The sequence below is a fragment of the Lissotriton helveticus genome, chromosome 7, assembly GCF_964261635.1.
Source record: "Lissotriton helveticus chromosome 7, aLisHel1.1, whole genome shotgun sequence".
Classification (NCBI taxonomy): Eukaryota; Metazoa; Chordata; class Amphibia; order Caudata; family Salamandridae; genus Lissotriton; species Lissotriton helveticus.
In genome coordinates, this window is record NC_136068.1 from 1,836,160,177 (window position 1) to 1,836,303,305 (window position 143,129).

At 45.5% G+C, this 143,129-nt stretch overlaps 1 protein-coding gene across 1 annotated transcript; it reads left to right on the forward strand.

Moving 5' to 3' along the window:
- Window positions 1-59,950: 59,950 nt before the first annotated feature.
- Window positions 59,951-114,259, forward strand: LOC144767753 (C-type lectin domain family 2 member E-like). Its single transcript, XM_078651139.1, has 4 exons — window positions 59,951-60,176; window positions 73,809-74,041; window positions 80,878-80,984; window positions 114,116-114,259. The coding sequence occupies exons 1-4, from the start codon at window positions 60,131-60,133 to the stop codon at window positions 114,240-114,242; spliced, it is 513 nt and encodes a 170-aa protein (XP_078507265.1). The 5' UTR covers window positions 59,951-60,130; the 3' UTR covers window positions 114,243-114,259.
- Window positions 114,260-143,129: the final 28,870 nt, after the last annotated feature.

A 143,129-nucleotide genomic window follows, 5' to 3' on the forward strand; every position in this document is an offset into this window, starting at 1 on the left:
TAGTTAAGCATTAACTACATGAGATGGGGCTGGATTATTAAATCTACGTATAGTGAAAGTAAAGCAGAGGTCATTTTTATGGGAAGTGAATGCGACTTGCACCCCTCTGAGTCTGTCAGTTTTGTTTTGGTTAAAAAGCCTTTTGTAATGTTTGTCTTGGCAGCAGTGTCCCTTTCCGGGTGCAAAGACCCCGCCCAAGCTTCTCAGAGCATTGAAGAGCGATCTAGCGCTTGCATCACCTCCTGCTGCCAGACAGTGGCTTCCAGCGCGTGACTCTGTTTACAGCTGCCCTCCCTGGCGACTTTATTGGCAGAGTGTTCATAGGGTCAGCTTGTTTTTCAATTATAAACACAGGGTTGTTTAATTGAAACACAACACTCCTTGCCTGCAAACGCTGCTGCGCCTTGCCTCATCTCCGATGGGCCCTTTACCTGTGCATTCTCAGCTGATGTGGCCCCTACCTGTGACTTCTCATCCGATGGGCTCCTTACCTGTAACTTCTCATCCGATGGGCACCTCACCTGTGCACTCCCATCTGATAGTTCCCATACCTGTGCATTGTCATCCGATGGCTGCCTTTCCTATGCATTGTCCTCCACTGGGCCCCTTACCTGTGCATTGTCATCCGATAGGTACCTTACCTGTGCTTTTTCATCCAATGAGCTCCTTACTTGTGCATTCCTATCTGATAGGCCCCTTACCTGTATATTCTCATCCGACGGGGCCTTACCTGTGCATTCTCATCCAATGGGCCCCTTACCTGTGCTTTCGCATCCCACAGGCCCTTACCTGTACATTCTCATCCAATGGGCCCTTAACCTGCACATTCTCACCTGTACATTGTTTTTAACGTCCCATGTGCTCAGCTCTGCAGAGACACAGAATCAGGTTATTTGTCATCGCTGGCCTCTGAATTCAGTCCTTCCTGTACCACGTGCTCTCCCTCCTCAGTGGAAACTGGCCAGACTGGCTGTGAATATTTGATTCACAGATGGTGTGCAGGTCACAACATGCATCTGTCCCTGTCAACAAAGTAATACATGAAACCAGTCCCTGATTTTGGATACAAACCCACCAACAGTCTACTTGGCTGGAGTGGCCCCTCCATCATCCATCTCCCAGCATGTCCTAATATCGGAATTTCTGGACCCACCCCTCCTGTACCAGTCTTAAGCCCCTCCCCTTTCCCTTGCAGACCTGCCAGTTCTTCATCCACCAGGACCTGCTGGACTTCAAGTCTCCTGCACATGGTACGTGGTTACCCATCTCCAACATTCCCTCTAGCCCGACTATCTCTGCAACCCTTTAAGTCCTTGCACCCACTGGAAGCACAGGTGTTCATGGAAATCAAAGGGGCTCTCCTGCACGAGGCAACAGTGGCATACTTCAAGCCAGGACAGCCATAGGAGTTAGTCTTGGATGCCAGCCCAGTAGGTCTGGGAGCAGTGCTCTTGCAGCAAGACCAGAGTGAAGAGTGGGTGCTGATTACATACGCCAGTCGGACCCTCACGGCAGTTAAAACACGGTATGCCCAGATTGAAAGGGAGGCACTTGCGATCCGGTGGGCCTGCCAACATTTTGATATATAACTGTGTGGCCACAGCTTCAAAGTGGTTACTGACCACAAAGCACTGGCACCCCTGTTCGGAGGGAAGAAGTGGACTGCCACGGATTGAGAGATGGGCAGTGCAAATCCAGCACTACAAGTTTGAAGTCGTGTACTGATCATGTGCAAACAATCCGGCAGATTACCTGTTGCGATACCCGTTGGCCAGTTGCTTGGGGGCTCCTCTGGAGGTGGACGAAGGAACGGAGTCATTCATCAAGCAAATATTTGACGCTGCCTGTCCGCGCGTCCTGTTGGTCGAAGAAATCGTGATGGCTACCAGAGAAGATGCCTTCCTCCAGGCTGTCAAGGAGACACCGCACATCCATCAATGGAAGGCATTCCTCCAAGGATCCTGATTGCTGACAGAGGAGTAATGGGAGGCACGGCTAGGACTGTGGACATGTGAAGAGCTGAGTGAAGGGTGTGAAGTTTGATCCTAAGTGGAGCGCGGATAGTGATACCGGCCAAGCTGTGGAAGAGAACAGTGGACCTCGCTCATCAGGGACACGAAGGGATCGAGAAAACAAAAGCTCGAATTCAATAAAAAAGGTCTGATTCCCTGGAGTCGATTGCATGGTGGAGGCAAAATTAAGGGGATGCCAGGTGGAGCCACCCACCATGCCAGTGGTCACCGAAGCACCCAGCACCACGGCTAACATCAGCATGGACTTTGGGAGTTTCCCAGATGGGAGGCACACAGTAGTTATGATGGACAGTTATTCAAAATTTCCTGTTTTAGAAGTGGTGATCTCGACATCATTCGAGGGGCTGAAGCCCATTCTAGATAAGACATTTGCACTGCTGGGGAAGCCAGAGGAAGTCCGCACCAACAACAGGCCTCCTTTTCAGGAGCAAGAGTTTAGAGAATACATGGATCTCCACAAAATTCGTCACATAAAAATAACACCTCAACAGCCCCAAGCCAATGGAGACATGGAGAGGTTCATGAGAACTATGAACAAGGCTCTTCGAATTGGAGTGAACCAGGAGGAAGACCTAGAAGGTTGCCTACACAGTTTCTTATGGGCATACCGGAAGACCGCAATCTGCACGAGAGAATGTGCACCGAGTGACCTATTAATGCAGCGAGCCGTAAGAGATGTAGTGCCCGCCAGCAAACAGTGGATGCTGGGGTTCTGGACAGTGTCTGTACACAGGCCAAGCGCCAAGAGACAAATGATCAAGCCAGGCAAAAGAGAAGAACCCAACATAGCAATATCTGCCCAGGAGACCAAGTGGTTGTTAAAGACCGGAATCCAGGCTGGAAGTTCTGGACACCGTTCAAGAAGGAACCCTGGGAGTTGGTACAGGTACAGGGATTGATGGTCACAGCGAGGAGAGGAGAACGCCAGATTGCAAGAAATGCGTAAAGGTTTAAGAGGGTGGCTGGCCCAGTGCTGGACACAACTGGAGAGAGAGAGAATTAAGGAATGACGGGCGCTCATCTACAAAAGAGAGTGAGGCCAGCACAACAGAGATGGAGGAACCTCAGGCGGCAGGAGAGAGGTCCGGTGACCTGGGGGCAGAAACCAATGGGAGTCCGAGGGCAGAAGAGAGCAGCACCCCAAGAAGAGGACACCCCTACCGGCGGGGAGATAATTCCCAGCACCGTCAGAGACGGAGAGACTTTTTGTGTTGAAAAACAACCAGAGAATGTTAACCCTTTAAGTGCTACGAACGTTCAGCGGACGTCGCGTGCACTACCTCAGCAGCGCTGCACATGTCCGCTGAACGCTCTGGCCCCGCCCGCTCAATAGAACGTTCCGCACCAGCGCGGAACGTTCAGTGCAGCGAAGGCGTTAACAGAGACCTGCTCTTCAATCTGTTGAATGTATTATTTTAGTTTGTTCTGTTATCTTCTTTGTTTTAGTTTGTTCTTTGAATACCCATTGGTTAGATGGGATGTAGAGAGCCATCCGGCTCTGCTGCCTCTAATGTTCCATCAGTTTTTTTTACGCGATGTGCAGCGCAATCGCCTAGGAAACAAAAAGAAAAACCCTAGCGAACAACAAGGAGGGGTGGCCAAAAACACAAGGGCAGGAAAAAAGGCCAGAACAGAAACCCAACAAAGCAAAAAACAATGAAGACTGTGCAGCACGAAGTGGGCAGTAATGATGGTGATATGCCTAATGCTCTTAGTATTGTTAATTTATCATCAAGAATCCTAACTGAAAATTAGACTTCTGTTTTATGTAAAGGTCTCAACTTTTGTATGACAGATAAACCATTGTTCGAGAATGTACATCTGGATTTATTTAAGTTTTTTTGAAAACTTAAATTAAAAAAATATTTTGCAGATTATCCATCTGTGCATTTTTCTGTACCAAATACTATCTGTGATTCAGAGTTCACAATCTCTGACCTAAATGTTGTGCACTTGCTCTCAACACTAGATGGAGAAGATGATTCTGAAGAATTAATTGAGTTTGCTCAAGATCTAAACATTTGTGAGGATTTAACTGTAGATATTGGCTTACGCCAAAAATCAAAGTTTATCCCCCCTAGTATTACTAACTCTGTAATTGACTAATTTGCAAATAGAGTGACACAGGAACTATACAAACTTGAGGTCGAACACATTATGAGCAATAAATGTACACATCAACGAAATCTGACCAAACAGAACAAAGACTTTTTGCAATCGATTAGAGATGATGTTAACATAGTGGTACGCAAAGCAGATAAAGGGGGCAACATTGTACTAATGAATCGGGCTGACTGTCTAGCGGAAATTGATAGACAACTTAGTCATAGTGAATGTTAGGAAAAACGCAAATGTAACCCCCCTGCAATGATCGAAAAAAGAATTAATGCTTGGTTAACGGACTGGCACGAGTGCTGTCTCATCACTGACTTGGAGTACAGATACCTACTTGCACAAAACTCTAGGCACCCCTGCATTTATGCACTTCCAAAAATACATAAAGGGGGCCCCTTCCCACCAGGGAGGTCAATTATATCTGGCAATGGGGGCCTCACAGAAAGAATTGCAGAATATGAAGACACCTTCCTTCAGCCCTTTTTTGTGAATTTATCGTCTTATCTTAAAGATAGTCGGGATCTAGTCTGTAAATTAGAGGATTTTAGATGGGAACGGGATGCCTTTACATTTGTTACTATGGATGTAGAAGGTCTGTATACCTGTATTCAGAGAGATTGTGGTCTAAGAGCATTGAAATTGTGTCTTAACAAACGCAATTCCAAGCGTTTGCAACATATGCAAATGCTGTTGGATAAGGGCTGAACTGATACTAACTCAAAATGCTTTCATGCACAATGGAGATTGGTTTTTACAAAAGCAGGGCACCACCATGGACTCCAGGTTTGCTCCATCTGATGCGAACCTTTTTATGGGTCTGTATGAGATGGAGCATGCCTGGGGCTTAGGTGCATTGAATGGATGGATAACATCCTGTTTTTTGGCAGGTATATCAACTACATATTCCTGATCAGGAAGGGCAGTAATGAAGAGCTTGAGGCATATTATACTATCTAAATACCAACAGATTTAGTGTCAGACTCACCATAAAGAGTTCCAAGCAAGAGATGGAATTCTTAGATCTCCGGCTACATGTGGAGAGAGAAGTCTTTAGAAAGCCCACTGCATGTAACAATGTCCTCCCCGCAACCAGCTGCCATCCCAAAATGACTATTTCTGCCATCCCCTTTGGGGAAATGATAAGGGCAGTGAGGAACATAACCATGAAAAATGTTGAAATAATCAAGAACAATTTCATCCAAAGAGGGTATGATCGGGAGTGCCTAGAAAAAGCTGAGAAAAAAATCACGCTAACAGGAAAGCCACTCTTTCAAAAAGAAATCAGAAAAGAAGTAATGCCTGTCACACTGACATGACATTTATAACTGAATATAATATCTACAGTGGCCATGTCTTTAACATCCTATGAAAAAATTGCCATCTTCTCACGTCAAACTCCTTACCTCCGGATATGGTTCCACCAAAACCAAAGGTGGTCTATGGAAAAGGCAGAACTATAAAAAATCTAATATGCCGGAGCTATGTTAAACAATTTAAGCCCAGCCGCGGGCTGTGAAGGGAGTTCCGTGGGGCAAAAAGGCAGGGCGGGGCTGGGTGGGGAGGGGCAGGGTGGGGGGTGCTAAACACTGGAATATGGATAATGTGAGGTAAATAAACAATTTAATAAATAAAACAAATTTCGTAGCACGCCTTGGATCGCATTTTGAGATGCAGGACGTGCTACGAAATTTGTTTTATTTAATAAATTGTTTACTTACCTAACATTATCCATATTCTGGTGTTTAGCATCCTCCACCCTGCCCCTCCCCCACCCGGCCTTTCTGCCCCACGTAACTCCCTCCACAGGCCGCGGCTGTTTAAACCACCAATTACAACCTGGCTACCAGGAAAACCATCTTTTTTTTATCCGTGGTAATTGTTGTGCATGCAATTTGGGTGAAAACAAAACAGTACATTTTAAATATAACAACTCTAAAGATATTAAAATTCACTCTCACATAAATTTCAATACAACACACACAGTATATCTGATAAAGTGCTCCTGCAATAAAGCATACATTGGTATTAGTATACGCAGCTTGAAGAACCGCATACAAGAACATGTTTGTGCCATTAAAAACAGGGATGACAGATATCCGGGATCAGTTCATATACAGACAATGCATCCAGATAATGCAAGAATAACCTTCCATTCCATAGATCATGTGATTGGTAATTAGAGAGGTGGGGATAGAACCAATTATCTCAGGCAGGCTGAGGCTTGCTGGATTTGCCGTCTGAGAACTGTAATGTTTGGTCTGAATGTTAATAATGAATTGCACTATTTTCTGTAGACAACCATTACAGTAGCGAAAAAACATTATCCTTATGTTATTGTAACACAGCGGGGTCAGCACGAAGAAATGACTGTAAAGGATATGAAACTAGTCAAATGTTAAACACTACCTCTTCCTCTCCACAGAACGTTGAAACAGAGGTAGACACGCAATCCACACACTGGCCCTTTAATTCTGAATGGACTTCGGAATGGGAGGAGTCTCGTCAGGACACGGAAACCTCATATGCCGGAATGGACGAATCAAGGGTGTGCTTGTTCACCCGGAGCGAGGAAGGAGACGAGGAGGAAGACGGAAGCGGAGCGGAGCTAAGGAAGAACGTGTATACGGAGGACGAGCGGAGAGACGAGAAAGAAGACGGAAGCGGAGCGGTGCGAAGGAAGACCGGGTCCGAGGAGAGACAGCAGAAGGACCGAGCGGAGGACGTTAAAGAAGGGACGCCAGGAGGCCAACGACACCACGAGCCGCCCAGCCATACACCCGGGGGAGGTGTATGGCTTAACCAGGTGCGTGACAAGCTAAGGGGTTGGGTCACTCGTAAACCAGTAACGTCGGACTAAACCCGGGATCCCTAACTCCCTGGTGTTTTTCCCCTACCCCGAGCACAAAACCCTTCACCTCGGCAGTTAGGTACAGAGTGTCTCACGTGTGTTTGGTCCCTCACTCCCCTCCCTGTAATACGCAATACAGAACGGGTACTGATACACCGTTTTCTTGCCTTTTATTTCCCTGTTCCGGTAACTGACGGGCACCACGGAAATCGACGGAGACCTTCCTCGGCGGACACCCGACCGAGGACGGAGAACAGCCTCCACGGATTCAGGCATCAGGAAAGCAGCGAGGAGCCGTTCTCCCAGACTTGCACGAAGCACTAGACAGAAAAGTTCAGATTCACTGTATTCCAAAATAAAACCTAGAACTACTAGAATCAGCGTATTGCCTATCCTTCCCGCGCCTGCTACAGTGGTGGAGAATGCGGGCATAGGCACCATCTGCGGAGTCAAGATGGAGACAGTTGTAGAACAGTTAGTAAAGGGGCAAGGACGAATTGAGTGGGTGTTAGAACAACATCTAGTATCTGCACAAGCCGACAGAGAGATACTAAAGAAAGCCATTGAAGAGAAACAACCCTGGGCGGACCCAGTACCGAGGGGTGGGACAACGGAAAGAACCCTAACCCATGGGGCGCCGGCCGTGTCTCTGCAAAAATATAGACAGGGAGAAGACCCCGACGCATTTCTATTAAATTTCGAGAGGGCAGCAAGGGCCTGTGGCTGGCCAGTCGCAAAATGGCCATTCTTTTTGGCACCTCTCTTAGGCGGAGAAGCCCAGGCTGCTTACCAAGTAGCAAATCCAAGAGGAGACACCACCTATGTCGAAATCAAAAAAATAATCCTAGATCATTTGGGGTTAGATCCCGAGGCATATCGCCTAAAGTTCAGAAAAGAGAGAGGATCTGTAGGTGAAAATCCCAAAACTTTATTCGTGAGATTAAAAATGGCGGCAGACAAATGGCTAACACCCACCACCAGCACAAAAGAAGAAATACTTGACCGAATATACTTGGAACAATTTCTTGAGGCTCTTCCCTATGCTACTCAAAAGTGGCTTCGCCAACATAACAATTTAACAACCACACAAGCAGTGGAGATGGCCTCATCATTTACCCGGGCTCAACCTAAAAATTTTCCATTTGAGATGGAAAGGAAGGGAGCAGTACGACTTGAGAAACCGGTGGTACGAGGAAGAGATACCGCCCGTCCCCGTACATGGAGGACTGAGAACACGGCCAATACAGGGCCGCAATGTTTCGACTGTGGTCAATGGGGACACATTGCCCGGATGTGTCCCAAGAAAAGGAATGAGGAAGAACCAATGGAGGTCGGGTACCTCCCTAGGGCTGTACTGTTTTCCGCAGAGATGGGAGGCTCTTTTAGAGTAAGTGTGAAAGTCAATGGTCATCTATTATCAGCTTTGTTAGATTCGGGCTGCCGACAGTCGGTAGTCCAAACTCCCTATGTCAGAACAGGACAATATGTTTCCCAGGGGTTAGTAAACATCAAATGTGTTCATGGGGATATCCGGCCCTACCCCATTGCTGACATTGTAATTGAACAGACTGGGGAGCCCCCACAAACTGTAAGAGTAGGAGTAATGTCCAACCTACCCGAAGACCTAATCATTGGGACAGATAACCCTAGTTTCCTGAACATGTTTAAGGATAAACTAAAAACAGTGTGTCACACAGGGGAGGAGGGTAACACCCTAATTGAACGTCCGCTTAGACCTAGCCTCCAAGTTAGGAGGTTGACTAATAACGCGACGTCCCCCACTAAAGGTTCTGCGAAAGCAGCCGGTTATGACCTCTACAGTGCATATGATTATGTGGTCCCTGCCAAAGGGAAGTCCCTTGTCAAAACTGACCTACAAATTGCAGTCCCTCCCGGGTGCTATGGTAGAATTGCTCCACGATCAGGGCTAGCAGCAAAGCATTTTATTGACGTAGGGGCTGGTGTCATTGACGAGGATTATAGAGGTAACGTTGTAATCCTCCTATTTAATTTTGGTACAGAAGCCTTCCAAGATAGAAAAGGCGATAGAGTGGCGCAATTAATTTGTGAGTGTATAGCTGAGACTAGGCTGGAAGTACTCCGCCAGCTGGAAGACACAGAAAGAGGCTCTAATGGTTTTGGCTCTTCAAGTATACGTCCACGGACTGTGAACTCGCTCTTGACACATGACCCTTGGGTTATGGATAGAAGCTTTAAATTTGCGCAAATCAGTGATCCCACTCTGTTCAACGCGTGGGAACAAGCACATCAGAGAGCTGTAGACTCAAAAAATTTTCCAGGGTTTATTATTGATGATGACCTATTGTATAGAATAGGTGGCGAGGGGCAACCCGCCCAACTATTGGTGCCTGTCTCATTCAGAGAGCAGGTCCTTTTCTTTGCTCACAGCCATCTCGTCGCCGGTCACTCCGGCGCCGAGAAAACAACACAGAATATCCTCAGGCAATTTTTTTGGCCCGGTATTTATAAAGATACCGAATCTTACTGCAGGTCCTGTGAGATTTGCCAAAAGATGAATATGGTTAGACCACAGGCAGTCCCTTTGCAACCACTACCAGTCATTGGCAAACCTTTTGAGAGGGTCGGCATGGACCTTATCGGACCGCTGCCTAAAACTAAAAAGGGGTTCCAACACATTTTAGTTGTTGTTGACTATGCCACACGGTTCCCCGAGGCTTTTCCGTTGTCTGTGGCCAATTCCAGACAGGTCGGTGACAAAATGATTGAGTTGTTTAGTAGGGTTGGTTTTCCGAAGGAGATTTTGACCGACCAGGGCACGCCATTTGTGTCAAAATTAATGAAGGAAATTTGTGACACGTTGAACGTCCACCAGATCCGTACCTCAGTTTACCATCCGCAGACGGACGGACTGGTGGAGCGCTACAACCGGACCCTAAAATCCACCCTTCGTAAAATGATGGAGGTTAGTGGGGATGATTGGGATCGGATGTTACCTTTAGCACTATACGCCATTAGGGCTCAGAGACAGAGTAGTCTGGGCGTATCAGCCTTTGAAATGCTTTATGGCCGGCAACCTCGCTCATTGCTGGAAATGACCCGGGATGCCTGGATTAATGAACAGGCAGAGGAGGCGAAGACTACTCTTGAGTACGCCAGGGACCTGAAAGCTAAATTGGGTAAACTAAGGGAGTTGGCGTTGGACCATCTTGAGCTTAGTCAGCATAGACAGCAGACTAGTTACGATAATGGAAAAAAATGGAGGCGCCTTAATATCGGGGACTGGGCTTTGGTTCTCCTTCCATCCTCATCCCATAAATTCAAGGCTGAGTGGATGGGTCCCTTTAAAGTGGTGGGGGTCATTGGGAGTACTAGTTATAAATTGCAGGTAACACCACGGAAGCAGCAATCCTATCATATAAATTTGCTGAAAAAGTGGTTAGGTCCTCCTCCTGCGAACATCCATGTGGCTACTACACCAGGATTAGAGGGCTCTACTATTGACATGCTTGTTCATAATGACGAACTGAAGGCCCGACAACAGGAAGAGCTGAGGGGGACTTTGGAACTTTACGGGGATGTTTTTTCCAACAGACCTGGAAGGACCTCCCTAGCGGAACATTGTATTGACACACCACCCAACAAAAAGGTTAGGATTAAACCTTACAGAGTCCCCGAAGCCAGAAGAGCTGCGATTAAAGCTGAAGTAGACGAAATGCTGCGATTGGGGGTGATTCGCCCATCGAAAAGCGATTGGTCTAGTCCCATTGTAATGGTCCCTAACCCCGATTGCAGTCGAAGGTTTTGCATGGACTTTCGGGCTCTTAATGACATTTCACTCTTCGACGCGTATCCCATCCCTAGAGTGGACGAGTTAATTGAGCGACTAGGACAGGCCAAATACATTTCTACCCTCGACTTAACAAAAGGGTATTGGCAGGTGCCTCTGCGACCCGAAGACATCACAAAAACGGCATTCTCAACAGAGGAGGGTCATTTTGAGTTCACGGTCCTTCCATTTGGCCTTCATGGGGCGCCGGCTACATTTCAGCGCCTGATGAATACTGTTCTCGCGGGGTTGTCGGATTTTACATCGGCTTACCTGGATGACATTGTGATTTACAGTCCAGATTGGCAGTCTCATCTCCGACACCTGTCTGTGGTTTTGAAAGCGCTTAGGAAAGCTGGCCTCACTGTCAACGCTAAGAAATGCAAACTAGCTTTCCATAAAGTTAAATACCTTGGATATGTCTTGGGACATGGCTTGATAGAACCTCAAATTGAGAAGGTTAGGGCCATTGCTGACACTCCATTCCCATCCACAAGACGGGAGTTGCGTTCCTTTTTGGGACTAGTGGGCTACTACAGACGCTTTATCCCACAGTTTGCGGACATTGCAGCCCCTCTCACTGACGCTCTGAAAAACGCTGGGCGAGCATCTTCACCGGTACGTCCCACCGTACCGATGCAGGAGTCATTTAGAGTTCTGAAGTCCGTGATTACTTCTACACCAGTTTTGGCTTCCCCTGATTTCACTCGCCCGTTCTCATTACACACTGATGCTTCGGACTACGGGATTGGGGCAGTGCTCTCCCAAACTGGTCAGGATGGCCTCGATCACCCAATTTTATATGTCAGCCGGAAGTTATTCCCTAGGGAATTAAAGTATGCAACTGTCGAAAAAGAATGCCTGGCAATTAAATGGGCCATTGAAAAACTGGCATATTACCTGGAAGGCCGCCGTTTTGAACTGTTCACAGATCACGCTCCCTTACTCTGGATGGCACGCAATAAAGCTAATAATGCGAGAGTTTTGCGGTGGTTCCTCTCACTGCAACCATACTCCTTTTCTATACATCACCGCAAAGGCTGTGAGAATGTTGGGGCGGACTTCCTATCCCGTCATCCACTCCCCGATCGTGAGTGTCCGGAGGGGGAGGTGTGTAACACAGCGGGGTCAGCACGAAGAAATGACTGTAAAGGATATGAAACTAGTCAAATGTTAAACACTACCTCTTCCTCTCCACAGAACGTTGAAACAGAGGTAGACACGCAATCCACACACTGGCTCTTTAATTCTGAATGGACTTTGGAATGGGAGGAGTCTCGTCAGGACACGGAAACCTCATATGCCGGAATGGACGAATCAAGGGTGTGCTTGTTCACCCAGAGCGAGGAAGGAGACGAGGAGGAAGACGGAAGCGGAGCGGAGCTAAGGAAGAACGTGTATACAGAGGACGAGCGGAGAGACGAGAAAGAAGACGGAAGCGGAGCGGTGCGAAGGAAGACCGGGTCCGAGGAGAGACAGCAGAAGGACCGAGCGGAGGACGTTAAAGAAGGGACGCCAGGAGGCCAACGACACCACGAGCCGCCCAGCCATACACCCGGGGGAGGTGTATGGCTTAACCAGGTGCGTGACAAGCTAAGGGGTTGGGTCACTCGTAAACCAGTAACGTCGGACTAAACCCGGGATCCCTAACTCCCTGGTGTTTTTCCCCTACCCCGAGCACAAAACCCTTCACCTCGGCAGTTAGGTACAGAGTGTCTCACGTGTGTTTGGTCCCTCACTCCCCTCCCTGTAATACGCAATACAGAACGGGTACTGATACACCGTTTTCTTGCCTTTTATTTCCCTGTTCCGGTAACTGACGGGCACCACGGAAATCGACGGAGACCTTCCTCGGCGGACACCCGACCGAGGACGGAGAACAGCCTCCACGGATTCAGGCATCAGGAAAGCAGCGAGGAGCCGTTCTCCCAGACTTGCACGAAGCACTAGACAGAAAAGTTCAGATTCACTGTATTCCAAAATAAAACCTAGAACTACTAGAATCAGCGTATTGCCTATCCTTCCCGCGCCTGCTACAGTTATATTGGCCACATTGTAATGTATGAATTCAAATGAACTCTATTGATACTTGTATTGGTATTGAACACTGGACATATATGGGTGTGTTTATTGACTCTCATCTGCATTGAAACTGAACTAGTACCATCTACTTCATATACGGGTGAGATTTGTTCAAAACATTTGTGTAGTGAAACAAGAGTCGAAGATGGGTTGAAATGTAAGTTTATTCATATGCAAGGTAAAGTTCCCACAGACAGGCACAGAAGAGCATGCAAGCACAAAGGACAACGGTCACCCTACAACTGTCATTCCACCAACTGTCACCATTTAACGAGCTCGCTTGCCAACTTACAGCGCGGAACAACTGACGCGCACTGACCTCGCGCAGGTGGCGAGCGAGGTTTGAACACTAAATATATCTCCTTTTCTTAAGGGAAGATAACAAAGGAGAAATAGAGAGAGGGAGGGAGAGAGAGCAAGAAAGAAAGGAAGAAGGAGAGAAAGAAAGAAAGAAAGGAAGAAAGAAAGAAAGAAAGAAAGAAAGAAAGAAAGAAAGAAAGAAAGAAAGAAAGAAAGAAAGAAAGAAAGAAAGAAAGAAAGAAAGAAAGAAAGAAAGAAAGAGTGAGTATTGGACTTGGCCCTTCTGGCAGGTTCCCCCCCTAAACTTTTTTGCTTTTAATGGTGACCTGGTGATGGTGATTTTTGGATTCTGCGCACTTTCACTGTGTCCCAGTGGAAAGTGCGTGCGCACTCTGAGTGCGTGGAGTAAGGTATGGGGAATGTCTGTGTCCCTGGTAGTTCCTGATGCGTGGGGTGTACAGGCTCAAGTCTGGTATGTGCGGACTCGTGTGATTGAATGCTGCGAAATGATGTATGCGGCGTGTATGTGTCTAGTGTGGAAGTGCCACTTCTAGACATGGCTGTGCATGTGCTGTAAAGCTGCTGGCGTGTGATTGGCTGGATCTGGCTGGGATGCCAGGCTCCATGAGTCATGATGGGTCTGCCCGGTGGTGAGTGTGGAGATTAGCATGCTGATGGCTGGGGAGGAGTGCACCTGGGTCCTGAATAGGGCTGGACTTTCCCCACACAATGCTGGCTCTGCCCCCCTGTGGTGTGTCTAATGACCCTAGCCTCCCTAGTGAATAGAAAGGGTGGTTGAGCACATCAAGGGTGCTCCAAAACCAGCTGCAACTGGTTTCTACCCCACCCTGTACCTCAGACAAAGGAATTTACAGTATAAGAAGGGGCTGTGTCCCCTTACAATTTGTTCTCTTCCAGGATCCTGTATGAGGGGGGGGGGGCTGTTGCTGCTGCTGGGCCAGGAGGACCGCCACTTGGACTGCCTCCCTGCCTGGAGGCCCAGTGAGCTGGCTCTTGGCCCAGCCTTGCCCCCCTGCCTGCTGTAATTCTTGGAGGACTTTTGCTGTACTTGTGGGCCTCTAAGCGCCTGGGAGCGCTTTATTTGCTATTATTGCGCTTAGGGGCGCTGTATCTTCTCTGCCGGTGCCCACCCGGCATTTGCCCGCTTAATTACCGCCCTCGAGGGATTCCCCGGCGTGGGGATCCCCCTTTTGCCAATTTGAGGCGCGGAAGCTCACCCCGCTTAATTGCCGCTTGTTGCCGATTTTAGAGTCCCCTGGCAGGTGCCCACCCTGCCAGGGACCTTGCCGCTATTTATTTGTGGCCCCCCAGCCGGTGCCCACCAGGCATTTGCTGCTGTGTCCACCGCCGCGCTGCCGCTCTGCCTGCGATGACCCGGAAGTGGTTGGCCAGCCGGCCAATCCCAGCGCCGCCCAACCGGGAGTCCCGCCCCACAGCCGGGCAGCAAGAAGTAAGGCGGCGGAAGGTGTGGGCGGGGCTCCGTTGCGAGGAGGAGAGCCCGACGCGAAAGGAAAGCGGCTGGGAGTGCAGGCGGGGCTCCGGTGTTGAAGAGGAGCCCCGCGCTGCCTGGGAGAAGAGCCGGCAGTATTCCCGCCCCCGCAGCACCAGCGAGGTCCAGGTGAGTGCGGGGACAGGGTCTTTTTATTTAGAGCGGCCCCGGTTGACAGCGGGCCGCTCCGATGACCTGGGACATTTGTATTTACGAGCCTGCGAGGCTCGAGGCGACATCTCTGTGTTTTTGAGTCCAGGATGGACTCCAACGACGGCCGCATTTTGTGTTCAAGCCTGAGAGGCTCTGAGGGGCATTTCAGTGATTCCGAGTCCCCCGAGAGGGACTCCAACGTTCCGGGCATTGTGTTTCGAGCCCAGAGAGGCTTGTGGAGGCACATTTATTTCTGAGAGCCCAGCGAGGCTCAAGAAGGCCCAACAGTTGTTTCGTCAGAGCCACGGAGGCTCTAGGGGGCAATCAGTTGTTTTAGAGCCCAGAGAGGCTCAGGGGCAGTGCTGTGTTGAGAGCCCAGCGAGGCTCCAAGAGGGGACAGTCAGTTGTCCAGAGCCTACGAGGCTCCCACGTTGGCCCCATCATTTTCTCCACAGCTGCCCAGCACTTTGTGGGCAGCTGCTACGTTTAGGCCCCTGACTTTGGGACACAGGGCGTCCTAGCCCTAGAGAGGCCAGTTGGCCTAGGGACAATCACTGGTGGTGGCTTATGTGAGTTTTGCGCAATTGTGTTTCCTTACACCGCTGAATGTATGTTTATGCATCATGTGTTTTCCTTCCCTACACCTCTGAATGTTAGGATGCATCATGTGTAAAATGTTCTTGCCTATACCCCTAAATGTATGGTGATATTTAGGTGGTTGTTTTTCTCCTAGTACAGGTGGTGCTAGTGAGGTCCTGGTTTCCTGCGCAATATTCTCCTAAGGTGGTTAGTGTTGCGTAGGTGGTACTTACCTGGTACCAGTGGTTACTGGTTGTGTGCTTTATGTTCTATTTTGTGCTACAGTGATTATTATTATATGTTCTAAGTGCTAATTCTACCAAGTGCTAAGTTATAAAAGTGCTGATTCCTGACAGTGGTCCAGGTGGCCCTGTCTTGTACATATCCCCTGTAATTCTGCCCGTGCCTGTTGGCACATTGTAAAGTGTGTGTTTTTATCTAATGTGTTTTGGTATAATACAAAGGCTATTTTTATATATAACCTTGTGTGGAGTTTCCTTTGTGGTGGGCCTTTGGTGTTGTTGCTGGGGGTGCGTGCGCAAACACTTAACTCACATGGCCTCCAAGTTTAGCCTTACTGCTCGTGCTACGTTACCAAGGGGGTGAGCAGGGGTTATCTTGGCGTGTAACTCCCTTGCACTGACGTGGAAGTGGTGGTCTCTGACTGACTTGAACAAGAGAAACATGAACAAGAGAAAGAAAAATAGAAGAAAAATCACCTGTACCTCGATGGTAATCTGACAACTCTGGTACTCCTCCTGGGAACCGCAAGAGGGTTATTGCGAACATCAACATCACATTGTCTGGAAACAGGATAGTGTGAATGGTCCACATCAGAACTTACTCTTGACCGCTCATTTGCTTTATCACAGACTTTTACAATTTTGTTCATATTCCACCAATTACACTTGCTGCCACAAACTGCACTACCACACATCTTATCAATGGAGACAGGTTTGCTGAACTTTGATTCACCCTTTTTTACAAAACCCTGCCTCTTAATGTTGACTAAGTCACTTACAGCAAATTCCCTTTTGGAGACATGTTTCCTAGTATCAAAGTATGTCTTTTGTTTGTTTTGGACGTCACCAACTTTGGTTCTATCCATAACATCAAGCTCTGCTGCAGATGTACTGAGTTTGAACCACTTAGACATCCATGCTGGCCTAAAGTACGTGCTAGGTTTCCTGCCATTGAGAAGTTCGAGAGGTGAGACACCCGTGGTTGAGTGGGGTGTGGTCCTGTAGAACCACAGCTTAGTTCTTACAGCAGCAGGATTGGCTTTATTATGATCAATGGCCCACCTTATACAATCCCCAATGACTCTAATGAGCCTCTCCACCAGTCCATTGGTCTGAGCATGATAAAGTGAGCTTCTTAGATGGGTTATAGAGGATTCATTAAGGAATTCTTCAACATCAGCTGATACTAATTGTACTTCATTGTCGGAGATAACAGTTTTGGGAAAACCCTCCCTCATGAAGAACTCTTACATGAATTTCAAAATCTCTTTAGATTCTGCTTTTTGTACAAATTTGACTTCAGGCCATTTAGAGTAGAAGTCAACTAACGTTATGGCAAACTAAGTCTGATGGGGTAGAGTGTGGGAAGGACCCATAACATCCATACCCACTTTGTCCCAGGGATTCTCAGGAAGGGGTATGGGAGTGAGAGGAGGATTAGATGTGCATAGTATCTTATCACCACCTGCACAAATAGTACATTTTCTGACTAGATCATCAATGTCCCTGTCCATTTGGGGCCACCAGAAGTACTCACAAATTTTAAGTTTAGGGAGAGTCGCTCCCAGGGGACCCTCATGGGCTTTAGATAAAAGAGTCTTCCTAATACTGTCAGGGGGGACTAATTCATCTTATCTGAAAATAAGACCATCTTCAAGTGTCAGCTCATAATTGACTTTAACAAATGACTGTAAATCAACATTAACATTTCTCTCTTATGGCCACCCATTAATAATGTATTTCTTTACATCATTTAAAATGTAATCAGAATCCGTGGCAGAATGCCAGCTGATTTCACCAACAGAACGCACATTTTGTAGTTCTACACTTACAAATATGCAGTCTTCATGCTCATCATCGTCAATGTGCTGTTCATCAACAACAGACTGATTTTGAATAGGAGGCAAGCGTAAGAGCGCATCAGCTCAAACGTTCTTTCCTCCAGAGATGTGTACAAAATCAAAGTTGAATTGGAGCAGTTTTAATGCAAGGCGGGCTATCCGTGGTGTGGTGTTGTAATGGTTGGTGTTCCCCAAGATGGCACAAACAGTTTGTGGTCTGTTTGTAGGGTAAACTTTCTTTCCCATAGGTAGCACTTGAACTTTCAATGGCCCACCAACACGCAAAAAGTTCCTTTTCTAAGACCAAATAATGTGATTCAGAGTCCCTCAATACCGTCAATGCGAAACCAATAGTATGTCCTTGAGTACCCCCATCCTGGGTCAGGGCTGCATCCAGACCATAACAGCTCGCATCTACAGTTACTTTGCAGCGTAACAAGAGATCAAATGGTTTTAGAGCTTTGATGGAGGTGAGTTGTGTTTTGAGCCATTCAAATGCGTGTTTACATTCTTCATTCCATACGAACTCACGTCTGATGTTTTAGCAAATTAGATATGGGGCGTACTTTGGTTGCATAATCATGTATGAAATGTGAATAGAACTCAGTCAGACCCAGCAGAGATGTTACTCTTGTTTTGTCCATTGGGGCTGAGGCATCCACTATAGCTTACACAGGGCTTGGTTTTGGCATGACACCATTGCTAGAGATTGTGTGACCCAGGTATTCCACAGAGTCTTTAGAGAACATACATTTTTCACGCTTAAGCACAATTCCATGGTCTTGGAATGTTGAAAGAACCTGACCCAACGTTGCATCATGTTCGGACTGGTCAGCAGTGTATATTAGTACATCATCTTGGAAGATTTCCACTTTTTTTATTCCTTTGAGGAGATTTACCATCACGCGCTGGAAAACTGAAGCTGTTGATGCAAGGCCAAACGGCATGCAACGGAATTGAAACATGCCTGTGGGAGAATTAAAAGCAGTGAGAAGACATGATTCCTTGTCCAGTTCGACTCGGTGATATGCTGACGCCAGATCGATTTTGGAGAAGATTTCTGCTCCTGCTACCATGCCCAACATTTCGAATATGTTTAGTAGAGGGTGCGAGTCAACCCAAATGACTTTGTTCAAACTGCGCAAGTCAATGCAAATCCTAAACTCATTTCTTTTGGTGCTACTACTAATGGAGACGATCAATCAGTAGAGTCTATAGGCTTGATCACTCCTCTCTTGTGCATGGACACTAGTTCTTTTTCCAATTCTTCTCTTATGCTAATTGGAACAATTATGTTTTATGGGGATTGTGTCTTCTTTTACTTTTATTCTATGTTTGTAACCTTTGATTTTACCCAGTTCTCCAGAGAAGACTTTTGAATATTTATTAAGGAGCTTCGCCACATCTGTTGAATCTCGAATGGCCAAGACTTATTCCGTTGCGCCAGGGCAAAGCATCATGTCAAACAATCCCTGGTGAAATCACCCAAGGATATTCAACCCTTGTATGACAAAATATATGTTGCCATGAATGCGTCTGTTTTTGAACTCCATAACATCTTCAAAATAAGCTTGTAGGTCTATTTTTTGTCCTTCATATGACACAGGGGCACAATCCAGGGGGAGTAACGGCATGTTCCTCCATTTATCTTTAAAGAGGGATTCAGTAATAATGGTGATGAGTGCACCTGAATCAACAAGAAGACGTATCTTTTTCTCTCCAACAGTTATCTCAACATAGGGGTTTACACAGTCATTAGGATCTCCTGTCCAGATATCACTGTCCTGTACTACCAGAATAATTTCTTTCAACTCTTCCAAGGATCTTCATCCTCAGTATAATTGTTGTCCTTGACATATCTTATCTTTACATTTTCTATTTTATGACTTTAGCATACTTTGTCAAAGTGGCCTACTTTACCACAAGACTGACACACTACATTTTTTGCAGGACATGGTCTGCCTTTTTTTGTATGAGCTGAATTACCACACCTAAAACAAATGTCAGGTCTTCTGAAAAAACTAGATTGAGGAGCATCTTTGTTTTTCTTGTAGTTAGTAAGGCGTGCTGGCGTAACTACTTCTGTAGACTTGCTTTTAAGTTCCTCCACCAAAACCTGGGACGTTTCTATACTCTTAGCAATGCAAATGGACTTGTCCAAGGTTGGGTTTTCCAACGACAATAACTTTTGTCTAATAGCTCTGTCAGAACATTGACTTATAAACTGATCGCGAACTAACTGCTCACTAAAGTTTTCAAATTCACAATCACAATCAGCAATCATTTTCCTTTGTGCAGTTATGTAAGTGTCAACGTCTTCATTGTTTTTTTGGACATGTTTGAAGAATTTGTGTCTCAAAACAACTACACTAGGCTGAACATCATATCTTTTTGCTAATTTCCTTATGGTGCTTTGGTATTCGTCTGGTTCTTCACCTTCTACAACTTCTGGCTAAGGCAAATGTTTAAGGGTAGCCCTCCCTTCAAATCCCAAGGAGTGTAAGAATAAGAATTTTTTCCTTTCTGGTCTGAACAAGTGCTCCCCAATTGCCCCTAAATAGGTCTCAAATGCTTTGAACCATTGTTTCTATTTGACAGTTGGTTCTCCTGGAGAGTCTAAAAATAGAGGTGAACTGCCTGCATGCCGATAATAAAAATATGGAGCCATAAAAATATGGAAATATTCGCAAACACCAAAACAAGATTTTATAGATTTCAAATATTACTCAAAGTATGTATGATATAAATACATATAGTGCACTTAATATTTCAGTTGGTGTGTGTGTGTCACTGTGGCTGTGAGTGCACGCTAAAATTAAACAGTTAAAATGGAATGTTTTAGAGGAAATTAAAAGGATAGTGTCTTTCTGTAACTCCTTCATGACAAGATCCCATAAACTGATATGGTGTGCGTGTCACCGTGTAGTAAGTGCACGCTATTATGTTGCAACAATTCTGGGACTTCAATGAAGTATATTTTAAATGTGATTGATTTCTCAATTCAAATGGTGTGCGTGTCACCGTGAATGTAGTTGCACGCTGTAAGTAGGCTGGTAAGTGATAGATGGTGTGGCTGTCACCCAAAAGCTGTAGAGCAACTTCCCTTAAAATGGACTTGGTGTGCATGTCATCGTGTTAGTAAGTGCACGCTCTTTCTTTTTTAAATGTAGACAGCGATATGCGTGCAAAAATAAGTACTTTCCTCACACTGCCGAAAGTATTAATGAAAATTAGAACAGTACCTAACATCCTTGCTGTGGTATTTCCTTTAAAGGCCGCAAGTACTTCTTTGCATAAAGTGTGAGCGTAAAGCAGCTCTCAGATTGAGCCTGTGGATACTTTACTTGGGCAAACTGCTTCTTTGACACCTAAGCAACCAAACTCTGTTGACGGAGAGTGTGTTGCCGGAAGAATTGATGAAGAATGCCGCCAAACCCCCTCCTATATTCCTGCTGTGCTACCAGCATGCGCTACGTCAGATGCAGGCGGGGATCTGGTGATAATCTTTTGGCAGAAAGCTTCCGGTTACCACACGGCAAAATCCAGAAGAAATCAGCTCACGTCGCTGAAGATGAAATTCTTCAATGGCCAGTGTCGTCTTTTTAACTTTTTCTGCGTGGGTACTGATTGGGAAATTCACGTACAGTTCGTCGCCACAATCAATGTAGTGAAACAAGAGTCGAAGATCGGTTGAAATGTAAGTTTATTCACATTCAAGGTAAAGTTCCCACAGACGGGGACAGAAGTGAGGACGCTGTCTGACAACGGTCACCCTACAAATGTCGTTCCACCAACTGTCACCATCTAACAAGCTTGCGTGCCAACGGGCAGCGTGAGACAACTGATGCGCACTGACCTCGCGCTGGTGGCATGGGAGGTGGAAACAATATAATTTGCCCTTATATATTTGATACATCTGCTCAGTAAGGTAACATCTATAGCACTTTGCGATCCTGTTTGTGTTGTATCTTTATTGCCATTTCATATTTTTCTGATATTTGTTATTTTTATGGATACACCAGTCAATACAAGAGCGCCTATGCATATCATTGGAATAAAACACTAATCATAGTATTAAGCCATCTAAAGCTGCTGATTGCAAGCATACAGTATTTTGTCAAAATTTGCCTCTAAACAACTAGCCACAATCAAAAAATGGCCGAGTTGATTGCCATAGCTTCTGTCATTTCTTGTTGGGTTTTTTTGGTACGCTCAAATGGAATTTATCGACAGATAAGTTCTCATAACTGTGTCACTGTTGATCGCTAGGGTTTAATATTAATTATAATCCATGTGGTCTTTTTCAACTGTAAGCATTATCGCATATGTTAAGATTAATTTTGAAACAACAAACCCCCATTTCAAAATGGCCGAAACACTTTTGTATGTTCCAAATGGTATGCTTTCACATGCAGTCCGTTATTGTTGATCGCTAGGTCCGAATTTTAATTATAATCCATGTGGTATCCTGTTTGGTGCGGTCCATCACTGGTAATCGCTAGGTTTTAATTTAATTAGAGTCTATGCGGTCTTTTCCGACTGTAAGCACAATCACATACAGGGCCGGACTGAGAACTGAAAGCAACCCTGGCAAATTTTGAAAGACCAGCCCCCATTTGGCGCGATAGCGAGCGAGCGCAGCGAGCCCGACCACTACTGCGTGACAAGCAGGTAATGTCCAACAGCAGGGGGCGCAAATGTTCACAGAATCTTGGGCCAGATGTACCACCATTGATGTTTGCGATTCACAAATTGCATTAAACTGCGAGTCGCAATTTGCAAGTCACAAACATCAATGTACAACAGTGTCTGAGACACTGTGATTCCAAATGGCGTCGCAAATTGCATACTTCATGCATATTAGTGAGGCTGTCGCAGACCTCCACGTCTGTGACTGCTTTTAAATAATGCAGGTTTTCTTTTTAAAATGCAGCCCGTTTTTCTTAAAGGAAAACAGGATGCATTTAAAAAATAAAAATGTAACTTTTCATTTTCATTTTTTAGAGCAGGCAGTGGTCCCTGGGATTACTGCCTGCCCTTAAAAAATATTTGTGCATGCTTTCTCAAAGGAGAAGGGGTCCCCTGGGGACCCCTTCTCATTTGCGAGTGCCGAGATTGTAGGGATGAGACTTTATATCTAATGTGTAAATAACACGGTGAGTAGCGAAGTGGAATTGCGAAATAGGAAGAGTCTTCCGGTCTGGAGCAACAGTCACAGTGGTCAAAGTACGACCCAGCTCGTAAGCAGAAGTCAGGCTATCGCATTTCCTCACCCGTGCGGTCTCTGTAGAGTGACCACTGTGACTGTTGCTCCAGACCGGAAGACTCTTCCTATTTCGCAATTCCACTTCGCTACTCACCGTGTTATTTACACATTAGATATAAAGTCTCATCCCTACAATCTCGGCCTATTCTGCCTATATATGATGCCTATTACACTTCTTAGTTCGCCTTACTCATGCCTTGAAAAAGTCCTTGTGTAGGACGAAACACGTGTTGGTGATATCTAATTTTTGCTGGGAATATCTGTTTTATGGATTTGAAAGAATAAAGATTGAAGAATACAAAATAAGTGGACTATATCTTTAAACCCGTTGTTTGGACAATTTCTATTGAATGCTACCTTGTCATATGTTTCTTTTTGGAATACTCTATAATTAGTAGAGTTTGATATACTGAGGGTTTATAATTTATGCCCTAACTGTTATAACTACTAGCCCAAAGGAGTGCTGTTATAAGTTTCTCAAATTTTGCTTGATGTTTGTAAACAATACAGATATTTTCTGCATGAGGTCAGGTGGAACAAGAGTAAGCATACGTCCAAAACGTTGTTTTAGATTCATTTGTGAAAGAAGAAACCGGTATTAATGATATTTACATCTGTTTTAGCGTTTAATACATTTTTAATACAATTTGCGCCCCAGCTCCTCGGATTGGGGGTTCAAGTAACAATACATTCTTACCGGAGGAAAAGAACAATGGTAAACAGGCATGAATACCTTTCGTTGGTCATGATTGCCCCTTTTTAGCTGCTAGTTGTAAATTAGGTTTTAAAAAGCCAAGAGCATGCAGGGCAAATGCAGCTTGTGTTGTTCCCTCACACCACCGCAATTTTATGTCAGACAGTGGCAGAGGATGGCGGAAGTCCGCTGAACTGTACTTCAGAGAAAAGCCTAGTGAACCACTCAAGGTCACCGGAAGGAAGGCGCCAAGGACACCTTGCTGGTATCTATCACCGAAAAGCGCTTTGACGATTGTCAGGGGTAGTAAGCTCTATATAAATGCAATTAGAATTACAATTTTAATCAGGGTGATGTGACATATGTGAAGTGGGGGCACCCTGGGAGGGCTTGCATTCAAGGCATTTTCAATCAGGAGAGAAAATATGTTACAATGATCTGAGAAATGCAAAATTCAAAACGTCTCTAACACTGAAATGATCCTTCCCTGGCACTGCAACCAACCTGTGGAGCTTGTTTCTTCCTCGGCTAAGAGCACAGTGTCATGAAAGACTGGCAGATGACGGAGAGTGTAAATAAGACAAGCGGGGGTGGGAGGGGGTGGAGAGGGTGGGGGAAGTCACCAGTACCGGGGGACGACAGACACTGCAGGCTAATGGTTGCAGATTCCAATGCAGGGCCAGTACGCAGCAATAGAGGTGAAGAAGCATATTGGCAACCCCAGGGGGTCTCCAAGGATTTGTGAGACCAGCACTTACCTTACCAGTCGGAAGAAGGATGCGGGCCGTGCCAGGCACACAAAACCACGGGGCCTAGTCCGGCCCGGTCGTGACGCACCCAGACAGATCAGGCCAGGTCATAGGATCAGAACTGCATGCAAATTAAACGACTGGACGGACAATAAGACTCACCGGCGGGCGGCACACACAGGGGCTAGAAATAATTACATTATGGGGTCAGGATCCCGTGCTCTCCATGCCACTGGAGACAAGTTATCCTGGCTGATGAGGGCTGAAATCCCGAAACCGGTCCTAGGATGCTTGTTTATAGTCCAGGGAGGACCTGGCCTGGCAGTTCGGGCTGGACTGTTCCCATTGGGCGCAGGGTCAAGACGGATTTGCATATGGCTTGGTCCAAACTGGAATGGCATGGTGAGCAAAAAACGATGGATTTAGGCCCAGATCTCTGTACTGGGGTGAATGTAAGACATTGCTCTGCATTCTGTCCATCAATTGTTGTTTTTGCATTTGTCACACCGAGTGGGACGGGTATGCTCAGACGTGTGTCCCATGCTCTCCATGCCACTGCAGTCAAGCTATCCTGGCTGATGAGGGCTGAAAGCCCGAAACTGGTCCTAGGATGCTTGCTTACAGTCCAGGGAGGACCTGGCCTGGCAATTCGGGCTGGACTGTTCCCATCAGGCGCTGGGTCAAGACTGATTCGCATATGGCTGGGTCCAAACTGGAATGGCATGTTGAGCAAAACAACAATGGATTTAGGCCCAGATCTCTGGACTGGGGTGAATGTATCACATTGTTGTGCATTCTGTTCATCAATTGTTCTCTTTGCTTTTGGCACCGCCACAACTGGACACGGACGGCAGCGTGCGAGTCAACAAGGTCTGCAGCAAGCTGCTTGGCTTGGCTACCCTTGGTAGGCAGTGCTGGCGTCCAGTGTGCTCAGGGCTCGAGTCGGGGTACCTCGCGGGTGGACGGCGTCCCCCCACTTATTTTATCGGGTAGACGCCGTCCCCCCTGCCAAACAGCCGGACTTCACTCTTTGGCCTTTCTGGGACGAGGAGCTCAGCACCTTTCGTGACATCACTTCCTGTCGCTACGTCACTTCCGGTGAAAGTGTCCCCCCTTCTTTGTTTACGACTTGTGCCCGGAGTGTGCTGCTCTGTGGACCGGTTGAAAGGCACAGGCGGAGGGAGGACGTGAGTGCGGTAACCCTTGTCACCAGTGTAATGTGCAAGGCCGGGTGGCAAGGGCCTGTCCTGCGCTGCATGTAATCAGACCAGGCACTTTCAGTATCACTCAGCCAGTGGTCAAGTGCGAGCCTGAACCATTTATTTATACTCTCGGACCGAGCCTTGTCATGAGGGGTGTATGTAGTGCACCATTTTACAGGACAGGCCGTGTGGCTCTCTACACCTTTGTTTTAAATTTGTATCCAGAATTTTGATACTTTGTCCTGAATTTTTTATTGTCATGTCCATAATTTTCCCCCATGCCAGGTGGTCACCCATTCTGAGGAAGTTATCCTCGGTCGTATGGTTTGTGAACGCTCCCTGTCTTTTAGCGCAAGCTCACAATTCTTTATGAATGCAGGGAAACAACAGCAGCTGCAATCATGTGGTGTACCAAGACGTCATGTCAATATGGAAATAAACACAAATAATTCACTTCATGTTGGTACAAGTTTGAATCTCTCTCCATCACATTCGGGTTATAGTCGTCCTCTTTATAAGAGGTAAGTCTGTGTACTAAACTATTGATTGATCCAATCTAAACATACACTTAAAGTATATTCGGGTTGGCGTAACCTTGTGTGGAATAATTACAGTTTATTACATTGAATATGTAATTTGTTCTGTACCTGTAAAAGGTCATATCACATGAAGTACATAGGCATCTTGTATGTTTACATTTATACAGCCTTGGGGAAGTCACAGGACTACACCCCCAAAAGCGACGAAACATGTGTTGGCTGTGGCTGTATTCAACTGATACACAAGAACACGGAAATAAAATGAAAAAAGAACCAGACTGAATTGTTTCGAAATTTTATTGCATGATGATGATATAATTTAGTGCTTTTTTCACAATAGGGAAACCAGTTTGCAATTTGACATGTGCTGGGGACTGAAGTATACTATGTACAGAGCTGAGGCTCGAAAGTTGTAGAGTTTTGTAGTTCTCTACACCCTTTATCACTGTTTTGTATTAATGTCTGTCAGTCAGTCAGTCAATCTTTATTCGGGTACCACAGTACCCATAAAAGCACAATATAAAAATACATTACATACATATTAAAATTTTAACCGTTCAAATAGTCTAAATACATTCATTATACAGATCAAAAGTGACTTAGTGCAAAATTTAGGATCATCACAGTACAAAACTATTTATATTACTCTCAGTCTTCAACCATGGATCTGCGCGCCCTTACTGCCGTTTTTAGGAAAGTGCAAGTGCGAAAAATAAGGTCCTCATCATCTAAAGTTAACATGAGTCAAATGCTGCCTCTAAACTAATTGGTCTTCTCTTATTAAAATACGAGCATAAAAACTGTTTAAAATATTTAATATAAAATTTGCAGGAGAATATAAAATGCTTTACAGATTGCTCACTCCTCCCATCGCACGGACACGGGATTGAGTTTAAATTAGAACAATAACCAAGTGGGAAGGAGAGTACAAAACGAATTGTGCCAGCCCTTAAACGGAACAATAAACTTGTCTCCCAGCGAGTCATCTGTAGTAACAAATAGATGTGGAGTGGGTGCCTATAATGTTCAATGGCCATATAGTTACGCACAGTAGTTTTGCTGACCTCTACTGCCTCACGCTTGGTCTTCTATAAGGCGTACAGAGCATTCTGCATATCCTTTTTTGCGACTAAAGCAGCAAGTGAAGGGTCCCAAGAAATGCTTTCCATATTTATACTGCGCAAACTGCTCAACACTCCACCCAACCACGGGATATCTAGGCCCCTAGCACAACCTAAGCAATCCTTAATGATTGACTGGGTCAGGGTGGCTGCTTCGTTCTTCCAGACAGCAATCCACATAAGTGCTGGGCGAGCCCTGATAAAATCAGAAATAAAATTAATATTGAGCTCTTTATGAGATATGTAATGGGAGGTTGAAATAGGGACATTCAGTATTTTTCTGCAGAATCTATTCTCCTCCTGCTGTATACCAGAGCAGCTGGCCGTCCCCCATGTCTCAGCACCATAGGTCGCTACCGGGGTACACTGATGTTTATAAATTCTTTGAGATGCCGGTAGCCGACAGTCGTGTGATTATCGTTTGTGAAGAGAAGCCTGTAGTACCTGCTACAAAAAGGGTTGCATCCTTTTCTTCTTTTTGGTTCGCCAATTATTTATATCTTGGTGTACTCCTGCCATCGCTATGTAGCTAAATAACAACTTTTAAAATATCAGTTCACACTGAAGAGAGAGTGCTATTATCTGTGCTTACACGCTATCGACAAACATTTACGCTCGGCTCCATAATTAAATATTTTCAAGAAATTTTGAAAAAATAATCCTATGTGAAATGCGAATATCAACATCTATGCTCAACGCATGTGTAATGGACGGCAACCTGATGAAGGCATGTATGCTGAAACGCGCGTAGTTGACACCTGCTGCCCTGCCTCCATCATTCTATCGTCTGTCATATAATGCGATTAAACAACTGTATTGTTGGAAAAGAAATATATATAAAAATAACAAAAGTGAAAATTAATCTCTATATGAAATAATAAAATGAACAGTTTTTGATACATATATGAGTGTACTGCCATTCTGTGTTATCATATGGTGGTTTATATGTTTGTTGTAAATTAATATTTTTTACCTCCGAGATAATATGCATTGAACCAATGCCTAGCTAAATTCTTTTTCCCTTTTGTTTATAAATTCTTTGGACAGCTAATACTGCACCCATCGTCTTAGGGCGAGGGATGCTTAAAATTGAGTTATTGGCCTTTGAGAACTTGCTCCTGGCACGAGCTAAGTGCTCACTCCAGGAGCTGTTCGCAGCAAAGGCCAAACCCAAATATACAAAGGATTTTACCGCCGTCATCTTATAGCCATCTATTGCAATCAGGCGTATAGCCCGTTTGACTGGGCCACTGCTCATTAAAAAAGATTTTTTTTAATTGACTTGTAAGTCTAGATTTTTCATAGAAATATTAAAATCTTTGACAAGGAGGCGTAATGAATTTGATGTACGCCCTATTAAAACTGCGTCGTCGGTGCAGAGCAACGCAGGAATGGGTACTTTGTTAATATATGGGACGTCTTGGGTGGCCAATTTCAGGGAGGCATTCAGTTCATTGATATATATAATAAAAAAGCAGGGGGGCCAGAACACAACCTTGTCTGACCCCCCTGCCAATATCCATAAACCCTGAGACCTCTCCTCCCACCCCCATTCTTACTTGGGCCTTAAGATCTCTATGCAGATAAGCCAGGAAATTGACTAGAGTTTCATCCAGACCCTTGGATAGAAGGGTTGCCCACAGCTTAGAACTATTAACTAGGTCAAAAGCTGTGGACAAGTCCATGAAGGACATATAGACCGGGGATTTCTTAGCAATAGCACATTTACTAATAATTAAATTCAAGTTAAGGCATTGCTCCCTTATTCCCACCTTACTCCTGAAACCCAGCTGACAAGGGTCCAAGATGTTAGTTTCCTCTGCCCAATCTAAGATTTTGTTATAAAGAACTCTACCTAAAATGTTAAGGGTGTTGTCTATTAGGGAGGTAGGTCGATAGTTACACGGTAGTGATCTATTGCCTTTTTTAAAGATCGGAACTATTACACTTCTCGCCCAAGTTTCTGGGATCTTCGCCAGGGTCAAATTGTTAAAAATATTCAGATGTAAGGGGGCCCAAAACCCTGGATTCCATTTAATTAAGTCTATTGGCAGCCCATCCGGGCCGGGGACTTTATTGCCTAAACTTTGGTTAATTGCTTCAGTTACTTCTGAAATGCCGATGTCTATAGGTGTAGGATTACCAAAAATAGGGGTTGGGTCAGATGGAGGTGGGGCACAGTAAATAGTTGCAAAATGGGCCAACCAGGCCTCACTAGTTATATTGCAACAGATAGGTGTCAGTGACTGCCCCATGGAACGCACTTCCCTTACTGCCGCCCAAAAGATGTTATAATTAACAAATGGGGTTTTGGCTACAGCACAGTAAGGCTGTGCCAATAACGTAATGAACAAAAGGATTGCCAGTACTGTGCAGTGGTTTAAACGTTTTGAAAAGGGAATGAACTACTTATCGCTCATCTCAAAGACCACTCTTTCAGTCGAGATATTTAACAAAAATATTTGATTTTATTTTATTGGTTAAATTTTTTCTTTTACTTTTTAATTTTTAAATGAGAAATTTTTTTTTGAGTTCGTAGAAACAACAAATGTATAGCTACAACTCACATCTAATACATTTATCAGTATAATCCAGGAGGATGACAAAAGGGAATTTAGACTAAAGGTTGAAAACAGGATAAAGGGGCAAAAATGCCAAAAATTAGACCCAAGGGGTTATACATATAACATATGACACTCATAGACAAAAATTTGACGACAGACAGAAACAAATAAATAAGAAATGAAAGAAAAAGAGGGAACCTTTCCTCTATCAAGATATAGTTTCTTACTATTGAGGGGCCCTATAAAAATCCTGTTCTAAATACAACAGGTAGGCCTACTCCACTGAATGGAGGAATAAACAGGTACAAATTTCATTCAGGAAACAGACCATCCAACATTATTGTAATCCAAACATGTTTAGAAAATGATTGGTCTATAAAACAGAGTGAATCAGAAACACTGGGGGGGTCGACCCGTTTCGAATCCCGGAGGTTTGGGGGATTCTCTTCAGGACCAAACAACAATATCTATATAATATAATACAAATTACCCCTGGCTCTCAGACAATGCAAAGAGCACCTAACATTCCGTAAACTTCTAAAAACTGTCTTATTCAAAAAAGAAATCTAATTCCATCCTCACATCATGTCTGCTGATTTACCGGTCAAAAAGCGCAGAGATACTCCTGGCGGAGTGATTCAAGCGCTATATAAACCCACAAATAAATAAATAAATATCTTACCAAAATCCTTGATTATCTGTTCAGGTGTTGAGACAAGAGAAAGGCAGGACTCGATCAGAGGCATGTTGTTTTTAGCCAGTGCCTTAAAGACTTCTGCATTGTCTGCCCCTTTCCAACCTAATCTTAAATTATCTGTTGAGACTGATAAATTTGCCGCTACACAGTCGCTATAAGCGATAGACCATCTGGTTGCTTTTAGTATTAATTTAATCGGGTTATGATCCCCAAAATCAGATTGTGTCACTGCAGCAGAAGTCACCAGTTTTTCAATTAGGGGGCATACAAAAACATAGTCTAATGTAGAGCCACTCCCCCTTCCTCTATATGTCGGGTGGTTAATCCCATGAGAATTTACAACTAAGTCCATAACATTAGAGAGGTTGTTCGAGTTAATAAGTCTTTTAAGTTCTTCGCCTCTGGTATAAGACGGTTGTGTACAGAAAGATGTTAACATATCAGTACCTTGGCTTTGAAATTGAGCATTAAAATCGCCACCTAATAAGATGCCTAAAGTATCTCCTTTTGCGGACTGGTTTTCCAGATCGGACATAAAATCAAATAACTTTAAAAAGCGTTTGTTAGGGACTGACTGAAAATGATTGTATTAATGTTATAAACCCAAATCAACCCATGTGATTCTACTGAGAGGCGCAATAATCCTATTTATGATACCACGTTTCTGAGGCTTCGTCTTGAATCCGAATACATTTGAGGCTAAGAAAAGGTGAACACACAAGCTGAAACCAATGCAGTCTAGGTGCCTTAGAAATCACGTGTATAAAGAGTGTCTTTGGGCAGTTTTGAACGAGAGCACCAGCAGCGCCCGTGTGTGCAGACTCGGTGGGCATCGGCACCCTCGACAGAGGCGCACGTTGAGCCCGCGCTCGCTGGGCGGGCACCAGCAGACTTGTTTACGTCAACATGAGGGCACCAACGCCCTCGTGCACACATCTGGGGCAGCAGAACTCGGCACCAGACGCACCTCTCCCACGAAAGGCAGCAGGAAAGTACCTGGGTTGAAAATGTATCATGTTTTACAGTGCTTGAAATTGAAAAAATAAAAGTGCTGGTACTCTGTAACAGAGAGCCTGCTTGTTTCTGAGAAGTGCCGGGACACTCTAATTAAAAGTATTACGTTTTTCATAGGATGAGTAGGTACTCTTCCTCTTAAAGTAAAAAAAAAAAAAGTGTCGGTACTCAGTACCGGACAGTACTGGCCCATTTAAAGCACTAATGTTTTATGTTTTATTATTGGAAGATCTGCTTCTGGGATGTCTCCTCCTTCCTCGGATGAAAAGAGCCCATTGGTTAAGCTGTGAATTCCACACTTAGAGTCCCGCGTGCATTGGTGGATGAGGGGGAGGTGAACAGCCACCTCTTGGTACATGCAGAGGTTTTTACGCGGAGCGGGGAGGAGCTTGGGGGCACCATCGACCTTCAGACACCACGCAACCCGGAAGGTCAGTCGACGATGGCGGGGGAAGTCAGGAGTCACCTGTCATGTTTGGCGCACGACGCCTTCTCGGGGAGCTATACTATTTTTACTCGAATATCTTCGGATGCCCGTGTCAGCGAGTCCCGCCCCTCACCTCCCACCAGACGCGTTCACCGTTGGCCGCTTGCCCCCCGGACCCGAGGCACAGGGCTCTGGCAGAACAGGTCCGCATTTCACCCGGAGAAAGGAGGACACACCCTGGCCTCAAAGCGGCAGATGCTGCTGTAACCAGACGGGGCCACGGTTCGTCTCATGCACAAGGATGAGTGGCTGGTTGAAGACTCAAATCTGGGGTACGCGGTGAAACCGCCCCCAGCTTGCTGAGACACTGTGGAAAGTTACTCCGCGCGGTACCAGGTGAGCTGGCGCCCCCCTTGCCCCCCCCCCCCCCCCAACACCCCTCCCCCGGCAGCACTTGATGCCACGCCTCGCCCCCAGCTGCATGCAAAGCCACGCCTTGGACGCCCAGACACCCGGCAATAGTGCACGGCGCATCGCACTCTTCACTCCCGGCCTGGCATGAGGCCTCCAAGGGGTGCTGTGACTCCAAGTGTATGTTTTGTGTAGTGGGGACCCTGGGACTTCAGACAACTCTATTTATTTATTTATTTATTTTATTTTGAAAGTTTTATATAGCGCGAACAAGATCTTCGCAGATATCAGAGCGCTTTACAGAGGAGGGGAGCATGTATACGCAGATACATCAATCATGTTAAAAGTACATTGAAGTGATATCATAAAACAATCAAGTAAGGTAAGGAGTAAATAGATGCCCCTGTTAAAAAAAAAAATGCCCGCTCTGTGCAGCATATGACAAAAGACAATGAGGGGGCGAGGTAGGCCGGCAGTCTGTCGTGCAGGGAATGACTCCCCGATGGAATTCCATCATGTCTTTCCTTCTCTTCACCCTTCTTGGTCTTCGTTGCTATTTCCACTAATTTCTTCGAATTTTTCTTCTGCTTCTCTCCGTTTTGACTTTTTTCTTTATTAATTTCCCCTCCGTTCTTAAATTCCTCCGTCTTTCGTCCCTTGTTTTAAAATCCATCATCTCTCCTCTGCATCCGTCCACTCTTAGCAGTTCATACCCTCCGTATTCATCCGTCCCTCCACCCATCAACCTTTCTCTCACTTCCCACTATTTTCCGTGCTTTTTTGTTTGCCGCCCCACCCCAACCCCTCAACTCAACACAGTAGCCTCCCACACTGGTATTTATACTTTTGAATTCAGAGACTAGCGCTCCGATCAAATAAAAAGGAGCTGTAAGCATAATACCTAATGTTATGTTAATCAGAACTGCCCAGTGCCCACTCACCCCTCAGTCGATCAAGTTATAGGCGGGGGTTCATTTGTCCCATGTATACTTGTGTTTGGCTAATTTACGCTGGAACACTGTGTATTATTATTTTAAACGGCTGAGCTTGCCAAATGTAATATTCGCACATAATTTATAATAAAGTTAATTGTTCAGTCATGGATATTTGGCGCCAAAGTTTGGCCCAAACCCCACAATACTTTTAATTTCAAGACTAGAAAAGGCGAGAATGCGGGTGTGTATTCTAGCGGGCACATGCACACGACACTGAACTATAATGAAGTAATGTCCTCACATCAAGGTAGTTTCCTATGTGCATAGGTGTCTACAGGTGCAGTCAACAGTGTAGGTCTTAAACAACAGAACGTAAAAGTGGGCTACAGGCGACTCTTCGAAATGGCTGGAAAAACTCTTAATTTTGCGATTTATCTGATAAAAGGACATGTATTCTTTATTTTAAACTGAGTGGGCACAATGTGAGAAACGTGCTACATAGAGGCCAGATTCCGTCTCGTACTGGTGCTCTGTCTCAGCTGATTTGGTCATTGTTACAAAGTCTCGTACCGTGGATCGTATTTCTACAGTAGTGAACTCCCGTCGTTGGAGTACGTGCGACTCCTGGTGGCCGTTGCTAATAGTGCTTCAATTTATGGAAACCAAGTGTTTATTAAACACTGCCTTGATATTTGCAAATATTTAATCCCTTAACTGTCAAAATATAGAGGCATTTTGAGTTTTTTGAGGGAAAAAAGGGGAAAGTACTGTGGCATCAACGAACTGTTAGCTGTGCTAAAGTCACCACCTTCCCAGCTTTCATGAACATGCAAAAAACGAAATTTTGTACCATCGTGTTGGCATTTTTCAAAGACGTAGCTAATTTTTCCTAATTTTGTGGTCACTTGTGTAAATCCCTCGAGTGTTTTCCGAACAAAAAAACTGTTGGAATAAAATAATATTGACAATGAGTAGACGAAAAAACACGGTTATTTATGACAACGTGTTGGTGGTACTCCTCCGAAAAGCTGGAACTTAAAAACATTTTGGATAAAACGTGCTCTGAGAACCGTTGGGAGACTGGGAACTACCGGCGAACAGGTCCAACGAAGGTGCATTGCTGGCGAGACTGACCTAGCCGCAGCTCCTGTAGCGAGCGCATTCTAGTTTATGCACGTCACGTAGACGTGACGTGCATCGGACATGTTGTAAGCTGCGCGCGCATCCCCAGGGAGAGCGCGCGAAAGTCTAGGAGCGATCGGAAGCGCCGGCCGGCGCTCCTCAATCAGAACATGTATTACAAATAAAAACACCTTGCATACTTACGAGTGTTGGGCATATCATTGCACACCCACACATTACAGTGGCGACGAGGACGGGAGGCTCCAGCTGGCTACTTCAGCAGGAAAAAATCGGACCCTCCACCACGTGGGCAGCAGCAGGGTAGGCAGCCCCCTGTTCACCTGGAAACAGCGCTAAGCAGACCCACCAGGCCAGAGTGCGGAGGGCATAGGGGGCACGGCCGAGCCCACCCAGGAACGACAGATTGAGGAGCGTGGCAGTGCCACAACCACCGGAGGGCGGCGCAGTGGCCGGAGAGGCAACACCGCGCCCCGCAGCAGATAAACCACCGTGCAGACCATCCCACCACACCGCGGAAGGTAGGAACAGCGCTGGCTGCCAAAGGGGAAGAAGTGGGGACCAGCACTAGGAGTCCCCAGGAGGACGCCGATACAGAAGCAAAGGACAGCACCCCAGGGAGCCCCACCAGCAAGGCAGTCAAAGCGACAGAGAGCAGGGAGGTGAGGATGAGCACACCGGCAGGCTACGCAATTGCACCAGTACAATTCCTACCGAAACCTGGCGAACCCCTGATGAGGTGGGAGGATTGGAAGGAATATATTGATAATTTCATTGGGGTCCTGGAGGACGAAAATGAAGAGAAGTTCACCCCCCAAAGGAAGAAACGCATCCTGCTACTGAACCTGGGACCGGAGGGTCTCAGGATTTACAAGAGTCTGGTGCCCAAGAAGAGAGAGGACACTGATACGGATGTATATGCCCATGCAGTAGAAGACCTGGATGAGAGGTACCGCCCCACCATATGTGTGTCTGTGGATAGGTTCAACTTCCAGCAAAGGAAACAACGAGCGGGAGAGACCATAGAGGAATATGTAGGGGCCTTGAGGAAACTAGCGGCCCCGTGCAAATACGCACTGTGGGAGGACGAATTCATAAAGGACCAGATCGTGATGCACACTACGAGTACACAGGTCCAAGACAAGTTGTGGGCGAGTGGCGACACCACGCTCAAAGAAGTAATGGTCATCGTAAAAAGGGCCGAACTTGCTAGGAGGTGTGCGGCAGCAACCAAGAAAGATGTGGCCACCCCGACAATGGTGAACAGGATACAAGAAGGAGACCACCGTAAGGACCAAAGAGGAAAAGACTCAGCAGCCAAAGGGACTAGTAAGTGGCAAGGGAAACAAACAGGGAGCGACAGCAAGAAATCGTGCTACAGATGTGGCAGTTGGTCACACGATGCCCGCGACAGAAGATGCCCTGCATTCAGAGCCAAGTGCCTACACTGTGGTATCCTGGGCCACTACGAAAAGGTGTGCAGGAAGAAACATCCGAAGGAAACAGTGAAATGCGTTGAGCAAGGTGAAGAAGATCTGGAAGAGGTAGCAGAGGAAGAGGTGATCACTGTCCTGTGCATATATGACCAGGTAATGAGCATAGAAGGGAAAAAATCCACAAAACCCATCCTGGACATGTCGATGGGAGGAATCACCATCACCGTGGTGGCGGACACAGGATCCCCCTTCACCATCATCCAACAGGCAGTATGGGAAGAAACATTCAGACCCAAGTTGGGACCGGAGTTGGAAAAGCTAGACATCAGACCGGTCACTTACAATGGGGACCGTATTCCAATGTTGGGGTTCCGCCGTTTACTGTTTGAATTCAGGGGCCGATCAGCATGGTGCAAGCTGTACATTGCAGAAAAAGGACCCTCGGTCCTGGGATGGCTAGACCAGGGGGACCTAGGAATAAAACTGGATCCAGGAGGGAAGGAACAAATATTACTCACAGAGCAAGAAGAATGGCCAGACATGAACAAATGGAAGGAGAACTACCCGAAAGTGTTTGGTGGAACAGTGGGGCGGATGGAAAACTTCCAACACAGAATTGTGCTCAAGGAAGGGGCCATTCCGGTAGCCCACAAGGTGAGGAACGTGCCGCTTGCGGTGAGAGAAGCAGTCCAAACTGAACTCCAGGACCTGGAAAAGAAAGGAATAATAGAGCCGATAACCTGTGCAGAATGGCTAGCGCCCCTGGTGGTCGTAATGAAGCCGAATGGGAAGGTCCGGCTCTGCGTGGATCTACGAGAACTGAATAAGAATATTGTCGTGGAGAAGTTTCCCCTCCCCAGAATCGAGGAAATGTTGACCAAGACCCGGGGGGTGCAGTGGTACTCCACCATCGACCTAACATCGGCCTATCACCAAATTGCCCTTCACCCGGACAGCAAACGGCTTACATCCTTCATCACCCCGTTTGGATGTTACCAATTTTGTCGAATGCCGTTTGGGCTGGCCTCAGCAGCCGCTGTTTTCCAGAAAATGATGCACCAACTGTTCAGAGATTGCAAGGATGTCCAGTATTTCCAGGATGACATCTTGGTGATGGGGCGAGACCAGCAGGATCACGATCAGAAGCTGGGAAAGGTGTTGAAAACACTAGAGAACAAAGGCCTCACGGCGGAGTGGTCGAAGTGTAGGTTGGGACTGCAGTCGGTGACGTACTTAGGTCATGAGATCGGACGACAGGGTGTTACCCCCAAATCGGAAAATGTCAAAGCCATCGCTGAAGCACCGCCACCCAGGAACAAGGAAGAGGTCAGGTCGTTCCTGGGGATGGCGGAGTACTACAGCAAGTTCGTGGTACACTTTGCATCCAAGACCCACAATTTGAGGCTGTTGACAAGAGACAGCACAGTGTTCCAGTGGACACCGGAAGCCCAAGCAGAGTTTGAATTGATCAAAGGGGATGTGACTGGAGCTGTTCCCCTCAAAGGGTACGACCCACAAGGCACCACGGTACTGACGACCGATGCCAGCGACAAAGGCCTGGGCGCTGTACTCATGCAAGACAGAGGTAAAGGGGAAATGGAGACCATCAGCTTTGCATCCAGAGCATTGACAGATACGGAAAGCAAATACAGCGTGATTGAGAAAGAAATGCTGGCGGTTGTATGGGCCATGACGAGGTTCCGCCAATTCCTGTGGGGAACACGCTTCTTACTCAGAACAGACCACAAACCGTTGGTGAAGGTGCTGACGTCGAGTGGACATGCCAGTGCCACTCCCCGGATATCCAAGATGTCTCTAAAGTTGCTCGAGTTCAGGTATGATGTCGAGTACATCCCCGGGAATCGGAACCGAGTAGCGGATTATCTGAGCAGGGCAGCTGCCATGGAGCCAGGAGAGGAAGACCCCGTCGGCAGTGGAGATTTGGTAGCTCTAATAGAGGACCAAGAGAAACTAATCAGTCTACAAGAATGGACAGAGTCATATGAAGAGGACACTGACATAAAGGAAGTGAAGGGGTACATCGTACAGGGATGGCCGGACAAAAGAAACGTGAGAGCAAGCCTCAAGCCGTACTTCGAAGTGCGAGAAGAGTTGTCGATAGGAGACAGAGGGATCTTCATATACAGGGGAGATAAAGTGATTCCCCCAAGGAACCTCACCTCAAAACTGATGGACTTGCTACATGAGGGACACCTGGGCATAGGGAAACTCAAGGCACGTGCCAAACAAAACTATTGGTGGCCAGGCATGGACATAAGGGCTGAAAGGCATGTTAGAGAGTGTCCCCAATGTCAACGGGCGGATAAGACATTAAAACCATTGAGACCTGCGATAGGAAAGTTTGATCCCCCTACAAATCCGTGGGAAGAACTATCCATAGACATTCTGGGACCGGTACTAGATGACCAAGGCACACAGAAATATGTGTGTGTGCTCATGGATCGTTATTCAAAGTGGCCAGAGTTGAGAGTAGAGGAATCCATGGACACAGAGAACATTCTTAAGTTTCTATCAGAGACTTTTACGAGGGAAGGAATACCGAAATCAATCTTGAGTGACAATGGACCCCAATTCACGTCAGAAAAATGGACCAAGTTCATGCAAAGAAATGGCGTCACTATCAAACACACTGCAATCTACCATCCGGCCGGAAACGGTTTAGTGGAGAGATTTAACAGGGTAGTGATGGGGGCCATACAAGCGGCCATCTCAAATGAACAGAATTGGGAGAAGGCGCTCGAGAACATGGTATGGGCCTATAGAATAACCCCCACTGGCACGGGGTATAGTCCATTCCAAATATTGAGGGGACGGGAACCGTTCACCCACGACAACAGAATTTGGAAGGAAAAACTCATCACCAGTGAATGGTCCCCTGCAGTGGTGCGGGCCAACCTGGAAAAAGCACAGACAATTTACAGCAACCACTACAACAAACGAAGGAATGTCAAAAGCACAGGTCTGGAACAAGGAGAGTGGGTAAGAGTAAAATTGGCCACCCTGCAGAAGAAGGGAGAAAGTAAATACAGCAAGCCATTGCAAGTGGTAGAAGTGTATGATCGGGCAGCTCGATTAAGTGATGGAAACGTGTGGTCCCAAGACCGCATGGCCAGATGCAATAAGGTTTTGGGCTGGGAGCAACAAGGCACTGACTGGGAAGACAAGGAAGGTTCTGAGGTGGAGAAGAGTCAAGTGGCCGCTGAGCAGCAAGAAGGAGTGAGAGCTGAACCGGAAAGTGAAGAGGAAGGAGAAAATGGAAGTCAAGGAATGGAACAGGAAAGGTTGGAGAGAAGCACGCATGAAGAAGGAGCTCTCGATGAAGGAACAGTTAGCAATGAGTTGCAGAGTCAAGAGACAAGGGAGAACCCAGTCAGGGTCACAAGGAGTGGAAGGCAGGTGGTAAGACCTTCCAGATATCGAGATTTTGAACTGGACGATGAACTGTAAGTGACTCATTAAAGTTTGATAAAAAGGGGGAGATATGTAGCGAGCGCATTCTAGTTTATGCACGTCACGTAGACGTGACGTGCATCGGACATGTTGTAAGCTGCGCGCGCATCCCCAGGGAGAGCGCGCGAAAGTCTAGGAGCGATCGGAAGCGCCGGCCGGCGCTCCTCAATCAGAACATGTATTACAAATAAAAACACCTTGCATACTTACGAGTGTGGGGCATATCATTGCACACCCACACATTACAGCTCCTGCAATGTTTATTTCTGCAGAGCAGATTATAAAGTATGGAAGGGTGAGTTTATTGATGTTTTTAGACTCCTTCACTGGGAAATTTTGACAAAGCAACGATGGAAGGAGGAATTGAAGTTAGCCAGGCGTCCCCAATGACTATCAAGAATTGGACTCTATTATTTTTAATATATATGTGCATCTCTTGCAGAGGCCATCCCCACCATGGGTGCCTTTGTTTAAATACATTGCTCAAAATAAAGACTTATGAAAAATTGTTCCAGACAATTTGGGGCGAAGTGATAGGGAATTACGGTTACGATGGATGGCTTTGACTGGGCCAGTCCCATATGTGCACACTGCAAGGGGTCGAACTAGTCATTACAAGGCCATTCCTGAGCGGCCTACCCAATGCATGGTGGTATTTTTCTGCAGAGGGCCATTTTCAGAGAATGAAACCGCGCCAGCTGCACACAGCCTCTGTGTGAATTCGGGCCCAAGTGTTCATCATGCAGTGGAAGGCACCCATTGCAGCTGTGCGTTGGGCACAAGGGAAGCCGGGAAGAGGTTTCAATACAATGGCAGGTAGGGGCAGCTACACCAGTTAATGTGGAGGAATTCTGCATGGGTCTTCTGAGGTATCAAAGTTCAGAAGTGGCTAAGAGTCTGCAGTGTGACTTTGTTGAAGTGTTTACTTGTGTTATCAAGGTCTTCAGTAAGGGGGTGGACTGAGTCTGAAGTCTGCTGAGGCCAAGCCTCAAGTCATATGGGAAAGTTGAATAACGAGTTGTAGCAGGTAGAATTGATGGTCCTTTTCCTTATTAGCGCAAAGTTGATTGCATCCCATTTGGGTTCAGTGCCCCGAAATCAGGAGGGGGAATTTAGGTTGATCCACCACCTGTCCTGGCCGGAGAGTGATTACTTGAATGATTTTGTTGCTGTTGAGGAATCACACGTTAAGTATGCATCAGGCGAATGCTTCTGCTTTGTTACATAATATGGAGAGGGAGCTAGACGGGGAAAGGTGTTTGGTCAGCTTTTAGGCTTTAACCTTTCACAAATATGATTTTGAGTTGTTGTGACTGCAGTTCGATTGGCGGACAGGATGTTACTGACTGGGGGTGAGTGTCTGAAAAGGTTCAGCGCTCCGTCCATCATCTCCTTGTGTTTGCTCTGTTCAGTTTCTTGTTCTTTGATTGAAATGACTGTCCAGCAGCTTTTTGCAATGGGTTTCTTATATATCAAACAGGTTTATTAAAGTGACACGTTACCTGGATGATTTCTCATTCGTGGAAAAGACTGGGCATGAATCTTGTAAGGGGCCTTTACAGGCTTTCCACTTGAAGTGTGACTTAGGTGGGCTCTTGGCAGCAGAGAAGACTGTAGAGCCATCTACAGCTTTGTGGACACTGAGCCAGGCACAGAAGGGAAGTGAGGTTGCCTGGCACACACACATTCAAAGCCATTCGCTCTAGTGAATAAAGTTGTAGTGCGGGATACGAAGGTAGAATTGAGAGAGGTCCACGTGCTGGTAGGGCACTGGAATGTTGATTGTAGGGTGATTAAAGCTGGACCAGCTGTTTGCAGGAGGTTATGATTCTCTGTCCTGGCTCATCAAGTATTCTGTTTTTATTTCTGGGTTGATTTCAGAAAGTTTGGTTTTCTTGTTTGCAATGTTCTGATGATAAGATTTAGTCTCAGCAGGTTTAATGATGTTGCGAGATTTTTATATTTTCTATGTTGCGCTCTATTGCTGCACCCACCTCCCCTGTCATCCCTTGTTTTCCCCACCCTCCTCCCTTGTGTCCTTTTTTAATGCACACGCACATTAAATGTTTTTTTGCACAGAATCACAGGATTTTGAGTTGAGGCAGAGACTTGAACAAGGATTCCCAAGTTCAGAGTCGGCAGCTCTGGCCCTACTGTTGCATTTTGTCTATCTAGGGATATCTTTCTAGGGTGGGGCTTTCACCCTGCCGATGAGTTTTTTTAAAATTTGTATTCATTTTTATTTAATGCATTTTTATAAAGTGCGGACTGTACCTGAAGGTGTAAGACAAATTCACAATGCCTTAAGAACTTCATGGTGGGGTCTGAGAAGGAGGGAATTAGTTCTGAAAGTGTCTTTGGAATAGAAAAGATTTGAGGTCCGCTTTGACGATTTGGATGGAGGTGATGGCACGGAGCAAAGGAGGTAGCGAGTTCCAGATTCTCACTGCGTTACCTGAGAACGATTGCGCCATCAATTTTTCCTGTTTGAAGGAGGGGGCTCAAGCAGGAACTTTTCGGCGTTCTGAGAAGGTCTTTAGCCTCCAGACAATTTCAGTTAGTTCGTCAGATATCAAGGGGAGAAAGAGTGCAAAGCTTTGTGGGTGATGCACGCCGTTTTGTAGATAGCTCTAGCCTTGATGGGAAGCCATAGGAGTGATGTGGTCACTTCGTTTGGGCCCATGAAGCGAGCTGCAGAGTGGACTTTGTTTGCTTCGAGCACTTGGATAATAGAGCTGAAGGCACGCCAGCTATGCTACTCTGTGGGGCAAGCCTTCCTCCTCGCGAGGGGGGAGGCCTGGCTGAAAGCACGCCCCATGGCTATCGCAGTTCGTAATTTATTCATGCAGCTGAGTCACTTGTTTGGTGTAAGCCCTTCCGCACCCTCCCTCTCACGCAAACAGTAAAAGTAATTCACGTCCTCTCTTTTATCTGAAGGAAGACCTCCCACTACTGAGAATTTCTACTTCTCATGTCCATGGAAGTGCCTTCCCAGTGTGTTCTTGTGGTTAGAGTATTTGCCTTTTATTGCAGTATTATCCATGTACTTGTGTTTGGTACCCTCTTGCAACTTGCACTCACCACTCTGCCCCTGTAACACACGGTTTGCTTCCTCTCACATGTTTTATACCTTTGATACTTGCACAAGTGCCACCTTTGCCTACGTAACGTTTGTTCTTGTGCATGAGTGTCTAGCATATATTGCAGTATTATACCGCAAATTATACTCTTATTTTCTCTTGTAGCCTGCACACTTGTCACTTTTTCCTCCTGTGCACTTTTTACTACCTCATGTATTTTTGGTAGCTCACAATTTTTACTACCTCATGTATTTTTGTTTGCTCACAATTATCACTTTACCGTATGTAACGTAACGGATGCTTTTGCAATCTGTTGTTCGTGTAATGTTCTCAGTTTGTATCATTTCTGTTCCTATTGTGAAGCGCTCTGACGCCTTCGGGTAAAGTCCGCGCTATATAAAATTGCCTAAATAAATAAATAAAACACGCGGAAGTGGCCTTTAGGTGAGTTCATCGGTGTGAAGGGCTCTGGTGCGTAGAGAGGGCGGTGTGTGGGAACCCCTCGTTCCTCGCGTGCATTGGTGGATGAAGAAGAGGGGGGAGGAGTCCAGTCCAGCCCCCCCCCCCCGCCCCCCCACCCCACATGATGGGCGGGACATCGCTTCCTATTACATAGTCACGTCTGGCAGGCGGCCGAGGTCATTAGGGGAGGGCTTCCCTAGAGTGCGGCTCATCACGTTTTTGAGGGCGTGAGTTTAGAAAGTGAAAGGTGCGCGTCACACCCCCGGAAGGCTCCGCGGCGGGACCCGGGCCATGTTGTGACTGGCGAGGCAGCGTGTGTGTCACATCTGCTGCAGCCGCCTGGTGTGAAGGATGAGCGACTCTCCCGCCGCCGGGCTCGCCTTGCAACGCGCCCTCATGGGAGACTCGGGGCGGGGGATTGAGGTCTCTACCCCCAGGGGATACCCCTCCGCTCTGTCAGGTGAGCCTGCGCCCCCCGGCCAGCGCTCGGTGCTGAGCCTTCAACACTTGCACGTCGGTGCAGAGAGACGACGCAATCTTTATTTTGTCGCGAGGTGACCGAATTCACGCTCTTGTGCATAGTTTTTACGTGTCCAGGAAAACTCGAACTTTTCCTTCTAAAGCATGCGAAAGGTGGCCTAACGATGAACGCACGGCGGTGCTCTGGCACGCACAGGGTGAGTGAGGCTTTTAAAGGACTAGAAGCATCGGCTGCCTATAGCGCTTCAAACGTGTAGCGGGAAGGTACAAATGAGTAGAAAGCAGGGAGCAAAGACCGAGTGATTCTTACCAGTGGGCTTGGCTTTTGGTGATGAAAGCAGAGGCTGGCGGGCTCAAGCTCTCAAATATTGCTCATTTACACTGCTCGCCTGATGCAGACCAAAACGTGTATTTTTATTCCTGAACTTGGCCTGAGTCACAATATTTCAGAACCCCCTGAGGGAATTGTAAACTCCCTAATTCCCTCTCTCCACCCGTCTTTATTTATTTTCCTTATTTCTCCATCTATCCTTCCCTCCTTTTTAAATCCATCATCTATCCTGCTCGCGATCCGTCCACCTTGCCTCGCATCAGATAGATATATATATATATATATATATATATATATATATATATATATATATATATATATATATATATATATATATATATATATACATTCCTCCACCCATCAGTGTTTCCCTCGTGCCATGCTTTGCTGCCAACCCCTCCCCCTCCACCCTGACTCCATCGATCTTACACTGGTATTTATGGCATTGTCTTTGGAAACTAGCACTCCGATGCCCTATCGAAGAAAAAAAAGAATTCTAAACACAATACTTGTATTTTTGTTAATCAGAACTACCTAGTGGCGCCCACTCTCGCTAAAGCTGTAAGAGTGTGTGTAGGTGGAGGGGGTGGTGACTTGACTCCCATGTGTTCTTCTAATATGCACTAGACTACTAAGCGTTGTAAGTTTAAATGGCTGAGTTGGTCACGTGATATTCGCACGTTGTCCTTAATTGTTCAAATATTGATTATTGTCGACAGATTGCTAGAGGGCGCCGCAAATGTTTTTTTTTTTTTTTATATCCCGAACCCACCAATGCTGTTAATTTCATGACTAGAAAACGCGGATTGGCGGGGGCATGGGGTACGTTCATATGACACTAACATGAAGTTTCAGGAGAAATGTCCTACGTGTCTGCGTCCTTCTAATTACATCAAGGTAATCTGTTATGTTTATAGGTGTCTGTATGCGCAGACCCCCAGGATATTGGGGCTTTGGGTGCAAATTTCGTGGCCAAAAAAAGCAAAATCTCAAAATTCGCACTGTTTTGGCGGTAGGCAAAATATGTTACCGCCACAAAAATACTGCAGACTTGTGCTTTCAAAGGTGCGAGTCGGCCTGCAGTATTATTGCTCAGGAGTGGGCGTGGTGCAGTTCAAAAGCAGACGGCATAGGAATCTGTCACCTCTGCTGCCTGCCTGTTGTTCACCCTCCCTTTAATGGCTAAGTGGCAGCACAGAGCCAGTAAAGAGAGGGTGAACGCCAGTTTTATTTTAATTTTTTTAAACCTATTTTGCGGGCACTTTTGTAAAAATCGCCTCATTTTTACAAAAGTGCCGATTTTGCGGTTTTTTTTGCAAAGCGCGAAATTCTGGTTCGAATGTAGATCTCAAACAGCAGGCAGCTAAAAGCTGTGTACAAGCTACTCCTCAAAATGACTGAATACCCCCATATTTTTGTGCAATATCAGCTAGAATGACCTCTGTTTAATTTTTTAGGTTTTGGGTGCCCTGAGTGTTCGAGGAAGGTGCTTGACAAGGTGACTAGATTCCATCTGGTGCTGGTGCTGGGCCTGGCCGCTTTCATCATCATAACCTGTCTCGTAGCGTGGATCGTAGGTGAGTTGCTGTCACGTTCATGCATTTCTCCATCGTTTGAGCACGTGCGTCACGCAGTGTCCGTTGCTTCAATTAATGGAACCCAAGTGTTAAGCACGGCGCCTTGATATTATTGAAAAGAAACAGAATCGTACACAGCATTTTGATCTTAACATTTAAATACTATTGTAAAAGAATACCGAGGAGATGGTTCTGTGAATGAGATCTGGTGCCCAAACGGAATGCCAACATACACGAGGGCTACACTCCCCCTCCCCCAAAAAAGAAATGTAGGTCCCGTCCCCTCCTTGCAGATGAAAGCATACTTGGGGTAGTGTCAAAAAAGTCTAGCTTGAATACTATCAAATACCAAATGTGCAATTTTTTTTGATTGGTAATAGTGCAAAGGATATTTGCAGCACGGCAATCATACCTCAAACGGATTGCACACACTTGCGTTGTTTTGTAAGTGGATAACAATACATGTATTCCAGTTTTCAAATTTAAAAAGATGTTCCTATAGTTGAGACAGTTCATTTTGTTAAAGTTTTCTTATTAGACGTGTGTAAAACAGTTTGCTGTACTTCCAAAGACCGTATATGGCTCAGTATTCCTTCTTTAAACTACGTATTACTAATTTAAAATCATTTATAAGTAGTACATTTGGTTTTTCAAACGCTTTATCCATTCTCGCCCCGGTTTCAAAAATATTTTCTCTGATTTCCAGAAAAATCTCTCCTCCATTTTGCTTTGACCGGATACCAATGGATGATTAGTTGTATTCCTGCGCAGGGTTCGCGGTACCATGTGCCCTGCCTCCATGGTGTGATTGCAGCACACTCCTGATGCCTTGTCATTCAGTTAAAACCAGAACAGGGGTACAGACCTTGCAATCAAAGACGTTATGTTTAAGCTCCAAGCACCGGAGTGTGGGAGCACTCAGTGTTTGGTAAAATACCCCTCACACACCAAAAGGCCCCTTGGTATCGTGCTTCATCATAGGGGTCTTCGCACCCCTCTAACTGGATGCGGCGTGCTACGACCTACGACTACGCAGGAGCACTGATAGTATTGACTATGTGTGGTGCATGTGGTGTACGTGGTAGGGGTATTAATGTGAGTGGTGGGATATGGTGAAGGATTAAAAAGTACCTGGCTCGTGGGTGTATGGAACTATTCGAATTAATAGGAATTCTAATGTCTGAATAAAAAACATCAGAAATGTATGCATGTGAACTACGGACTTGGATTTGATTTATTGGCAGGTAGGGTGCAAGCTCTGGTTTGTGCATCCATACCAGTTGTGGCAGGGTGCCTCTGGGACCAATCACTCAGTTAACACATAAATGCAGCGCTTTGAGCACGTAAAAAGTTAAAGTTAGCACACAGGCGCAATAATGCATAGCAGGTACTCCGAGACTGCTGATCCCAAGATCTGTGTCTGGTGCCTTCACCTTCGAGGGTAAGTGGGCTTCGTGTCGCGTTTCTAATGCTGACTGTCGTTTATCCGCCTGTACTATAGTGCTTAAACAGCACTGAAGTTGGCAAAATTATATAGTGGGAGTGGTATGGGGTGGGCACTCCTGTTTTAAAAACAACAATCGCCACGGAGCAAACACTGGCATTGAGTGCGTCAGTGTTTGCCATGCAATAGAAATATCCGGTACAATGGGCACCAATGGACTTCTGCAGTCATGACTGCATGCTGTGACCTTCTGATTGGCACCTCTGTCACCACAAATCCCCAGTTGAGACTGGCATTCATGAATCAACTCTAAAAGAGCAGATTATAATCGACTGTAAGGAAATCGAAGCACTGGAACATCAAAGCTATTTCAGCAGTGTGGCTCCAAAAAGAACATAGAATGAATCTTGCAGAAGCAACACCCCACAATGTTTTATAAAACAATCCTTGTGTTAAACTAATTACAGTAGGACTTGTCTGGCAAGGTTTGTGTTATATCGCTTTGCCTGAAGATATTCAAACAAAAAAGGCTCTTTTACAAGGCATTCATGACCGTATGGGACAACAATAAAAATGACAGGCAGATAATTAACAAGTCTGCTTAAATAGGAAGTGCCCGTGTGAAAACCAAAACAGTTTATCACTTGTTTTTATGCATTTGTTTACTCGCCGAGGGAGGGTCGTTGCACACAACTATCACCTCCTAAGCACCCTCGGTGTAATCCGCATTTAGCAGGGCTATCATAGGTAGAGCTTTTGCGCTGTGAATGGTTGACGGCTCTGCTGAGTCTAGGAGCTTTGAAATGTTTCTATTGGTGGCTCCGCCCCATTCAGGAATTTTGCTCACACACAGGCAACTAAAACGCAAGTTTATGCAGCCCACCCGGAAAGTTATTTCTAGCACACATTTGAAAAATATCGCCCATTTGTGCAGAAAATAGTCCAATCTGGCAACACTGAGCGAGAGGCACTTGGGTTGTAACATGTCATGGTGTCAATTCCAGCTCCCTTTTGAGTACCAGGAAACTGAGTCAAAATTTGAATTCCTTTATTCAGTCCGTAGCGCACAGTCGCTACGGCACTTTTTAAAGAAGAATCATTAAATAACCATCTTTAATCTCTATCCCCTGGGCTCTACTCACAGCCTTCTAACAATTGTGAATGCTTTCCAAAAAAGTCTTAATTGAGCACCAATAAAACAAAGTGGCAGTTAACACAGTCAAAATTGAGTGCAATTAAACCGAGCCTGTAGCACATGGTCTCAACAGCTCTTCATAAAGGGTGATTACATTAATGTCTTCCGGTCCGCTGACTGAAAACATTTCCGGACTGAATCCAAATAGTGCAGGTGCAGACTGCATTACCTATACACATGGCACAACAGCCGCCCCATAACTGTCACCTCGTTCACACCTGCATATCCTCACTGATACTGCCTGAAATAGCAAAGAAACGCCGGGTCCTGGCTTTCTCACCGTTGTAATCCACCTTTTCAGCCTATTGTGATCCTCCCTAACCATTTTCACATAACCATGGTGGTGATGCCTCCTGCCCACTCATCTTCAAATTGGTTTCCAAAATCTAGTGGAAACACTCACCTTTTCCCCAAATCTTGTTGAATATTTGATTAAAATATGAAACACAAAACCTTTCAGGATTTCCCTGAAACAATCTTTGCATTAATAATACCTCTTTGTGCAGAAAGGAACCCCTAAAACTGTCCCCGCCCCACCACCCCATCCACTGTCCCCTGCGACTTCAACCTCCTGGTTTTATACGACCACTAGCTGAGCATCCCGGCATTCTCTGACCACTACCCCTCCTCACCAGACCAATACCATAAAACCATACTCTCACCTAATTGTTACGTACAAGCAGCCTCCCTCACTCAACTCTCAACCCACCTCACCCACATTTCAGTCTTGCACAACACACCTTCCATCTGCAGCCTCATCAATGTGACCTCCCCAGTGACCCACCTGAAGCACAATTACGCCAGGGCGTAAAACTCTGCTCTGTTCCTCGAGTTTGTAGAATTTGGTCACTCAGTGGAGGAGCCTGGAGTTCCTGAATTCCGCTTTGTGCCCTGGAAGGTGGAGGTTTTTTTCCATTTGTGTGCTCGAGATTTGTTTTTGTGCTTGCCATAATAATCTTTGGCCACTACAGAGCTCGTGCCTTATTTTGCACTCCTTTGCACCTCTTCCGGCCGTGACATCACCAATGTAGTCCCGATTGTGAACGGAGTGCTCGAGCAGCTTTTGTGCTCGAGAAACAGCTGAGAGGTGTTTAAACTGGATTTTCTTCTCCAACTACCGTTGGAGTTTTTTTTTGTGCAAGAAGCCCCTTTTTTTTTTTTTCTTTTTGGGCCAATGGGAAGGAAGTGCCCCAGAGGTGCTTTGTCCATCTCCTGGACACTTTTCGTTGGGATTTGGAACTGGAAGTATCACTCTACTAGTCTGCTGCATATATACCATTGGATTTAAGGACTTTGTATTTGAGATTTCACAAGTATATTGAAAAACTGGTGTATATGGGTGTTTGATTGGGGGCATGCACCAGGATTTATTTGTACTTTTATTCGTGTTTTTTTTTTTTTTTTTTTTTTTTTTTATGGTGGTGGTTGGCCTGCAGTTTCCGCAGGGACCTAGTTATTTTCTTAAATGTAATTTTACTTCTTTTGTAAAGAAAAAATGTTGCTCAGTTTCAATATTCATTTAATTCACTATATTGCCTAGTTTGCCATAGGGCTTTCCAGCTAGTCGGCCCAGTAGTAGTCATGGGTGCATGAAACATCAGTTTCTGTGGAGTCTGTTGAATTAATACATCATTATGCCATGGATGACATTGGTGAAATACAAATATTTTTTGGGGGGTATTCCCTCTTTCCTGCAAACGGTGTGTAGGTGGGGTAATTATATTCAATGCCTTTGGAGGATGTGTTGTAACATTTCTTAGCCTAGTTATTTTTGGGTTTTTGGCATTGCTGAATCGATGCTGTTTTTTCCTGTTACCATACCTCCTTTGTCTGGTTGTTGTGTGAGTGTGTTTGTCATAGGCCACCATTTGTCTTGTTCCCCATGCCATGTGGCCAGGGGGGATATTTTCGTATAGTCCATGTCAATAGGCTTGTTTGTGTTCTTTGTTTTCCATGCCTCCTTGCTGGTTGTTATGAATGACCATGAAGCTGGTGGCCATTTTGTGTAGCCAGCAGCGTGCTTTTGCTATAGACCTGCATGTGTGTTATTTGTTTTCCAGGCCACCTGCTAGTTGTGACTGGCCACCATTTTGTGCTCCTTTGCCATAGGCCTGCATAAAACGATGAGATGTCAATTGAATATGCTTGAGGATAATTTCACGTATGAAGTTTTTTATTTTGATGTTTTATAATGTCACTTTATTTTTGTAATTTCTTTTCCTAATTGTGATCTTTTTATTTATTTTTGTTAACTTTAATGACATTTTTAGTTAAAAAATGTTTTTATTGTACATTTATTTTTACCTGTTTTACCTAAGTCAATGCATCCACCATAGGCATTTTAGGTATATAATTCAATTTCCTCCTGGTGGACACCCTGGCTGGGGTGCACTTTAAACTCTAGTATAATTAAATTGTGTGGCGATGATGATTATTATTTACCCTCACCCCCCAACCACAGTGCCTGCCATAGGTGCACACTAATCTCCATTTAAAAAAAATACTATTCCATTTACCCATTTAGTTTCCTGAATGCCACAGGTGTCTCCTTTAGAATAATGGAACATAAAGGAAAGCGCTCTATCATTCTGTATATCATGTTATTCTGATGGAGAATTATGGTATGATGGTGTGGTTTGACTTTAAAGTGGTTTTCTAAGTTAACAAAACAACCACACTAATATTGCCTTTGTACTAATTAAAACTGCAAATAATGCCACGTTTCTCACTAAAGGTTTTATTGCTTGTTTGCTTTTAGGTGCACAAGACTAGAGACCTCACCCGTAGTACTGCCAAATACAAGTCCTTTGCAGGCACGCATCAGTCCTCCAATCACTTCCGCTGATGCAGCTTGGTGCAACTGCCAAATGAGAGCATTAAGATGGCCTGAAATAAAGATCCTTCCAAGAAAGTGGTTTAGTGAGAAGAAGCAGCTTCCCATTAGTGATATGTCGCCCCAAACGTTTTTTTGGAGCACCATGTCATATGCCTACTGCACTGACCTCCAGGGAGCAAGCCGAGAGCAGCACTCCTGCATCAACAGCAGCGCCCCAACCTAAGCACAGGGCCATGTCTCAGTGAGGCAGCCAGTGCAATCATGTTCACGCTGATGAGTAGTGACGTTATAATGTTTTTTCCCTTTTGCAAAGTAATGCAGTCGTTTTGGGAAACAGCAAAGTGGACAGCAGCCTCAGCCAGCAATAGTACATTTTCCTGATGTTGGAGGAGAATAGGAGGTTGAGCTACCTTCCGAGCAAGAATCTTCGCTTTTAGAATCATTGGCTCCCAGATCTCGAGCACCACTTATGATGATGATTATGATAGTGACATGGAGGTGACAATGTGTAGTCTGACATTGCTGCTCAACCTGCTCTGAGAGATGTGGCTCAGGTAGCACAACCAGCTCCCATGTTTGCAAAGCCCCAGCTGAGACCTGCACCAAACCCTACCTCTGGCGAAGCAATTGCCGACACGCTCACCTACCTCCAGTTCTTTTTTAGGCATTGGCAGTGGCACAGTTAATAAGTACTCTTCCCCAGTTTGGGACTTTTTTATGGTTTGCAATGAGTGGGGGAGCACATTGCAGTATGCATGATTTGCTACACAAACTTTTGTTGAGGTAAGCCTGGTACACATTATGGTTCTGGAGGCCAAACGACATATGAAAAAAACACCACCCAAACAAGCGGGAGTAGCACCGTAAAAAAAAAATGCTGAACATGGTGGAGGTGAGGAGAGCCAGGCAAAATCAGCTACAAGTCCAATCATGGTGGAAGGCGATGATGATTAGGAGGAAGAAGAGGGTGCTATCTGCACGCAAAGTAGCCCTGTCCCCAGCAGAGGGCCAGTAGAATCACCCACTTCTGCGACGTTGCAATGGCACAAGATTCGGAGTGAGATGGAGACACCACAGTATACAGTGTCTCCCCACCAAGACACACATTGAGTCTACCACCACCATCTACTTCTCAAGACACATGGGCTCCAGAAAATCCAGGTTCCTATTATGGTCATGTTTAGGTAGGAGGGGTCCTATGAGTGGAACCACACAACCACACGCTTGTACACTAGGAAGCTGGCAAAAATGTTAGCGTTGGACCTCCTCCCTTCTTTTTTGTTGAATGAGTGGGGTTCTTAGAATTTGTGGCAGCTATCTCCCTGAAATGGAAGGTATGAAGTGAGGCCTATTTTGCCAGAGTTGCAGTTCCAACACTGCATCACGATGTGCTGCAGTTTGTTGTACAACATTTGCAGGAAAGTGTTGTTCACACAATCCACCTGACAGACGTGAAACAGTTGTCAGGCGTCTGGATCTCTTTTGCGGGATGTAAAGCAAAAGATATCTGCAGGTCTTGGGCCTCAAGAAAGTTGTAAGAGCATTCATTGGCATGCAACAGTGGCCATGTTCGCCATGGAGAAATCACATACAGCTGTAAACATTTTGGAGGAATTTAACAGAAAGATGTATGAATGACAGTGACCCAGAGGTCTCGGAAATGGATTTGTTGCCACGGACACTGGCAGTAACCTAGTCAAGGCCATGTCATACGGAGGCTATTTAAGGGTCCTATGTTTGGCCACTGCATCAACCTGGTGTTGCAAGACTTTATGAAAATAAAGACATTGCAGCATACTGACCACCTGCAGAAGAATCTGCACTAATTTCAGCCATTCTTTTAAAGCCCGGAGGCAGTTCCGGATTATTCAGTGTAATGATGGAACATCAGTTTAAGCTCTGATATAGGAGGAACCCGGGAAAGACGGAACTGGTGCTGGCTGGTAACAGTGTTGCTTATTGGGGACCACATTTCTGGCCGAGCGAATTAGGACCCCCCCACCCCTTCCCTTTCAGTGAAAAGTTTAGGGGTGGTCATCGACTCTGATCTCTCACTTAGAGGACATGTGGGGACCGTGATATCCGCTAGCCTCTTCCAACTGCGCAAAATCAGGAAGATTTACCATCAGCTATCTCACGCAGCCCAGCCCTTGTTCAGGAAGGGATTGCATTGGTGCTCTCGCGCCTAGACTTCTCTAACTCCCTTTACATTGGGCTGCCCCAGACCTTGCTGAACCGTTTGCAAATGATCCAGAACCAGGCGGCAAGGTTCATTCACAAACAGCCGAGATGGCAATCGGCTAGGCCCTTGTTGCAAAAACTCCACTGGCTGCCCGTAGCGCAAAGAACTGCCTTCAAGACAGGCTGCTTAATTTTCAAAGCACTGCACTGCAACAGCCCAAAATTTCTCAGTAGTCTGATCACAAAGCACGTCCCTGCCCGTAATATCCATTCAGCCCACCTTCACTTACTCGCCACTCCTGATGAAAAGCAGCAAGACTCTCGACTTTCGATGCCGCTTGGTGCAAACCACCTCTAATTCACCTTAAGATTTGCGATCAAAATAACGAACCAGGTGCTGGAAATTGGAAGGCAAAGAACAGGTTTATTTCTCTAGAGGAGAACACGCCGCATCTGACACCGGGGCTATCGTCAGGAGGTGCTCTAACTGCATCTCTGAGGCCCGGCCTTATATATGTTACTTTATTGCATGGTCATACATTCCTGGCATCAGTTTATTGCACAGTGAAACATCCTTGGAATCCCAGCCTTAAGCTAGTTCCCACACATATCCAGCAGCAAATGTTCCCCCAGCCCGGATCTTACAGATGTTACAGATGATTGATATCTCGCAGCTGGACTTTCCGACAGGATCTAAAACATGTGGGATCGGTCCGATCTAAGGGATCGTGTCACTGATTATTTCCGGCCCCTTTGTAGGTGAAGCAAGTTCTGCTGTGTGAGGGTAATAAACTATGCCACCAGGGGTCGGTTAGTGCCTGGGACCAGATTGAGTAGCCAGGTGCAGTGGAGGAGGTTATCAAAGAGGCCTGTCCGTGCGCAGAGGATGAAAGGACCAGTGGGTTTGGCGCGGGACGTGGCTCTAGGGTATTGTCATGCTGATATGGTTTTACGATCCCGGTATGTGTGCTCTGAGTCAGTCAGGGTGCGGGGGGATGAGGGTAGCCAGGGTGATGCGCAGTTGGCCAGCAGTGTTCGCAAAGGCTTATGTTAAGCAAGATGGTGCCGGCAATGTTCATGTTATCGTTTTATATTGCAACAGTCCCACCATCAAGTTGAAAAGGCAGGTTCCTTGCACAAAGGTTCTGGAATTCCCTCCCCCTCACAACTAAGACCTACTGCAACTTATTGGGCTTTAAAAAGGTCTTGAAAATTTGGCTATTCGTACAAACCTGGTCTACTGCAACAATATCATACATAATCGGCGCCAGGAAACTTTTGGTGACAGTGCGCTTTACAAGCTCCTATTAACATAACATAACATAAGATAACATCCTAACACACCAGACTTACTTGCAATGCCAGCTATGATCCAACTAATGATTGAATAACTATTATCCTGATGTATTCCCTGTTGTAATGCGGGTTGGATGCTTCCTTGGCGGGTAGGGTCATGTACACATCCCCAAGTAAAGTGTTTCTGATCTGTTTTGCCCCTATTTAAACCTTTGTTTGCATTACACTTCTTACTTGCAATAAAATAACGTTTCGTAATTCCTGATGTACTATTAATTTGCAGGCTATTTAAATATTGTGTTGAGAAAAAAAAAAAACAGCTCATACCAAACCACTGTTTGTAAATGTAAGTAGGAGACTCCAGGTAGGCTTCAACTCGACACATCCATTGATGTCCGTCTCACTGAAACAGTCCATCCATCCACACTCAAACCATAAAAAGATGAAAAAAATGTGTGGCGGAGAGGAAAGCACCTAACGGGCGAACAACCCTCTGGGATCTTGGCAGATGTTACCAATACTCAGCCCCCTTTCTCATCATTGGTTGCCATTCCTTTTCCAAGAAAAAAAGTGTCAAAGCATAAATAAAGGTGCTAAACAGGAAGCTCAGGCAAATAGCTCCCTGATGTGACAAACAAAGAAAAGTGAAGATTAAAATCAACAGACACACCAATTGTACAACTTTTATTACTAACTCAGGTGTGTGCTGGTGAGTTAAAAAGGCTGGTAGCTTACTGTCGCATACCACTACCTGTAACCGACCTGTTTCACTGCCCGGTAGACTTTATGGCAGATTCATCAGGGTTCACCACTTTGTCACCGCACCAGTGTTGGACATCTTTAGATCGGAAACCTCAACCAGCTATGTCCATTCATACCAGCTGGTCATGACAATTCTCCGCCCTGTAGTAGATTGTTCTATCAATCGTACAGTTAGGAAACCGGGACCGTATCTCATCCCGGTCACAGGTCGAGCCCATCCCGCTGGTCGAACTCACCAATGCCCCGGGGGCTACATGAGTGCTTTTAGAAATCTTACTGGGCTGGTTGCGGGGGGGGGGGGCTACAGATTCACTCTGCAGGTGCCGTCGTGGGGGTTGGGAGAGGTCGGCCAATGCCGAATTCGGAGTCCTGGTTGCTGGGGAGACTTCACTGGGCAGTTGGGCCACTCAGACACGGGCCATGGACTTTTGGTGCAGAGTGGGCACGAGTTGTTGATCCGCCTGGATCTGGAGTCTTTGTTGGTTTCTTCTGGACAGGTCCACAGTCCACAGGAATTTGGAGTCTTTGTTGAAGGTAGCAGCCCTCCCAGGGGTTTTGGCGGTCGCAAGACAGGTTGCAGGTTAGTCGAAGCTGGACACAGGAAGGAAGGGCTGGGGCCAAGGCAGTTGTAGTCTTCAGACTTCTTCTTTAGGGCTGCCTGCTTTCTTCATAGGTCATCGCAGATCTAGTTTGTAGGTCTGGGGGAGCCACCTAAGTACTACATTTAGGAGGAGTTTTAGGGCAGTAGTAGGTCGGACCTCTAGGCACCTTAGCTGGGGTGACTACACTCACTTCTATACCATCCTCCTGTGGGAGGGGGCATAAACCTATCGATGATTGGAGGGGTCACCCCATCTTAAAGATGGAGGGGACTGAAAGATATGCTTCACCTCCTCCCCCCCACCTTAGGGGTGGAGTTGGCAGAGGTGGGCACACCTCCTATTCTTAGGTTTACCTGCCCAAAGTAGAGGTGTAAGCTGGAGGCTACCATCTGCTGCTAACAGAAGAGGCTGGAGGTTGCATTACAAAGGTGGCAGGCCTTTTAAGCTTCCCTTGAGAGCACTGGCCCATCCTGGGTGAGGAGGTGTGCCAGCTCTGCCCAGGATGTGCATTGTTTCTGGTCCCAGAGAGCGGAGGCTCTCTACCCAGGGGCCCAGAAACATGTCTAGTGGTGGCTGGCTGCCTTCAGCCCGTCAGAGGCCACACCATGATTGGTAGGTTTTCAGGGGGCATGGTAAATGGTACATGGTAAAATAAATCCCACACTGGCATCGTTGTGGGTGTATTGAAATGAGTAGTCTGGTACCAAACACTCATCTGTTCAGTGAAGCCATCATGGCGCTAGCGAAGTCGAGTTGCCAGTCCATGCACTCTGTATAGCTCCCTGGCACTTACAATGCTGAGGAATAGGCCCCAATATTGTAGTGACACACCTGCTCCTGCAGGTATTCCCTCCTCTAGGGTATAGTGCACCCTGCCTTAGGATTGTGAGGCCTGTTAGAGGGGTGACTTGCCTTCAGGCAGTGCTAGTTGGCATGGCACCCTGTCAGGGTGCCATGTTGACTTTGTAGTTTTCTCCCTCATAGGGGCATGCAAGTGGAGTGGCAGGGTCCCAGTGCGGGGTGTCATGGGACCCTCTTCAGCTCCAAGGGCCTAGGTATCCAGGGTGCCGTTTACTACGGACTTACAGGGGGTAAAGTTACAAATTGAGGATTTGTTTTTTGGGACAGAGCACTGGCACAGGACCTGGTTGGCAGGACCCTGTGCTCTACAATCAAAACTACATCACAACCAGGCAAAAAGTGGGGGCTAACCATGTAAAAGGATGCACTTTCTCACACTGACATTTGACCTCTTTCCTTGAAGAGACCGCAAATGTGCCAAATAGGTTTCGCGTTTGTGAGTTAAAGCTATTGGCGTTTTACATAAAATTGTCTCTTACCTATGTGCTTTGGTTTGGAGTGGATGTATGTGGAGTGGAATTGTCTGTGTTTTATTGGAATTGTGTGGTGTGGATTTGTGTAGTGGAATTATGTGGATCGTAATTATGTGGTATAGAGTGTACTGGAATTATGTGGAGTGTGATTGTGTGTGACTGAGTAATCCTGTGGATTGAAATTTTGTGTTATGGAGTGGTATGAACTGGAGTTTGTGGTGTGCTTTTGAATTTAGTGACATGATGTGGAAATCTGGTGTAGATTGAATGTATGTGGTATGATGTGTAATTGTGTTGTGAAGCGCTGCCTAGAGTACTTCGAATGGGGAATTTCCACTTGGACCAGAGTAGCAGCTGACGCACTGTCTAGATGATTTAGAATGAGGAATTTCCAGAGAAGCAGTTAGTAGCACGGTCTAGAGGAATTAAAATGTAGAAATTACCGCATCCGAGCTCGAAAAATCCACTCACATTGTATAGCAAGATTTATTCACGACAAGCTATTTTTAGGGACTACTCTCCCTTTCCGGAAGATTGAAAATACTCTTAACTTTAGTCACAGAATGAAAAGTAAATGTAGGAAGACAAACTGACGTTTGAGCTCTGGTTCTGAAAGCAGAGCAAATGTGACAAGATAGCAATAAAGATACCTTTAAATCTTTTTATCTTGTCACATTTGCTGGCTTTCAGAGACAAAGGTCAAAAGTCAGTTTGTCGTCCTATATGTAGTTTTCTTTCTGTAACTAAAGTTAAAGAATTTTGTAAAGTGAACTGTGCGACAACTGAACTGTGAAAAACATGTTAAGTGAAAGGCTGTAAGATGTCAGGCTTTTTTGTAACACAAAACTGAAATAGCTAAGCGAACTGTTCAAACATTTCACATATATTCTACTATTTATGAAGACCCATTTTTGTAGTTCTGTGGTGAAAAAATATTTTTATAGGATCGAAACAATTGGAAATAATTTAGATGGTGATGTGCACATTCTGCATCTTTTTACTGAAACCTATGTGCTATTGTCAGTAAAACTACATGTTAGGAAGGTTTTGTGGCAATTTCAGTGGAAAATATGCTATCTGTAAATTACACTACCACATCATGAGTTTTGAAACATGAAGTGGGAATTATTACTTCTCCTGCCCAGATGACAATGCTATTAGTGAACTAGTAGGCAAGCCAAGGATCAATTGTACCCTGTATATGGGCTCTATTCTTGTTATACATTTAATCATCTAGGTTAAGGGAGGCAGGGGTAGAAGGACCAGCCCTCAGTCTCCTGAGCTCCTTCCTACATCCACGTGAGCAGCGTGTCATGCTAGGAGAGTACCTCTCCTCTGCTAAGTCTTTGCAATGTGGGGTGCCACAGGGGTCGGCACTGAGTCCGACCCTGTTTAATATCTACGTGGCCCCCCTTGCAAGACTAGTAAGATCTCAGGGGATGGAGGTAGTGTCGTATGCCGACGACACGCAGATTATGGTATCCCTGACCCACTCTGTGAATCTAGCCGCGTCAAACTTTAGGTCCTGCATGCAACTTGTTGCAGAGTGGATGATTTCCAACTCCCTAAAGTTGAACGGGGACAAGACAGAGGTCCTGGTCTTCGGCAAAGACCAGGGCATGTGGTCAGGTGAGTGGTGGCCCACATCTTTAGGCATCTGCCCCATACCCACACAATCTGCCAGGAACCTTGGTGTCATTTGACACCCAGCTTTCTATGGAGCTCCAGGTCAATAGAACGGTGGCTACCTGTTGGGGCGTCATCAGGACTCTGAAAAGGATCGTCCACTATCTTTCCCCACAGGCACGGAAGCAGGTTGTGATCGCTCTTGTTGGCTCAAGGCTTGATTACTGTAATTCACTCTACGCCGGGGCCAACAAGGCCCTTCTGCAGCGCCTGCAGGTCATACAAAATGCGGCAGCGCGTTTTGCTCTTGCCCTGCCTTGGCTGTCATCTATGAACCTGGCGAGGAAGAATCTCCATTGGCTTCCTATTCCCTCAAGGATCATGTTCAAACTTCTCTGTTTAACATACAAGGCTTTAATTGCAGGACCGGCTGATGCCCTTGGATCCCTACTCACTAGGTATGTCCCGAACAGATGCCTACGCTCCAGTGAGCTTAACTAACTGGTAATCCCTCGAGCCAAGAAGGCCAGTTGGGGGAGTAAAGCCTTTTCCATTCTGGCACCCCAGATGTGGAATACACTCCCCCTTGAGATCAAGTCATTGCCTTCACTTGACCTCTTTAGGAAATCACTGAAAACCTGGCTTTTCATTAAAGCATACCAGTAAGCTCTGTTTCTGATTACTGACAGCTAGTTATTTGAGTTAGGCGCCTTGACGCCCATGGAGCATAGTTGCGCATTACAAATGCCATTTCATTCATTCATTCATTCATCAGTAAATAAAGAGTTGTACAGCAGAAATAGTGAACTTGCATATTTCTATTTGCTCTGTTGTGTGATTTGTAATGAAAAATGCGGCTTCAGAAGACAAAATATTTGCCTAGGATCACACAATTTGAGAACAGTTCACGGGTCAAGTACATTAGTTAAGTCCAGTACATTGTTAAACTTACTAGACCTGCAGGTCTAGTAACATTGTTATGATTTTTGAGCCCTGAGGCTGGACCAGAGAATCACCTGCAGCACTGTGTAGAGGACTTAGAAAGATTTCAGACATTTAAATTGAGTCATTCGTTAATTCCTCCTTCTGTTTTACATAGAATAGATATGAAAGATGGACTTGAGTACGTGTTTGACGAGAGAGACTAATTCGGAGCTGTACAACCCTACGCTTTCATTGGATACCAGGGAGAAGGAGAGCTGAGAAGGGCAGTGGAGAGAGAGAGAGACAGAGGAAGTGGGAAGCAGGTGCTGCAAAGGGCATTGTTTAAGCAGCTGGCAGGCCACCAAAAAGGAAATGGTGCTTGTTATAATCCATTAGTTTTATTATGCATATTACTGGTTGCTAAATGTGTCATATTCACAAGGTAATTGTGTGCATAGCATAAGTTGTTATTTGTCCTATGATTAATGTTGGGCTATGCGGTAGCCCTACACAGGTTAAGGTTTTATAAATGTTATCCAGTACTTGGTATCTTCCTCCACCCCTCCCTATCCTTCCTCCTTGGTACTTCCCTTCCCCTGGAGGCTGCTTTAGAATGTTGACGGTGTGAGACTGATTTTGAAGAGAGTGATGTACTGAGGTGTCCTGTAACCTGGTGGCACTGTGAAGGTCGCCAATAAAAGAAGAAGTTTACACCGCTCCGTCTGGTATACTTTTTAACAGTGCTCTTGCCGCTTTTTTGGACCTGGGTTAAAGTTGCTCTCCATGCAGCAACCCCCTCACCCCCCCAAAGAAATCCAGACACATGCCGATATCCAAAATGAAAATACCATGTAGTTCGTACAGCACAGGTAGAGTTAGACCTATTGGCATTGTAAATATGATTGATTTGTTTACTTGTTTTGGAGTCGAGTGGATGTTAGTGGTGTGGAGTGGAAATTTGGAACTTGCATTGGAATTGTTAGTTGTGGAAGAGCTGTGTAGTGTGGAGTAGATTTGTGTGGTGGAATACTATTGCATGGTGGATAGATAGAGGTGAGAGCTGCTCAGAATAGATATACCATATTAGGATTTGTAGACGCCAATTTAATGATAAGATATGCTGACATTAAGGTACCCTAACATTATAACTAGATGCCTGTTTGTGTGTTCCTGCTTGTGTGTGTTTAGTTACACTGTTGATATGTTTATTTAAATGTATATTACCTTGATAATATAGTGTATGCAGGTTACCATTTTTAATACTTATTGGGTACATATCTACATTTGCATATTATACAAGAGTGACAGATGTAGATGGTTGTTGGAAGGAAAATGCGTGGGTGGCCTAATGCAGGATGTTTGGTGCTTGAAGGACAGTGGGAGTGTGGAGGGACAGTGTTTGCTGGAAGGTTAATGAGTATAGTCCCAATAGTACTGGTACATTTACATCACAAGTTGCTTGTCAGTGTTTTTTATAGGCAAGAATCTATCTGGGCTTTGAAGCTGTGCATAATGGTTATTGCTGGCACCAGACACTGGACGTAAATGCACATTTTTTAGATGGCTATGAGAATAATGGGTGTATGATGTGGGGTGTGATTACCGGACATAGGTGGTGGGGTTACACACTTGCGAAGGACGGCACAGTAGTCATGGCATGGCACGGCACCAGAGATTTCTTGAGCCTCATATATATGACAACCCGGCAGGGCTGGGGCAACTAGTTGCTTTTGTGCGTTAGTTATTATGCATTAGATACATCCAGAAAAAGAAAAGTTACATATAAGCTGCACTTTACAAGAGCTGCAACCCTAAGAGCAACCTCTGTGGGCACCGAGGCCTTTGTTTTTGCTAATTATTTATCATCTTTGAGGTGCTGAGCCTCCCCTAAAAATTTTTTTTATTTTTTTTTTTTAAAGTTAGCAGCAACATTAACTTATAGTAGCATCTTCTGTTTCCCTTGCTGTCTCTATTGGTTTGGCAAACCGATGGATTTTAGGAGCGTTTCAACTAAAAACGAAATTTACTGCCCTGGCCTAGTTTCAACACCTCAAAGGCCTCAATTAAACAAGCATTTACAATGCAATGGTCTCGGCATTATTAAAGGTAGGGCTATTGGCATTGCTTGTGACTTTTTTAAAAAAAAAATCATAAATAAATAGCATTGTCATTTACAATGCCAATAGCTTAATAGCTCACAAATGCATGACCTATTGCATTTACACCCACACAGAGCCACACATACAGAGCCACCCACACAGGGCCACAGAGCCACACACACACAGCCACACACACACACAAACAGAGCCACACACACAGAGCCACACACACAGAGCCACACACAGAGCCACACACAGAGCCACACACAGAGCCACACACAGAGCCACACGCAGAGCCACACGCAGAGCCACACACACAAGCCACACACACAAGCCACACACACACAGAGCCACACACACAGAGCCACACACACAGAGCCACACACACAGAGCCACACACACACAGAGCAACACACACACACACAGGAGAGCAAGCACAGCCAGGGGGCAGGGAAGCAAGCACAGCCAGGGGGCAGGGAAGCAAGCACAGCCAGGGGGCAGGGAAACCAGAGGGCGGGGGAGCAAGCACAGCCAGGGGGCAGGGAAGCAAGCACAGCCAGGGGAGCAAGCCGTGGCAGGTAAGCAAGCACAGCCAGGGGGCAGGGTAGCAAGCATAGCCAGGGGGCAGGGGAGCAAGCACAGCCAGGGTGCAGGGAAGCTGACCATTAAGTGTTCGGAAACACCGGCTCAAATTAAGCACTGCACGTCTCCCTCATAAATACACTGTTTTCCTCTCAAATGGCTCACTAAGGTAAAAGCTTTCAGATGCCACCTGCAGATCACAAGCTCAAATTCTGACAAGACCAACTCAAACTTACATTTTTCTGAGGTCGGTAAACTGAGTCCTATTTCGATATTATCAACACATCTTATTTACAACTTATAGGGTCGGGTGGTGACAAAGTTGGAATATCACTAACTCTTTCACAGAAACCACAGGTGTGCTGGAAAATGTAGGAAAGGGTTGGATAAGTGGAAAAAACACTAATCCGCCATGCAAAGCATTAGACAGCAGACACCAGCTAAAACTGAGACTGGCACAACAAAGACCTAAATAAGGATTACATATGGGTAATTAAATTCTAGTGGATTGAATGTAAAGTAGAAGGCAGCACTGAAGAAGATATATAATTTAACTTTATCACAGTATTAAATATAAAACCACAAAAGCAACAAACTCCATCCATGAATTGGAGAGCAGATGATGGCAATGAGATGGCCTGCAGGAGGCATCAAACTAAGCAACCAAATATAAAAAAATCTGTAAGAAACAGAAGGCAAAGCTGTTAGGGAAGGAGCTGTAGCATAGTAGGAGATCTTAACTCATTTAGAGAGAGAGAGAGAGAATAGTTTGTATAGGAGAGGAGAAAAGCAAGGGAGTGGGCCCATTCAGAAGTTGGATATCATAAGACAAATGTAACACAATGGGGAGAGGGAGGCTTCTTTCAGAATAGGGGGGAGATGGCATGTACGTAGACCGGATCCGTGACTGATTCCCAGAGGAATCCCCATTCCTCTTCACCAAATCACGAGAAGCTATTTTGATAAGTGTTTCAGAAGTGCCCCACCTAGTAAGTAGTGTGCATGCGTGCCCTACCCGTTGTGGCTCTTGTGACATTCCAGATGACTGCAGCAGCAGCAGCTCATTAATATTTTCTGTCTTGTTCAATATGGGTCAGTATATACCTTCAAATATAGAAGACAATAGGGCCCAGCCTATGCCTTTGTGGGTCGGGGCTATTTTTTTTTCTCTCATTATAACCATGAGTATAAAAATGAGTTAACTGAGATTTGTTGTATGCACCTATTTAAGCAGAAATCCAGACAAGCTTTCATGGATGCAGCCCTCCTGGACCTACGCTGGATTGCCCCAGCTCCAAGCAGTCTCACCACCCATGCCCTGTATAATCTTGCTGTCTATTCTGAAGTGAGCCGATTGGGATTTCACTCTCTCGCAATTTGACTTTTAAATGCATCCTGGCTGTGGCACTACACCGAACCCTACTCGGAATGTTCTGCTCTTTACCAGCATTGTGGGATTAGGTTTAGGCCTGTCTGTCTGCATATGTATATCCTGCACAAATATATAAATAAGTCCAGACAGGCCGCTTTGGATGCACACCTTCCCCCTCGCGAGGAGCTCCCTCCAGACTCCACGGAAGTCACTCGGAGACGTTCCTCCCGCACGGCGCATGCCCTCGGAGACGAGAAGCCGGTCATGTAGGGGAAAGGTTTTGTGCACTCCCGGGGTGGGTACCGATCGGGAGAACGGTGCAAAGTAAGCATTTCTTTAACCCTTTCGATGCTGATGACGAGCTCAGCTCGTCATCCCCCACGGGTGTCGTGTGCTGATGACGAGCTGAGCTCGTCATGACACCAGCAAAATGGCAATTTCCAGCACAGGGGAAAAATCACCGCAGCAGCGATGTGGTTAAGTGGGGAGGAGGGAGGAAGCATGTCATGGTCCAAGAGGGCAATTAAGGGTTCTAGCAGCAAGGAATGTCCCCCGCGGCCTCCCGTCCTTCAGCCATGCATGCCTTTGCTCCTGGGCTGCGTTGCCAAAGGGGAGACCGGTCCCGCGGAGGTGGGCGGTTGCTGTGCTGTAGCGGGGACGGACATAGAAGCGATGCCTTGAGAGGTACTGGTCCGTGACCATTGAGGGTCCCGTGGAGGGGACACGGAAACTGTCCTGGCAAATCCGCAGTGAGGGCTCAATATACAGTACCGGCTGCACCGGCCTTCCTGTGGACCCTCTCCTGTGTGCCCTTCGCTCTGCGTGCCCTCAGCCCTGGCACTCCGCCAGTGTGCCCCCTGCTCTGCGTGCCCTCAGCCCTGCGCACCCTGCCCCGCGTGCCCTCCGCTCTGCGTGCCCTCAGCCCTGGCCTCCCCTCTTGAGGTAGTTTCTTCCGTACAGAATCTGCTGCTTGGGGGGTCTTTGCAGCAGCTTAAGAAAGCATTAGGCTTGGGGGAAGCATTTTCTGAAGAATTCTGCTCGACAGTTGAAGCTAACTGACAAATGCTCAGAGGTTTGCATGAGGAGTGTAAATGTTCTTATGGTGAGGAATACATGAAGGTGGGCTGATCCCGCTAATGACGAATATGAAATGATCAGCCCAGATACTGGCAAAGGAATAATGACACCGTGGATCTCGGAGTACTGTGACTTCCAATGCTCTCCCTGCCCTGATTCCTCGATGTCATGGACCAAAGACCATCGATTTCGAATTCAGGTCTCCTTTTCCCCCGAATGCCCTCGCCACATAACTCTTCTTGCTCCCTCCTTCGCGGTTGAGTGAAGGCGCTTACTGAGGGCTTCAGCCTGCCCCTGGCCGAGGGACCGATGGCCAGCCTGGTGCTGTGTTGGTGTGTGCGCGCAGCAGCAGCGGGGCATCCACTTCGGCATGTGGGAGAAACATCAGACACCCGTGCTCCTGGGAGGGAGCCTGGGAACCGATGGCGTTCACCGGGCTGGGATACTGCTCTGCATCTTCCCCCGTGTCCGCCATGTCTGCCCACGTATCAACTCGCTGGGATTAGGCTGAAGTTTCCAGGAATGAAAAGGAGGCTCGGAGAGGATAAAAGAACACATACTTTTAAAGCATTTTAGCCATGTCGCAATGCTGAACTGCTGTACCAGGGACACTCCTCTTAAAGCTATTGTGTAGCAAAGCAACATATGACCCTGAAAAGTTATTTGAAATAAGATGGTAGAAACCGTTTAGTGCCCGATAATGGCTTTGAGGTGCAAATTACTAAACAGCAGTGGGTGCCCCACAACAAAAATAACTTTATGGACATCTTGGACGTTATGACAAAAGTGGAAAGCTAAGGTCCACCACTTGGTTTAACAAATAAGTAAGGGGAGAGTTATGATGGCCTTTAAACTCGATTCCTTGGATGGTGATCAACGGGTAGATTAGTTTGGACGCACGTGTGTACAGCCAATCAACTGGGTGAACAGATATCAAATTCTAAAAGCACACATAGCAAGCGTGAAGGGATTCCAGCATATGTGAATGGCAAAAATAAATATTCTGAATTTGACTCTGCTCTATGGACATCCATCACTAGGCTGAGCCAGACCCCATAGGCCATTTTATTACAGAGATCTTTAATCCGCTTTCGGCTGTGTCGGCACAAAGCTCTAAAAGTGTGCGTGGTGGGGAGGGAGGGGGGGGTCAAGCAAGAACAGTCTTTCACACTAGCATGCAACAGCGCCTCAGCTCTGGGTGCTATGCAAACAAACTAGGACAAAGCATGCCCACATGGCGGCAGCAGTAAGCACCCCCGGTCCAGATCAGAGGTCTGTCCTGCAGGCGCATCCACGCAACAGATTCGATTTTATGCCGACAAATCAATGTTTTCCGACGCGGCACGGACATTTTCCTCTCCCCGGGGAGGAGGCTGCGAACCACTTTGCAGTCCCAAGGCATCCGAGGTCGAGCCAGTGCTCCGCAGAACCGGGCTGCACTGACAGGGCCGTAATTAAATCGGAATCAATGGAATAGCGTTCGAAGCTCGGTGCATATTAACGAGCGGCTGCAGAGCCCGGTGAAGCGCAGCCAGGCAGAGGCGGCGCCTGATGCCAAGCTTAGGGGGGAGCTAGAAGCCGCTTCTTCCAGAGGAGGCGCTAGCTCCTGCTGAAGGTGCAACGCCACCAATACCTCTGCCAAAGCTGCGGCTTTGAGGAAATCGGACGGGACAAACAGCTCACAGGACACAGGGAAACAGAGAAAGCAAACACAAAAAGAGAAAATGTAAGCAAAAAATACAAAATGGCTTACCTGCCGGTCCTTGCATCACGGAGAAAGCGAGACGATCCTCATGGGAAGACCAAACAAATAATGGCGGACACAACGTTGCAAATTTTTCGGATTGGGGCGTGTTCGGTGTTCTCAGAATGGGCGTGGCCTAAAAGTGGAAAGAAGAACACCGAACACACCTCCAAATCCGAAAAGGACGGAGCCTATTCGGAGGGACAGCTCTCTCCTCCAATGGCTGGCCTCCGTTTAGGAAGCCAGCCAATGGGAGAGAGGCAAAAACACAGGCGGGACAAATAGTCCACACTAAGAAACATTAAATCTCGGTACTTACGGTTCTGCCTTCGGCAGACCGGATATTACCTCGACCTAAAAACTAAACAAAGGTCCTACAGCCCCAACAGTTTTCTTCTCTGAATTCAGTGGTCCGAGATTTGGGCAATGTGCAGCGAGACTTACTTTGCCTGCCACTGTTAATTACTGGGTTACACTACAAAACGGGGGAGTTATTGTCCCCCTGCGCCCCACATGATTCCTTTAAGCTGTTACTAAACTGTCTGATAAAGTTAAGAAAATGTTCCTGATCACCATCCAGTAACTTGCTTGAGTGCCGGCCTACTATCCGTGGGTGTGTGCACATCATGTGTCTAACTGCTTCACTTTGGTATCTACTTGCTCTTGTGTCCTGGTTTCACTTCACTAGCAGCCTGCTTTTGTGTCGTGAGGTTTTCAGTGCAGTAACCCCATGCACTTGTTTTAGCCCATGCCCTAGTTTTCAGAGAAATATCATTTGACATAAACTTAGATGTAATTTGCAAAACTATGGTCTCGTTGGGCGAAGATTTTCTATTAATTGACAACATTTTTGTAAACAAATATTTCATATTTGAGAATGATATACTTGTTGCACACTGTAGCCATATGTCTTGGTTTCTACAGCATTTGAAGCCAGTATCGCTGTTCACTTGTGTCCCGACTGTGACCTGGGAGCAACTGTTTCTTGTGTCCGGCGTATAATCATGGAGTAGCCATTCCTTGTGTTCCAGTAGCAACCTGTCCTTGTGTCTCAACTTTGACCTGCGAGCAGCCTGCCCTTGTGCCCTGCTAGTAGTGAGACTTCATACTCTGGAAATGTCGCCCAGTTGCAGCGAGGCCTTGGCAATTTGACCCAGCAGTGGTAATACTTTGTGTCCAGACTGTGACCCAGGAACAGCCTGCCCTTCTAACCTGGTAGCAGCAGGTCCCCATGTTCCTGGAGCAGCCTGTCCTGTGACATGGGAGCAGCCTGTCCTTGTATCCTTAGTGTGACCTGGTAACATCTATACTTGTGTTTTAACTGTGACCCAGGAATAGAATGCCCACGTGTCCTAGTGTGACCTAGTAATAGTGAGACTTCACATCCTGAGAGTTACCCCATCTGCAGCATTCCTTTGTCAGGGTCACTCAGCAGTAGTAATCATTTGTGGTCCTAAATGCAACCAGTACCTGCCTGCACTTGTGTCCGGAGTGTGACTTGGGAATAGCGTGCCCTTATGTTCTGAGTGAGATGCCGTAGTAGCCTGTGTAGTATCCTCCCCAGCTGGGGCTCCCGCCAAGGACTACTCCACTCACAGATCTTAGTATTACATGTTTTTATTAGTCTGTGTGTAGCCGCGAACTCAACATTCTAAACCTGCATTCACTTCTCTACACTCAAATAACTGTCATAGTTCTGCAGAGTCTATCAGGAGCCAAAAGGGTTCAGTCATTGCTAACACACATGACACTACATATCCTCCTCTGTTGGATAAAAATATTAATTTTTTTCCACAAACCTATATACAATCATAGCTCTTCAGTGAGTATTTGTGGCGCTCTGATCGTGTTGTCGGAAAATGGGGGCAGGCAGTAGAAGTGACCATGATCTGTGTTGATGATCTAGGCACAACAGCAGTCAAGGAGTTTTCACGTGTCCTTTCAAACGTATTCTCTACTTTGACATCAATGCCTGATGAGCCACATATTGGAAATACGAGGATTGTTACATAATGGACTTCCCAGGATGTTGGACAATCAACATGTGTCCTATCTTGGTCAAAACGTGAAAGGGCTCTGCATTGAAGGGAAGCATGAGATTTTCACTCTGTAGACTGACTATCGCTTGATGTCTCGTCAAAGTAGTCTCTTGCATGTCTGTGCTTGACTGCATAGGCCTTCATTTTCTTTTTATGATCCAAGTCTATTATCACCTTCAGCGCGGCGCGAATTTTCGCGCTGTGCTGAAGGTTCTAAATAACGGGCGTGGCCGTGACGGAACGGTTCCGTCATAAGCACAGCCCAACCGGCGCTCGTGACGGAACCGTTCTGTCACAAGCATCGAAGGGGTTAAACTGGTGTCTTCCTCAGTACGCGATCATCTGTTAGTTCATTAAGGTAAATTGGTCATCATGGCGCTCCCGAACATCAAGGTTGCAAGGCTTTCACCTGTGGGTGAGGGAGGGGACGAGGGGTTGAGAGGTAAGCCTGAAGAGTAGCATTCAAGACCAATTTAAGGTTGAGCTTTTCCAATACAGCAAGCTGAACAGCTTTCTTACAAGTACGTCTGACAATGAAATTGGCCTGTGGCCAAGTTGATGTGCTGTTCTGATGCTTCTCCTTAAGATGACTGACAAAATCTCCAAATTCTCAACTTTTGAAAGGTGGGCCTCTGTCAGATTTAAAAATTGAAGGAACAGCCCATTTCGCGAAGATGTCATCTAATCTCTCAGTGACTTTCTTGAGTGATAGAGGAGACATTTTCTATCAATGGAAAACAGAGTATTCATCAACAACCACCATTGGGTGATGTCCATTGTCAAGAGGGCCGAAAACGTCAACAGCCATCCTTTCCAATACATGATTTGGCAAATTTTATATGTTAAAGGAGTGACTGGTATTCGATGAGGCAGTTGCATAAATGACAGGCCTTCCAGTCTTTCAACTGTCTCCACGAGATGAGGAAACCAGACTCGGTCTCAGAGTTCGTTTTGTGGCATCGATTCCACGATGTCCTTCATGGACCACTACAATTATCTGTTGTTGCAGACTCCCTGGAAATAATAATTGTCAAACCTCTCAGATAATACCTTTTTGGGTAACGGACAGTTCATCTTTGACAATTTTAAACTTCTGGTATTCACTCACTGACAGTGCTTCCAAGACTGATGTGTAATATTATCTTTGAGTTTTAACATATCACTATCTTGACTCGTGGCAGCGACCAGTTGTCTAACACAATGGCAGCTGGTATGCTTGATTTCAAAATGAAAGTTATGTAGGATTCAAATGTCTTGAAAGAGGTACCAGGGCACTCTTGAGAAGTATTCTGCAGGGTTTGATCTTTCCATGGACCGTGCACGATACTGTAACTGTATTCTTGGAATCTTGAAACGCAACGTTCAATGTGAGGGAACAGCTTTACCTCTGGATTCCCAAAGATGGCCAACAATGCTTGATCTATCACAAGAGTAAAAAAAGGCTTTCCATTTAAGAATATGTGGAAATATATTCACAAGCCCACAGCGCTGCTAAACTTTCTTTCTCATGTTGTGAATAAGCATGTTCAGTTTGGGATAAACATATGCTTGCATATGCCACAATATGTCTTGGAGCATTTGGGTGTCCTATGTGCTGTGCAAGGGTTGTGTCTAGCCCAATCAAAGTAGCTTCAACAACAACCTCAATGTGAAGTTTTTGGATCAAAGTATGCCATTTCAGTATCATTCTCGATAGCTTGTTTGATATTCTTGAAGCTTTGCTCGCATTCACAGGACCAATGAAACTGAACATTCTTTTTCATCAGGTATCTCAACAGAGCACTAAAGGTGGCAACGTCTTGTATGTATCTAGAACAGTAACTGGCCAGGCCAAGGAATGAACGTAACATGGAAACATGTGTGGAACTTTCAGTTGACAACACTTGCAGTTTAGCTGGATTGGGTGTCATACCCCCATCAGAAAAGATATGGCCAAATCATTTTAGCTCTGCCATACAGAACTCACATTTGTCAGCATTCAAAGTTAAACCTGCATCAGCAAGCAAACATACTTGCATAAGAGCTTTATCTTGCTTCTTCTTTGTAGCTCCGAAAACTAATGTCATGACTATAATTCAAAGCATTCATGACTGGCCGTATGATACATCGAATGATGTTTTGAAAAAACCCTGCAGCGGATGACACACCAAAACGTAGTCTTGTGTATCGGAATAGACTAATAGGTGTTGAAAAGGTTGTAATGCAACTACAGTTCTCCTCGAGTTCCAACTGATGATCTCCCTGATTCAAATCAAAGCGAGAGAAGTCCTTCACACCATTCAGTTGTGTTATCATGTCAGCAGTGTGCGGACCTCGATGTCATCTTTCATTTCATTTACCTTGTTTACTTGACTCCTATCAATGCAGATGAGTGCAGCTCCTCCGCTGTCCTTTTTGGGTACTACCACTATGGGAGAAACCCATGTTGTCGGACCAGTGAAACACTTAATTATATCATGTTTGAGTAATCATTATAGTTCTTTTTCAACTGCTCCGTGTAAATTAAATGCAATCCATCTGTGTCTTGGAGCAATAGGACAGACTTACTCATTTATATTTAATTGCAATTTGTTGGACTTGGCCCTTTTTGACGGGTCATCCCTGAACGTTTTGCCTTCCTCCTAGGATTTTTTTCTGACATGAAGTTGGTGGTTTTAGGACTCTGGACACTTTAACCTGTAATTACTATTTCAACAACACATCATCAGTAGAATTCACCTTTGAATATTGCCTATTGTCAGTTGGCACAGTATATACTGTGTGATTATGAACCTAATGTGTTTATAATAATACAAAGGCTATTTTTGATATAACCTTGTGTGGAGTTTCTTTTGTGGTGTGCCTAGTGTGTTGCTGCTGTGAGAGTGTGTTGCGCATACACTTTACACATTGCCTCTGGGATAAGCCTGCCTGCTACCAAGGGGGTGAGCAGGGGTTATCTTCAGCGTGTAACTCTCTTGCCCTGAAGATAGTAGTAGGTTCTGCCTGGCTTAGGCGCATGCCCTAGCCAACCAGAAATCCCATTTCTAACCTACTTTCATAGTTTTTAGTTTTTCTAACCCATGAAACAACAAAGAGAACAGACTTACTATTTCGTGATCAGCATTCATGTTATAGTTCACTAATATCAATCCCATATCAGCAGCTGTACGGAAGCGGATTAAAAAAGGCACTTGATGCTGTACCTTGCCGTACATGAATGGGTAATTGTAATTTAGCTTTCTTGTGTTTCATTGTTCCTACAAATTAACCCAGAATTTTTAATAGCGTCGAAGAAGTCCTCGTATATACTTTAGTTTTCTATGGCATAAGCCAGGGGAGCAGAGATAGGCCATTGTATTTTTACTAGGACATAGTGTTTATCGACGCACCACTGGCGATGATAAAAGGTATTGAGCAACCGTTTACTTTTAGGGTAATCTTTGGACAATGTCTGAATGACTTTGGTGTTTTTTTTTATTTCGACTTTTCTTTGAACTGATATTGTCTTTAAATGCTACCAGTCCAACATGTGCACATCTCGGAGGTAAACATTCTCATTGCTTAACCATCATCACTTTCACTTGATATTGATACTGAAGAACTTTTTGACAATGATTTAGACTATGATCGACTTTGTTCGGTGTTGATTTGCCTCAGCTGGTGTTGTCACTTCGCCTCGTGGGCGTGCGTCAAACGTCGCTTTTGGAACGGTCCGGCAGTCATTTTGAGTTTGCGCTATGATGTACTTACTCTTTTCTTTGTCTTGCAAATAGTTACAAAATGGTTCTCCTTCCCACATCCTTTACAAATCTGTCCAAGGGCAGGACATTTACCTTTTGTATGGAAACTAAAATCCACACTTGAAGCATAACTACTTTTTCTCTGGAGACATCACTCTGTCCATATGCTTTAGCTTACTTTTCATGTTCATGACTGACTCACTTTAAGCACCTCTGGCCTCCATGTCGGCACGCTCTTCAGCTCTGGCAGCCATGAGAACTCTCCAGGCTAAGAGTCTCTCTCAGCATTCTTCATCTGCATGAATACGACACATAAGTCCGTCAATAACTACACGACTTATAACTTCTTCATCATAAATTTGATTAAACTTCGTGTTTGAGGGTATCCAGTCTCAACAAATTCATTGATGGGTTTGCCAGCTCTCTATCATTTCGATTGTAAATGTACATTTCGTAATCTTCATTTTGCATTGGATTCAACTTGAGAATCAAGTGTGGTTTGATTTGACAGTATGCAATTTTGTCAGCTTGTGGCATTTACATTATAACTTTTTACACCTTCACCAGCAAGATTCTTAAGGTGTTTGATAATCTTCGTTCTCTGCTCCTTCTATCGCAGCAATGAAATAATCAAATGTCTGTATCCAAACAGTCCATCTGTCGCCAATATTTTGCTTTTTCGTTGTATCAAATCGTGGTCTCTCCCTCGCTCTGTCTGTCTCCCTCGCTCTGTCTCCCTCCCTCTCCCTCTGTCACCTCACCCCACATGTGTATCAGCCCGGGCTGATACAGCTTCCCGGGCATGCACACACAGAGCCACACCCGAGTACTTCACAGGTCTTTAAAAGACCATTTTCATGTTAATAAAGCTTTGTTGTATTTCACCTCTTAGCGCCCCTGCAGCTCCACTCTGACAATCAATGGAATCGCCTGCCCCCACAAAGCAGAGTCTCTCAGTCAGGCTGGGCTGCTGCAAACAGCAGTGTTTGCTGACACTCTTTAAAGAAAACGTGAAAAACACAGGTACAATGTCTGTAAGGTCCACGGGCCGCCAAGGAAGGCTTGCCAGGCCGCTGGCGGCCCGCAGGCCGCACTGAGTACCCGTGTTATAGAGCAACATCATAGTCTATTAAATCAAACACGATTGTTTTTGTACAACTGATATTCAGAACTCCGATATTTGAAAGTGTTTTCATAAATGCTAATAAAGGAATAAAGTTTTGGTGAAATAAAATATTTGCATAAGATCACAAAATTTAAGTGGGTAAGCGGCGATTTAGCCAGGTTTTCTGGTTTCACTTTGTACAAATCAGACGGTAAAGGGTTATCGATTTGTCTTTCCTTATGTCAAGGCTTTGTTTTACCTCTGTGCATTTATATTCAGTTTTTATATAGCACAATCCCGACCTGAAGGTATTGGAACTGTTTAAATGAGTGCCAGTTCCATTACACAAGGTCGCATTCATTGTTTGTCACAGGGAGATTAAGTGATTTACCCAGAATTGCACGATAATGCCGAGCCGAGACTGGAACTTGGGTCGGTACCTCTGGCTATGACGCCACATCCTGGGGGGAGAGAGGGGGACCAGCCGAAGCCCTTTGAAAGCTCGGCATGCTATGGTTCGAGCTTCAAACAAGAGTAAGAGCCGAGCCGGGCTTCCGGCTGGAGTCTAGGTCGAGCTTTCAGCGGCATGTCAGTAGCAGTCTTCCCTCTCTGCGGTGCAAGGCCCGCTTCTTTCCAAACTGTTCGAGCACCTGTTACTGGACAAGTCGTGCGCACATTAGAAGTATTCGTGGTATTGAGTTTTATTACAAATCATTCTAGTTGTATTTCCTGATGTTTTAGTTTGGTTTCTGCTTTAACAGAGCTAAAGAGTAACCAGTGCACTGAGCATCAGACCCAGAGAGAGTGTGTACAATGCAGCGCTGCAAGGAGTGGAAAGGACGGTGAAGTGCCGCCACCTTGTGGCGATGACTGGATCTGGTACCGGCACAAGTGTTACTATTTCTCTAAAAATGATGGAAACTGGACGGAGGCCGAAGACTCGTGCGCTGCACTGAACTCCTTCCTGGTTCAGATTGACACCCAGGAGGAACTGGTAAGAAGTGTGAAAAGTTTCACGTTGTTTAAAGTCTCTTGTTGATGTTAACCCTGAATTTTCAGTTCCCGCCCATGCTCCTTCATTCTTCATACATCACGCCTTGGCGCCTCCTACCTCCCTGTCCTCTGTCTGGATCTTATTTCCTGGAAATACGTATAGAGGAATCTTAGTTTCAATGAAAAGTAATACTTTATTTGTGGTCAACATTGATGTCTTGAAACAAGCAGTCTCTGAGATGCACAATTTTACAAAACGTTTTAGATAATTGTCATATAAGTTATTGCAATAAAGTCTGTGTATGTATGCATGTGTGTGTATGTATATATGTATGTGTGTATATATATATATATATATATATATATATATATATATATATATATATATATATACACACACATACATTATAGTTAGAAATCAGCATTTAAAAAACCTTAGAAATCCACTGAAAAAACCACAGGTTTCAGGGATGTTATATATATATATATATATATATAACATCCCTGAAACCTGTGGTTTTTTCAGTGGATTTCTAAGGTTTTTTAAATGCTGATTTCTAACTATAATGTATGTGTGTATATATATATATATCTATCAAAAAACCACAGGTTTCAGGGCCGTTATAGTTAGAATTTAGCATTTAAAAAACCTTAGAAATCCACTGAAAAAAACACAGGTTTCAGGGACGTTATAGTTGGTAGGACATTTCACTCGCACAAAACCAGAGAAATTTGGCCGTTAGTCAGTTAAGCTAACTATAACTCGCGCCCCCACAATGCACTGCTGATGACGTCACACATTACACCCTTTTTTTTCTGTCTGTGATGCTTTGTTACCTTTACATCTCCGGCTCAGCAGTAGGAATCATTATATTGCAGGTACATTTATAGTTTGAGGGATACATTTGTGTTTTGGGGTTTTTAGGGTTATGGGATGGTAGTTCAAAAAAATTGTTAAGAAAATTACATTTGTATGGGAATTAGAAGTGATACTTACTCCAGATATAATGAAGCACCATGTAAAAGTACTGCCAGTGTACTTAACGCAATGTAATGACTTCCAGTGTAAAGTTCTGCGAAATAACCTATGTTTGTCCGTGACCTGCGAGGAGAACTGAATGGCTGCACCTTCTCTCACTTGTATCCAGGACTAGGAAGAGAACTCTAGTCTATTAGCTGACCTCTCGTATGGCTACGGTAGCTCAACAAACTACAAGTGTCCGCCTCTGAAGAAGACCTATGGATTCCTTGACCACAGGGCCCTTCAGCTGCTCTCTCAACTCACTGAATCAGTTAATGGACTTTTAAACGAGTCTAGGTGCATGTAGTAAAAAATATAGACAGATGTGCTCATGTAGGTCTGCACTGAATCACCACACATAAATGGGGTTATGTCAGATTGGCTGAAGCTCGGATGGCACTGCCTGTCTTCCCAAGAAACAAGCATATTCCGTTGTTGACAAACCTTTATTCAATGCAGATTTAGTCTGGTCTGTTAGCAGCTGAAGGGCCATAAATGATTCCTCGTCAACCACTGTATGCATTAAAAGGTTCAATGAATACGTAGCTCTGGATAGATAGCGGTAAGTAGATCCCAAAAGATTGCGAAGTGATTATTTGGTGACTCAGCAGCACATGAGAATGACATTGTTATACAGTTTTCATTGTTTTTCAAAACTCTCAACATTAAATTGAATATAAATCATGACCTGAAACGCCGTTTTCATTACCATGCTTTTAAAATAAATTGGGTAAACTTACAACACCACTTAATAATTAGCAAGTGCAGAATGCTTCAGCTCAGGTGTCCTAATATGAAGTTACATGTTAAACTCTGCTGCTAATCCCACTTTTGAGCACTTGCACTATGTCCACCTGACAAGAAAACATTTACTAATCGTTTAGAATTGAACGAATAATTGTGAATAATTAAAGAGTAATTGGTGATTAATTTAGCAGCTAAAATTAGTCTAGCTTTTTATGGGATATGTGATTTTCTCTGTGAATTACAGGGTTCTAAAGAATCAGCCAGCACAATAAGGCAGTGAAACGTGTTGACAATATTTTTATGTGCTAGCTAAACACAGCCAATAAATACCACACAGTGGTTTCTAGAATCATTTTAACCACTCACTAAAAATCGATTTCTTATCACTTTAGGGCTTGCATGTGAGTATTCGGTCATTGCACAATCCACATATATTGAGGAAACTAAAAGAAAGAAAAAGGGATTGCACATGCTGCTATCCCTATTGAAAAAAATTATCACGGAGACGTCAGCAGTTGGAATAATTCTTACCTGTGCAAACACAAGTAGAACCCTGGGGGGAATTCACTGATAATGGGAAGTCCGTGATACTGCAATAATAAGTGTCCCCATTGTTTGCTCCTGTCAGGTGTGTCCTCTTAAAAGGGAGGAAGTTGCCCTAATACGAATTTGGATTTACTTTGCTGACCAGTCTAGTAGCTGAGATCTGGGTGGCCGAACCTCAGAAAATGTGCCATTTTAGAACATGTAGAAAGAGATAATTAGTCTAACTGACAAAGTATATTAATACGTAACAAGCATGTCTGTTCAAGGTCATTTTTGGTAACGATGGTCTACAGGGGCAATTTTCCCCATGTGATAAACGTATATTCAAACCTATGGGAACTGCACCTCTAAACATTTTTTTACAGAGACCTAAGAAACCAAGGGGACAGAAGTTGGTGATGAAGAAGGTGTTGTCATTAAGACAAGAAGCTTTGCTGCTCATAATGTTCATTTAGCAGCTGCAACCTCTGCGTGACCCAAGAAAATAGGGATATTACGGCCAAAGAAGCCAACTCTGCGGAAGTCGCTTGTGGTGGGATTTTTATCCTCCTCCTATAAAAAGGCAAAGTCCTATCATAGCTATGTTCAGTGAGGATGCACTTACAACTGAACCCATAATTTGGTGGGTTAATCACACAAACATTTATAAAGCGCTGCAAATCACCCATGAGGGTCTCGAGGCTCTGTAGAAGAAGGCTGCTGCATTGTGGTTTTCAGTTAAACAAGTCAAGTCAAATGATCTTTATTCGGAGTAAAAAAAGTCCATAAAAGTACAGTATACATACAAATTCTCATGATTAAAACAGGAACATCATATTAGTGCAATAATAAACAAATAATGGTTTGTACAGAAGTTATATTAAGTTTAAAAATATCATTTCATAAAGAGAGCTTAAACATGTACAATCATAACAGGCACCCATCAGAAATGTGCAGAGAAGGATTTGTGCAAAAAATGCAATTTTAACTCTTTTCATCATGCTACCTCCATAGAGGTACGGGAGCGAACTGCGGCTTTAAGGAAGTTGCTTGCACAAAATGTCTCCTCATCTGACTTCAACATTCATACAGGTCTTGAGTTCATTCCTGAATTGCTGGAGTGATGGGTCTGTCGTGAGGTGTAAAGGAAGGTTGTTCCATGTCCTGGCCACAGGTGCAGAAAGGAGTGTTCTGGTTGTTCGGCAGATCTAATGATGGGAAAATGGTGGAAATTGACCTCCTGCTTTCCTTTTGGTGGAAGGCGAGGGTTTCTTGAATTTGTGGCCCAAAATAGAAAGTTCTAAGCAAGACCTATTTTCAACTAACACTTTATCAGAGCTGCACTGTGAAGTTCTGAGACTGAGTGATAAGGCAGTGAAGGAGAGCGCTGGGCAGACGTCGGTGTCCCTGCTAAAGCAGTAAAGGGGAGCATTGTGCAGACCATTCCTCTAAATACAGAAGAGTGGGCCTGTTTAGCTTTAGATTATATGTGCATCTCAGCCTTCCACTTACCGCTGTAAAGGCGATGCAATTATTACTCTGTGCCCCAGTGCTGATGCTTTTTAAGGCATTTGTCAGCATGTGAAATCTACAATGTTCTCTATGGGACAAGTTGGCTCAACTTCCAACATCCTGGAAGACTTCAGTAGTAAGTCTATGAATGGCATGAACCCAGAAGCCTGAGAATAGGATTCTTTGCCACTAACCGTGGCAATAACTTCGTCAAAACCATAACCGATGGAGGATACTTCAGAGTGCATGATTTAGTCCATTTCATCATCAAGATTAAGAAGGACGTCCTCTAAAGAAAGAAGTAGCCGAGAACATTTTTGTCACCTGTTAAGGGATTTGCACAGCTTTAAAGCCCAGTAGAGCTTGAGGATCATTCAATGAGCTAATAGCTTCGCCATAAACGGATACAGGATTTTCCAGCCTACTTTGACTCCATCTTACACATGCTGCAACATCTGTCTGGAGCACTTGATATTCTATAGACTTTTACTGCTCAAAGGGAGACCCTGATGCTGCCAAAGCCAAGCCATTGGATGTGGGATAATAATTGCCTGATCAAAATGGTAACACCTTTTGAGGTTTTGTTGCATGAAGTTAGCAGGTGAACATATACCATGAACCAAATTGTTCTACTGTGCACTTTTGCAGGATATGTGTATGGTGGAAAAAACACGTTTACTAATCTTAAGGAAGATGCAGCTTGTTTGGTTAATGCTTAATCATTTGTCTGAATCAAGTACCAGGCTTCAGCAAGAGATCATTTCCATCTGCTGCAATGTGATCCTCATCACAAACGTGAACTATCTGCTCTCATTCTCTTTTGACGCCTCTATTTCCATGTGTATGAATGGATTATCATGAAAAAGCTTAAATTGTGAAAAAAAATAGATACTTTAATGTGTGAAGAACTGAAGTGTTCTATTCATTAACCTTTACAGAAAGCGGTGGTGACTGCCGCAGCATGTAACGAGAGCTGCACCCGCCACTGATGGCAATCACCAACTTCTCTCATCTTTTGCTACACAATCAACATCAACCGCATCAATGGAAACCTCCTCTGTGCTAGGTTAGGTTTTAGAAACAGCAGGGTTTACTTCAAGGTCAGAGATACAGGAAACAAAGAAGGAAAAAAGTAAACTACGACCATAGACAAGATATTATAGGGGTACATCGATGACCAAACATGAATCCCAATAGATCAAGAGCCATTGATTTATTAACATTGTGGTCAAGAAATGGTGGCCGGCACTAATTAAATTGGCTATTAAAAAACTGTCATGTCCTGCCGCCAAGTTGTTCCCTGAGTAGGATTTCAGGGTAGCTAGAATAATTTCATGCCCAGTATGTGCACTGAAAACATGGAGAAATCACATTGATCAAAATGAACCAGCATTTAATCTCTAAAGAGTGTCTGGCTTGGATGAGCACAATTTCTCAGGCACGGAAACTGGCTGTTCTTCTTCCAGAAGAAGTCTATGAATATGTATATACCCCGTCCATACTTGACTAAAGGTTAATAGCTCAGTATCTACAAAAAAAGACTAAATGAAGCTCCTAATCGGTGTGGCACATGATGTAAATAAAAGAATGTGTGCGCCCAGTGTGCAAGGAACAAATAGGTACTATACAGCAGTCATTGTGGCTGGTGTCAAACACAACTAATTGAACACTAATGTCAACTACACACTTTGCAGCTGAGAAATGCCTCTTAGTCTGCAATGGATGGTGCACTTTCCTTAAAGAACTAGATGACACTTAAGCTTATATTTCATTCCATTGCACAGCTCCCATCGAAGATTAGGAGAACTGCACTACTTTGTGTGAATTACAATGTTGAAGAGATTGTCCGGCACCACATGTGTTTAACAGGTCCCACAGAATCACTAACGTGTATTAATTTATTAATTTTGTGATCCTTCTGGATGCACATTTCTACATTTTTCATAATAGCATGTAAGAAACTTTTAGTTAACTGCACACCAGTATCTTTTGGTTCTTCTGAAACTGCTCAGCGTAGCTTGACATCCTCTCAATTGCTTCTCATTTGTTCACCAGATCAGTCTTTTATTGGGCGGAAAGGAAATCTGCACTTTTGGGCTTCACTAACCATAAAGACGGGCCATCTCTGGCTTTTAAGTTGGGACATTCTTATATAACGCTTTTTAAGTTCTACATGTATTCTTGGAAAAGAAGCCACTAGAGGCAGGCAGTTTATTGATGCCTGGTCTGGTTAAATATGAACTTATTTGCTTGTTGTGATAAAGGGTCAGCCTGAAGGATGAGGGGTGGGTTTTGAGGATGTTAATCTTTAACATCCTCAAAATCGGTGGAGGATTGTAACCAGTTCAATACAAAGCCTTTGAGTCCAACTTAACGGGGAAAGAGACTAACTGTGTCTGGAAGATGTACGAACCTCTGTCTGTCTGCTTTCTTCTTCCTACATACAAGAACAGGTCCAGCCAACAGCCTACATTAAGTTTGCTCAAAATGTGCCTAGTTACTAATTCAAAGTTCCAGTTACCCTTAGATATGTCTTACTTGATTTTACCCACTCCACTTCAAGATAACCTTGTAAAGAAGTAATCAGGTATAAGATCTTTATATGCTCACATTTATGACCTCTTATGAACCTGTAACTGCTGTATCTGCCCAGCAATGGTGCTGCCTGTTTGGGGTTGTGCATTGCTGAGTCTTGGAATGTTCTACCGCTTCTCCATAGATCTTATGGCAACTGCATGGCTAATGTGTAGCACAGCATTTTGTGTGTAAATGTAAAGGACTGCAGGATAAATAGACTACTGCCACTTGTTATGTATGGTAACTTCATAAAATTATCTATTAATCCAATTGTCCAAATGAATTTGCCAAACAAAGTAATGTGAACATTCACTTACTGCACCTGATTTCTCCAAAGCTACTTCATCACTGTCCTTAAGGGTATTAATTTATTTTGCAAAGCTCTTTGTAGAACTGTGAAATGACTCCATTGCACCATTTTACTCAAACATATCCCATTTTTTTCTTGTTTAAAGACGTTTCTACTAAGTCACAAAGGCGATCCCGATCGCTGGATTGGGTTAAGGAGACAAGGTCCTGATCAGCCGTGGATGTTGGTCAATGGCAGCAAATTCAACAACTTGTAAGTCTTCGTTTCCTTGCTTATCTCACTGCCATGCATGTTCAGCCTCTAATCCTATTGTGAAGCTAATGTCACACCAACCTGCATCCCCAAACTGCTATCTTTGTTGGCCTGGGTCAATAAGCATATGGCTATCACAAGGTGCTTTCATGTAAATTTGGCTTGCATCTCGTCCTAGTGGCCGGATTTCTAATCCTTGCTTTCAACACTTCTCAAAATGTTATTCTGGGTAAATCATGTTTCTTTCCAAGTGCTTTGGGTTGTATCTTTGTATAATGTGATTCTGTAATGTAGGATTGAGGAAAAATCTGCTATTGTGCACTGTGCCCATTATATGCTCCCTATCAAATCATTCTTTCTCTTTTTATTTAGCATACTTCACACTTACTCTCTCTCTCAGGCCCTCCTGTAAAAAAAGAAACAAGCATTTGCAATGCAATAGGTCTCTCGTGCACGTTTGAGCTATTTGTATTGCAAATAGCAATGCCTTTTATTTGTGTTTTGGTTTTTAACCCTTTCTGTGTGTCGGACGGCCCCCGGCCGTCCGACGTCACGGTGGGCGTGTGCGGAGGACGGCCACGGGCCGTCCTGACCAGGCCCAGTCGCAAATCACCCGCACCGCGGTCAACGTGTTTAAACCTAAATAAAATGCATTGCTATTTACAATTCTAATCGCTTAAACTCAGTCAGGCAAAGCACTGAAACCCTGGAGCTAGCTTGGCTGCCGCTGTGCCTGGACGCCGTCCCTGCCTCATTGCTGCTCATTCCAGCCAGCTCTGCCGCTGCGAATGCCTGCTGCTGCCCTACGTGATTTCACCAAAAGCAGAGAGTCTGCGGCATCGCTCCCAGCAATTTTGTAAAAAAATAAAAATAAATCACGTGGTTATTTTACGATGTTGCTGGGAGCGATGCAGCTGACACTTGGTTTGGGTAAAATCATGGACAGGAGAAAGGCATGCAACTGTCATGATTCTATGTTGAAAAAAAACCAACAAAAAAAACGAGTTGGGCGAGCTGCGCACTACAAAATGTGTAAGTGCCATGATTTAATCTAAAAAAAAAAAAGCACAAGTTAAGTGAGCTGCACGGCTGTCCCTCGAGTGGTGGGTGTGGCCTCCTTGTGTAAGTGAAAGCGTGCATAGTGCGCTACAAATAAAAAGCGGTGCCCATTGCTAAAGCTCATGTCCCACCAGTGGTGTTTTCATTAATTAAGCAAAGGGTTCTTGCTAAGTGCTAATACAAACTATGTAGTAAAATGTTCAGTCCTGATCACTTTAATATATAGCACCTTTCACCCTCAACCACACCCGTCACAACTTGACTTTCCATAACAGTCAAAGAACGAACCCTAACTTTGTGGCCTTTCATCACCACAGTCTAATTTGCAGCTGCCAGGAAGAAATCTACCCCAATACGCCTACACCAAAGGACTACTACTGATCGTCGAAGAACTAATACCCCTTCTCAATGCATCCATTGACTCACACACATTCCCGGACACCTGGGAACATGCTACTGGCATTCCCCTGCTCACAAAAACTATACGCTGACCCAGCCATTCTTTCCAACTACAGGCCTATCTCCCTCCCACCATACCTGATCTTAAAGAGACTAATCAACTGACGTCCCACTGACCATCTCAACAATCACCAGCTCCTCAACACCCCTTAGTTCGGATGCTAGGCCTACTACAATACAGAAACAACACTTATCACCTCCACAGTTGGCATCCGCATAATCCTTGGCGGAGGATACATGGCAGCCCTCATTCTCCTAGACCTAACTGCAGTATTTTACATGGTCTCTCACCCCCCCTCTCTGCTGAATCTGCTCCTTTTTACCAGATAGAACACAAGCTGTTAGTGTGGCACCATACTCTTCGGAAGCCCAACTCATATGCTACTTCTTGGATTAGACCCCCAACACAAGAAACAAATTAATCACCAGCATGTCTGAAGTCTCTATCTGTATGAAAGCCAAGTGTCTCCAGCTCATAACCGACAAGGAATAATTAGTGATCTTCTGCAAACATACCTCACCATGGGACTGCAACTCGTGGCCAACCAAACTAGCACTTACACCCAGCATCCACGCCTGGAATTTAAGAATAATAATTGATGGCAATCTGAACATGACTGTTCAAGTCAACTCCGTCACTGTGTCCTGCATTCACATCCAGAAGATGCTAAGGAATATCTTCAAATGGCACCCAAGCACACTATAAACAGTGTCACTCACATCCTAGTCACCAGCAGATTGGACTACAGAACAGTCTACGCCGGGATCACCAAGAAGCTCACTATATACCATAAACTGAAAACCCGGCAGTCAGGCTCATCCTCAACCTTGCACACAGAACTCACATTGCGCCACTCGTCAGGGACCTCAACTGGCTCCCAATACACAAGTGCACTCATTTCAAACTCCTCACACAAACATTCATGCCACTACGCAACTTGGGCTCCACCTACCGGAACAGTCTCCTCTCCTTTCACCAACCTGCCAGATATCACTGCTCTGAAGAACTCCTACTTACACACATCCTATTTATACACACACAACCAGATCAGGTGGATGGGCATTCTCTTGCATTGCTCCTAAAGTGTGGAACAGCCTCCCATTACATATCGGAGTATCCTCCTCTCTTCATAAATTCTGCCAACAAGTTGAAAACCTGGGTTTTCAAGTAACCAACCTACTATAAGCAGGGCTAGGCACCCACACCTGTTCAGCACCAGACTACCCTCGTGGGTGATATTGCGCTTTACTAATGCACATAACATCAAGAAAAACACTGTCTCTAGCAGGAAAATTAAGCAAATACCTGAATTGCTACTTTTGTGGGTAGAAACAAAATGTGAATGGCATTTGAACAGACCAGTTGCCGAAGAGGGCTTCCACAATTGCCCTCTACCTAGTGTTTTTTAGGTCTCGCTAGACGAAAGCGAAGCTTTTGCGTCTAGCGAGACAACTAATGTAATCACTTTTGGGGGAATGTGGACAGCAGACTGTCACGAGCGGACTGTCACGAGCGTCTCCTGCCGGAGATTCGACCTCGTGAGCGCGCACGTCACCGTGCCTCATATTCCCATGCAAAGAAAGGCACACTGAACACACACATGCAGGCAAGAAGGCACACACACACAGGAGCGCACCTACACACATACAAAGCCCCCCCCACACCCCCCCTGCCGACGCCGCATACATAGAAGGCCCCCCCATACATAGAAGGCCCGCCGCCGCATACATAGAAGGCCCCCCCCGCCACCGTCACCGCCGTCGCATACATAGAAGGGCCCCCCCTCCCCCTGGCCGCCGCCGCCGCATACATATAAGGCCCCCCTCCCCCGCCGCATACATAGAAGGCCCCCCCCCACCCCACCGCCGTATACATAAAAGTGCCCCCCCAGGCCCCCCCACATACATGCAAGCGCCCCCCCGCCATACATGCAAGCGCCCCCCCCACTTACCGTGATTCTAAGGTCTTGCAGCCTCCGCGGGGCTCTCCCTCGGGCATGAGCCCCACGTCACGAGCACTGCTTTCCCGTGGGCGCGTGCGCGGGCTTCCGAAGACGGAAGTCCCGCCCCAAGGAAGGTTTTGCTTTCGGAGCTGGTTTTGCTGGGGTCCAAACACAGTTTGTGGACATCGCTTGATACACAGTGCACTGGGGGTGGGGGGACGACTCCTTAACTAGGCCAAGACCCGACCTGATGCTGTGCACTAACGGAACCCCCTGGAGTGTCTGCACGGCTCTATAATGAGGCTTCAAGAAAGCAAGTGTGCGACAGTGTCCTTCACAAAGGCTTGTTTACCGCACCCACAGTGCTTGCAAGCTGCTTCCTGTGTCATGACAGCCCTCCCCACCACAGACGCCCCACAGGGCATAGAAAGAGCAACAATTGCAACATTAAACAAAACCGCCTGGAATAGCAAGGTAGGATTATGTCATCATTATTGCGTTTACGCGTGAGATTTGCTGCTCTCGGACCGTGTTAGGTATTGATTTGTGTCGACCTGGAAGGTTGTACTCTTACTGCGCCAAGAAGTACCCTCGGCTACCTGAACAGCACCTTCATACCTCGTTTGGAGCAGCCAGGCAGGTCTGCTGTGCCCAGTGAGTGCTGTCTTCCCAGCCATCCATACTCCTGCTTTATTTAAAAGCAATTCCTGTTGCGATAAACAACATTTTTTAAAGTGTTATTTTACTTTGTCAGTTGTGTTTTTGGTCGCATTCCTTCTGTGTTGTGTTTGCTTCCTGTCCAAGTGTTTAGAAGCAGGATCGAGGCTGGACTGACCCCACTCCAGTCCTCTTACAGTATTAGCCGGGTTTGCTGTTGCGAAGCAATAAAGCGCTTTAGTACTAAGGAAATGCACGAATTCAAAATGTAAATAAAAAATACTTGAGCAAAAAGCCCTACAGCCCCTATTTTTTATTTTTCTATTTCTTTTAATGCGATTTTACATAGCGCGAACTTTACCCGAAGGTGTCAGAGCGCTTTACATAAGAACCAGTTTCAATACATAAGGATTTAGAATTACGTGCGTTACATAAAAGATACAAGCAGAAAAAAATGTACAAGTTATAAAATCATACAACTTGAAGAGAGACACTCAAGAAAGTGATACAAATGGATAAACTCTAAGCGTCACATAGGAATGGTAGAGAGTACAATGGTCTACACTACAGCATATACTCCTCTACCCTCCCCCCTTCAGCAAACGCCCCAAAGCACCCCTCCATTTTCCAGGGGTGCATCTGATGCTAGGTGCGGCTCCCTAGCGGGCGGGCTCACTGAACCCCTGCCTGTTCGCCACCCTCATCACTGGCTCCGGGGTCTCCTGGGCTGGGCTCAGGGCTGCGTCACTGCGGGTGATCCCCGACCCTCCCTACCCCCCACCAGAGCAAAACCAACAACCTGCACGAATGCTTCATTAGCATGAGAGAACACGCAAGGAGTCGTGGTCCTGAGTGATGGTGACACCCGCTGTGCTGCCGACCCCCCCCACTATGAGGAATGAGCTCCCAGCTATTCTGCGCTGAGCGGGGGAACGCGCCCCTGCGTCTAAGAAGAAAGGATCTGAAATGCTTGAGAGGGTAAATTATAGTCGTTAGTTGGTCTCCTAGCGCCAAGAATCCGACAGATGCTTTGTGGCGCTTTATAAAAAAGCGAACTTTTGTACATTTTGTATAGTTAAGAGGTTTTCTGCACCTGTCATGACAGGGTGAACGGGTAAAACGAGCCCAGAAGCGCAGCCAGGGCACAAGTTGGGGGGGGGGGGGCGCGGGGGTTGGGTCGCATAAGTTTGGGACGCTTCATCGGGTGTCTTGCACAGGGGCGGCTGGCAGTGGCAGGGGTGATGGGGCTGAAGGGAAGGACGCACGGGGTGAGTGGAGGCCCCTCCCCCCTCACTGACAACTGAAGGGACAGAGTGAGTGAGGGAGGAGAGGCGAAGACTGAGCGAGGGGCGACACAGATGAAGCTAACAAATACACGGGTGCCCACAGAGGCAGCAATGCGTCTCTGCCCTTCGCAGGATAGATTCCTGTAGTGTCGCCTTAATGCCACGAGTGGGCAACTGAGCCCCGGCCTTGGGCAGTGGTGTAACAATGGTGCCATGGGCCCTAATACAAGCAAGGAAGCCACCATGCCCTGGGTTTGTAGCAAAAAAACAGCCATTGGGGTGCAGTGGGCGCCCCAGCCCCCTGGCAGTGCCACTGCACCTGCTGCACTATTGATAGCTAGACCCCAGACCCACAGCCCGCACTCCTGGCGCCGCCTGCTCAGGGAGATGGGACCACCTCAGCGGTCTGTGCCCAGCAGCTGGCGTGTGTCCAGGGGAGCTCAGAGTGCCTCTTCTGCTTCGCTTCTCTGGCCAGATCTGTATCCAGGGTGCAATGTGTGGTGGGGTGGGTCTGGTGGGGGGGGGTAGGGTTCGGGGGGGCATCATGTTGTATCTCTCTGCTACAAGGTACGCCCATTGCTGAAAGTTCTCATGTCGGATATTATCTCTTATAAATACTGCATGAAACATATCAAACACCAATATCGGGTTTCATTGACATTTATTTATTGGGCACAGATGTAAGTGTCATTTCCCTTAGACGTTTGCAATCATCATTCAGAATTGTGCTCCACAGGCCCTCAACCCATCTTGAGATAGAAGATCTATCTCCCAAGAAGTTAGGGCCATATTAGCAACAACTTGCGATAATTATCGCAAACCGCAATTTTTTTTATCACCTCCTATCGTTGGATTTTATCGCGGAGATAACACAGTATTACCAATGTTTATCTCCACGGCGAGGAAAAATCCAGGGATAGCGGTGAATTCAATCTTTAACGTGAGATTTCCAGCCATAAAAATCCTATCGCTAAAAAAAATCTTTCTAATAGGCAGGTGGGGACTTAGCCGTAGAATCCACATCCCATCAACTATTATGGCTAAGTCAGGTTTTTACCAGGTGTAAAATCCTGGTACTAATCACGGTTAGTGTGCGTTTTTTTATCGCGTCGCGGGTATTGCTATTAGGCGATAGCTGTGTTAGCGACTGCTTTCAGTCGCTACCAGGTTGGGTACGCCCACTTTGCATGTCATTAGCAATAAATATCGCTGACATGCAAAGCGGGCCCCAAACCGGTAGATATCACCTGGAAGCTGTCGCTAACTGCTGTTAGCGACAGCTTGGTAATTGGAGATAAAAAAAAACTCTGCTTTATCGGCTAAAAGTGCCACTAAAGCGGCGATCTGGCCCATGCTAATATGCCCCTTCGATTTTCCCCTAGAATGATAGCTCTGTTGGGATGGGCTTCAGCATTTAAGATGTTTGTAACCCGTGGGTTGAGTTTGCTAAATCTTAATCTGCAATCTTTAACCTGTGTGATAGCTCTGCAGTCTCATTCGAAATCCTGTCAAATCTATGGGGCATATTAGCAACAATTTGGGATAATTATTGCAAACCGCGCTTAGCGCAATTTTTTTTAATTCCTCCTCTCACTGGATTTTATCGCGGAGATAACGCAGTATTACCAACATTTATCTCCACGGCGATAAAAAATCCAGCGATAGCGGCGAATCCCACCTTTAAAGTGACATTTCCAGCGATAAAAATCCTATTGCTAAGGAAAATCATGCTGATAGGCAGGTGGGGACTTAGCCGTAGAATCCACCTCCCATGACTATTATGGCTAGATCAGGTTTTTACCAGGTGTAAAATCCTGGCGCTAATCGCGGTTAGCGCGCATTTTTTTTATCGCGTCACGGGTATTGCTAATAGCCAATAGCTGTGTTAGCGACTGCTTTCAGTCGCTACCAGTTTGCGTACGCCCACTTTGCATGTCATTAGCGATAAATATCACTGACATGCAAAGCGGGCCCCAAACCGGTCGCTATCACCTGGAAGCTGTCACTAACTGCTGTTAGCGACATCTTGGTATCACCACCACATCCACCACCACAATATCCACCAGATCCACCACCACCACATTCACCAAATATATGTATGTGGCTCTGTGTGTGTGTGTGTGTGTGTGTGTGTGTGTGTGTGTGTCTCTATGTGTGTGTGTGTGTAGGTGCAAATGCAATGTTCTTGGATTTTCGTCACAATAAAATACACTGAACATAATCTTCCCAAAAGTTATTTACAAACGTTTAAGCTATTGCCATTATAAATTACAATAACTTTTATTTAAGTATTAATTATGAAAAAAAAGTCATTGTTATTTGTAATATCAATACATCCATGTCACATGTCACTTAAATACAACACACATTGCATTACAAATGCTATAGGTGGCACATTTGCGAAAGTTAAAACTATTGGCATTGTAACTGACAAAGCTATTAATTTCCCTATTTTCAAAACCAACACATAAATAAAAAAAATTGTCATTTACAATACCAATAGCTCAAACTTCCTAATGCGAGACCTATTGCATTGCAAATGCTTGTTTTATTTTGTATTTCTTAATTCATTTTATTACAATGGCCTGTGAGACAAATGCAGGGTAGAACCTATCCCCCTTGCACAAATGCAATAGAAAACAAAGCTGCCATCACAACAGTATTAACCCTTCAGAATAGAACAAGGGTTGGTGAAATGAGTAGTTAGCTAATGTTGTTGTGTGTTGAAGCAGAGAGGTTCTTATGCTGCACTTCATAAATCAGAATTAGATAGGCTAATGACAGCCTATACAAGACTTGAAGCCATTGCATTTTCAGACATGACTCAGTAGCCAGAAAAGGTGCTGAGCATTCTCTAGAGATCAAACACTCCGTGGCAAGTAGGAGCCAACCTCTGTTCCCATTTGGGCAAAGCAGAGGTATGGAAGAACTCTTCCTTGAAGAGTCCTATTGAGATCAAAGACAATTTGTTCTTAGGCTAACCAGGATTAGGATCTGGCACCAAATCACAAGTCTGGAGACTGATATTCTACAGGAACTCTTAACAAATTGGGAATAACAAACATGTTTTAAATTGCACAGACCTCAATTGCCAAACTAAATCTATGGTGTAAAAATAATACTATTGAAGCCCATTAAAAGGAAGTGCAATTTTTGAAAGGAATAATCATGCAACAAACTCTGGCAATAAACAAGTATTTAATGCACTTTGTAGGCAGACATTTGAAATACTTTCGAATTCATTTTTGTTTTATACAATGAAAATGATTCAAAGAAAAATACATGAAAACATCACAGTTTAATACATATGACTTCAACCGTCAGTTTTTTACACAGACTAGGAAAGTCACCTGAAGTTTCGCTAGCTAACATTGAGCCACTTTAAGGAGTGGGAGGTGGGCTCCTGCTGGGCTATTAATTCCATTGTGGTTCTTCTATGTCCCCCATACACCCCACCAGACACTTTTATGAGAACAGTTGCGTTTTTCAAATATAATTGTTTAGCTGTCATGCATTGACCGATGCATTTACTCCATCTCATATTTGTAGGGTTAAGTTTATCAGCTCATTTTTGATAGATGCCTTTGTGATCTTAGCATACATTTATTACTAGGTAAGTCATTGGACGCCTGATGTGACTAATCGCGGTGCCATTGAAACCTTATTGTCTAGAATTGTAGAGTTCTTATAGTATTTCACTCCATTGTATTTTAATCATTCTGCAACTCCAGGTTGTATGCAGGATTGTGACCTTGTAGCGTTTTTCATTCATACTCTTGTCATTTGTTGCATGGTTCATTTTGTATAACTTGCTCCTGGTACTGTATGTTTGAGTAAGATTTTTATTTGGATCAATCATAAGCCTGTCTTATCAGCACTTCCCTCGGGTGCGTCAGTGCAGGCTCCTAGTCAACATTCTCTATGGAGTCAGTATCTCTCTCCCATGTGCTTTTAAGGCATTGCCAGCAGTTAGATGGCTTCTTAGTGGATTCTATATGACAGATATTGCTACCTTGGTAAGGCTCTCTAATATTATTCTGGGTGGGCTGATTTCTCTGTTGCAGTATACATCAATCTATTGAGCTTGTCACCAGGGTGTAATGATCCCCAAGTAATTATTCACGCAAAAAAAATGGAAGTTTAATCTATGATCTACGTTGTTCGATATATACATTTCCTTGCATAATTATATCTGTAGGCAATAAATGATGTCTGTGAACAATCAGTGGCGTAGATAATTCTATAAAAATGAGTTACTGATTTGTGAAATACTGTGAATTTGACCCCATTGGGGTGGAATAATTAATTGTGGTGAAAGTAGCCTAAAAGGTTTTTTTTATTTTTTTTTATTTTTATTTTTCAATGGCAGAGGCATAGCAAATACAAGGATGAAACAGACAGCATTTAGGCAATGACAATCAATGACAAAAATTAAAACATATAGCAAATAAAATATCTCTTTACAGATGTGGTCATTATTAAGTTAAATCCAATTATCGATAGGAGAACATAGCTTCCTAGCAAATATCTTCTTTCTCCGTCCTTTCAATTTGTAAACTGCATTGTCCATTCTATAAATGTTTAACAGCTTTCCTAACCATTGCTCAAATGATGGTGGATCGACATCTAGCCATCTTGAGGTAATACAAAAACGGTAAATAGACATTCCAATAAAAAGAAAATGTTCTTGATCAACAGATAAATTCTCGGATGGAAAATATACACCAAAGATAATCACAGAAGGGCATAATTTGATATTAACATTAAGCAAATTGGTCAGAAATTTTTCTATCTTGTTTATATATACAGTAAGTTTAGGGCAGCTAAAGAACATGTGACATGAGTCTGCTGCTAAAATTCCACAACGGCTACAGTTGATGCCTTTCGTAGCTTTCCATTTGACCAGACGAAACTCGGAGAAATTTAGTAACATTCGTGAACTCCGCCTGTCGCAGGGATAGTTTGTAGCAATTTGTTCTTGCTATATGCTAGTATAGCGTGATGCGATTGTCTCTCCACCGGTTTGGGGCGCTCTGCCTCCGAGGCTCTGTCACTGGAGAAATCAACGTCAATCACCAAACAATCTCGCCAATACTGGAGTCCTCCAGGAAACGGTCGTCGCCTCTCTGCAGCTGCCGAGCTCCGAATCCGACTCCAAGAATAGTAAGCGGAAGTGGTGAACGCCTCTCAGGCTCCGCACAGCTCTGTCTCCGTCTCTAAGCAGCCCGGCCCGGGGCAGCCTCTGCGAGCAGTGGCAGTGGCAGCAGCCGGCCGGAATCAACCGGCGTGTTCCTCTGACAGGTAAAATGAGCCCGCTGATTAAAATAGTCAGCAAAATTAGCAAAGAATCACATAGTCGGCTCTTGAATAATTAAACACGGAAAATAGCTAAGTTTCTCCTTCCCTTCACGATGAAACGCCAGGAGCGAGGGAGCTAGCTGCCTACACAGCCTTCCCCACGGCAGCCATCTTGCCAGCCTAAAAGGTTTGGAGTACCCTATAGTATCTGAACTCATTGCAAAGAAAAATAGATTTGCCCACTGACGTAGCCTTACGGATCACAAAATAACAAAAACCTGAAAGTTTTGTTTTAAAACTATATTGACTTACAAAAAGTAGAAGAAATATATATATATTACAAATGGGCACATTACAATTGTAATAAAATAATCTTAAACGTGTGTAGGGTAACTCCAAACGTTTTGCCTTCTCCTTTCTTGTTTTGCTGGACCTGTTTCTGTTAGCTATTAGGCCTCCGTACTTTACCACTGCTTGTGCTTACTTCCTTAAACATGCTAAATTTGGCCAACAGCTGATTGGCAATTTAATTTACTTATAAGCCCCGGGCAATCGTACTACATGTATACAGGTCCTGTAAATGAAATGCTACTAGTGGGCCTGGAGCACTCGTTGCACCATTCACTAAAATAGCACTTGAAAACCTATCTCAGGCTAGCCATTGAAGCCTGTAGTGCAGTTTTTAAACCATTTCAACCTGGCAAAATGTACTTTTTGCCAGGTCTAATCCTTGGTTTTTAAAGCCTACAAGTCACCGTAAAGGTAGGCTCATAGCGGAGGGTGCATGATATTTAAAAAGGATGTGTGTTTTACATGTGCTGGTAGTGCAAGACCTCTAAAGTTGTATTTCACTACTGTAAGCACTCTTGTCTCCCAGAGGCTACCACTGGGTTAGCTTAATTCAATTAATATGTGCTAACTTTGGGATGGTATCTGATAGAAACATGCCGTTTACAGCTAAATAATTTTAATATAATATCCTATTTAATGATTTGTAGGTCACAATTTTGAAAATGCCAGCTTTCTAAAAGTTCTTGCCCAAAAGTTTCTGAGGCCCTCTAGAAGTTTACAGCTGCTTGGGCCTGTAATTGCCCCCCAGCCCCCCATTAAGAAAGCGAATTGGGCCCACAGTGAACAATAGGACCTGAGTGTAGCTTGGAGAGGGCCTTCTTGACAGGATGACTGGAGCGGAACTGTACGCTTCAAAGTGGTTTTCCTCCAGCGCACACAATCGAACCTTCCTCAAAGCCTGCCCTACCATTTGTCACCTCGGATCTGTTGGAGCTCTAATCAAGGGTGTTAGACCTGGCATCTTTGGCGTGGTTTCCCCCCTGTCTTTTTGGCCTCTACCTCCTGTATTTTTTGATGCTGTGCTGGATTTCGTTTTTGCTGGTTTAGATGCTTTGGACACTCTGCCACTGCTGATCAGTGCCAGAGTGTAAGTGCTCCCTGTGTAAATTGTTATTATGATTGGATGTACATGATTGACATATTTGTATCACCATGAAGTCCCTAGTAAAGTGCACTGGGTGTGCCAGGGCTGGTGATGCCAAATGCTACTAGTGGGCCTGCAGCACTGATTGTGCCACCCACGTGAGTACCCCTAAAATGGCGTCTCAGGCCGGCCATCGCAGTGCCTGTGTGCAGTCTAGGAACTGCAGTGTCCTCCTGGTCAGTGTCCCCACTGACCAGGCCTAACCCTTCCCTTTTTTTGCACATTGGTCACCCCTTTGGAAGGCCCAAAGTACCCCCCTGGGCAGGGTGCAGTGTATGTGAAAGGTAGAGCATGTACTGGTGCAGGTGACATGCTCTGGTAGTGAATTACAGCCATTTTCGTTTTTCACTATTGTAAGGCTATCTTGCTCCATAGGTTAACATGGGGGATGCTGGCTACAGTGGCTACCAGCATTTCTTCTCAAAGGAACAAGATAGGATATAAGAGTCTAGTATCCCTGAATTCAGAATTTAAGAACACATCTATTAGGAAAGGTTGTTTTTAAATCCTGTGTTTAAGAACAGCACTTTTAGAAAGTTGCTGTTCTCTTGTCTGACCCTTCTGTGTGCCTTGGCCTGTTTGTGTATTGACTGTTTAGTTTGAGAGTGACAGGGGCTGGGGATTCTCCAGGAGGCTGGCAGAGTCAGCCCTAGGCTGAATGACTGCATTTGCAACTTGAGTGGTGGGAGGAGATAGCACCTGGGCCTGAATAGGGCTGTGCCTGCCTTCCACAATGCTTGCTCCACCTCCTGCTGGGTGGCTGACGACCCTGCCCCTCACTCTGAAAGGAAAGGAGAAGCCAGGAAAACAAAGTGCTCAAGAAACACCCAGAACTGGTTCAGACCGGGCTCAGGGCACACTTGCACAAAGAGAACAAAGACTTTTAGGGGTATAAGTACAGGACCCCTGACAACAAAAAATTAGATCATCCTGGAATCAAGAAGGAACCTCTGCCAAGGAGAAAGCTGAAACTGAAGAAGGAAGATTGTCCAGCTGTTGCTCTGCTGGATTGCCCTGCTGTTGCTTTGCTGCCAAGGAGAGGGGAAGGACTTTGCTTTGTGCTGTGTCCCCTTGCTTGAAGAAATCTCCAAGGGCCTGAGAAGAGCTGGCTCCCTGTTCTGAAGTCCCAGGAACAAAAGGACTTCACCCCAGCTTCCCCTGAGCTCTACTGAGAGTTCTGTCCTTCCTGGAGTGCGTGGCCCATGTGTGGTGCCTTTGGAAGTTGTACCTGTGCCGGGAAGCTGGAAATCAAGATTTAAAGAACTTTGCTACAGAAAAGTTATCGCATTGCTCGCTGCGGAGCGCATCCCCGATGGTGCAAGGAAATTCCCGCCACTACGAAGGTCGAGATCGCCGCAGCGCCTGTTGCCGCTGTCAGAGCCGTCGCATCCTTCGTTTGCGGGACACACCCGATCGGTGCGGGAAGTCTAACATCGCTGCGAGTGTCGTCGCACAGCCTGTCATCGCTGGGTGAGATCGCCACACCGCCTGCTTGCGGACCGCATCACGTCACTGCGAGATTCATTGCCGAAATCATCGCATCAAGGAGCTGCGAGAGAGAGGATCACCACTGGATCGCGCATCGTCGCCCCAGAGATTGTCGCAGCCCCTACGAGATCGTCGCATCGTGCCTTTGCGAGAACAAACTTCCTACGGAACCTACACACCAGAATCCATACAAGTGGCCTTCCTCCCCATACAGACCGGATTCGTCGCAACACGCCCGCTGCTGCAGCGGGGCTGTCGCAAATGCCTCCCCAGGGTCTCAGGAGCAACGCATCGCTTGTTTTCCCCCGCACCAGCTTCTGCTTTTGGAACTTTGTCGCAACTAAAGGTACTGTGAGCTAAACGTGTCGCACCTGGGAACTTTTCACGCAACTGTGGATTATTTTATCGCAACCTTAAGAACTCTTTTGAAACCATTGAAACTCTCTTGAACTGTGTATGTTGGATTTTTGTCGTTTTTGGTCTTGTGTAGTATAGATTAAATACCTTTTATTTTTCTAAACTGTTGTGGAGTCAGTTTGTGGTGTTTTCACTGTTACTGTGAGTCTTGGTACAAATACTCTACCCATTGCCTTCTGATTAGCCTTGACTGCTCGTGCCAAGCTACCTAGAGGGTGAGCAGGGGTTATCTCAGAGGGTTTCCTCCTTGCCCTGACTAGAAGCAAGGGTCCCTATTTGGTCAGTGGTACCTACCTCTGCCAACTAAAGACCCCCAGATCTAACAAAGGGGAAGAATGTTCTAGAACTAGTCTCCCTATGAAAAGACTGGCACCAGGTATAGAAATAGGACTTTGAAGACCCTTCTTCCGCACCATCCTGGATTGTGGAAGATTGAGAAGGACTCGCCTGCTGCCAGAAAGACTAATTTGCTGGCCTTCATCATAGGCTACACAGAGTAACTTCAATAGTCAGTTGCCTGACATAAGTGAGCTACAGCAGCATAACAAGCTTCCAGAGGCCTCCCTGCAAATGCTCGGCTCACCATTTTCAACTGGACCTGTCTGAGCCCTGCTACAGCCACCACCCTTTGCTCTAGTGAGTCCTGATCCGCATGAGGTGCACCCCTCGGTCCTGGACATCAGTGGAAGCTTCTCCAGAAAAGACAAAAGTGAAAATCCTGAAGTTGGGCTTCTGTGGCCGCCTCCAATATGAAAGGAACCTTTTGAGTCTAACTTGGGAAGTTAACCCTTCAGCAGGACTAACCTGATCCCTGTATCCCGTCTGCCCTCCATTGCGGTTGGTCTGAACTTGGGACTTTTCACTCTGTCTTGTGTGACCAGAAGACTGTGAATGGTGCTTTGCTCTTTTAGGCACTGTTTTTAATAAAAATTAGTATATCTGGTTCTACTGATTTGAGTTTTTGTTTATTTATTCAAATGTACTCTACTTTTATAAATTGGTGTGGGATTTTTATTTTGTAGCAATTTTATTTTATTAGTTTGGGTACTGCATAAATAGCGATCACATTGCCACTAAGTTGTCGAACACCTTTAGTGCCAAGCTTCCAGAGGGGTAAGTGCAGATTAATGACTTTTGTGGTTCGTCCTGACAAGAATTGTGGTTGCTGCCAGAGTGGGGCTCCCACCCACCTCAACCAATAACCCAATTTCTTACATTCAGCCAAAATTAAAAAAATTGAAAGACCTTAAGAAATCACGTCCAGTTCCGAAGTCCTGTAGAAAGCCCATTAGGTCGATAGCCGTGGCCTTGAGCCTACTTGCAGCTCTGATTAGTTATGCTACAAACTTCAGATTAAAATCATACACGTTTGAGCATCTTAAATTAACGAATTGAAGCCTTGAATCGGTAAGGGAGTATTGTGAAAAAGAAATGTTGATGTTAGAGGCATGTGTGGCTGTTGATACATATGTTATACATACTTCTGCCATCTAGTGTTCGATCCACATGTGCGTACAAGTTGTTTTTCTTCAAAGAAGTCTCCAGTTACAAGACAAAGTGACTCCTCCTCCTGGTGACAATGCACATGGAGATAGACTCCATGTGTCTGTTTGTTGTCTTTTCGCCATCTGGTTTGGACGTGATGTGTGGCGGTCCGGGTCGAGACCTTCTCGGGCTCACTTTGGTTCGCTGTTCATTTCCAGCGTCATCAGTACTGTTTCGGTCGCGTATTGTCGTGTTTGGAAAACCAGAAAACTTTCGACCCTGGATTCAACGTGCTCCACTGGCATACGGGCTCCATTTGCTCTGACCTACTCTTTATATCATAGGCTTCGACTGAGAATGCGCTGCTAATGGAACAATTTCCATTTCGATTCTGTCCCAGGTGCCATCTGAAGTACCCAAGAACCAACCTCCACCAGTTTTGCAACTTATGTCCGTCTCCACACCATCAGAAGGCAAACTGTGAAGCTTGTCGATCCTTCTAATCGAATATGACTTTGCGGGACTGTCTGGTTTGTCACAGAGGGATAGATGAAACACCCGACATCTTCGAAAAAACAGGATGTCGAACAGGAACAGGAGCGCATCGTGAGGCCCCTTAAGGCTGAGGAAGAGGCCTTTTCTATCCACAACTCTGGCTCAGACCTTGATTTCGGCCTCCAGATACAGGATGTTCCTTTTTGTCAGCGTATGATGAGTACCCATGTTTCACCTGCCAAAAAACTATTGGCATCCCCCTACATACAGCTACTGGGCCACCACTGCTGGCAGACCCTGGTAGGCACTGACCATCTGCTACAGACGCACCCGTACTCTGGCTTGGCACTCAAAGTGAAGCTGAAACAATTCCAGCCCGCAGAGTCAACCAGACTCGGCACCCAGCCGACCATCTGGCTTTCGGGTCCAAGCATTCCGCCCTCAACCGCTTCAGTTCCGACCACCTCGACTCTGGAAATGTCAGCCTCCACATCCAAATTGCCTCCAGAACCAGTCCACCAACTTGAGCTGGAGCGTTTCGATTTGAAGCGGAAAAACTGCATATGCAGCCTCGCACTGGCTGTATTTTAGCTTACACTTTGCACCAGGCCCCAAACCATCTAAACACCAACTTTCTTCTGAAGAGCCCATAGATGAGCCAATGCCTCATAAAAAGGATATTGCAAACAGCCTTCCGCATCCTCCTGTTCTTCCTCCTCCCCCACCACAATATCAGCCACCTCCTCCACCCTCTTCTCTACCTTCACTACATCATTCACATGATGTCTCAGCGGACATTACACCACAGGAGTCTCCATAATCTTCCACTGATGATCAAGGGGAGAGAGATTATTATTCTGCACAGCCCACAAATCTTTGGGATAATGACATTGATTCCTTGGGTGATACTGACCTAGATCTCTATCCGGCCAAACCATCACCCTCGATGATGCTTCATCTTACCAAAAACCTCATTGCTAGAGCAGTAGCATATCACCAGGACCCATTACATAATTACCCTATGAGGAAGATTTCCTTTTTGAAACATTTTCCAGCACATCTAGATCATGCCAATATCTTCTTATGCTAAAAGGCATGCTGCACCACTCTGACAACATTTTTTAGGATCCAGTGCGAGCATGCATCATTACACCTGGGGTCGACAAGAAATTGAAACCAGCTTCCTCAGACCCTATTTCCATCAAGGGTCAGCTTCCCCCAGACACACTTGTTGTGAATAGGCCCTTTTACGGGCATTAAAGACAGTCATCAGCATAGGCACCTCCACCTGACATGGAGTCCAGGCTTATTGATGCTTCAGGGAAGTGAGAGGCAGCACAATTCTCCAATCGGTGGTGGATCACTTAAACTCAAGCTTTATTAGCAAGGTACGACCAGGCACATGGAGTTGAAATGGAGGAGCTCCTCCAGCACATCCCTGAGGAGTATACATTTTATTTTAAAAACAAAAGGTGATGTGAAATTGTGAATGAGACCCAATTAATCACCAACTACTCAATTAGGTGTGCCCTAGACTTGGATGACGCAGCAACCAAGGGCATCACTAAAAGTTGTTAGACCTGGCATGTTTTGGCTTGGTCTCCCTCGACCTTTTCAGTTTCCGACCTCCTGTCAGGACCTTGTTTTCCTGGAGTATGAGTTTGAGCACTTTGGATTCTGCTATTCAGTTCCAAAGCACTGTGCTTTTCATATACATACTGGTGATTGGTATAAACATGATTGGCTGATTTTTGTTTATTGCTAGTCCCATGACTAGGGGTAAGGGACTTACCGTGGGCGTGCAGCACTGGTTGAGCCACCCACAGAGGTAGCTCTTCAAACATGTCATAGGTTTGCCCTTCCAGGGCATGTGTGTGCAGGTTACTGTTACTTTTCTAGAAAGCTACTTGCAAGGTTATGCATGTCTCTCGCTGCATCAGAGTATACTCCCTGGGGACAGGTTGCGGTGTTGAGCGGAGGTAGGGCATGTGTGCAACATGCACTTGAAGTGAATGACACTGCATGGCGTGTTTGATATGGTAGGGCATGCTTCTCACGTCGAATTAACATTAGGGATATGTGGAGAAGCTATTAAACTGTGTTTTCTACATGCAGAAGAGTGACAGTATAGTGTTTGTTATCGATTAGTTAGTAATGGCGAATCCTCTCCAGTGGTGTGAGTGGATTTGACATTGCTACGATGGAAATACCACTATGGGAAAGTGTGTATTTTGATGCTCTGTATGCTATTCAACACGTCTCTACTTTACGTCTGTGTGCTGGGTGGACAGCTACATGTGTGCATTCCTGATACATGGCCATAAACTAAGGGCTCAATGGAAACTGCAGACCTGACTCTGAGGGGCCTTCCTGAGATGGGTAGGAGGGGATGAAATTGGCACCTGCATTCTAAAGAGGCAGGGTCTCGGCCCCACTAAAGATGCCGATTAAGGCTCCTAGGGTAGGATGACTGACAGGACAAAATTTAGAGAGGGCCTGTGCATTTGAAAGATGGCCCTTTGAACTGATCTCCTTTTCCAAGGCTATTGTGGGTATTACTACGGGTGCTTTGTCCTCCGTAATTAGAGTTACTTGAGGGATTGGAACCATACTACACTGATTCAATGCTGGGACATCGACTATTGGGACAGGAGAGGCTGCAACTAGATTATCCACAGACTTGTGGTGACCTGGGGCTTGCTGTGCTTTAGGAAGGGGACTATCACTTGGTGGATTGTATCTGGATGTCGCTTGCGTGCAGCTAATTGCCGACTGTCATGGCCCGGGACAATAGGCGCTCTTGAGGAGCTGGTTGGTTGGCCTTCTGTCCATGGGATCCCAGGGACAGAAAGGATCTCCCCGTTTCCACAAGAATGTAAGGACCACGCAGGGTGCAGCTGAAATGGATAGAAGTGATTGTTGGTTGGGACAAAGACTGTCCCGACGTATGCAGTAATCACACTGTCCAGAGGAGTGTGCGTGTAAAGATCAGTGACCAACCTGGTGTGCCGGAATGTGGAGTTCTAGGAATGTGGGGGGGAAGTTTGCTGAGTCCAAGGGACCCGAGATTGTAACCGGAAACCTGCGCTTCCTCACACTTTGTTGCGTGTGGTGTCTGAAGGATGCTGGGGGAAGTTTTCCAATTCCGTGGGACCTAACTCTCTGACCTCCAGATCAGTTGAACGACAGTACCTGACATCACGGCCTCCGTCCAAGTTCACCGGATCTCTCTCCCAAGACCCATGTCACAAGATACTCTGCTGAGGATATTGTAACTGTACCCGAGGGGTCTTGTTGTTCCTTGTGTGCACCCACAGCTGGCTGTCTGGAGCAACTGTGGCTCCGGCAATGTGGAAGCATGCCAGCCTCCAGTGACAAGTCTTTTGCATCGGGGGTGGGAGATGGGGATACCACCCTAGTGAAAGTGCCGCTGGGTGACTGAGGATCTAATTTTGATGGACGAGAACATGTAACGTTTCCTTCTGCTTTTGGCAGTCCTGACAATCTATTCAAAGTGTCCCCGGCGAGTGCAACGTGTATCTTTGGCTGTGGTGGTTTGATCACTGAGGGGCTGGGTCATGAGGCGTAGTCAAAACCTGTGATTGCTTGACTATTACTACTATACGGGGTATGTGACACTGGGATTGTCGTGTTTCATACTAATGTGTTAGCGAGAAAGTGGAATACCTCTGAACAGCCTGTTTGGTTTTTTGTTGTCGCTTTTGATGTGGGAGGGAATTGCTTTGAACTTGAACACTTTGAGGAAGTATGCACATGGGTTTGTTTGATACTCGGCTGAGGGAATAAAGAGACAAGTGAATCGCCATGACTGGTACATATATGGTCATGCCGTTCTGCTGCTAATGTAAGAGTTTGATAATTGCATTTAACTGTAAAGTATATATCTAATAATCTTTTTTTATTTCAATGTGTGTGTGTGTGTAATACAAAGACCAGTATTTTATACATACTGTTTGGAGTCTTTTTGGTAGTGCAGTGTGTTGCGAGGATGGTGTTGAACCAACGCATTAATCTTTGACCCGGAGGATAAGCCTGACTGCTCTGTGCCAAGCTACCCAAGGCGTGCACAGGTTATCACACAAGTGTATTGTACTCCTCCTATTTAGGACTGTGGCTGCTGTCTGGCTACAATGCATGCCAGAGAGCCAGGAACCGCTGCGCTTAATACAAGTGTATTGTTGCGTAGACATGCTTGGCATCATATATCTGGCTTCAAGCCAGAGGAGCAGCAAACTCTCTTGAACGTGCCATTTGATAAAGGGCAACTCTTTGGCCCCCAGGTGGACCAAGCGATGAAAAAAATGACGAACACAGAAAAAGCAAAATCAATGGGGCTGCTCCAAACCTGTGGTTCCTTTTTGGCGTTCCTCATACAAGCAAGGTCCAAAAACTACACCATCTGATGCCTCTACCTCCTGGTACAGGTAGCAACGTGACACCTTCCCCCTCAAAAGGGTACTACAGAGCAGATATACAGGAAACAATTCCAAGGGACATGGTAGGAGTGCTTCAGCAAACACTGTATCCTCATCTCAAATCAGCGCCTCTCTTCTCATTCCTCCTGATCATTTAGCACCCGTTGAGGTCCGAGTACAGCATTTCTTCCCCACTTGAAAAACTATAATATCAGATAAGTGGGTGTTGGATATTATCCAACATGGTAATTGTCTGGAGCACATCACCACACCTCCAAGCATTGCACCTCGCAGACACAATCTCTCTACTGAACACCAAACCCTGCTCAAACAAAAAGTGGAGGCTCTCTTGTTCAAATGAGCCATAGAGCCTGTCTCTTTTCAACATAAAGGTCCAGCAGTGCTCTCCCTATACTGTCCAATAAAAAATAATAAAAGACATCACTATGGCCTATCTTAGATCTCGGGCACAGTGATAACTAATCATTAAATACTATCGGATTTGTTATCAATGGAAGACATTACCAGTTCAAAGTGCTTCCATTTGGAGTCACTACCACCCCTGTGTATTCTCTCCAAATGCCTAGCTGTGGTAGCAGCACATCTGCGCTGATGGAACATTCATGTCCTTCCATATCTGGATGACTGGTTCATTAAAGCCAGTACACTTGTCATGTGTCAACAACACACTCAGATTACTTTCCATCTTCTCAATCAACTGGTGTTTACTATCAACATACAGAAATCATACCTTCAACTTTTACAGATTCTGCTATATTTGGGGACCATGCTCAACACACAGTTGGGTTTGGCTTACCCAAATATGGTCAGAATTCAAAATATCTTAACACTACCACACCAGTTCCAACCCCATCAACACATAAGTCAACAGTAATGTGACTCTTCGGCATGATGGCATCTTGTATCGCAATAGTACTACATGCTCGACTAAATATGCACATGCTGCAAAAAAGGCTGTGGCACCACAGTGATCTTAATCACAGGGTCAGCTACAAGATCTAGTGTTGATAGACAGTCTCACTCATTGCTCTCTGCAGTGGTGAAACTCACAAAACCTATCAAAGCGATGCCCATTTTTCGACCCTGTTCTCCAGATCATTCTCACAGCGGATGCCTGCCTTACAGGATTGGGTGTTCACCTACAGGATCTCACAGTTCAGGGTCTCTGGGATATCAAACACCAAGTACCTTGAGCTTCAAGCTGTTCACCTAGCATTGAAAGAATTTCTGACTCACCTGGCAGGCATGGTTGTCTTGGTCCGGCGGACAACATGACAACCATGTATGATTTACCAAAAAACGGGTTGGGACACACACTCTACAGTTATCACGCCTAGCTCAGATGATTTGGCGTTGGGCAATATGTCACAACATCCACCTGCTAGAGCAGCACCACCTGGGAATGGTCGACCACTTTGCTGACTTCCTCAGCAGGATGTGGCAACAAGTCCATGAGTGGGAACTCCACCCCCAAGTCCTTCCCCCCCCATAATTCACAAGTGGGGGTTTCCAGATAGTTGTTCACAACTGTGGACAAAGAAAAATGCCCACACTGCGCCTCCATGTTCCCGCACCCAAAGACCATGTTCTCTGGATGACTGGTCATGGATATTTACCTACGCTTTTCCTCCTTTCCCATTTGTTCAGTTTGTGGTTGGGAAGCTCAGGCAAACCTCTCTCACTCTTGTTATAGTAGCTCCCACTTGGGCTTGCCAACCATGGTAAACCACACTTCTCAAACACTCGAATTCCCCACCAGAAGCTTCCCCTCAACTCGGACCTTTTCACTCAGAACCATGAGGAAATTAGGCACCCCAATCCTTCAAGCTCAACCGTGCAATTTGGCTCCTGAGGTCATAGAATTCGGTTACTTTAAACTCCCGCCTGAATGCATGACCATTCTTAAAGATGCTCGCTGGCCTTCAACTTGAGCAAGTTATGCAATGTTGATACAACTAAAGATTTCCGTAAAGCTAAATAACTCTTTGTTGCATTTTCGCCCCCTCATAAGGGAAAGCCCATATCTGTCAGGCATTTCTAGATGGATAATTAAATGCATTCAGACATGTTATGCCAAAGCTAAAGAGACTTTCCTGACATCCCTCGGGCATAGTCTACTCCTAAAACAGGGGCTTCCATTCCTTTCCTGGGCAATATCCCAATAGCTGACATTTGTAAGACAGCAACATGATCTACACCGCACACTTTTGCCAAGCATTATGGTGTGGATTTGTAAGCACTCCAACAGCCAATGTAGGTCAGGCAGTGCTATGCATTCTTTCAAACAACTGCAGCACCCACAGGTTAGCCACCACTTTTGAAAAGGGACTACTTTACAGTTTATGTAGAGCATGTGTATTTACAGCTACAAATGCCTCAAAGGGAATATGTTACTTTCCCTGTAAGCATCCGTTCGTGACATGTAGTGCTGTAGATTCACATGTGCCCACCCTCCTACCCGGACACCTGTGGCAGTTGCAGTTCCATTACACTATTTCATTTGCATGGACATCTCTTTACTGATACTCTCACACCATTCTCACCCGCATGCGGGAAACATTCTGACAATGAAGTCGATGAACATGAAAACACACAAGATGATGGACGGAATTTTGCACAATGGCAAAACATTCACCCCTTGTCACAGATCTGGGTTTAATCCATCGTTATTTTGCTCCCCAAGCCACCCCAGTTCAGACATGGCCATATGAACATGGTCATTGTCACTAAGATGAGGAGTCACTGTGTCTCCTGAGTCTAGATACTACTTTGAAGAAAAACAACTTGCTCACATCCAGACCCGACACTAGATTTTGGAAGTATACAGAACATGTGAAGCTACAGCACTACATGCCACGAACAGATGCTTACAGGGTGAGTAACATATTCCTTTAAGACCAAATGTGGGCTTTCTGCCTGGTCTGTTAATTTCAGGCCGCCTTTTATTATTAAAAATACAGCGTCCCTAGCACTAACCTGGATTGCTCCTTACCATTTCGAGTTTTTTACTTGTTTCTTTTTCTCTGACACTTCTGTTGGGAAAATGACAGGATAGTAATAAGTACTAAGTAGTTTATTGGGTAGCTACTCAAAGTGACCGACCTGCTAATCCAGGCCTTTCCATCCAGCTGACTATCCGACTCAAACTAATACATTCTATATTTCTTGCAAACTCCAGGTAAGAATGGCACGCAAGTAACATTCCTTACAACATATCTCCTACCATTAATTACGAGCAAAACTGGGGAAAAAAACTTTTGTAATTTTTTTTTTTTTGTCTTCATTTGCCTCATTGGAGAGAGTGCACTCACTATCTCTTGCACTGTTACATGGGAGCTGTCCAAACTCTGTCTGCTGAGAGATCACAAGAGAAAGATACGGAGATTCCACCTATATCGCCCATGTAATAAATCTCTATCTTTCATAATCGGCCTCTGATCATTTCTCATCCACACTCCACTGAGGGGGAAACATAGAGAAATACCAGTAGAGGCATCAAGGCTTGATCATTGGACCCCTATATCTTTGTTTTCATTTTCTTACTAAACACTCATCTTTTACACCAATCAAGTATCGGGAGCCAAATATCATGATTGCTGACACCCAGCATGTCTATGGAGGCTATATATTTAACTGAAATAACCCAGTTTTCAAAACTTGGAGGAATTGCGGATACCCATAGCTTACAGATCTCCCTGCGCGCCAATAATATACTATAAAAAATCAGCCTTGCTTGGACCTTTGTAGTCTTCACCAACAAATCAAGCTGCCTGAAAATAACCAGCATAACGCTTACCTCAATGCTGATTATCATACATTCAGACAGGGCCTTACTCACGTCTCTCCAAAAGACCTGAAGTTCTGGGCACGTCACAAACATGTGAACATTATCCTCCTTTATACTACCACATTTTGGACAAAATCTATTTCATCACTTTCCATTTCCTTGTTTAAGACCCTTACTTTATCTTGAGGGAGGGGGGTTACATAGTCCTGTCCTAACCACTCCTTTATTTCTTCTATTGGCCCGAGGTCTTCACAGTACACTTTGCTAAAGTGGCTATGTAAAATTAGTTCTATTCCTGTCGAATCTTCGATCAAGGCCCAAATTTGCTCGCATATCACCAGGTCTATTCGATTTCTCGCTTGCTCTTTCTTCGCCTTCCAGGCCAGCAACTTATTACACCCTTCTCTATACTCAAAATGAGCTAAACGACTAGCCACCCACCTGCTCCTCACCCTGTCCTCGAGAACTATTGCTAACTTGGACTTAACTTGTGTTATTTCTTGCTGCAACCTTGTACTCACCTCTTCCTCTCTATCCAGAACGATTATTAGCTTTTCTAAAGTGTGAAGCCATTCCTCCTGAGCTGATACTGCTTCATGGTATCTCCTCCTTTTCCCTGCACCCAGAGCTTCTAATCTTCCCTTTAAAGAGCCCTTATAGCCATCCCTGGTTATACCCGGAGAAGCCGAGCCCCAGTTATTTAAAAAAACTCCTCAGTCTCTTTACTCAACAGTTCAATAACTCCATACGATCTAAAGTCCACCTAGATTGAACAGCCAGCTCACCGAACTTCATTTGGAGAATCACTGCCGAATGATCGGAAAAGTGAACACCCACACGTGATCGATACGATGAGCCTGACCCTTTATATTGCCATCAATGAGAAAGTAATCTATTCTCGACTGGTGTTTGTACTTTATATTATAGAAGGTGATGCCTTTTTGTGTACCTGCTCTTTGATGCCAAAGGTCGCACAATCCCAATTGCTCCATCATCTGTTTAATCCATGCTGACATTTTTGGGTTAACCAGTGCCCTACTGTGAGATGATCTGTCAAGGGAGGGATTTAAGACTGCATTGAAATCTCCAGCTAAAATAATTGGGTCTGAGACATTTATTAACTCTACCATTAATTATCCCAAGGGGGTTAAAATCATTCTGATTTGGTCCATAGTAGCCTGCCAATATAAAAGGGTGGGATTTGGCGGAAACATAGGGCTCTAACCTTGCTTGCACACCTTTTTTAACTAGTATAGCTACCCCTTTGGTTACTGCTTTTTTAACTGTACATGCAACTTGGGCAATCCAGCAATACAACTCTTGGACCTAAACCGTTCCATACCCTCCTTCTCAGTTAGGTGGGTTTCCTGCATTATTATAATTTGAGCTGGACAGTCCTTTAAATACTGTAAATTTCTTTCTCACCTCCCTCGTACCCTGAGACCGTTTATGTTCCAAGAGAGAATTTTTTTAAGACTCCCTTTTTTTAACCCATCCCTAATACCAACAGAGTGTGATAAAAAAAAAAACCTTACTCGTCCACGAGGCTTCTGAGGAACTATTTTTTTCCCCACTGCTCCCTACCCTGTGCTTTCTCCCCCCCCCCCCCGAAAACCCATCCCTAAATCTACACAGCTGAAAGCCATATGGCCCCCCCGAGCGTACTCTCAATTACGTGACTGAGCAAGGTAATCTTCTATTTATTCAATAGTTTTTTTTCTCTTTTAATATTTTTTTTCCTTTCTTGTTTATTTTATTATTTTATTTTATTCTATAAGACACTTTCCTCTATCTCTGTGTGCGCATTTCTTTTTCTCAACTAATTTCTTTTATGTGCATAACCAAGAACTAATCACTGTCCCTTGATCATGAATCTCCAGCTTGCTGGTCTTTGATAAAGTCGTCGACCTTTTCAGCTGAGTGGAAGATAAGACATTTTATTCTTGTACATGACCTTCAGGTGAGCCGGAAATCTTAGCTGCACTGTAGCGCCCAAACTTTTGTGTTTCCTTCCTTTTGCCCAGTTCCCATTGCCCATTTGAGGTAGTGTTTGAGACATCCGATCTGATCTGATCTCATATTTAATTCCCTCAACTTCTATTCTTTTTAAGCTCAAAGCTTTTGACAGTATCTTCTCTTTCAAAGAAAAGGTTAAGAAGTTGAGCAAGATCTTTCTGGGTTTTATCCTGTTAGTATTTAACCTGAAGGGGGCTCTGTGCATCCGTTGCAAGTCTCAAGCTATGTCATCCTCTGACTCTTCCAACTGTAATTCCTTTTTAATCAACTTCACCACAAAGGACTTTATATCTTCACCTTCTTTGCCTTCCGGTACTTACAGGATCTTTATATTGTTTCTTCTTTGGAAATTCTCCATCCTTTCCATTCTTTCCTGCTGCAACTTTTCTTCTAATTTTAATCTCATTAGTTCAGAACAATTTGCCTGTTCCTTTTCTCTTAATTCCTTCACCTCTCCCTCTACCGCTGTTGTCCTGCAGCGGAGGTCATCTATCTTTTTCTCAAGAGATTTGCAAACCTGCCTAACCTCCCTCTGATTCTCTTCAGAAGTCTCAAATCTATTCTTAATCTCGGCAGTTAATGCCATCAGGAGAGTTCCAATAGCCGGGTCCTCGTTCTCCACCTGGTTTAAACTCCTCTTGGGACCCCCATCAGGGACATAACTTGTTTGATCCATTTGTATTGTTGAGGTCTACCTCTTTTCAACTACGGACTGTTTTTCAGCATCTCTTTTCTAGGGACAGTAACGCCAAAGCTTGGTACCTGTTAGGTTGTATATCTTTAATCCAGTCCCCACCCCCTACCAATCCCAATCTTTAGACCCTGCATCCTGATCTGCACTCCCCTTTTCCTGAGAGTTTGCCTGCTCGTCTGCTTTATTATCAGGCAGGGGTGCTGTTTTAGGTAAAATTCTGAAGTAGGTTTTGAGAGACGGAGTAGCTTTCACTTTTAGCTCTGGCGTGCACTTTCTTATCTTAATTTTCCTTGTATTAGCCTTAACCTCCATTGATAGGGCTCCTTGGCTGTAGCTGTGGCAATAGCTTTAAAATACTCAGGTTGTGTACTAACAGAGTTGAACACTGTCAGTAGAGGTTTTCTCTTTTAACCTCAGGCTCCTGAGTGCATAGCGAGATAATACCTCCCTCTGGGCTGCCCCACTCACCCCTTTTTTCCTACCTCCAGCCACCCATGTTCGAGTGCAGTCTGGCGATTCTGAATCTTCTCTTGCCGTTTCCTCAAGCAAAAGGAACAGACCTGGCTCCCCTGTTGACTCGCTCCTTTCCCCCACCAGCCGCTAATCTCCCCAGTCAGCTTCCCCAATCATGTACTTTGTGCTGCTGTTTCCTAGGTATATACGCAAGGATGATACCAATTTTTCTAAAGCAATGAGTTATCAAAGTTGGTGAAAAATAGGTCAAGATGAAGATAAGATAATACCTCCCTCTGGGCTGCCCCACTCACCCCTTTTTTCCTACCTCCAGCCATCAACGTTCGAGTGCAGTCTGGAGATTCTTCCCCCCCAGAAGGGACTCTTGACTGCCGCCCCTCTTCCTTTCCGAAACTCCAGGGCCGCCCTAGACCATGAATTGCCGATTACTGAAGCGGACGCCACTTCCGACGCCATTGTGCCGCCACTGATTTGCAGACCCCGTCGGAAACCGGGCAGATACAATCCTGTGCCTAATTCCCCGATAAATAGATCTATCTTTCGGAAGTACTGACTGGGTTATTTTCCGCTTGTGTCTTACGCATCTTGAAAGTTTGTAACCTGTCATTTCCTCACTCGCCCGAGAATCTTTCGTGCTCCGAAGTTGCTCCCGCGACCCGCTAACTGCCGGCCACCATGTTTTCCCGGAAAACCTCTTCTTGATAGAAAATACTCTTCTCCCGCCTTGTTATAATAATATGGGTAAACAACGGAACATACACTGTGGAAGCAATAAACTAGAATAAAACACATTAAATGCTATTTAATATAAAAACATCGTAACTTGTCAATGTATTTATAATCCATACATACATGTTTCAGAGTGTAACATTGACATTTAATATTAGTCTGGAAATCTTTCTGGTTTGCCCATGTTTCTTTGCCTTCTCATATGCTTGCAGCATCTCATGTTGCTCAACATTCTCTGTTTCTTTGAGCATCTGATCCCAAAAAAGGACTCTGTTCTTGTTCCATACCGTATGATCTTACATCTTGACCTATTTTTCACCAACTTTGATAACTCATTGCTTTAGAAAAATTGGTATCATCCTTGCGTATATACCTAGGAGATTCCACATGGACATATTGGCCAACTTCCAAAACCGTTTCTTTCACGCTCACATGGTCATCATAGTACTCCTTGTATTTCTCTTCTTTCATCCTAACCCTAGTCTCAAAAGCTTCAACATCAATCCTGCTAGACAAATCACATCCCTTTCTTGTTCATACAGTCTTCAGTTTCCTAGCCTGAATTAATTCAAATGGGCATGCTCTGTGACCTCATGTACAGTTGATCTGTACAACCACATAATTGGTCTTATTCATTCTATGAAAGGTTTCCTGCTGGATATTACCAATTTAATTGAGTCTTTCACTACTCTATTGAACCTCTCACTGAAGCCATTGGCTTTGGGAGTATAAACCGCTTTCCTCTTATGATGTTGCGGTCTACCTGGTATTTACACATTTCAGTTGAACATAAATATGGTCTATTATCAGAAATTAAAACATCAGTGTACACTTTACTCCTAAATACTTTCTGGAAAAACCTTTATTACTCTTTGTGACTATCTTACACACATGAATTCAACTTCAACCCATTTAGATAAATATACCATTGCCACCAGATACTTGTTCGGAGTTCCCAGAATATCCATTGATCCCATAATGGCTACTGCAATCTTGGCCCATGGCCTCATATGAAATTCTACAGTCTGCAGTGGTTGGATGCGGTCCTTGTACATCTTGCCACTGTTGATACAAAACTCACACTCATTAACAACTTCCTCAACTTCTCTATGTGTACTTGGCCACCAAAAGGAATCTCAAATTCTACTTTTAGTTCGACTACAGCCTAAATGTAATTCAAAATGCATCTCAACTCTTCATCCTTATTCCATATCTCCTTTGAAATGGTATTTGTCAAAGATGCCAACTACAGTTCCCCATACTTCCATATCTCCATCCTGGTCATCCTGATATACTTATACTTCTTAAATCCTGGATAAACTATCTGTAAACTCACTCTTACCTTCCAAATATTTTACCACAAAATTGTACTCGTCCATACAAGACAACCAACGAGGAGTTTGTGGTGAAACTATACTTGAACCATGTGTAGTCCGTATGCTTGTCTTTGGTTTATGGTCAAATCGAACTTTAAACATTATTCCCCAAATCTAGGTCCTAAAATATTGGACAGCACATCAGCGTGTTGAATCACATCAATTAATTTGTCCCTGGGTCTTCTACCATCACCCTCAATGGTGTGCCCCAAATATGTAACAATGCTTAATTTAATAATGCACTTCTCTGATTTAGCTGTTAAAACCCTTTTCTTGCAAGATCTCAAGTACTCTATTCATCTTAAAGCCATGTTCCTCTTCTGCCTCTGCATATATCAGTATATCACCAGGTAGCAAACACCTTACAGATGGCCAAACAATGTGTGCATCAGTCTTTGAAATACTGAAGCTCACAGACTCCAGTCCTAAAGGCATTCTCTTTAAACGGAAAACTCCACATTGTGTCGCAAAGTTAAATGGCAAGAGGATGGTTGCAATCAATCTGATAAGCAGCAGATACAACATTGGTGAATTCCACTTAGCTTTACTAACCATCAATATTATTTCATTAATCTTGGGTAATGTGTGTCTAAACAATCTTTAAAATGTTTGTCTCTTTATGCTAAACAGTTGTTAATGCTAAGTATAGTTTGCCAGATTCTGACGGCCAGGCCAGTAAGTTGTTCAAAATACATGATGTACCGCCTAACATTTGGTTCAACATACTAGTGAATATATGCAGGTATTTTACCAAAAATATTAGCGTGAAGATATACTATGTCATTATTTTGTTATGTAAATAGGCTTCCATTTCCCCTTTAAATTTTCGACCAATGCAGCACCTAAAATGAGTCAATAAATACCCCCCCAACCCCAAACCAACTCCTCTCCCCCTTTTTCCTTTTGTATCTTTCCATCTCCCTGACTATTACCTGAAAAGTACAGTTATCGTTTCACTTCATGTGTTTATGCTCTAAAACTGGATAAATTTACATGAAATGTCAGTTTGTCTCTGCATTAATAGAAATGTAGACAATTGCTAGCATGTATATTTCTCTGCTTCACATGTTTCAGTTGTGGAAATTTCAACTGTTCTGCATTAATAGAAATGTAAACAAATGCAAGCATGTATATCTCTCTGCTTCACATGTTTCAACTGTGGAATTTTCAACTGTTCTGTTCTCTTCTTTTTTACTAATGCAATTGTAAGCATGTCTCAATGATATTCACTAGTATTTTGAACCAAATGTTAGGCGGTACATCATGTATTTTGAACAACTTACTGGCCGTCAGAATCTGGCAAACTATACTTAGCATTAACAACTGTTTAGCATGAAGAGACAAACATTTTAAAGATTGTTTATTTATTTACAGCATCATGATGGTAAAGTCCTGAGGAAGACACCTTCAACGTGTCGAAACGCGTAGACAGGAAACCATCCCTTACTTATATCATAATTTTTACAAAATTAATGCATATGTGATAATGCAATAATGTTTTATCAAGTCTTATCAATAAGTCAATGATTTTATTCATGACGTTTTATGTATGAAATTAAAATGTACTTTATATGCTAAATCAGTTGTGTACTATTATTAATTTTGGTGTGTTTGCCATCTAACCTGTGCCAGTAGTCATATTGTTTGCCTGGGTGCGTTACTTTACACACATTGTTTACCCTGCCCCAGGAACTTTATCCATATCAGGGGGTCCTTGTTTTTTACACATTGGAAATAGTTGTAGGATCAGAATTTGTTGTATAATTAGAAATTCAAAACAAATGAAGTTATTACTGTCATGGAAGACATTTTTAATGTCAAATGAAAGTTTGTGGCTGGAGAATAGTTATCAGTCTGATGTTTCTTAATCACTCTCGATCACTTGTTGTTCAATTCTGAAGACACTAAGGGGCATATTTATAAGCCCCTATCGCCACAGGAACATCACTTTTTCCGATGTTCCTGTGTGGCGATACGAGATTTACCTTATATAAAAGACCGCATTAAGCCACTTAACATGGCTTAACGCTGCCTTGTAAATAAGGCACCCTTTCACATTATACTTAGCGCAAAAGGGGTAGGCAATGGGGGTTGGGGTGGACGTTTTGACGCAACACATTGATTTTGACGCTGCCCCATATTTACATAGGTGGTGTAAATATAGATCGGCGCCAAAATGAAGTCCAAAATAACCTGGTCTTAACATGGCGCAACAAGGGGGAAATGCTTTATTTCTCCACGTTTTTGCTGTTTGTGTGTGTTTCATTGTGCAGCACACATAAAGAATCATGCATGGCGTTTTGCTGTTTTTATGTCCCTTCCTGCACATAAACAATCATTTTAAAAATGACAAGTTGCAACTTCTATGTGTGATTCAGAAAGCCGCACACAGAAGTTACAAATCGCCATTTAAGATTGTTTGTGCGGGAAGTGACACCTTACAATCTTACACCTTACAACAATACGATGCAGCAAAGCGTTTCCAAAGTGGCGGAGCGTTGCGTTTAGCCAAGAAGGCTAACGCCGTGCTCCGTCACTTTTCTTGTAAATATGCCCCTAATTCTCCTCTTGGCTTGGAGAATGATTGACAGCCTAGCATTTGTTATTGGTGCATAGGTAACGTGATGCTTCACTTTGCAGACAATAGTTTTCTTCCCAATATGCACAACAGACACACGTAGATCATCATAGCAAACGGAATGTTCAGAGAAGGGTCAGAACAGCTAGTTCAGAACCTTTCACTGTGAGGTAGTTTATATTTCAAATAAGACTAGTCAATGAATTGCTGTTTTCTCCAGCAACTAATGCACACTAAAACTACTGAAATCAGTGTGGTACTGCTTTCAGATGTTCTTGCATGCAGAAATTCACATTGTTTAGTCTCCATGTGGGCTGAATGCATCCCAAATTCTCAGACCATCCACTTAACATATCTTCATTTCCTGACTCTAAAATGACCTCGTTTACACAGTGGGTGGTTTTCCTGAATACAGCACTTATAAGATCTTCCTAGACCTACATTGGGCTCTCTTATTTAGATCATTCAAGATAACCCACCAAGACCTGTTTGACATTGTAGACATTGTAGACCTCACACATCATTCTGTGTTGCTGCTCAAGGCTCCTGTGTTGTGAATGTTTGGCTTACTAGAATTAACAGTAGTAAAACGGTCCCCCATAATCGTCTCTTATGTTGGATGTATACTGTTATGATTTCTTCCTTTTGCCGCAGGTGTAAAATATATGCCCACTACAGCATATTATTAAAGATGAAACTAGATGATCAATCATCTTGACTCCTGGTTCTCATGAAGCCCATGTGTCACTTATATTAACCACCATCACTGACCAGTGTCTGTCTTCCCAGGCTCTCATTCCCGGGCTGGTGAACTCGTATAGTTTTCCCTTTATATACTATTTAGAAACTGTGCTGTCTTATAAGCTTTTGTTAACATTTATTCTGATCTTAATGTAAATTTGAAGAAAAGCCCTGAGATTGTCTTCTTTTTGTTGCAGGTTTATAGTAGAAGATTATGCGGAATGTGCTTACCTAAATCATGGCAGAGTCAAAAGTTCCGAATGTTACAACAGAAGAAAATGGTGCTGCAAAAAATTGCCTTTTTATGAAAGCAAGATCAAATAAAATCATTATTTATACACCATTTTTGTTAATGGCTTTGCGAGAATTGTGAAATGACTCGCTGACTTGAATATGTGGGATAAAAAGAAAAAAGCTTGTTGAATTACATTTGATCAAAAGCGCCATGCAAAATGTCCCAAACTCTGACATTGGCATACAGCCCTCATAGTTACAAGCAGGTTGCGAGAAAGGTGTACAAAAAAGACCTTTGTTAGACATAGACTTGTAAGACAGGTAGGCGTGGTAAAGGGTAGGTGATAGTGTGAGCCTGGGAAGAGTCCTTTTGAAGCCTGTGACCTGGCCGGGACACTCGTTCTCTCCCCAGTTAGAGGAGCTGTAGATGGTCCGTGAGCGGCAATGTAATAATCAAAGAAGTCTATCTTAAAATGACCATTAATTAAAGGACTCTTCCTTATTATGTAACGGGCACCTTGTAGGTGTGACCATGAAGCCCTCACCCACCAACCTAGTTGGTGGCATGCTTCATCATCGGGCCCACCCAGTGACACCTAGTATGTCCTGGGTGTGCTACGACGCCTGATTACAGCAGAGCTGGTATGTTTCTGAGAATGCAGTATGGGGTGTTTGGTGAAGTGTCGGTTAAAACAGCTTGGCGAGGGTCCCAGCACCCGAGGGTAAATTAGACTTTAATGACTGGGCCGCCGTCAGCGGTTAAAATTAAGGCTATAGGACGTAATGGGGTGGCGAGTTACTACCACCTACACCCTTCAGTTGGTCGACATGTTTCAGCCAGTGCCTTAAATTATTCTGGCTTTCCTCAGGACCTTAAAAAATAAGTGTGGTGGTGAATAAAATAAAGTGGGGGGTGTAATGCAGACTGTGTTACACTCCCTAAGGTGTTTATCTATGTGTGGAAGGGACATTCCCTTCTCATGCATACGCTTTGGTTTAGCAGCTGGTGCTTCCTGGAGAGAAGCGGTAAGAGGATGACCAGCCTTTCTAGTCAGTGTCTGCCTGGTACCTGTTGCTCCGCCGTCGTTCTCCGGTAGCGGCAATGCCTCTAATGCTCAAAGTGGGGGTTTCATGGTTTGCATCTAGGATCCTGCTCTGCCATAACATTTATTTGATGCCGCATGAATTATACCTTTAATTTAGATACTACAAAATCCTCCACTTCTGGAATTAAGTACATTCTCCACTCTTTCACACGCATTAGACTCTTTGCATGGAATCCCCAAGGTGTCACTCTCTTTGTGGCTAACATTGCTTGGATGGGCATGCACTTTTGAGAGTGGTGAACGTAGAAAGCCTGGAGGTTTGCTATGCATCCTAGAAATGTATACTTGCAGAGGGATTGTTGGTTATTACTACAGGTGCAGATGAAAGTTGAGCCTCATTTTATGAAACAGTTGAGAACAACATATTTAAATATACACACAAAAAACCAAATCATCTGCTTAATAGAACATAGACTTTTCTGCAAGTAGTTCATTCTTTCCAGCGACTATACCAGAAAATGTACACATGGCTGATATGCATTAAAAGAGAGAGCATCAGCACTTCTCACCAAGAGCATATAGTAACAAATAACTAGTGGATGCCATTGTTAAGCTGTTTGAAAAACTCAATGAGGATCAAGTAACCATGGTTAATCTTTATTAGGACTTTAAAGACCACCAGGCAAGGCTATTTTTAGATTTACATTAAGATCCCTTTCAGAAAATAAAGGGATGAATTGTGCATCGAAATCACATTGGGCTGGTGTATTGGGCAAAACGGAAGCTATAAATTCCACTTAAAATAAATCTCCAATCTCTTTTTCTCCATGAGTATCTAGTTCTCATTTTGTTCTTTTAGGCTCTCACGTACTTTCTCTATTCTCTCCCCATACTGTAATCTGTCCTCACTGCCTCTCAACCTTTCCCCACTAACTCCTTCTGTTTGGTTTGCGTCTATCTTTCCATTCCAGTCTCCACGTTGTTCTTTCTATTAACTCTTTTCTTTTTCCTAAGCTTCTCTTCATTTCTAGATCTTCTCTCTATTTTCTCTGTACTCAAAGAAAATGCTTCCCAGGAATCATCTTGAGTTTTTTTTTTGTTATGCTGTATATGCTGAAGTTACACAGCAAAACAAAAGTGAAAGCAGACCATGGTAATGGAATGTGCAGGGATCCACAAATATCCTACCACACTTAGTTCCTGCAATTCTCTCTAACAGTATTACGCCACTTGTATGACTCGGCTAACACCAGTGAAAGGAGAGGTGCTCTAATCTCTGCTAAAACACAGAGGGCCTCATTTATGAGGTTTTGGCGGAGGGCAGCATTGCAAGGAATCTTGCTGTGCTGCAGCACGTCAAAAGAAAAAGGTGGAAATGTGCCATACCTATAAGACACTGCGCTTTCCTGCCTTTTCCCCAGGGCTGGTGCACAATAGGCTGCCATGCGTCAAGGCAGGCACCATTGCACCATGGTGCAGGACACCTTCCTGCACAAAATCAATCAATTCAGGTGATTTCCTCTTTCTATGTGTGCTGTAGAATGCAGCTCAAATGTAATAAAAGGAAAAAACTAGGAGAAATGAAAATATTTCTTCTTCTTGCTCCTCCCTACCGCCACCCCTGCCGTAAGGGAGACGCATTTCTCGTAAATCTGGGAATGTTTCAGATTCCATGGGTGTTGCCTTGGAACACCCACAACATCCATGGAACGCCCCTTTCATGCTTTGTTCCGCGTGAAAGGGGCACATATTTACAAGAGTATGAAAAGCCAAGTAAAGTGGCTTTAAGCGGCCTTGTAAATATGCTGCGGCACATTGCCCTACCAGAACGTTAAAAAAAATGATGTTCCAGTGGTGCAAAAGTGAAGCAAGGAGCCTCATAATTGAGCCCAAAGAAACAACTTGCAAATTTACTCATTCTGGTGATGTGGGTTGCACCGGTATTTTGGCCAGAACTTGGTTGGCACCCATGGAAACCTGCCAGCCCAGACATTTCTAGTGTAGGGTGGTGTTACTCATGTGGATACAAATATCTCATCTTACCCAGAATGCCCTGCAAACACCAATATTTGACTAAATCACTGATCTTTCTCATTTCTGCGAAGGAAAAATCTGGAATCTGTGAGGATCCAGTAAATTCCTACCACCCGTTGTTCCCACACCTCTCCCAATAGAATCTCTACCCCAAATGTTCAGCAAGTATTCTGCATTTAAACCGGTAATTACATCGGACCTCATAACATCAATTTGTTTGCTATGACAATAAATTAGATTAAGATAAAGCAGAATTTCAAAAAAGTCAATACATTTGAAAAATCATATTCAAACTACATAGATCTTAAGGTACAATATGTAAATATCTGAAAATGTTAGTATTTGCTCTGCATGGTTGTTCAGAGAGGTCAATTATCATACAAATGTGTTCATCCACTGATGCCCTGATTATGGTTTGTGCAATATTTGGTTCAAGGAGATGAATCCCCAGTGTGTTGTCCCTGGCAGGGTTATCTAGAGAAAAAAACGTTTTTGAAAGATTAGTCTGTTATAGCAAACCTTTGTGACATGGCAGGCTATATTTTCATTTCAGATTCACACTACTGCTAAGAAGGGTATTTGCAGCACTGTGCAGTCGCCACATTTACTTAATAATCCATCTGTACTCTACAATCAAAACAAGGATCTCTAGAGCATATACATTATCTCACTGGCCTATATTTCACGACAGGCCAGTTCCCCTAGAAGGCTTTAGGCTGGAGCAATGTCAATCAAATGTAAGTCATACCAGACTTGTGATGATTCTGCCCCAGCCAGTAGGTTAATCAAAGTATTACTCTGTAATGGAGTCAGGCGATTTTCTTATTGGACATTGCTTCTAAATGGCTGGTATGTTTAGGTAGTGACAACCACTTATGTATCCGGATTAGGAAATAACATGAGCGTTGCTGGCTTAAGACAACCTGACCCAATGTCCTGTACAGTTGTGCAATCTTTTCACTCAGTGAATTCTTGTTTGACTTACTGTATGTGAAGGGTAAGATGAGTTCAGCTGATGCCCATTGAATTCTATGCCTTCTATACAATGAAAACACTGCAATGCTTCGGAAAAGAATCAGAATAGGAACAAGCGACAGCGGCGGGAGCAGGCGGGGGCCTTCTCTTCCAGAATCTGATTTCGAGCAAAAAATCGAACTTGAATCCAAAGACATTCCAGCAGGACAGGGTGTCATGAGTACTAAAGCCACTTTACCCCATAAACTCTCTTTCACCAAACATAAGGCTTCCGCACCACCTCTGCCTTCGGGCCCTGGTCGGCACCAACATGATGTTTACCTTCAGGCCCGGCACTGAAGCAAACTGCCAAGCCTTCTGGCTCAGGATCAAGTTGAGACCGATCATCTTCGGATCCTAAAACTTCGGCTACGAATGACAAGTTTGGTTCGGATCCGAAAACTTCTGCTTCGAAGAACAAAAAGGGCAAATCCTGTTCAACACCAAAACCTTCCGCCCCAAAATTGAAAGACGATCGACAAAAGCCCCAGAATCAATCCTGGATGTTATGAAAAAAGATTAGACCCTAAGCAGAAAATGCTATATATTAATCCAGATACTGGACACATTCTAGCTAAAACACCTTCCGCAAGGAAAGTCAGTTCAGAAAACACAGGTTACAAGATTCCTCTCAAAAAGAAGGACATGGCTACAAGTCCTATTCACCCTACTTTTCAATCCCCTCTGCCACCTTCACTGTTATCTGCCAGGCTCAGATCCACTACACATCACGCCAGGGGTCCACTCATACACGGCCTGATTGTCAGGATGATGACAATGCCATTTTACAGCAGGTCCATGGGATGACAATAATATTATTTTGCCCATGGATTATGACCCAGATTTATACCCTGGAAAGCCATCACCTCCAGACAATAATGTAGCTTGTCAAGAGCTAATTTCAAGGGCAGCAGCCTATCATGGAGTTGCATTACAGAGTCTTTGGATGAAGACTTTTCTTTTGAGACACTAGGGACTAGTCAGTCTACCCATGTTAAAATGAAGATGAGACCGACCCAGGGGAAGGGTAGCTGCTCGCCAATTCACAAAACATTCCTCATTAGTGTTTGGGCTTGATTGGGTGGACCCCTGGCGCAGGCTGCATGGCGATGTGAGGGTATACACATCTTTCTGCAGTCCATGATTCCTACTCTATTTGTTTGTCCCCTCGGACGTCTGCTGGTCGGGTGGTGGAGGCGGATAGCCTCCCGCGGGTTCTCTCTGATCATTCGCCGATCACTGTTATGGTACCGATGGGCTGGGTGAGGCGGCCCTTCCGCTGGCGCCTCTCGACGTGGAACCTCCAGAAGCCGACCAATACTTGATGCTTAATGTGGGTTCGGTTTCTAGGGGTGAACCTTTGTGGGAGGCATTGAAGCCCACGATTCGGGGGTTGACATATCTTTTTGTGCAGCAGCCCGTAGGACTCGGAGGGCGGCTCTGCTACAAGCAGAGGCTAATATTGCAGATCTAGATCGTCGCAGCAGGGGTACCGAAGACACCCAAGTACACCATCAGTTACTGCTGGCACAAAAGAGCTATGCATCTCTTCTTATGGATGAGGCCCGCTTACATGACTGGCAACGCGTAGTGGTGTGTACCAATGGGGGGATACTTTGAGCAAGATGCTCCGTACGTTGTGTCAGGGGATATTCCATTCCCAGCCCCTCCCTGGTATTGTAGGCCCGCATACAGAGCCTCTTATGGACTCCTCTGCCATTGCTGAGAGTTTCTCTGCATACTTTGCGTAGCTCTATGCCCCCAAAGAATATCTACACGAAGATGTGATTGGTCGATTTCTGGATGACCTGCCACATGCTCTGTCAGATGAGGCGAGTGCAGAGCTGGATCTCCCGCTCACGGAGGAGGAACTGGGTGCAGCCCTAGGAGACCTTAATTCAGGCAAAGCGCCGGAGCCTAAAGGGTTTCCTTGGGAATATTTTGAGAAATACTTTCTACAGCTTGGACCCAACGTTCTTAGGGTGGCAGAGGAGTCCTGTGATTGGGACCGTCTTCCTGCGATTGGAAACACATGGAGATAGTGGTGTTCCATAAACCTGGCAGACCCCTGATCAGCACGCTGCATATCTTTCCATTTCTCTCCTGAACGTTGAAGCTAAAATATTGGCCAAGTCACTGGCCAACAATTTGCGGTCCCGCATCACTACATTGGTACACCCAGACCAGGCCGGGTTTATGCCCCAGAGGACATTAGACGGGCACAAGTAGCTGTGGCCACCACAGGGGTTCAGTGAACGGGCGGCGCTCCTGCTGGCAGATATAGACGGGACGTTTGATTCCCTTAGCTGGGTGTATTTATTTGCGTTGCTGAGCAGATGGAATCTTGGCCCACGCTTTTTGTCCCTGCTCTACACTGATCTTACTGCGTCGGTACGTGTCGCTGGCTCTACTTCCTCCACCTTTTCTATTGGACGGGGTACCCGACAGGGCTGTCCTCTTTTGCCATTTTTGTTTGCACTAGCGGTTGAACCTCTGGCCGCCTGGGTATGCATGGATGCGCAAGTGACTGGCTTTGAATGGGCACATGGTTTGTCGGATTGCATTGCCTTATATGCCGATGACGTTCTATTATTTTCTCACGGATGTGGGTCAAACGGGGCCACAGCTGCTTCGTATTATGCAGGTGTTTGGGGAGTCATCGGGTCTATACCTGAACCCCAGCAAGTCTACTCTATGGCTCCTCGGGGGCACAACTGGCCTTGGCTCCTGGGCTTCATCGGTTTGTGTGGTTACTGGTGGAATAAAGTATCTCGGGGTATTTTTGTCCGGTGCGTGGGAAAGGAATCTGGTGCCGGTTTGGGAACGTGCGCGGAAAGATCCCAAGACACGGTCTCATATGCCATTGTTTATATTTGGTAGGTCGGCCATCTTTAAGATGGTCTCACTTCCCTGGCTCTTGTATCAACTGCAGAATTATCCATACCCTTGACCCCACCAAGTAGGTCGCTCCCCCTCCGTACAGCACCACCTGAGCCTCCCTGCCCCAGCTGAGGAAGTTCGAGGCCCTCCACCACCTGCAGGCTACCACCTTTGCCTCATCCCTGGTGGCCAATGGTAGGCCGTAGGTAGGTTTGTTCATCCTCCGCTCTTTTACTTTTATTGCATTGCCTGTATTTTCATTGTTGTCTGTGACTGCTGTTGTCTGTCTTCCTCCACTGCCTGTACGGGGTCCGTGCCCCTTTTTCCTCCCTCCGTTCCCCTCGCTGTCCCCGTGCTCTCTGCCTGGTCTCTCCTTCTGTACCCCTCGCTGCCCTCTTGTCTCTGCCCGGTTTTCCCTTCTGTTCTCCTTGTTGCCCCAGTGCCTCTCTGCCCATTCTGCCTTCTGTTCTTAGCTGCTCCTGTATTTCTGTATTTTGCCTCTGTGCCACTCTTTTGTCCGGTATTTCTGTGCCCTTTTTGCCTTCTGTGCCACTTGTTTTTCTATCGTTTTTGTGCCCTTTTTGCCTTCTGTTCCACTCGTTTTTTGTGCCCTTCTGCCCTCTGTGCCACTCGTATTTTTTCCCCTTGTTATTGTGCCCCTTTTTCCTTCTGTTCCAGTCGTTTTTAGGTCTCGTGGCGATTACAGCACGAAGCGCTGTCTCGCTAGAGACCTATAGTCACCGGCTCTGCTTCCCAGGAGACAGGAGATGGGCACGCGCAGCCTCAGGAATCGGATCAGGTCGCGCACGTTCCCAATCTCCTGTCTCCCTTGAAAGCTCCAACACACACAGCCACATCTCCCCCTGCTTTCGCACAAGCATGCGGACACACAGACACACACACACGAGCGCACATACACGCACACATACAGAGACACACACCACCACCCCCCTCAGCCCCCGTGCACACACACAGAGATCCCCCCTCCAACTAAGCCCCACTCACTGCATCGGCGCCACTCCGGACTGCTCCTCTGGCCAGGCACTCCGTGGGCACGGGCTTCAGAAGACGGAAATCCCGCCCCACGACAGGTTTTGATTTCGCTCACGTCTTGTCCCATTAACATGCTTTCACTTTCCTAGTATAGGAGAGGTGCACGTGCATGGTGCGAGCTTGCTGCAAAGGGGTCTGTACCTTTTGTAAATGTTCACCCCCCCCCTTCTACGGCTCACCTCAGACAAGCTCCGCTACACTACGGTGGAATTCAGTAGGACACTCAGCAGCGAGGTGAGGGAGGGGGATTCCAGCGGCAGCCTCCAAGGGTCCTCAGCCCTGCACTGCCCTCCCTGCTAAAATACACCCCTCGACCCCCTGGAGGCCAGCGCACCCCTCATACTGCAGCCTCCTGGGGTCCTCCGCCTTGCACCGTCCCCCTTGCAAAATACACCAGACGACCCCCTGGTGACAAGCGCACCCCCCAATACTGCAGCCTCATTGGAACATTTGCAACGCCAGTCACCGCGGTCTGCCAGGGACCTGGGCACCCACAAATACTTCAGTCTCCGTAGACCGACGCTCCTAAAACTGTAACGTTCCGCGCACCCCTAAAGTGTACGGCTTCCCGGGGAGCTGCGCACCCGAAACCTGTTGCCCCCTTTTAGTAACCATCGGAGGACCTGTGCACCCGGAAGCTTTTCAACCAGGGACTTGATGCCATCTGACCCACGCGCAGCCCAGGCGAACTAGGAACCCCACACCCCGCCGGGACCTGGGGACCCCCTGGAACTGCAAACCCCCCTGTGTACTCTGACCACTGCTCCCTGGGCCTGCGAACCCCCCTCTGTACTTGGACCTGTGACCCCCCCCCTTCTCTCTGTACTCGTACCAGTGGATCCGCGAACCCCTTATGCACCAGTATTCTTGGATCCGTGAACCCCCTCTGTACTCCTGGTCCCCCTCCGGAACAGATAAGGATCCCATTACCCGCCGGGGCTGCCCTGCGCTGGGACCCCCAATGGCACTGCCCGGGTGAGGAGGATGCCCCGGCCCACCCATGGTGCATCTGATGCCCCCCGCCAGGCTGTGCCATGAACCCCCCAGAGCCCCCGGAAGATGTTCGAGGGCTCCCGGTGGATGCGGAGCCTGTGGGACGGGGTGCGCATGGAGGACGAGGCCGACGGGCCCGTGGTGCTGCACAGCTTCACACAGCTGGATCCGGACCTGCCCTCGCTGGAGATAAGAGGGGGTGCCGCCCCGCCACTTCAGGGCCTCCTGCCCTCTCCTCGCCCGAAGTCAGCACCCCAGTCAGTGTGCCCTCACCCCCATACTACACTCTGCGCAGACCCCGCACCGGTCTTAAGATAAACTATTCAAATGTCCACCCCGGCCTCCGTCCCGTACCTCAGCGCCCACGGCCCCCCCAATCCAAAGCCCCCTCTTCTCCCACCACCCTGGAGACAGACGCCATTCACCATTGTCACATTTATTTATTGTGCATAAGTGAATCCTATAATCCTCCGTGTTGCAATTGTCTTGTAATCTGCGCAGACACACCATACTCTGCTCCTGCACACACTGCACGTCATGCCTGCAGGAACAAAGGCGGCAGGCATTCCAGTGCCATAGGTCTCGCCTTTTTTTTTTTTTTACAAGGCCCTTCGTAGCACGCTTTTGTGCTTGCTCGACTATATACATAACAGGCAGTAATACTGTTGAATGTGATGGTATTTAATTTACCAACCTAGGGAAGATGGGAGGCCGAGCTGTCTTTACCAGGCATTCCACTTTGGTTTGCATGTCATTGGCAGCGTACAATACGCAGAGCCGACGCTGCTTCTCTCCCGCAGTATGTTCATATTGTATCGAGCAATGTTGCCTCTGGAAAGCACCGATAAAATACACCATTCGTGAAATACTCGAAATTTAGAACTAATACAATGATAACAAAAAAAAGTGGGAAAATAAAGCACTGGTAGCTTTCGCGTGACGTCACTACAAGTGTCTTTTTCAAGTACATCATACATATTATGAATTAAATAAAAATGTCTGATCACATGTTCAATTGTCAGTTAGCTTCAAAAGCTGACATCAAGCTATACTATAAGCATGGTTATTATTTATAAGCCACATGCCACCCAAAAAGTATTTTTGCGCAGAAGTAACAGATTTTTTTATTTTTAAAAGTCATTTTAATTTCATCGATTTATGATGGATGAAAGGCCTGTTTGTCACAGATGGAAATGTTTGAAAGAACCCTGTAGGCACAGGGTGGTTAACCTGAGCACGCCTGTGTGCTATAATGAGCAAATGTAATCCAAAATTAATGTTCAAAAAAGTTTTATTCACTTTATCTCATTAGGTAGATGTATCCATGATACTGTTCAAGAGATGTTTTTCAAATAATTTTCAAATAATAAGCAAATGTTCATTCATTGGATGAAACTTGTCCAAGATATTCAAATTCAATACGGTGGCGTCACATACATATATCCTCACCCCGATGCATTTCGAGCCCGGAGGCTCTTCGTCAGGGGGTATAAGCTGTGAATAAAGTAGAGGGAGGTGGAATCAATGAGGAGCCGGAAATGAGTAAAAACTAACAGTAAAAAAATTCTAAGATGGGCATATAAACCAACAATACGAGTGCTCTGGTTTTAATGATGGGTGAACCAATGGGCCGTGCGCATATGTTAGGAAAATGAACAAAGTGAGTCTGCAGGGCTGGTGAAAGTATCTAAAGAGTATGAAATAGGTGAACGCTGTATTCCCAAGGTTAGCCGGGTGTGTAAAGAGATAGCAAAAAGCTTCCGTCACCACAAGTAAATGAATAAACCCGCGTGGTGCACAGCGGACTCCAGCATTCGCGTTTGTATAACTGTGCCCGATCGCACTTACCGAGGATTATCATGCAGAAGACGGTGCTTCGCGGGAAAACCGATAGTGAAGACGCCAGCAGATGCGAGTGAAATAGTACGTGAAGCCGCAATGGCGTTTAAGAAATCGAACAGGTACAATAGAAGACGGACTGAACAGGGGGTGGGACCAGTAAACACAAACAAAAGACTCAAGGAAAACACACGTCTCAGTAAAGTGTAATAGTGAACTAAACAGTGCCGGAAAAGTATGAAAAAGATGTGCGAGCTCAGAAGAAAAAAACCACGTGGGGATATTAGATGAGAACATCTGAGGAAAAAATGGCAAGATAACAGAAAAAATAGTTAAATGAAGAAAGAACAGTGAATGAACGAAAGATGCAACTAAATACATCACATGAATCAGAAGGTTATATACATGCACAAAAATGTTGATCAACCAGCAGGCGAAAAGTTCAAAATGTAGTACACAATGTCATAGGAAGCTGCTAAATTCCAGGCTTTCATTGAGACCGTGTGGCACAGTCGTTCCCAATTTAAAAATCCAAAATAGTTCTCTTTGTAATAGGTGTTTTTTAGGATCCATACCCTCCGGTTTGTTTACAGTTTCAAGGACCAAAAAACGAATCTGGCTGTTCGTATGGTTTTGTTCAGTGAAATGGGCAGACACGCAAGATTTCAAATTTTTATTCCTGATGTTGCTTCTGTGTTCATTTAGGCGTGTTTTTATCTTGCGCTCTGTTTTACCTACATATGGTAATCCGCAAGGACACTTTAGAAGATATACCACATTGGTGGAATCACAGGTGGCATTAGTTCTCAAGGGAATCAGCTTGCCAGAACTAGGATGATTGATGTTTGTCCCTGGGATGATGATGTGGCAATTTTGGCAATTATGACAAGGGATGGTACCTTTAAATACTGCGGGTTCATTGCTCCGTGGTTTGATTAATGACCGTAGGTTTCTAGATCTTTGATAGGCAAATATGGGCATGTCATTGAAAATCCTATTGAAATCTGGTTCTAATTGTAACACTTGCCAATGAGTTTTGATGGTTTTTTTGATCAAGTGACTTTTGGTAGAGAATCTGGAAACTAACACGTTAGGTTGTGTGTCCGCACTTGTTCTCTCCTTCGGTTGCAATAATGTAGAACGAACAGTGGATGTTACCCGTTGGTAAGCGTTGTTAATGATCCTTTGTGGGTAACCTCTTTTTGTGAATTTTTTCATGATGGTGGAACTGTCCTGTGCAAATGACTCTTCGGTGGAAGCTATTCTTTTTGCTCTGAGGAGTTGTGAATATGGTAGATGTATTTTGAGGCTGGATTGATGGAAACTGGAGTAATGTAAATAGTTATTGCGATCGGTGGGTTTAATGTACATAGATGTTTCCAGTTTGTGATCTTTCTTGATGATGTTAACGTCCAGAAAAGTGATGTTTGAACTGTTGTACTGATGGGTAAATTGGATTCTTTCATCAATGTTGTTCAAATCGGTAATGGCAAATATTAGTTGTTCTTCCGTGCCTGTCCAGATTAGAAAGATATCGTCAATGTAACGATAGTAAGTTTGCAGATGATTTTTCCAATGTGGTACTGAGAGGATGTGTTCATTTTCAAAGTCCTGCATAAACAGGTTGGCATATGCCGGAGCAGCACAGTTGCCCATGGCTACTCCGGAGAGTTGACTGTAGAATTTTTTGTTGTATCTGAAGTAGCTGTGCATCAAGGTAAATTCGATAAGTTCCATTAGAAAAATTTGTAGGTTTTGTGGTTTGTCTGATTTCATCAATGCCGCTTCTGCTGCCTGTATTCCTAGGTTGTGGGGAATAGAGGTGTAAAGAGAATTAACATCAATGGTACACAGCAGGATGGGTGTGTGTGGATCAATGGTCACCTGACTGAGTTTAGCTAAGAAGTCTGTAGTGTCTTGTAGGAAGCTGGTCATAGATCTGACAGATGGTTGTAAATGACGGTCAATATAAGTTCCAACTGGTTCATGAATTGAGTTTATAGTGCTGACAATGGGTCTGAATGGTGGTTTATTTGGATGCTTGTGGATTTTGGGAATCATATATAAATATGGAACACTGGAATAGTTCTTGATGAGATAGCTGCGGTCTCTAGTGGTGATGGTTCCAGTGGACACCGTTTTGTCAACGATTGTCTGAAGAATAGCAGCATACTCCTTTGTTGGGTCTGATGGAATTTCCATGTAGGTGTTGGTCTCTGTAAGATGTTTTTGTACACTGTCAAGGTAAAATTGGCTGTCCATGATAACCAGGGATCCGCCCTTGTCAGCAGGGCAGATCGTAATGTTGTCATTGGTAGCTAGTTGTTTCAAAGCCATTTTCTCTTGGTTGTTCAAGTTTTGCTTTTGTCTTGTGGGCAATTTACGAATTTTATCTAGGTCTTTTTGTACCAAGCTTTCAAATAGATCCAAAGTTTTATGGCTCACTGGGGACATGAAAGTGCTTTTGGGACGTAAATCTAAGGATGTGTGTTCCTCTGTGTTGGAGGGCGTAGGACAAATATTGGAAAAGAAGTGTCTTAGTCGCAAATTACGCATGAATTTGAACAGGCTGGTCTGAATTTCAAGGTCGTTCAAGTTGTAGGTGGGGACAAACGAGATCCCTTTCTGTAGGACATTGTTTTGAGTAGAGGAAATAGTTGTGTTTGAAATGTTTATGATTAGATTCTGTGACTCCTCGTTGACTGGGCTATGGGACGTTGTTGCTCTGTTGTACTGTGTTCTCCGGGATCTCCGGTTGCATCTGTGCCTACCCCTAAAAAAGGTACCGGTCCAGTACTCGGTGTGGTGATTTGACTCGTTGATGGTGCGCTCTGCGGTTGAGAACTCGCCGAGGCGCCTCCTTGTTGGTGTGGGGTTTCACGGGGTGGTGGTCTTGGTTGTCTGAAGCGGGTGGAATCATCTGAGGAGGAAGTATCCCCTTCTGTAGATTTGTTGTGTTGTGTCCTTTGTTGTCGTCTCGCTGCATAGATCTCAGCCCAGTTATACACCTCCCCCAGTTTGTAATCTACGGTGTCCCGTTTGAATTTACGTAGTTTGCGTTCCTTAATTTCTTTGGTGTACTTTTCCAATTGGGTGTTGATGTCTTCTAAGGTTTGTTTTAGTTCTTCTCCAGTGAGTTTCGAACTGAGTTCCTCCTTCAGCTGTGTTACTTCAATTGTGAGGTCTTCTAACATTTTTGAGAGCTCTTCAACAATCTGTAAAATCAGGTCGAGCGAACATTTATTTAATATCCCATACCATGTTTCAGTGAATTTGCTTTTGTTCTTGCATAACGTAGATTTTAAAGTAATGCGTAGACCTCTTGGTATTCTTGACACTTTGTGATAGCGAATAAGTGTACTAGCATGTAAACGCTGGTTGATCTCCCTTTTTGCTGCATAGAGTAATTGACGAATATTAGACTGTATTGATCCGGTGCTAGAGCTCACACATTCCGGTTCCTAAATTAAAGTATAAATCCGTTCCGTATCTTCTGTTGAAAATTCAAAGGTGTCAGCTTTATTTGATGTCAAGTTTGCGATATCTGCATACGACATGATGTTCAACAAGTGGGTGCAAAAAGCGGATTGGACAGAAGGAGATAACTAAGGCGAATAGGGATTCCGCTGCACTCCTGAGTTAACCAAAGGTCTTCTTGTGAGTATATATGAGGAACGTAAAGTCTTTTAAGGTGCTCAGGGTGATGCTCTTACTGTCCAGGAAGAGCAGAACGTGAATAATGCTTGAAAGAACCCTGTAGGCACAGGGTGGTTAACCTGAGCACGCCTGTGTGCTATAATGAGCAAATGTAATCCAAAATTAATGTTCAAAAAAGTTTTATTCACTTTTTCTCATTAGACACAGATTGAAATGTGTCATTGGTTACCGAGTGGGGCATAGAATATTTTGTTTGAAAACTGTAACACTTGTCCTGTTTTAGCAAAAACTCCAGCGGCATCTTCATAAAATCTACAAATTGTGATAGGGCTTTTTTTGCTTTAAGGACACACATTTAATTTTTACCAGACCCCTTAACTTTAACACAGCCGTCTATTTTAGTTACTTGAAATTCTTTGCACTTTAAGGAGGTGAGCACGGTTCCTTATCTGTGTGTCATGCAACAGGTGTCAAACTGAATCTTTTGAAATATCTGAGGTGTCTAAATTTAAATCTGTATTTTATTGTCACGTCGCCAATTAATGCAATAGGAAACAAACATTTGCAATGCAGTAGGTCTCGCATTTACGCAAGTTTAAGCTATTGGCATTGGAAATGACAATGCCTTCCATTTATGTTTTAAAAACCAAAACATATATAAAAGGCATTGTCATTTACAATGCCAATTGCTCAAACTTGTTTCTCTGTCTCACCTTCCTCTCTCCCAACTTCACCCTCCTTTTTCTCCACTACAACTTGCTGCCCCACCCACTTCACCCTTCCACCGACTCATTTACAATAACTTTTATTCAAGTATTAATTATTTTAAAAATTAAAAGCCATTGTTATTTTTAATATCAATACATCTAAGTCACATAAATACAACACAATGCCAATAGTTATAACTTTTGCAAATGTGACACTTATAGCATTTGTCATACACAATGCCAATAACTCAAACTTTAATGCTGCGAGACCTATAGCATTGTAAATGCTTGTTGTGCCCTTCTGCCTTCTGTGCCACTAGTTTCCCCTAGTTTTTGTGCCCCTTTTGCCTTCAGTTCCACTCGTTTTTTGTGCCCTTCTGCCCTCTGTGCCACTCATTTTTTGTGCCCTTCTGCCCTCTGTACCACTCGTTCTTACCTCGTTTCTGTGCCCCTTTTGCCTTCTGTTCCACTCGTTTTTCCCTCCATTTAGTGCACCTTTTTCCTTCTGTTACCTTTGTTGTCCCTCACCGCTGTGTCCCCTGTGGCCCCGCCCCCTGACTGCCCACTGCCCATTCGCTGCCCCCGACTCCCACCTCCCGGCTGCTCCTCCGTCTCACCTCCCCATATATGCCGGCCACGCAGCGGGCATGCCGAAGGCACGCCTAAGGCAAACCCGTCCGCGCCAGAACCCCTGGCCCCCGGACCCGCTATGATAACCGCCACCACTACGATGCCACCACCCGTCACGCTCTCAACTCCGGACGGAGCCACACCTGCTTCAAGGCTGCACCAAAACGCACACACAGCCTCTTCACCTGCCGGAACTGCAGCTTCACCAGCCTCGGAGCCGACAAACCACCCGCCAAGAAAGACCCCAACCACCTCTGATGCATACTACTGAACACCCGCTCCACACGCAAGCATTCCGTCGAGCTTTGGGACCTGCTCGACACAACATACCTGGACATCGCCTTCCTAACAGAGACCTGGTTTAACGACTCATCCGCACCCGACATCGCCATAGCCATCCTAGACTGCTACAATATCACCCGCAGAGACCACACCAACGAAATCGGAAGAGGAATCGCCATTGTCCACAAGAACAGCATCAGGGTCTCGACTAGCACCAACGACTCGCTCTGCAGCACGAACACATGCATTTCCAGATCCACACAGACCCTAATTCCACCCTCAGAGGCACCCTCGTCTACCGACCCCCCGGACCCCGTCCCCAGTTCAAAGACTCCATCTCTGACTTGATCAGCACGCACGCCCTGACCTCCACCGACTACATCCTCCTCGGAGACCTGAACTTTCACCTTGAGAACAACGACAACAACTCCACAACCTCGCCATTCTCGGACTGAAGCAACTCGTCACAACGCCCACCCACTCAGCCGGCCACACGCTCGACCCAGTCTTCTCCTCAAGCCCGTACGTTTCTATCAGCCACAGCACCAAACTCCTCTGGACCGACCACCGATGCATCCACTTCGCTTTCCAGAAACTCACCACACACCACCGCTCCCATCAGATCCCCAGCCGCTGCTGGAGCAAAATCACCGAAAACCAACTACACGCATACCTCGCTCTCAGCCCAGGGCCGGCTCTAGGCATGTGCAAGCTGTGCACCTGCACAGGGCCACCAAACCCCAGGGGCCACCACGCCAATATATATCCTTAATATATTAATCCTCTGAGGATGGATACATATTTGCGTGGTGGCCCCTGGCAGGGATTTGGCGGCCTCCGGCTCTGTTCCACTACTAAACACCCTGACCCCCTCCCCTCTTTACTGGCCTGCGCGCTCCGCCCCACCCGGACCACCTCTTCCGGGCCCCCTACCTACGCTCCTTGCCCAGGGCCACCATGAGCCTAGAGCCGGCCCTGCTCAGCCCACCCACCGAACCCTCCAACACCGACGATGCTGCCCACACCCTCAGACGCTGGATCAAGGACTGCGCCAACACCCTCGCGCCGCTGAAGAAACCCCCCCCACAGAGACACCAGCAAGAGGGCCAGCTAGTTCACCCCCGAACTCCTAGCTTCTAAGCAAGCCTGCCGGAAACTAGAGAAGAAATGGCACAGTGAACAAACTCCGTACAGCCATGCAGCACACAAGGGCGCCATCTGCAACCTCCACCACCACATCATCAGGGCGCCCAAGAGGACCTCCTTTAAAGACCACCTCGACAACAACGCACACAATAGCAAGGAGCTCTTGAACATCGTGAAGGAACTCTCCAACCCCAGCTCCAACACCAATGACTTCCCGATGCCGCAAGCCCTGTGTGACTCCCTCGCCACCTTCTTCCACCACAAGATAGCAGACCTCCACGACAGCTTCAACACCCAGACAGCCTCAACAGACAGCAAAACAGACCCTCCGTACACCATCGACCATGACCCCCTGCAAGCCTGGGCCAGCATGAGCATCGATGACACCATCAAGACCATGCGCACAATCCACTCTGGCTCTCCGTCAGACCCATTCCCGCACCACGTCTTCAACAGAGCAAGCAGCTCCATCGCACCCCACCTGCGCAAGTCATCAATCTCTCCCTCGAGACTGTGACCTTCCCAGAGATCTGGAAACACACGAGATCGACGCCCTACTCAAAAAACCTAAGGCAGACCCAAGAGACCTCAAGAACTTCCAGCCCATCTCTCTGCTCCCCTTCCCGGCCAAGGTCATCGAGAAAACCGTCAACAGACAGCTAACCCGATACCTCGAAGAAAACAGAATCCTGGACCCTTCCCAGTCAGGGTTCCGCAGCAACCACAGTACCGAGACTGCCCTCATCGCCGCCACCGACGACATCAGGACCCTGCTGGACAACGGCGAGACCACAGCACTCATCCTCCTAGACCTCTCTTCCGCCTTCGACACAGTCTGCCACCGCACACTACGCACACGCCTCCACACCCCAGGGATCCGAGACAAGGCTCTGGACTGGACCACCTCCTTCCTCTCCGGCAGAACACAGACATCCGCCTCCCCCATTCCAAAGCCTCCGAGATCATCTGCGGCGTACCCCAGGGATCCTCCCTCAGCCCGACGCTGTTCAACATTTACAATGCCCCATTCGCACACGTAGCCCGACAGCACAACCTCACCATAATCTCCTACGCTGATGACACTCAGCTGATCCTCTCCCTCACCAAGGACCCCATCACCGCCAAAGCCAACCTCCACGAAGGAATGAAGGCCCTCGCCGAATGGATAAAGACCAGCCATCTGAAGCTGAACTCGTACAAGATGGAGGTCCTCATCCTCGGCTCCAACCCTTCAGCTTGGGACGACTCCTGGTGGCCGACGGCACTGGGGGCAGCCCCGACACCCACCGACCACGCACGCAACCTGGGAATCATCCTCGACTCAACGCTCTCAATGACCAAGCAAGTCAACGCTGTCTCCTCCTCCTGCTTCAACACCCTTCGCATGCTCTGCAAGATGTACAGATGGATCCAGACAGATACAAGAAAGACAGTCACCCAGGCCCTCGTCAGCAGCAGACTCTACTACGCAAACGCCCTCTATGCGGGAGCCCCAACCAAGCTCATCAAACAACTACAACGCATCCAAAAAGCCTCGGCACGACTGATCCTCCGACGTACCACGCCACGGCCACATCACCACCCACCTGAGAAACCTGCCTGACTCCCCGTCAACTAGAGGATATCCTTCAAGCTCCTCATCCACGCACACAAGGCACTCCACAAGACTGGCCCAGCCTACATCAGCAGACGGCTCTCCAACATCCCCAACCGCCAGATACGTTCTGCCGACCTCTCACTCGCCACCATCCCGCGCATCCGAAGAACAACCACCGGTGGGAGATCCTTCTCCCACCTTGCCGCTAGGACATGGAACACCCGCCCACGAGCCTATGACCGCTTCAAGACCTGCTGACCTTTAGGAGGATACTCAAGACCTGGCTGTTCGATCAGTAGCGCCCCCCGCACCTTGAGACCCTTGTGGGTATGTAGTGCACTTTACAAATGATTGCTTGATGAAAAACTGGGGGGGTCTCTCAGGGGCGTGGTCAATGTAATTGAGGGTGTGGCTTAAAAACACGTAAACCAAAAATCTATGTTTAGCACAGTGTGCCGCCCGACTTGTATTTTGCTGTTCGTGTCATTGCATCCAGATATATGATCAAGTCACATCATACCAACGTGTCAGGACTATTGGCTTTGTCAATGGTTGCGAGTTGCATAAGATAAATACGCAGCAACTATGGCTTGTATATAATCTTGAAAACACTTCCACTTAAAGCCCTGGTGGTGACACCACGACAATGCTGCTGCTTCTCAGAAAGAGAAGGGACATCCAGAGAAAAAATGACTCTCTTTAAAGGATTTCCCTTCCCCTAAAACGCTCACCACGTGCACATCGATGTGCCTGCTTTCACTGCCGTCCAGGAAAAAAAACCGGACCCCCTGTGCCTCGGCACAAAACAGAGCCTGATAGGGACCCGTTTCGAGGCCTCCTTAAAAAAAACTGCCAGTGCTCATACCCAGTGGACCCGGCCCACTTAAAGCCCTGACTATATCCAACACAGAGCCGCAATCATGAACATCGAGAATTATACCTTGCTATTAGCTTTAAAAAGAAAGTCACAACGCTAAAACCTAACACAGGACCTGGCAACACACAAGTTTTTTTTTATAACCCATTTTATTAGATTTTGATTTTTCTTCAGCAAATACCATCCATTACCAAACAAACAAATATATTAGATACATTAAATGTTGTTGGACTTGGCCCTTCTGGCAGGTTCACCCCTAAACTTTTTGCTTTTAATGGTGACCTGGTGGTGGTGATTTTTGGTTTCTGCGCACTTTCACTGTGTCCCAGTGGAAAGTGCGTGCGCACACTGAGTGCATGTGGTGTGATAGGCCTGCCCTCCCATAGGAATGCATGGGGAATGTATGTGTTCCTGGTAGTTCCTGATGCGTGGGGTGTGCAGGCTCGAGTCTGGTATGTGCGGACTCGTGTGATTGAATACTGCGCAATGTTGCATGTGGCATGATTGTGTCTAGTGTGGAAGTGCCACTTCTAGAAGTTGGCATATTGGTGTAAAATGTGTCTGGCGTGTGATTGGCTGGAGCTGGCTGGTGAGCCTGACTCCAGAAGTTTGGGTGGGTCTGCCTGGTGGTGAGTGTTGAGATTAGCATGTGTGATGTGAGGGAGTGGTGCACCTGGGTCCTGAATAGGGCTGGGCTTTCCAAACACAATGCTTGCTCCACCCCCTGTGGTGCGTCGTAACGACCCTAACCCTGCCAGTGAATAGAGTGAGGGGCTGAGCACATCAAGAGTGCTCCAGAACCAGCTGCGACTGGTTTATCCCCCACCCTGCACCTACAGACAAAGGGTTTAACTGTATAAAAAGGGGCTGTGTCCCAAGAAATGTTGTTCTCTTCCAGGATCCTATATGAGGGGGGCTGCTGCTGCTGCTGGGCGCCAGGAGGACCGCCACTTGGACTGCCTCCCTGCCTGGAGGCCCAGTGAGCCTGCTCTGGGCCCAGCCTTGCCCCCTGCCTACCTAAAGAACTTTTTGCTGCATTTTGTGTTTCCTGCTAGCGCTTGGGAGCGCTTTATTTTTACTTGAAACCTTTTGCTGGTCTTCTAAAGCGCCTGGGAGCGCTTTACTTTTCCCTGAGCGCTCGGAGCGCTTTATTTCCATTGGTGCGGCTGCCCACGCCGCATATTGCCACGTTCCCCGTGGTTTTATTCTGTCCCGGGAACCTACCCCGTGCTAGGGAGAAGAGTCGCAGCACCGGGCATTCAGGCTCATCTCCGAAGGCCGCGCAGCCATTTGCGCCCACTACATGACCGGAGCACGCACCATACGCTAGAAGCGTACGAAATCACAACCGCCTGCCGGGTCTCCAAAGTGCTTCGAGTACGCCGAGTATGCTGGAGGAGTACTGACAAGCTACCTTGCCTCTGTATCCTTGCGAGCCATACCGGCATGTGGTTATCTGCCAGGTACGACTCGCACTGCAGCTAGAAGTGCAGGAGGTTCGCGTGCATACGCCTGAAGCGTAGGAAACCGCACCTTGCCGGGTACGCTCCATACGCGTGAAGCGTACTAAATCGCACCTTGCTGGATACGCGTCGTATGCCAGAGGCGTACGTAACCGCACCTGCCTCCTACAAGACATACCGCCTTGCCTGTGGCCATACGCCTCGCACCTGCCGGCAGACCCTGAAGAGGCACCACAAAGAAGAGGCGCCGCGGAGGAGCTCCGTCCCAAGACCCGGGGAGTGCCTTGAAGGAGAGGGGGGGCGTCGGGGCACATTGCCGGTGCCCGCCCCTCCCCTTCAGTGCGAGGCCTGTAGTGTTGGGAGACCCGTGGGCCCTCACTTGAGTTCGAGTCCCCCAGGGGGGGGACTCCATCGACCGGCCACATTTGTTCCACAGCCCGAGAGGCTCAAAACCGCCACAGTTGGTTGGAGCCCTGAAGAGGCTCGGGGGCATAGTTGGTTTATGAGCCTGAGAGGCTCCGAAAGGCAGCATTTCGTGTGCGAGCCCAGAGAGGCTCGTGGGGGCATTTGATTGTTAGAGCCGCAAAGGCTCCCCGGGGGCATTTGTATTTAGGAGCCCCAAGGCTCCAGGGCCCCATTGTTGTTTTAGAGCCCAGAGAGGCTCACAGCCCACATTGTAATTGTTTAGAGCCACGAGGGCTCTAGGGGCATCAGTTTGTTGGAGCCCAGAGGGGCTCAGGGGCATTGCTTTGTTTAGAGACCAGAGAGGCTCCAAGGGCCCAGTCATTTGTTCAGAGCCTGCGAGGCTCCCACATAGCCCCCTCATTGTCACACAGCTGGGCAGCTGCTTCCGTTTAGGCCCCTGACTTTGGGACACACGGCGTCCTAGCCCCAACAAGGCCAGTTGGCCTAGGGACAGTCACAGGTGGTGACTAAGGTGATTTCTGAGCTATTGTGTTTTCCTGCACCTCTCAATGTATGTTATGCATCATGTGTTTTCCTTCCCTACACCTCTGAATGTATGTTATGCATCATGTGTAATATGTTCATGCTTATACCCCTACAGGTATTGTTATACTTAGGTGGTTGTTCTTGCTAGTACAGGTGGTGCTAGTGAGGTCCTGGTTCCCTGCGTAATATTTTCCTAAGGTGGTTAGGGTTGCGTAGGTGGTACTTAACCTTTACCTGGGATTACTGGTTGTGTGCTAAAGTGATTTATACTCTATGTTCTAAGTGCTAATTCTAACAGTATTTCTAGTTCTAAAAGTGCTGATTCCTGACAGTGGTGCAGGTGGCCCTGTCTTGTACATATCCCCTGTAAATTCTGCTCATGCCAGTTGGCACATTGTAAAGTCCCCCGTCTGGAAAATCCAATGTACGGTAGGATGTTTTGTATCACTAATTTGTGTTAATTTTTGCTTTTTTCACTAAGCTTAGGTCAAGCTTAATTGCAGTAGTGTTCAAGAGGTCCTGACGAAAGCCGGGTACACTTTCCTACAATGGCTGAAACATGTTGACCAAATACCATCCTTAATAGACAGTTATTGTGTCAAACTGTCTCACACTCATTTTAATCTTGACACCATGATTTTCCCTAATAAAGTTTTCCTTAAATCATGGTAGCCAATTTTACATCTCACTTTTTGATTCTTTTTGCACACTTTTTTCTCACTGCAATTTAACATCTCACACCATTCCAAATTGATTTGACTTTTGGTACGATCCATCACTGGTGGTTCATTGGGTTTGGAGAAGCACATAATTCCAACAGGTGTGTGGCTCCTTAACTGGACCATCTTTGGTTCCATCCCAGATGATGAAGCTCTGCCATATGGGTGGGCTGATGGGATTCATTTCCTTTTTGTTGTACACACTTTATAGGTAGACACAGTCTGTCACATTTTTCTTTGCCCCCATTAGTTGCACAGACCAATGACAGTCTTTTTGTATTGTTATACTGTGAATAAGGGGTTTGTCTGTCCTTTGGTCTTTAAATAATTTTCCCCTTAGACCCTCCACCAACCTTGTTTTTTGACGTTTTAGAGCAGCCACGGCTGCGGGTCTTCTTTCTTGAATATATATATTTTGAGCAGCTCTCACTTTAGAGTTGCATTTGCTAGCCTAGGCAATTTATTCTGAGGTTGTATGATGGCGGACTTCATCGGCTTGTCGTTTGACAATGAGACACTCAATTCCGTTCTTTCAGAGAATCCTTCTGGATGCCCTACCGACGGGAGGACCAAGTTAGCAGGACGATTGGGGTACTGTTCTGACTTTAAAGAAAACGTATTCACGTACATACATCCACGGGCAGATTATGGCTGAATATCTCCATGGGAAGTGCGCTCCTACAGGACTCATAGTCAACAATGCTCCCCGGCTTTTTCTTACAGATAAGGACGTTTTTGAAAGACTGGTCGCTCATCGCATGGCGATGTACCCGCGACTGGTTGATCTTGATTATCACCACAGCCAAAAGAGTGGCAGATGCCATCTTGATAGAAATACAAACCCTAGAGGGGAAGATCAAGACCACTTTAACCAATACTGTCTTTAAGAAAAATTCTGATGAAACTACCAAAGCGAACAATGAGTACAAATAGTCTATACTTTTTTCCAAAATTGAAAAATTTCGTAAAAATCTGGCCAAATTTTCGTTAAAAAAAATGTACCCATACACAAGTGACACCTATAACCCTCCAGATTACAACAAGAAGGGGAAACGGCATGGGTCTAATTATTCCACATCTTCCTCAGACCCACCGCGTAGTAGTACATCAACGGGGCAGGGAAGAGGTCGTTTCAATAGGCCCAATCGTAGGGGGGCCAGACAAGGAGGTAATTTTTACCAACAAGGTCCCTGGTGGCCTCCGGCTGCTTGGGGATATCATCAGCCACAATTCCTACAACCAATGCCCAATTTTCAGCTTCCACCACATTGGTTTAATGACCAGGCTGTTTCAGGACAGGGCCGTGGACGGAGCAGAGGCAGAAGGAGAGGCCAGCCCCAGGTTCATTGGGAAGACGAACCATCCTTTCCCTACACCCGAAGCAGGAAGGTCCATCTGCAGTAGCAGCAACAACAAGAAGCAGGACCCAGCACAGAGGGGAGAGTCTCATAGTGTATATTAGCTCTTGGACCCTCAGTGACCTTGAGGAACAAGTTCTTAATAGAGGACTTGGGTTTGTACCCACCAACATGGGTGATCCCTTTTAGTGTATGCAGGTCTTCCTACGAAACTACTTATAAATATTTTACAATTGGCTAATACTGCAGTTTCCACTACGGTCCTACAGCTACCCTGTGTGTGGGCTGGTCCAAGCACCGTGGCACACTTCCTTTGAGAAGCAGCCACTTCCTGTTCTAGTAAAAACAATTCTATTGGCTGATACTGCAGTTTCCACTCTGGTCCTACAGCTATGGAGCATCCTCATTGGCCCATGTAACACATATCAACGTCCTCCCTGTTCCAGGCAAGTAAAAACGATTCCATTGGCTGATAATGCAGTTTCCATTTCCTGTTTTAGTAAAAACGATTCCATTGGCTGATACTGCAGTTTCCACTCTGGTCCTACAGCTATGGAGCATCCTCATTGGCCCATGTAACACTTATTAACTTCCTCCCTGTTCCAGTCAAGTAAAAACGATTCTATTGGCTGATAATACAGTTTCCACTCTGGTCCTACAGCTATGGAGCATCCCCATTGGCCCATGTAACATATATTAACTTCCTCCCCGATCCAGTCGGTACCGCCCCCTCGGCTCAGGATCAGTCCAGGGGCACCGACGGACAGGTGAGGAAGCAACGCCAGCCAAGCTCATGCAGCTCTCTAAAGCGAAGCAGTTTCCTACTTAGGAGAGCGCTCATTTTCCAGCTTTACACAGCGAAGCGTTTCTCTATTTTCATTCTTAGGAGAGCGCTCTGGATATCAGCATATAGGCTATTGGATTACAATTACAAAGCGGAGTTTGATGAGCTCCTTATGTATTATTGTTACTAAATGAACTAGGTTCGCTATCAGCCAGCCTTGAAGAGCTTTTTTCACTGCTCTTACATTGATATATTGTTAGAATCAGAGATTTGTTTCTAACTGTGTCTCACTCTCACGGCAGCCCTTGCAGTTGCTGTCTGTCATGTACTCAGAAACAATGCCTAGGTTTTTAGCACTTTGTGCCAGTGAATCATTAGTATGGATGTGATCTAACCAGACACCCATCATTCTATTTCACAAATTAGAGCTTGCCTCCAACCCTGAGCAGTGGCCAGGAAGAGGTGAGGCTTTCTCCCAAGCATTTTTGGGTGAGTAAAATAAATTAAAAAAACATATCTCTATCGTTTTGGAGAATGACCTATTGGCATAAAGAAACATACGGCGCAAAAATAATAGAAATGTGTGTCCGTGTTCTACCTATTTGTTGTCCCTTGTTGTGTATCTTCCTTTTTAGGAAAGAATCCTAAATAGACATCCCCCGTCTGGAAAATCCAATGTACGGTAGGATGTTTTGTATCACTAATTTGTGTTAATTTTTGCTTTTTTCACTAAGCTTAGGTCAAGCTTAATTGCAGTAGTGTTCAAGAGGTCCTGACCAAAGCCGGGTACACTTTCCTACAATGGCTGAAACATGTTTGTTTGTTTGTTTGGATTTATATAGCGCTTATAACCCAGGGGTCTCTAAGCGCTTTGCCTTGGGAACCCGTCCTGGTTTTTCCCTGTGAGATAGCCCCTACAGGGCATCCCCAAGGTGAAAGCCAGGCATCCCGCCGCGGGGGGCCATTGTAGAGATTAAGCAAGCTTAATGCCCAGAGTTGCAGAGTGTGAACCCATGATTAGGTCAGGCACCGAAGCGAGAATTATCGAGTCCGTGGACATTTGAGCTCGAGACCCTGCCGCGTCGGGAATTGAACCCTGGTCCCGGGTCTGACCTCTGCTTCAGGGTCTGCCTGCTCTAACCAGTGAGCCACACTTCTCCATGTTGACCAAATACCATCCTTAATAGACAGTTATTGTGTCAAACTGTCTTGCACTCATTTTAATCTTGACACCATGATTTTCCCTAATAAAGTTTTCCTTAAATCATGGTAGCCAATTTTACATCTCACTTTTTGATTCTTTTTGCACACTTTTTTCTCACTGCAATTTAACATCTCACACCATTCCAAATTGATTTGACTTTTGGTACGATCCATCACTGGTGGTTCACTGGGTTTGGAGAAGCACATAATTTCAACAGGTGTGTGGCTCCTTAACCGGACCATCTTTGGTTCTATCCCAGATGATGAAGCTCTGATGGGTGGGCTGATGGGATTCATTTCCTTTTTGTTGTACACACTTTATAGGTAGACACAGAGTCTGTCACATTTTTCTTTGCCCCCATTAGTTGTACAGACCATTGACAGTCCTTTTGTATTGTTATTTTTATACATAACCTTGTGTGTAGTTTCCTTTGTGGTGGGCCTTGGGTGTTGTTGCTGGGGGTGCATGCGCAAACACTTAACTCACATTGCCTCCGAGTTTAGCCTTACTGCTCGTGCTACGTTACCAAGGGGGTGAGCAGGGGTTATCTTGGCGTGTAACTCCCTTGCCCTGACGTGGAAGTGGTGGTCTCTGACTGACTATGGCGCAAGCCCTGGCCAGCCAGGGATCCCATTTCTAACAAATGTCATAGTGCAGTCTGAGTTGGAAAGGCTGTGAGGTTACAATAGTAGTCTTGTGTGTATCCAGCAGAATTACGTGCCTCATTGTGACCATGCTTGGCCCACACTATTGCTCGGGTGTAGCCCCGAGCGGTCCATTTCTTGTTGTACTTTAGCACTGCTGCAACGTGATAAGAAGGTTGGTGAAATACATCAATTAAACTAGCCCGTCCCTTCCTCCCTTCCCCAACTTCGTCTGGCCCATCCCACATCAACTTTTTTGTCAAAGTGCTCCGCTGGCTGTACCCACTCTATCATCAAACATTTTTATACACATGTGATGCGGTGTTAGAACAACAGAACTCGTTTACCATGAACAGTGTGAGCTAGAAAGGGCTAGAAAAGTGTGGTCTCCACTAACCTTGCGCAACAGGGACTGGTGGCGGGGCGAGGGCCTTGAAAGCTTCCAGTTTGATATCCCAATATAGAGAGATTATCTTTTTATGCAGTCCACGGGCCTCCTCCCGGCAGATTGCAGCACTTTCCGCGCTGCCCCACCTAGCCACCTCCCCGTGCCAGCCATTGAGTGATGGGGGTGTAACAGACTTCCACCTCATCGTAATGGAGCGTTTGGCCATGAGGAGTCCTAGATCTAGAAAGCAAAGCTGTACCCTCTATACCTTGGGACGTCGAGACAGCCCCAGCAAGCAGACAGCAGGCATGTCCGGGACAGGGATCCCAACCGCAGATTTGACCATTGTAACCACTTCCGACCAATAAGATGCGAGCACAGGGCACCGCCAGAGCATTTGAAGCAAGTCAGCATCTTTCAACTTACATCTGGGGCAGTGGTGTCGCATGGCCGGGAATATGTGCTGCAACCGGTGTGGGGTGAGATATGCCTTGTGTAGGACCAAATATTGGATAAACTTAGATTTGGCATTACAGGGGATTTTCTTGGGGTATTCTAAGATCATGCACCATTCTTTGTCAGTCAGTGCTGTGCTAAGTTCTGTGGACCATCTATTGCGCAAGTCCATCAATGGGATTCTAGTGTGTGTTGTAATGCCTTTGTAGAGCCATTTAGTGAGGTGGTGGCCTTCTCCCATCAGGTAGGTCCTATAGACCATGTCATGCCGAGAGGGTTGCTCTCTTTGCGGGGCCCAGTGCTTCTTGACATATTGTAGGACGGCAGCATGTGTGATGTATAATGCATCTGACACTCTGTGACATCTGGTGAAATTGGAATGGTCCATGAGAATGCCCTCATTAAACCAAGCACCCACTGTGGTGACGCCGCCCTTGGTCCAAGCAAGAAGTCGTCATATAGTGAGTAAGCCAGTGGGGGTAGGGATGCCCAAGAGTGGTGTGGTATTAGAGTATGGAGAGCAGCTACGTGTGTAATGAATGGATTTTTCCCAATATGCAAGCGCAGTATGCAGACTTGTTGGGGCACCGGTTGGTATCCTGGCTGTCTGTAAAAGTAGTGTGTATAGCTCTACTCAGTTTATGTCTGCGGGAGTATAATCTATTTTGTGCAGTTTCCGCCCTGCCAGCCAGTATGAAAGCCATTGCAGTTGAATCGTGTAGCAGTAGGCACGGAAGTCTGGGGCACCCAGTCCACCCTTATCTGTGTCCAGCTGCAGTTTTGCCAGTCCCACCCTGAGGCGGCCACTGCCCCATTCAGATCAGTTAGCAGCGTGTTCAGCAAGTTGAGAAGCGGGGTCGGGATCCCTACCGGTAAGTTAGTAAAGAAATATAACAAACGAGGTAGAACTACCACTTTTTGAGATCACTACTCGACCCATCACAGAGAGCGGTAGAGAGGACCAGATTGTGACCTGCGACAGGAGAGATCCGATAGCCTTACCTAGGTTACCCTCTATGAGGTCCGGCGCAGTTCTGTACACTTGTATGCCTAGGTATTTGAACGTGTGTTTAGCGACCTTTAAGGAGTGGGGACCCAACCGAATCACCTCTGGGCGCTCCCTGTAATGGAAAAAAAGGCATATGACTTACTCTTGTTTATGCTAAGGCCTGAGAGTTGTGCAAAGGAGGTGAAAATGTCAGAGATAGGTGTGAGATCCATGTTCAGGTCATTTGCATACACTACGATATGATCT

Excerpts from the sequence above, each read along its gene's own strand:
- LOC144767753 (XM_078651139.1), top strand. The coding sequence starts at position 60,131 with ATGCCGATATCCAAAATGAAAATACCATGTAGTTCGTACAGCACAG. Across the intron at positions 60,177-73,808 it reads ATGTAGTTCGTACAGCACAG|AGCTAAAGAGTAACCAGTGC; the intron begins GTAGAGTTAGAC and ends CTGCTTTAACAG. Across the intron at positions 80,985-114,115 it reads GGCAGCAAATTCAACAACTT|GTTTATAGTAGAAGATTATG; the intron begins GTAAGTCTTCGT and ends TTTTTGTTGCAG.